The sequence below is a fragment of the Halichoerus grypus genome, chromosome 8, assembly GCF_964656455.1.
Source record: "Halichoerus grypus chromosome 8, mHalGry1.hap1.1, whole genome shotgun sequence".
Taxonomy (NCBI): domain Eukaryota; kingdom Metazoa; phylum Chordata; class Mammalia; order Carnivora; family Phocidae; genus Halichoerus; species Halichoerus grypus.
The window spans coordinates 121,753,506-121,887,298 of record NC_135719.1 but is presented as its reverse complement, the minus strand read 5'-3'; the positions used below and the strand labels follow the sequence as shown (position 1 = coordinate 121,887,298).

The following is a 133,793-nucleotide window of genomic DNA, read 5'->3' as shown; positions in this document are numbered from 1 at the left end:
GACAACATATGGCCACCGTATTAGCCCTGGACTGCTTTTATTTGCCCTGTTATTTGAGAGCTAACCCACCATTATTTTATCCCTTATGACAAAGAGATAGTCTAACTAATACAGGGTGGCGCTAAATGGTGGTGGAACCTCTGGTTTGTACTATATACAATGGTAATTATCTTTTGGATGAAAAAATAGAGATTAGGGAAAGGAACAAATATTTACTGAGTGCTTATCATGTGCTAGGTATTGTGTTAAGTATGTGTTCTGTGTTAGAATTATTGTGTAATTCTTACAATGGCTCTCTAAGGTAGGTATTATCAGCCCTCTGTTAATGTCAGAGAAACTGAAGTTCAGAGAAGTTATGTCACTCACCCAGGGGAACACAATTAGTAGGTGACAGAGTCAGGATTTGAAGCTGAGTCAGTGGCTCTTAACCAGAGGCAATTTTGTCCCTCAGGAGACATTTGCTAGAGAAATGTTTGGCTGTCACGAGCGGTGCTGTGGGGGGTGGGTGGGGATGTGTCACCGGGTAGCAGGAATGCTGCTAAGCATCTAACAATGCACAAGACACCCCCCCCCAAGATAAAGAATTCTTTGCCCCAAATGTTAACAGCACTGAGGGTGAGAACCCCTGAGGTCCATTCTACAAAAGGCTAGTGTTCTTTTCCATTACACCAAACTGGGGGGTGGGGGAGTTGAAGAGGGGTTGATGAAAAACCGATATGGTAGGAGACGAATGGCATGGAAACATTATTTGGGGGAGGGTAAACCTAGAGTGGTAAAGAGATGAGTTGGAGGAACTGATGAAGCTGAGAAAACCTGAGCTGGGAGAAACGGAAGCTGAGGACACCAGTGGGCACCACTGACCTGGTCCAGGCGAGGGGTAGGGCTTGAGGGGCCAGGCGGGGCTGACAGAGGGAAGACAATCTAAGTGTCAGTGCCAGAAGGACCTGTGACCAGGAGCATCTAGAGAGTGAGAGAGGCAGGGGGAAGTGAAGACAGACTAGTCAAGGATGACTCCACTTCTACCTGCCCTCCCCTCCCCTCCCCTCCCCTCCCCATCTCTCTCCCCTTTCCTCCCTCCTTCCCTATCTCCTCCTCCTCTCTCCCTCTCCTTCCCCATCTCACCTTCTTCCCTCTCTTTTCCCTACAGTCTCCTCCCCCAACTGCCTCTGCTTCTCTCCATCTTCCTTCCTACTCACCCCTTTGTCTAGCAGTGTACTCTGTTTTCCTCTGACCCCCAGTTCTAAGCTGTGGGTCCAAGCTCCCCCCAGCAAGTGCAATGCAGAAAGATCTGTATTTCCTCAGCTTATCCCCCTTGAACTGGCAAGCTCTCGCAGTGACAGGGACAGACTTGTCTTTTCAATCTTGCTTCCTTCACCATTTCCTGTTTGCAGGGCGGATTAAAAAATTTGACCAGTGTCTAGGATTGTTAAAAGGACAGACACATGGCTCCTGAAAGACAAACCCCCCACACACACCCCGAGGGAATTTCTGACATGCCAGAGGAGGAAGGAAACCCTTTGTCTCATTTTTGCAGTTTTCTCTGCAGTGTTTTCCAAAAACAACTGGCCTCCTGACAAGCTATTGAGAGGGACTTGGGGTGGCCTCCCTCCTTTTCCTCACCCCTGGCCTGTGCCTGTCCCGGCAGCTTCAGGACCGGGGCACCGGCATGAGCCCTGCTGGCAGAAGCTTAGCCGTGGGGAGCCCCTTGGAGAGGCCACTGGCCCCTCACGCCTTTGGAAAACTTGGTCAGGAAGAAGGCTGCCGCGAAGAACCGAATGCTTTTGGTATAGGTTCTTGTCTCGCGGAGTCGAAGAATGAATCTCATGGACACAAAAGGGTGAGGTGATAGTTTATTAGGTGAAGGTGAGAACAGAAAGAAAGCTCTCTAGAGTGAGAGGGGTCCCGAGCGGGTTGCCACTGAGGTCTTTTATGGTCAGTGTTTTATAGAAGACTGACCAGGGAACCGAAATCTTGACGTCACCACTGATAGCACCATGATGACTTCTCCTTCGAATATCTCATCTCTGATGTTTAAGGCAAGCGAAGTGGTCTGGTTCTGTTCCCTTATCTCTGGTTTCCTTACGCCTCAGCATTTCTGGGATTTTTGGTGAGCCTGCTCACGTAGCCCCCTACCTATCTCTCCGTACCTGGCCCTTACTCACTTCGAGGCCTTACAGCTGAAGTTAGAGGCTGTGTGGGCCAGCCTGGAATCAGCCATCCAGACAGAGCGGTCAGAACCTAGGGGCTCGAGGGAATGATTGTCTTCAGGTTTGTCCTTTTTTTTTTTTTTTTTAACTTTATTTAAAAAACCTTCGGTGCAATGTTAAAAAGCAAACCAGCCAGCTGGAACGACAACCACCAGAAGGAAAGAAGAAGGTTTGGGAAGGCCCAGACACCCCGTCCCAGCTGTTCCCAGGGGCTGGAGGCCAAGGGCAGACTGGGATAGGGCAGGGGTTGTGAGGGAGAGAGGAAAGGGCACCCACCAAAATGAACAGGCAGAGCAAAACATGGATATAGGAAACATCTGGCTGAACCCAAGAGGATTTAGGGGAAATGGGAAGCTCCCATTTTTTTTTCCAAAAATGTCCTAGACTTGGGGGGAGGGTTGGCCTCCGGGGGTGAAATGAGCAGGCCCTGTCCCACCCCACACTCCTCTCTCATGGAGTACGGGATGTGTGTATGCTGGGGAAACAGGGAGGAATACCCCCTCCCTGGAATCTGTTATGAGGGCTGAGATGGTTCCATCTCCCTGTTGTTCTCCACCCTGGTCCTCCGGGCAGAAGGTGCTGTGTGGGGTGGGGGCGGGAGGAGAGGAAGCCAGGGCGGGGAAGGAGAGAGAGCAGAGGGGGCCTAGGGGCGAGGAATGCACCCAGGTTGAACCGAGGTCAGTCGGCCCGGCCGAAGCACGATGGGAGCTGGCTAGGAACACCCTCCAGTCTGGACTGGAACCTGGGCTCGGCTCCTCACATGCAGCTTTGCGTACATCACTAAATGTTTTTGTTCTGGATTCTTCAGTCCGGAAGTCAGAGCTAACGGTAGCATAGACCTCGAGGGGTTGCAAGAGCTCAATAAATGATCGGGGTAAATGCTTAGGGCAGCGCCTGGTGCCTAAGAAGTTTTATAAAAATTGGATGTTGCTAACTTCAGGAATATAGGTTGATGTTCTGTGGCTCAGTAAGAGTTCTGCGTGTAGGACAGGCCCCCTTCCAGCCACGGCAAGCTGGATCCAGGGCCATCATGGGGTGAGTGGGCCATGGGAGGGGCCGGGCCAGCACTGGGGATGCCCAGGATGGGCTGAGCCAAACCCCCTGTCAGCACAGTGGGCCTGAGACTCCGGCAGGCGTTGTGGACAAGAGCAGTGGAGGTAGGGAATTAATTGCAAGGGGTGGGCTGACATCCCTCCAACGATCACTGGACCTGGGGGTGAGTAGCAGGTTAGAGCAGGGAGCACCTGCCTCTGCAGCTGGGGGACCTGAATGGTTAAAATGGAAATGCTTCAATGCCATTCATGGTCTCTCCTTTCTTCTCCTGGGAGACGCCCCTTGAAAAAGGCTCTGAGAGCAGCCACCCCTGAGGGGGAATAAGTTAAGGTTATCTATGTGTCTTCTAAGTATTTTCCATATGACAGGTTTTGGCTTTTATTCAAGAAACAGTATCATCACCCAGTAGGAGGGCAGATGGTGGAGGTCCAGGAGCCCCTTCCCACGGCTCCTGGCTCAAGGGTGGGGCTGTCTCCCCAGTGAGGAGCGGCACCAGGGGCACAGGGCCCCCACACTCATCTGACCACCACTCACATCTGACCTCTGGAGTCACGCCGTGGGCCCTCCCTAATCAGGGACCCTGCCTCAGATCCCTTGTTCCCTGTTCTTGGCTCTTTCTCGTGAAGGGCTGGGGACAGGGAAGGGGACTGTGGGGAACAGGAGTAATCAGATTGAACTGTGGGGCCGAGATATGTGATGTTTAGGGCAAAGAAGAAAAGTTGCAGCAGAGTGGGGCGCAGGCCCCAGCTTCTAGTCCCCTGTCACCTCATGCTTCAGGGGGAGCAGAACTGCCTTGCGTGCACATGATGAATCGGGAGTAGAGCAAGGAGCAATAATGTCCAACAGAACCGGCTTTCCATTGGCTCACTAGGAAGAGAAACGTCCGAGCCAAAACTGCCAAGAACCAACTCTTTAGGATTGTTTTTTTCTGGCACCTTCCACAGCATTGCCAAACGAATGGAGGGATCAGGCATATCCGATGCTGGAAGCAACAGGAAAACTGGGGGCCCACAAGGCAAACAGACACATATGTGTCTGGGTGGTGACAGTGCCCAGCGTTCTGATGTGGACCCTTGCGATCTCCCTGGGCTCTGGAGGGGACTCTTACAGGGTCTGTACCCCCAGCCTCCCAAATCACACAGCCACATGGCTGGGCCGGCCTGCCGCCCCATGACTCAGCAGGAAGAGAGTCCGGGCAAGTCTCCCTCTCTTCTGCAGGGATCTCGCCCTGACTGTAGGATCTGAGGTCAGTGTGTCGTGGTGGGGTCTTCTGGCTTTTCAATGCCCTCCAGCAACCGCCCTGCCCACCTCCCCATTCACGGATACAATCCTTGTATTTTTCCATCTTTAAAAAAAATGTTATGCAAAAGCATCTTCAAGCCAGGTCCCCTAGCCCCAGGGGTGATTTTCAAGAGTGTCAAACATTAATCCTTTTATAACATGTCAGGGAGGTTCAGGGGTCCCAGGGAAGGGGCCTTCAGTGGCTCAGGGCAGTGCCATTTACCAGCTGTAAGGAAAGCACTTTTATTATATTTGGGGTGGTGGGGTAGTATTCACTTTTTTTTTTTTACTTTACTATAAAAACATATAACATTAAATTTACCATCTTAACCTTTTTTAGGAGTACAGTTCAGTAGTGTTAAGTATATTCACATTGTTGTATAACAGATCTCTAGAACTTTCTCATCTTGCAAAACTGAAACTCTATACCCACTAAACACTAATTCCCCAGTCTCCCTCCCCTCAGCCCTTGGCAACCACTGTTCTGCTTTCTATTTGTATGATTTGATTACTTTAGATACTTTATAGGAGTGGAATATACAGTATTTGTCCTTTCGTGACCGGCTTATTTGGCCTAGCACAATGTCCTCGAAGTTCAAAACACGTTAATATTTTAACAACGTGTATCTATGCACAGGTGTTGGCTGAATGTCAGCCCTGCCTCACCCCTACCTCAAACATGCACCTGATTGCACAGGAGTTCTGGAAGTTTCTCATGCCTGAATATTAAAGAAATCCCATCCACATCCCCAGATCCTTCCTATGGTTCTTTCCCTAGTGTGTTTCCAGAGACTCTCAGAGTGTGAGAAGTCTCTCTGCTTCGGCCAGTTTTTTGGTCAAGGTCTCATTTATTGAAGCCGGTATGTCTCCTTCCTTTCTAGTTCATTCCCAAGTATTTCCTCTTATATGCCACACACTATCTAAATGGAATTCTTACTCTTTTTTTTTTTAATATACCCTAAACATCCCCATCTTCATGACTTTGCTCTTCTACTTTCCTTTTTTTTTTTTTTAAGAGAAAGAGAGAGACAGAGAGAGAGTGAGAGCGCACATGGGGGAGGCGGAGGGGAGTGGGAGAGAGAGAATCTCAAGTAGGCTCCAACTTAGGCCCAACATAGACTCCATCTCACCACCCTGAGATCACGACCTGAGCCGAAATCAAGAGTCGGACGCTTCACCAACAGCGCCACCCAGGTGTCCCACTCTCCCACTTTCCCCGACATGGGATGCCTCTTTCTCTTTTCCCACTGTGTCCAGCTCACACCCATCTGCTAAGGCAGCCCAAATGGCACCATCTTCATGAAAGTCTCCAACTATTCCCTTGTTCAGAAATGATTTCTCTTCACTCTGACACCCTAAAACACCTTTTTCTGAAAGTTTAGGATAGCACTTACAATCTCATCATCATGTGGTAGCATTTATCCACAAGCCGCTGTGCGTCATGAAATCTTCTGTGCTTCACATCACCATTTGCTTTTCTATCTTGTCAAAGGGTTACTTATGTGCATTTTCTCCCTTGCTAGCTTGTCAAAATAAAGCAAGTGGGATTCAGCATCGGGCAGACTTGGGCCTGGCCCCGGTTCCGTTATGGGCAGCAGGACTTTGGGCAAATGAGTCTGCCTCTGTCCCTCTCGGCTTTCGCATGGGGGAGGCACGGATAATTAGTACTTCACATCAGGTAGTTGTATTGCCTGAAAAAATGGTCATAGCGAGCATTTACTGAGTGCTTATTATGTGCTGAGCAGAGCTGCTCCAAGCACTGTAATAATCGAAATCCTTGTAACAACCGTATGGGGGACATTTAAAGCGGGAGAATCTAAAGCGAAGAAGGTTTAAGGCAGTAAGTGGAAGAGTCAGAATATAAACTTCGTCTTCGGGATCCTTACTCCTCAGCATTACCAGCCCCTGCCTCCCAAGGGTGGACAGCGTGCAGCGTGCAGCCCAGGCGGGGTAATATCTGTAGGATCCTCGGCTCAGCACCGGCGAACGTTTCGTAAGTGGCAGCTGTGACTCTTATTCCCACTCCTGTTTCTGGGGCCTGGGGGCTAGGGGCTGGGGGATGTCTGTGCATTCACTTCCCTGCAGCACCTCCCAGAAGTAATAGCATTTTCCTGGAATATGCATTTGCCAGGAACCGCGGGAAGTCTCTAGCACTAGCACTATTCGTGAATGAGTGATGGAACAAATGAGTGCTCTCCAACGGTGGGCAAAGGCAGTCCGAAAAGAGGGGTCATCCCTGCCGGGTGGTTGACCAGCCAAGAAGATCCTGCAGTCCCAGAGAGGCCTCCCAGGGGTCTGACTTGTGCCCAGTATTCATCAGTGTTTTCATTAATGACTCCAAAGATGGAGTGCAGAGTATGCTAATCAAATTGGGGAAGCCTGGGAGGCGGGATAGAAGCTGAGCACTTAGGAGGCAAGCTTGAGCTTGCAGACAGTACTTGACAAATTAGAGAAATAAACAGAGTCAATAAACAGAGCTCCAGGAGCTGCAGACTTCAAGTGGCTCCAAGGGAGCAGCTACCGCGAATGGATCGGTCCAGAGAAGCTTTTGACCTACTTTCCTTTGGGCCTCACCTGGCTTGATTGCATATTTGGGGCAAGTCTAAATGCAGTCCCTTGATGAGGCATTTGGGCCCGGGGGCCTCATGGACAAAGGCCCCACTCCAAAGGCTAAACTATCCCCATACTCCTTCCTGGCCTCTGTCCTCCTAACCACTGGCTTTGCTGGGGCTCATAGAGGGAAGGACAAGGCTCCCTCTGCTCCCTCAAAGACCTGCGACTTGACAAAAACATAAACTTAACCATGATGCCCCCTTCCTACCCACCAAAATGGTGCTGCCCTTCTCTACTTCCTACATTCTTATCATTGAGTGACTTCCTTCCCCATTTAAGGTTGCCCTGGAGGTTACTGTGACCTCAATTTTCTTTGGGCAAAATGAATCGGGTGGGAAAGGAGGGACAAGGACACAGCATGATCTGGTAGGGAGTGCCCTCTATCTGCCCTTCCCGCCCCTGGGAGGAAGATGAGGTCTGGGTGGTTTGGCAGTTACAGAAATGTGCAGGCTTAGGAGCTCCAGCCGCATCCTTCTGGAGCTCTGTAGCATCAGGGAAGTTACTTAACTTGTCTGAGTCAAGTCCCTTTGGTTATGAATGATTGAAAACCAGTTGGTTTGTCGGAATTGAAATGGAGTGCTCAGTTGGAAGAATAGGACAGATTCCCAGAAAACCTGGGTGCGGTGGAGGAGGCACCATGGGACCACGGCACGACCTCTCCCTCCTTCTCCTTCTCTGGAGTTGCAAAGTTCTCGCTCCTGCTTGTCTCAGCACATCTGATTCCTTCTCCTCCTCCTTCCTCACCCCTCTTCCTCCCCCTCCTCCTTCTCCTCTTCTTCTTCTTTTCAAGATTTTGTTTTTAAGTAATCTCTACACCCAACATTGGGCTCGAATTTACCAATCCTGAGATCAAGAGTCACACACTCCACCGACTGAGCCAGCCAGGCGCCCTTCCTTCTTTCTTAATTGGCCTTCATGGTGCATGCCCCAGTCCCACCTTTAGAGGGGCCTGACAGTGAGGACAAACAACTCTATGTCCAAGTCCACATGTCTGGGGAAAAGAAACCTGCCCCACTGGGGTCAAGTTTCTACGCTGGCCCCCCTGGCCTGAAGAGTTGCTGGTGTGTGCTTGGTAACAACATGCCAACAGGAGCCCACCCTTGTGGGTAGATGGAAAGTTCTCAGAGAAGAGAAAAAGTAGGGTTGTGGTCTCTTAGTGTCAATTTTGTCATGTGAACATGGGAATAATGTTACTGACCTCATAAGGATGAAGTACTCCACGTAAAATGCTTAGCATCGCGGAAGTTCTGTCACTCATTGAACAATTGCTGTTATTCAAGGTAAAGGTACTCTGGATTTGGCAGGAGGGTCTCTGAGCTGGGCTGGGCCTGGGTGGGGAAGGAAGCTCAGAAGGGACGGGCTGTGGGAGTGTGAGTAGAGGGAATATGTCTCCGTTCATCCACTATTTGGGCAGACAGAGTTGTAAAAAGCTGGGGACGGGGATGCTCGAATGTTCTTGTTTTAGGAGGCCTGACTCCTAATTCCCAGCTGGAGGCCAAGTCAGCGGGACCATGTCAGGGGCTTAAGCTTTCAAACTATGCTTTCACTCATTCTCTCATTTAACCGACGTCAGTTGAATATCTACTGCGCACCAGGTACTGTGCTGGGTGCTGGAGGTAGAGTAGTGGTCCCTCATGGTATTTGCGTTCTAGGGGGAGAAGAAGACGGTAAGTAAGATAAATATGTAAAATATGTAATATATTACCAACAAGTGCTAAAGAGAAGAAATAAAATGGGAAAGAGGTATGTGAAATGTCAGGCAGGTGGGCTGAGTGGTGACATTTAAAATGGAGATAGTCAGGGAGGGCCTCATTGAAGTGTCTTTTGATTAACCTTGAAAGAAGCCGGAGAGCTAGCCATGTTATGGGATGAGGGAGAGGATCCCAGCTAGAGGGAACAGCCAGTGCATAGGCCCTGAGGTGGGAGTCTGCCTGCCCCCATGAGGGAATCACAGTGAGGCCAGTGTCACTGGAACCGATGGAGAGTGGTAGTGACGAAATCAGAGTATTACAGGACCAGATCTTGTCAGATCATGTAGTTCACAGTAAGCACTTCAGCTTGTACTCTGAGTGAGAGGGAAGCCATTAGAGGGCTTTAAGCAGAGGAGAATCAAGTTTTAACAGAATCGCTTTGGAATAGACTGAGGAGGTCAAGGACAGAGGTAGTGAGTCTAGTTAAAATATTGCTAGGGGAGTAGAGTTCATGTCTTAGACCAGAGTGGTCATAACAGGCCTGGAAAGAAATGGTCAGATTCCAGATATATTTTGCAAGTAGCACTGACAGGATTTGCTCAGCTTAACTACTGCTTTGTTCTCCTAGCAGTGACATAAATTCCAATTCCGGGCCCCAAAACATAACTTGGCACATGGTCCTTCTTCCTGCCAGCCAATCCTTCCAATGCATGTCTCCGCAGATATGTTCAGCTCCTTTCAAGTTCTAAAGGCCTGTGAAATTTGTGCAATGAAAGCATTTTGTTATCTACAAATATCTGAGATATTTACTTCTCTGGATTTGGCTTCTTAGAGTCCTCATTCTTTTAAGTTTAACCTACTATAAATCAAGAGAGATAGGTGAATGACATTTTTGCAAAATGGCCTGATGACAGAGAGGATGCCTTTGAGCTAGGTGACCAGGCTAAGGCCCAGAAAGCTCATCACCCGCCTGTCAGTGGGCCTCACTTGGGAGCCTGAGCTAAAGATGCTCATCTCTGAAGGGAGAAGTAGTGAGTCAGCAGAAATGAGGGGTGAGAGAAGGTGACACCTGCAGAGTGTAGTTTCCTTACTCCCACTTGTCTTTATTCTCATGTTTCTTGTGAGTTGTCTTTCAGAAGGCAAACGAAAGTTCTCTGTAAGCTCCAGGGCTGTATGCATGACGTGTAGGCAACAATAGAGCAACTTTTAGTTGCCAAGATGCAGACCCATCCATTTCTTGGGTGTCACCCTCCCCTCACTAGTTCTGGTGGGAGCCATCAGCATAGTAGGAGGGGCTGGAGAGAAAGAATTTGAGCTCTCCTCACTTTGGAAGGGGGGTGGGTATCTCTGTTCTGTGGCAACACAGGGCCTGCCATCTGTATTTAAGCCAGAATGGGGGCTATATTCCCTTAAGCCAGTGACGTGAAAACCCAGATTCCTTTTTTCTCTTTTTTTAAGATTTTATTTATTCATTTTAGGGGGGAAGGGCAGAGGGAGAGAGAGAAAGAGAATCTCAAGCAGATTCCCCGCAGAGCACGGAGCCCAACATGGACTCAATCTCAGGACCCTGAGATCATGACCTGAGCAGAAATCAAGAGTTGGCCATTCAACCGACTAAGCCACCCAGCTGCCCCTAGAATAGCTAGTTCTTTGGTCACTGTCTAAACATTCTGTGGATGAGAACCTTTCTTTTGTTTATCTGGCAAGATGCTCAGCTGGTTAAAAGACTTGGTTCAAATTCTTACGATGCTCTTATCCCACGCTTGTTCAGACTTTTCCTTCTAAATATCTGTGCTAACACATTCATCTTGCCCTTTGTTCTTATACATAGGCTCTTACTGGTGAAGCAGCCCTGGTTCCCAACCCAAGAAGATAACGGGGAGATGTTTCAGAAGATGATAAGAAGGGAACTGGCTATTTGTCTGGGCCCTTATTTCTTGGCCCATACCTATGATCCTAAGGCATCCCCAGGTTCCCATTCCTCACGCTTCTATTTTCTATTCTATTCTAGTCTAATATACTTCTACTCAGAGGTGCAAAGGCATAAACTAATCCCTGGATCCCTCTAGCTGCCTGAAATTCGCCCCAGAGCTGACTTTGCTGCTGTTTTCTGGCTTGCCTTCTCTCTTAGAGGAGCAGCACAGATCTCCATAACTCTGATAAGCCAAGGAGTTGGAGAGTGAAGGCCAGAAAAATGAACCACACAAAGAAAACAGGTGAACTACCGGGTCACACATTGGGTTGAGGTGTGGCCTCCCCAGCAGAGCTCTAGGTTCTGGTTCCCATTCCTGACAGTGCCCCAGAGGTCAGAGGCCAGACTCTAAACGACTATGCCGCAATCCCAGAAGGAGAAACCGTATGGAGGCCTACATAACCGCATGAGCTGGTGGGAGGGTAAGGGAGGCTACACCAACTGGTTCTGTCAAAATAAGTGCCTTTCAGTTGGAAGTCATAGATTTCCTCTTCTTTAAGTGGTATCTGGTGGAATTATTATTTTTACTTTTAGAATACTGATTTAAGGAAAAATCAACCTATATGGCCAGGTGCAGAGGGAAGACACTACGTATTAAGCCTTTTTTTTTCCCCAGCTCTTTCTCTTAGATTTGGACAGAAAGGCTCAGGAGGGGAAGCCAGGGTTTTCATGGGGAGATCTCTCTCTGATCCCAGGGGACCTAAATGTGCCCTTTTCCTCCTCAATGTTTCATCAACAGACATTTATTGAGTAACAACAATATGCAAGAATAGGTCCTCCTGCCCAGAATGCCCTTCTTTCTCCCACTTCCCTTTCCAGCCAGGGCCTAATGAACAATCATTTATCCTTCAGACATAAGTTCCCTGAGACCTTTCTCCCTTGATTAAACGATAAGGCTTAAAACGCAAACTGCCTCAAAAAAACTCATGCATGTGGAGTCACTAAGAAGAGCTTTCAGATCTTTCTCTAAAAGCCACTTTTGAAGAGGAAGGAAAGGGAGTTAGAGAACAAAAGGAGACAGAAGCTCCTGAAGAGAGTAGAGGAGGGGGCTGTAAGGTGGTCCCAAGGACGGTAGCAGGGAGGCTCAGTAAGGAGAGGTTAGGGGTCTCAGAGATCACTCCAGCCAACTTCTCATGTGCTAAAGATGCTCAATATAGGATGAGATTATTCTGGGGGGAGGAAAATGGGGGAATGAATAGCTTTGGAAGTATGAATTATAAGGGATGGATGGGGGCTGCCTGTACAAAGAAGGACTTAGGGGTTAGCAGAAGGGTTTGGAGGTAGAGGTGGGGCATGGAGTTCTTATCCTGATTCTCAAGATGTTTGGAGCAGTGGGAATACTTAAAAGTCTCCGTAACACTTAAGAATATAGTGGTTTATTTATAAATAACATGTGGCTAGATAAAGATATGGTCAGAGGGGGTATCTGAATACAGGGTTGACTAGTGGACTCTGCAGATTGGCTGCCTCTGCTCAGGAGTCAGGCTATTCTGTTCTCTCCCTGCTCGGACTGTGGTCCATACACCAGCTGCAGAGCATCACCTGACATCTTGTTGGAAAGGCAGAATCTTGGACCCTGCTCCAGACCTACTGAATCAGAATCTGCCTCTTAGCAAGATTCCCAGGTGATTTGTAGGCCCCTGACAGTGGGAGAAGCACCAGTGGTCACAGTCACCTAGCTCAGTCCCAGGCTATTCACAGCAGGATATGTGAGCTGCTGGGACTTTAAAACTCTTTGTTCCAGCACGAATGCCCTTACGTGATGCTGAGAATCAGATTCCATTCTAAATTTAAATTAACTTTAAATTAACTTTATACTTTAGTGGGCTCCTCTTTAAATAAAGTCTTTGTATATAGACCAATGACAAGAGGGAACCACATCACCAATATGCCTTTGACATATCAAATATTCCTGCCTTGGCTTATATACAAAAGTTAACATCAGCAATATTCAGTACAAGTTTTTTTTAAAATCACAAGACGTAATTTCTCTATTGGTGGATTCACTAGACATTTTCTAATGGATAACTTCTATATATAGTCTTATTTAAAATTCACCTATTGCCACCTGCCAGGGGATACAGGAAATCAATTCAAGCAACCCCCAGCAACCCTGAAGGGAGACCTTGAGGTCCTTTGCAGTGAATCCCTGAAGGAGTGAAGGTCAGGTTGGCAATGTTCTTCTGTGTCCATCATGGTTCCTTGGACACATCACTGCTCTGTGCCTCAGTTTCTCACAGACAAAATGATCAACACGATTGACAAAGAGAGCTCATCGAATAGCTCTCAGCTCTTTTTCCTCTTCCTTTTTATTCTTCCTTTTTTGGATCTCAGGACATGATTCCACTAAGACCTCAGGTTCTTTTAACTAGAAGCTGGTACAAACCCAAGCAGGTGCAGGGTGAGACCCGGGCCAGGACAGCAGGGCTGAGTGGCTCAAAAGGTAGCTGTGGTCACAAGGAATAGAAGCAAAATGGAGGAAGCGAAGGAATTTTGTCCTACAAGCTCAGGGTCAGTTCTGATGGTACCGGAGAGCCCTAGGTTGCCTCAGACTTTACACAGTCCAGTCCACTGGTGGTCAGGGGTCGATACCTTCCTTACACTGAGCTGTGTGACAAACAGCGACACTGGCAAAGCCTTTTTAATTTCTTCAGTCCCTTATCATAGAAATTTCTACCATGCCTGATGGTCAGACACCCCAGTGTCTTTATTCTACCCCTCGATGTTCTCTCAAGCTTCTCTACAAAAAAAAAAAAAAAAAAGCCTTTCTTATCTTTGATAAACATGCTTATTAATTCAAGCAAATACATGAAATAAGCACACGGATCAGAAAGGGCCAATTCTGTTTGGGTCAGCAAAGATATCCTACCACATATTTATAGCATATTAACACAATTCAGTGATTCCCAAATATCAGTCTCTGAACCAGTAACAGAATTTTAGCTTTTAAAAAAATACAATTTCCAGAACCCCACCATCTGTATTTTTATTATTTTTAAAGATTTTATTTATTTGACAGAGAGAGACACAGCGAGAGAGGGAACACAAGCAGGGGGAGTGGGAGAGGGAGAAGCAGGCTTCCCGCTGTGCAGGGAGCCGGACACCGGGCTCGATCCCAGGACCCTGGGATCATGACCTGAGCTGAAGGCAGACGCTTAATGACTGAGCCACCCAGGCATCCCACCATCTGTATTTTTTAAAATGCTGGCTGGGTGATTCTGAGACCCAGAGGGATTGCTGACCCGCCTTCACCCATTTATAGACGAGGATGAGGTAGCGGAGGCCCACCGCAGGCTCAGGGCCCCGCAGCCCGTGAAGGCAGATCCAGTGAGGATCAGGCCTCCTCAGTCACAGGTCTGTGCTTATCTGCATTGCCAAGCCCATGTGTGTGTGTCAAAGAAACAGGAGCCCTCTCATGCCGAATCCAAAGTAATCAAAAAGTAAAAATGCAAGCAACATTTTGGTAAGGTGAACTTTACTGTGGCAGAGTCATCCCTGGCTGAAAGATTAGAAGAACCACCACATTCCAACATCCTTCCCCCAGCACCAGCCCCAGCAATCAGCCTACACTCAGCCTAGACCCAAAGCCTCACTCACTGCTTTCAAGGTGAGGGAGTGAGAGGAGAGATGAAGAGCTCCCTGCAATTTTAACAGTTGCAGCAGATTCTAAATCTAAGAAAAAATTTTCCTTGTAAGCTGTCAGACTCCACTTAGGACTTACCCAAACAAACAAAACAAAACATAAAAATAGACCTACCAATAACATTAGCTCAGGACCACTGAAGCGACCATGGAAAAGTTCATGGCCCTCTAACTCCAGGTGACTGGCCTGGCCCTGGATCTCCTCCCTGGAAACTCTTTTCCTCCCTCCACCTCAGTGCTCCCAGCTATGCATGTGACCTCAGACCTTCCTCGGCAGCTCTGCCCCCTTCCAGCACATATGCCACTAGAGTGTCCTGTCGTCACCTCCCTCTTTTTTTTTTTTTTTTAAGATTTTATTTATTTATTTGAGACAGAGATAGGGAGAGCACAGAGGGAGAGTGAGAGGGAGAAGCAGGTAGCCCGCTGAGCAAGGAGCCCGATGAGGGCCTCGATCCTAAGACCCTGAGATCATGACCTGAACTGAAGGCAGACACTTAACTGAGTGAGCTGCCCAGGTGCCCCACCTGCCTCTTTCAATGAATGCATTCCAAGCAGAACCCAGTCCTCTCCACTGACATGGATCATCTCCCCATGCCTCCTTTTGACCAGTGTTTCCACAACATGGTCCATCTCCTAAGCTTGAAAATTGAAGGGAGGTTTCTAGTTGAGTGCTGCGGCACTCTCCATCTTTGTTCTTGTTTTATGCCGGATTAAGGACAGAAGGAATTGTTTTCACATCTGTAGATGGCATGAAGTTGGGGAAATTAGCAGATATGGGTGATGGAATCTAGATGAAAACACTCACCGCAAGCTGTAAAGGACAGACCGAAATCAATGTGGTTAAAGTGAGTAGGAATAAAACTGTGCATGAAGATAAAAATACAATGTTACAATACTATATTATTCCATTTATATAAATTTCAAAAACAAGTTTTGTGTTTGCAAAACTTATCTGTGGGGCTAGTATCAGAATAGCGGTTACCTCTAGGGCTTCAGGAGGGAGACCGATGGGAACGGGGCATGAGAGAACTTTCTAGGGTGAAGGCAATGTTCTATATTATGATTGTTGTGTTGGTTGCAGGAGTGTATTCGTTTTTAGGATGTATCAACTGACACTTGAGATCTGTGCATTTTATAGTACAGAATTATAACTCAATAATACAAATTTTAAAATCAGTGGTATAAATAGAAGATGGGGTCACATATATACCACAACCAGCTGTGAAGTGAACTGATAAAAAAGCTAGGCACCTTTGCAGTCCAGGTGGAGAGAGACAACGAGGGCTCCCTGTTTTCTGTGCTGGCTGGTATGCTTCTGGGTGTCACATCTTAAGAGGAACACGAATAGACCGAAAAACAAGGGCTGGTGCTGGAAAACCTGTGAGGAAAGAATAGTTGAAGGAACTGGAACATAGAGGCCAGAAAATAAGAAGACTTTAAAGAGAGTCCAGGGGCGCCTGGGTGGCTCAGTCGTTAAGCGGCTGCCTTCGGCTCAGGTCATGATCCCAGGGTCCTGGGATCGAGCCCCGCATCGGGCTCCCTGCTCAGCGGGAAGCCTGCTTCTCCCTCTCCCACTCCCCCTGCTTGTGTTCCCTCTCTCACTGTGTCTCTCTCTGTCAAATAAAAAAAAAAAAAAAATCTAAAAAAAAAATAAAAATAAAAAATAAATAAATAAAGAGAGTCCAGATGGGGGAAGGTCATGTTGAAGAGAAGACCTGGCTGGCTCTGAAGAGGGCCAAAGGCAGGTCATGGATAGAAACTACTGGAAAACAGGTTCTAGCCCAATATAAGAAGGTGGATTCTAGGCTTGCTTGGGTCTGGCGGGGCCGGCAATGGAGGGGCTGTGGGCCACTGTGGGCGGGGACATCTTGCACAACTTCAGTGCAAGGCTGTGGGAGCAGCTCGTCCACTTCCATGTCATGCGGCTGACGGACTCGCTCTTCCAGTGGGCGGGAGCCACGCTGAACCTGCACAACCTTGCCGTTGCCATGTGCAGCCACTACTATTGCACCCCCGCGTCTACCTCCCTCCTTGGAGACACTTCTGACATGACCTCCACTGGCCTTGCGCTTAGCCAGGAAGACCAACAAACAGGTCTGTATATAGTCTAGATACAAATATCTTATCAGAAAAATGATTGCAAAAGGTGGGAGATTCTGTCCCATACTGTGGGTTGTCATTTTGCTTGATGATGTCCTCTGAAGCACCAAAGTTTTTAATTTTAATAGATAAAAAGTTCATTTTATCTATTTTGTCTTTTAAAAATAAAAAATTGTGCTTGTGCTTTTGATTTCACGTCCAAGAAAACATCACCTAACCCAAGATCAGAAAGATGTTCTCTTCTAAGAGTTTTAAAGTTTTAGCTCTTGCATTTAGGTCTTTAATCCATTTGAGTAAAATTTTTTTGTGTGTGTAATCTAAGGTAGTGGTCCAACTCCATTCTTTGGCATGTGGCTACCCCATTGTCTCAGCACCATTTGTTGAAAAGACTCTTCTCTCCATTGAAATATCTTAGCAATCTGCCATAAAGGTGAGGGCTTATTTCTGACCTATCATTTCTATTCCATTGATCTATCGTTTATCTTTATGCTAACACCACATGGTCTTGATTACTATAGCTTTGTAGTAAGCTTTTGTAATTGGGAATTGAGGGTCCTCCAACTTTGCTCTTCTTTTTAAAGATTGTTTTGGCTATTCTGGGTCCCTTGCATATCCATATACAGTTTAAGATTAGTTTGTAAATTTCTGCAAAGAGCTCAGTTGGGATATTGATAAAGATTGTGTTGAATCTATAGATCAGTTTGGGAGGTTAACATCTTAACATGTCAGATCTTCCAATTCAGAACATGAACTATCTCTCCATTTAGTTAAATCTTCTTTAATTTCTTTCAACCATGTTTTGTGGTCTTCAGAGTTTAAGCTTTGTACTTCTTTTGCTAAATTTATTCCTGAGTATTTTATTCTTTCTGGTTATTTTCTTAACTTTATTTTTGTTTAGAATATATTATTAAAAGTAATTTTTCTGCCTCCTTTTACTTTTTTAAATGTGGCTGCTAGAAAATTTAGAATTACATAGGTGGCTCACATTTTATTTTGGAGAGACAGTGCTGTTCTAGAATAAAGAGGCTGAGATCACACAAAGCAATGGAATATAACCAGGGTGCTCATGCCACTATGCCTCTGGAGTTACATTTGTGAAACATGGTGTAGGATTTTTGCTTATTATGGAAGTCACAAGTCTTGAAGAGCTTCCTACTGCAATCAGAGATACCATGTGTAGTCATTCATCCCCGTTCTACACAGAGGGCGTTTAATCAGATATAACCTATAACGTCTTCTGTGACTTCTCAGCCCTTGGGCCTACACAGGTGGTAAAAGTGACATTGTCTGAGCCCAGGCTTGAAAAACCAGGAAAAGGGTAAGAAAAGATAGCTCATGATAACTAGCTCATCTCCTTTCAGATTTTATCCAAGAAAAGGAACAGTAGAGCTTTGCCATTGACCGTGAAGTTCACTCATCTCTCACCTATTCTGCTCCACCAGCTGGTACCCCCTCAGGAAAATCTTCACTGATCCTCCAGGGTTGGTATAGATGCCTCTTCCATGTATGCCCTTGGCATTTTATAATATTTATGACACAGATTTGAAGTTGCCTGTTTATTTTTCTTTCTTCTTTACAGACTCTAAGCTTCTCAAGCAGGGAAAATACTTTGTTGACCTTTGAACCACTTATAGTGAAGTTAGTGGAAAAAAAATACCGAGTGAGGGAATGAATGAATGAATGTGCACTATGTTCCTTCTTTCTCTAGAAGAGAATAATTTTACAGCATTACTTTCTTTTTTTAAGATAGGTGCTGTGTATTTTGGCCCAGTAGACACAATATTATATTTGTTGTCAGAAAACGGACTTATTTCCAGTTCTAGCTTTGTTACTGATGAGCTGTGTGACCTTGAATACTCATCTTCTCTGGACTTGATCCCTCAGCTGTAAGATGAAAGGTTAAACTAGTGAGCTTTGAGATTCCTCCAAGCCCTAATATGCAATGAGATGCTGAAAACAGGGCAAACTGGCTTTCAACGGTAGGCTTGCTTCCAGACAAGCAATTCAGTTGAACAGCTGAGATCCCCAGCCTTTTGCAGGGACCTCTGCCTCCTTCCCCTCCTCCATGTCTTCGCAAATATTAATAGCCAAGGGCCTCACTGAGTGTGGTTTTTAATAGAATCCAATTTCAGTCCATTTAGAGTGGGACTTTTCATGCTGACTTGGTAGTTTGAACTCTGTCATGCCTGATGGGCTGAATGCATTTTCCCTGTCTGTGTGGCCCGCCCTGGGCTGGGGGGAGAGGGCAAGTACGTATTGGGAGCAGGACACAGGGGCACCTTCTTCAGAGCAACTGCAAATCAGCTATTTCTGCCTTACGGCCAGTTTTGTCTTTCCTGCCCTGAGGCATGTGAGTAGGATCCCAGGGCATTGGGAGGAAACAGGCAATGATGACCCTCTTTCCTGGTGGTCACCTTCCTCTTGCAGCCCAGAAGCCACTGTCCTCTGTGTGCCTACACAGGAAGAAAACTGGGTTGATCTTTGGGTGTGACTAGAAGACCCTTGGTTCTGCCAACCAGCAGAATTATCCCAACTGATTGTTGTGGAGTCTCTGACATGTTGGGAGAGGGCATGTGAGAGAGTATGTGGCTTCCTCTGCCCCATCCCCCCAACCAAGTCCTTACCCTGTTTGATGAGAGAGTAATCCGAGGGCTTATTGGAAGTTCCTTCCTTCTAGAGTGCAGGGTGGGAAAATGGAAGGTGAACGTAAAGGTATTAGCCATACCATAACTGAGGAACCGTGGGCTCAGGAGGTTGGGGGAAGGAAATGAATGTTTATTCCACGCTTACTCTGTGCAGGGCCCTGAGCTAGGAGGACAAGTTATTTCTTAATCCTCCCAATAGCCCATTAAGGAATATAAAATTATCCTCATATACAGAGGAGGAAAATGAGGATCAGGAGTCAAGCAACAGCCCCAAGGTCACACAGCTAGTGGATGTCGAAGCTGGTATTCAAACAAAGCTCCATCTGTCCACTCTTAGACATCACATGGTTAGAAATGGTGGAGCTGGGAGCTCTGATTTGTCTGCTGGTCTACCTCACCGCGCTCCTTCACCTGGCTGGTCATGGGAAACACTAGGACATTTAAAAAACTATAGTATCTTGAGTATTAGCCCTGGGAGCCTGAATCAATGGGTCTAAGGCAGAGGCTGAGATTATGTATTTTTAAAAAGCTGCTTCAAGTGATTCTGATGTTCTGGAAAGCACAACACTGGAGTACGTGTCTCCTGTGGTTTCTTGGTTCTCAGAACCATAGATTCAGTCCAGCCCTGCGTTTTCCCCAAGTAACACTGGCCACTGAATCCATTATTCATTCATTCCAGATTCAGGGCTCGGCGTTTATCGAGCACTTACCGTGTGCCAAGCACTGTGCTCAACATTCTGGCTGCAAAGAATGAATAAACCCCAGTGCCTGCCTCAAGGATCAGCCAGGTAGTGGGCGAGACAGACATGAATAGGAAGTTCCAATTCCTTGTAGCAAATGCTACACAGAGGGAGGCTCATGTTGCTATAGGAGTACAGACCATGGGGTCAAGGAAAGCTTTGGAGCAGTGATGCCTCAGTTGAGTCCTATAGGAGTTAACAAGGAAAAGAGGGGGTTGGAGGGGTGAGGCATGGCCAACTAGGCAGAGGGAACCACATGGAAAGGCTCAGAGACCCAGAGAAATGGGTTTGGGGAATCACAAGGAGCTGTGCAACGGTGAGATGTAGGGTACCTTTGGAAGAGGACCAGGAGGGGAGCCTGGAAGAGTCCATGGGAGAAATTACATGGAGGACCTTGTGTGTTATGCTGAGTTTGGCCTTTATCCTAAAAGGGGTGAGGAGCCACTAAAGATGTTTAAGCTGTGGAGTGACAGAATCAGATTGTGTTTTAGAAGGGGAGCTCTGACAGCAACAAGAGGGTGAACCATAGGTAGAAGGAGCTGGCAACAGAGATCCAAATTAATTGCAGAATTAAGAATTTATATGTGTCAAAAAGCACCATAAACAAAATTTGAAAGCAAAGCACTTGGAAAGCATATTTGCAATGTTTCTTGACAAAAATAATATTCTTAATAAAATTACATATTGAGAATAAAGATAAACATACCAATATCAAATAAATAGAAAAATCACAAAGAAACAAGTACAAATGGTCAATGGGCATTTGAAGATGTTATTCACTAATAATCAAAGAAGTGTGAGTTCAAGTAACATTGACATACTATTATTTTCCTACTGGACTGGTAAAGATTTGGTAAATGACCATACCCACTCATAGTGAGGTTGCAGGGAACAGGGCACTCTCAAGCCTGCAAATAGGAGAGTGTGAAGTTTAGTACAAACTTTCGGAGGGCAGTTGGCAACATATATCAAAATTCTTAAAGGATAGCTAAGCAATTTCCTTCTTGGATTTTATCCCAAGGAAATAGCCATAAGTGTGTGCAAAATTTAGCTACAAGAATGTCTGCTGCAACATTATTTACAATAGAGAATGGGAACAAATGAAATAATCACTATAAGGAGGGGCTACCAAGTGAGAGTCCATCCGCATAAAGAGGATGCTATTGAAAAAGTTTGAGACACACACAAAAAATGTTTCGTTCATAATATAGTAAGGGAAGTAGCACAAGGTGCAAAAAAGTGTGTCTGATATGCTACCATTTGTGACAAAAGAATATATACACATATATTTGAAAATGCATAAATGTTTCTAGAAGGATATACAGTACAAGTAATCAGAGGGAAACTAGATGCTGACAGATAGGGTGGGAAGGAGATTTACTTCTTACTATAGAACTTTGTGTCCTTTTTGAATTTTGTATCTGTATGTGTATTACATATTCTAAAATATAAATACACATTTTGAAAAGTAAGTTACTAAAGAATATACACAGTGTAATCCAGTTTTTGTTTAAAAAAAAAACCATCATGTGCATGTGTACATTTATACCAAAAAGAACTGAAAGATAAGTCCAAAAGGATAGCAATGTTTGTCTAGGGTGGTAGGATGGTGGCTGGAGTTTGTCTTTTTTTCCCCTGCTAAAATTTCTACAATACACATGTGAGGCTTTCATAACAATAACAAGAAAAGTATAATTTTTTCCACAAAGAGTCTATTACAAAAGTCCAAGCAGGAGATGACAAAGCAGGTCAGATCCAGGATTAGTGCTCCAGGTCTAGTTCAGCAGTGACATCTGCAAACAAAGCGTGTCATTAAATCACAGTCCCTGTTTTGGGGAGGGATGGGGAACAGGAAGCTGAAGGTCTGCTAAGGTGAATAGACCTGATTTTGCTTAACAGCTTTCTGAAGTCTCTGTAGGACAAATGCACAGCAAGTTCAATCCCTCCACCCCAAACATCGAACAACACCCCCAGGCAATTTTTTACTTTGGGGTCACTTAACTTTGGGTCACAGTGAATGGATTCCAGTAAGCAAGTGTATGCGAACCACCAGACAGGCAGATGGCCGGTGCCCAAGGTTGTCCTCTCCTAGTTCTGGTTTTCCACCTTTCTCTTTAGAAGGATGGTGACAATCTTATCCCCATCTGTACAGCTCTGCCCCAACTTACTTGCTGAGGCAAGACCTCTCTCCTGCTCTGTTTTGGGGATAGTTGGTCTGAGTCCTTCCTGATGGCAGGAAGACCAAAGGAAGACCCTGGTGGTTTGAACTGGTTCTGCAGTCCACCTCTAACCTCATCCTCATCCTTCAGATCCCGACAAGCAATTTGCCAACTCGCAAGCTTTCTGGGCTGGAGGCTTGGGAATGGGGGAGTTTTGCACATCTGCTTATGCTGTGTATGATGCAGGACGGTTCTGAGTTAGGGACATGTGAAGCCATTCTGGAAGAAGAGGGCAGAGGGAAGGATCTGGTAGGGGTTGGGGGAGAATGTGGCAGCTATAACAGCATTTTCCTTTTCCTCTTCTCTGGAAGTGAGCTATAGGCAAGCAACTGCGGGCCCCTGGGTATTTCTAGCACCTTCTTGAAGCCCCCGTTGGAAGCCTTTTGGGAGCTATGTGAATATAACCTGGACTGCTGGCTTCTGGGCGCCTCAGCAGTGATTGGATCCTGCAGTGGTGAAGCCTCTGATTACACAAAGAACCCAGAATTAACTTTGTGTTTCCTTTCAATCTCTACCTATAATTGTGAACCTTCCCCAATGCTGGGGGAAGGCTAGGTGGGTTTGGATATGTGCTGACATCAGAAAGTAGAATGAATAATACACAGAAATAACTGCTAGGTCTCGGCTGTCTTTTCTGGCCTGTCACTGCCCCGATCACTAGGGAGTCTGGTGTTAGGGACCTTTTTTAACCTTGGACTAAATACAGAGGCAGCCCACGTACCGTCATGGCCATAGTCAAGGCTTTTCAACTGAATACGCACCGTCCTGCTCCCTAATGGTGGTAACCGCTCAATATAATATGTAGAGCAGCAACGAACAATAGGTTAGTTAGGAGCTAGAGCTCTGGAGTCAGACAGACCTGGTTCAGATCCTAGCTATGTCACTTAAGGCCATATAACCTTGGGATAGTTAATGTTTCTGGATTTTAAGTTTCCTTATCCACCTAATGGGAATAGTATCTCATAGGGTAATTGCAAGAAAGAAATGAGATTATACATGTCACGGTCTGAGGATAGTGCATTTCATCAATGCTCACTATTAACATTATTGCGTCTGTATATATTTTAATTTGTACAGTATTGTCTCACTAATCACACAAAAAATACACGAAAGTGCTTTGAAAAATTTAAAGCATCATATAAATTAAAGGTGTTATTGGTGATAATCTCATATGAGTATTTCTTAACTCTTCCATCTCCTTAAAGACTGGGTCTACATCCTCTGTCCCACCGTGTATTGCACAATGATAGGCAAACAATAAGCCCTCAGTAAATGTTTCTTATTTGACTAGAGCAACATGGCAGAGCATAAAGAGCATAGATATCAGGAGACTAGGCTGGGCTAAAATTAGTTTAAGGCAGGAGAGCCAGTCTGCAGTCATAATTTATTCATTCAACAAATATTTGTTGAACACATTCTATGTGCTAGATATTGAGTCCAGATAATTTCATCAAAAGGAGGCTGTACACATTCCCACAAAGCCAAGTCCCTGGGCAGGCCCCACAGCACCAGCCCACTCTACTGCACAAAGGCGGCAGCCAACATTGTTTACCACCAGACAAATGGCCCCTTGCTTTGGGGGAAGCCGTACGTAGCTCTGACTCAGAGTTGAGGGAGGGAATGGGCTGCTTCCAACAGAAATGACAGGAACTGCTGCCTGTTAATTTATTTTTATTTACACTGACTTAGTCCACAGTTCGATCCCGCAGCTATACAATGCTCCTTCCCCTGGATGTCATCGCCCCTCCCCTCCATCCCCTCGGCGCTCAGTGCTCAGCCTTGGGCCACCTCACCCTGCCGCCCTGCTGTCGCAGCTGCCTGCTGGGTGGGAGTATGGGAGAATGGTATGTGTGGTCACCAGAGGGCACGGAGAGTGGGCTTCCATGGCATGTGCATCCTGGCAGTCTCAGATCCCCGAGGGGGAGAGAAGAAAGCCAGGCCCAGACCACAAGTGGAGGGAGGGAGGCAGGGGCTGAGGTGACTCGGGGCGAGGAATCCAGTGTACAAATTCATGGTCTGTTGGCTTCACCCAAGGCTTCTGGTGTTTGTCTCCTCCCTGGAGTTGTCACGGTTGCCTTGAGATGCTCGGGTCTGTCGGCAAAGTGTGGAGGGGTCCAGCCCGTGGGCTCCGTGCTTGCTGCCGTCGGGCGGGTACACCCAGCAGGGTCTGCCTCTGTCAGAAGCACGGGCCAAGGTCAAAGCTGCGACGGCACTCTCGGCCCTGTAAGAGTCCTCTCCGACTGTCCCCAAAGAAGTCAGATCCCTCTCAGTAGCTGGCCTGCTAGAGAAGGGGTGTCTCCATGGCAGGCAACCCGCCAGGTTCCAAACCTGCATGTCTCCTTCTTTTCACACTGGGAGCAGACAGGTTGTTGAGGGGCAGCCGGAGGAAGTGGGGAGAAGGGAACAAAACCCAGGAGGGGCGCTTCCCGGGGGGCTGCCTGGGAGTCCTGGCTCTGGGGCGGCAGCAGCTGTTACATGGCTTCCTTCTCTCTCTGGGAGCATCTGCTGAGCTTCATCTCCGTCAGCTGGATGTACCGAATCACGTTGGTGTCTGTGAGGAGGGAAACACACCTTAGGGAGCACCTGGCGGGGGCGGGGGGCGCGGGGAACTGTCGGGTCTACACAGAATCCTACTTTGTGCCACGCTTGTTACCTTCATCATCTATTTCACATCATTACAATCATGCCAAGTACGGGTCCTCATCCTCGCTGTGACAAAGGGGAGAACTGAGCCCCTGGAGAGATGAAGCCCCGTGGTTAAGTGGTGCATCCGACTTGGCAGCCTGCCTCCCCTGGGGAGCATAGTACCTTCTTCATACAACTGCTGTGAGGACCGAAATAGAGAAGTCTGAACGTGCTTCATCCAGTGAGCAATAAATATTCATTGAAGGTAAATTTTTTAAACTGAAGAGTTTAAAATGACTTTGCTTCATTGTCTTACTTTTGTCCTTTACATAAGGTCAGGTACCCACCTCCCCAGAAACGGGGGCATTTCCCCCCCATTCTAAGGCATTAAATTAGTGAGCAGCCTGCCTGGGATGTCATATGAATGCTAATACTCAGAAATGCCAGGGGTAGCATCTAGCAGTGCTAGCATATAGGAGGTGTTCAAGAAAATTCTGTTAAATGGGTCCAGTTCTTAGTCCTCAAGTTGCCTAGAGTATACAACACAATTTATATACAGAAAAAGAACCGGTGACACATAAAGATAAGGGATATGGGCATTCTTTAAGAAGATAGAAAAAAGTATACATTTGGATATTTGCAAACTGATCCTGAAGTTCTTAAATCCTTCTTGGATGGAGAACTGCATTTTTTAAAAAATCAGCCATGTGAACAACCATGGTAACACCAAGTCAAATTCGTTGTTTAAATGTTACCTCCTCAGAGAGGCTCTTCCTGACCACCTGGTGTAAAACAGCACCCCCTTTACTCCTGATTCTTTTACTCTGCTTTATTTTCTTCCTGGCACTTAGCATGACTAAATATTACATTATCTATCTGTCCATTTGTTTACTGTCCCTCCTCTGTTATAACATAAACTCCTGGAAGGTAGCAGCTCCTTTTATTCACTGCTATCTACCCAGCATCTAGAATAGCTCCTGACCTGCTCAGTAAATGTCTGTGGAATGAATGAGTGGCTGAGCTGGTGGATATGAGTTTGAGCGAACGGTCCAGGTAATGCAGGCTCTAAGAAATGGGAGCTGACCAGAGATGTCAGAGCATGCTTCCTGGAAGATGCTGAGTTCAGCACCAAGAGTATCCATTCATATTCTGTCTCGCCAACTGGAGTGTGAGGTCCTCACAAGTAGGGATTCCATCTTCTTATCTACATCCCTGGCACCCAGCACAAACCGTGGCACATAACTCAGAATTCAATATGTATTTATTGAGTAAGCGGAGAGACCTGGCTTCTGGATTGGAAAAAACCCCAAAGAATTCCATATTCTATTTGAAAAGAGGTGCCCCAGCTCCCTGGAATGCAGACCCCAGGCAAATGCATGGACTGTTTGTGCTCCTCATTTCGGGTCCTGCCCCACACCTGGCCCCACCAGCCAGGACAGCTGTGCGTCATGACGGGGAGGCCTCCGGAGCTGCCAGAGGGGACTGATGGTAAGAAAACAGCAATTGCCAACTTACCTGTTGGCTGTCGGGTCCTTGCTTCTTTCAGGTAGTAGAGGGCTTTGTCATAGTCTCCAAGGTGGTAGAAGGCCACACCAGACCGGTAAAGGGCCTTGAAGTTCTCTCCTTCCTTCTTCAGGACTTTGAGGCAATACTCCTTGACTCGCTCGTAGTTCACCAGTTCAGCCTGGAGCAGGCAGGCTATGGAGGAAGGGAGAGAGAAGGGAAAAGGCTATAACACAGCAGACTCTGAATGTGTCTCTTTGGTTCTTTCTCCCTGCCCAGAAAAGGTGGAATTGTGTTGGGGTTTTATGCTGGGGTATATTGCCATGGGATTTGTCATCAAATAATCAAGGGTTCTAGGACCCACTTTCATCACCAACAAGCTGTGTGACCTTGAGTAAGTTACTTGGCCTTGAATTGTGTCCCCTCCAAAAAGATATGTTGGAGTCCTAACTCCTAGTACATCAGAATGTGACCTTATTTGGAAATAGGATCTTTACAAAAAAGGTAATCAAGTTAAAGTAAGGTCGTTGGAATGGGTCCTAATACAATATGCCTGGTGTCTTTATAAAAACACATACGATAGGGACGCCTGGGTGGCTCCGTCAGTTAAGCCTCTGCCTTTGGCTCAGGTCATGATCTCGGTGTCCTGGGATAGGGCTTGTGACCTGGAATTGGGCCTGTGTCATTGTGCTCTGTGCTCAGTGGGGAGTCTGCTTCTCCCTCTCCTTCTGACCCTCCCCATTGCTCTTGCTTGCTTGCTCTCCCTTTCTCAAATGAATAAATTAAAAAAAATTTTTTTTAATTAAAAAAAATGCCACTATAGGCTGAATGTTTATGTTTTCCAAAAAATTCATGTGTTGAAAACCAATCCCCAGTGTGATGGTATTTGGAGGTGGGGTCTTTAGGAGGTGACTAGGTCATGAGGGCTGAACCCTCATGATTGGGATTAGTGCTCTTACAAGAGAGACGTTAGTGAGCTCCCTTCCCCTTCTGCCATGAGGACATGGCAAGAAGACAGCTGTCTAAGAACCAGGAAGCAGATTCTCACCAGACACTGAATCTACTACCTTGACCGTGGACTTCCCAGCCTTCAGAACTGTGAGAAATAAATTGTGTTGTTTGAGCCATCTAGTCTATGCTATTGGTATAGCAGCCCAAACGGACAAACACAAACAGGAAGTTTGGACACAGAGACAGAAGCACACAGAGGTGAGACGATGTGAAGAAACACAGGAAAAAGATGGCCATCTATAAGCCAAGGAACGACTGAGGCCCCCACAAGGTAAAACAGAAGCATGGAACAGATTCTCCCTCACAGCCCTCCGAAGGAACCAAATCTGCCAACACCTCCATCTTGGACTCCTACTTTGCAGAACTATGAGACAATAAATTTCTATTGTTCAAGCCACCAGTTTATGAGACTCGTGTTGTGGCAGCCCTAGGAATAAGCTACAAGGGGCGCTAACAAAGCTAACTGTGGCTAATTCTTGTCAAGTGCTCACCTGGTGCGGGATGCTCGTGGCATTGCTTTACTTGTATTCCCTGACATAATCCTCAGAATACCATGATGTAGGTCCTACTGTTATTCCCATTTTACAGATGAGGAAACTGAGGCCCAGAAAGATTAGCTCATTTACCAAGGGCACACAACATGACAGAGGCAAGGCTGGGATTTATTTATTTATTTATTTTTAAAAGATTATTTATTTGTCAGAGAGAGAGAGCGCGCACAAGCAGGGGGGACAGGCAGAGGGAGAAACAGGCTCCCTGCTAAGCAGGGAGCCCTATATGGGGATTGGTCATGACCTGAGCCGAAGGCATACGCCTAACCAACTGAGCCATCCAGGCCTTCCAAGGCTGGGATTTAAATCAAAGCTGCCTGGCTCCAGTGCCCAAGTTCTTTATCGAGTTGTTGAGGGGATTTCATAAGATAATGGCCATAAAGTATTTAACACAGGGCTTGGCACAGAGTAAGTTACCCCAAGTGTCATTTAATATTATTATCATTCTTTTCAACCTTACACCCCTGCAGTGACAACTGCCTCTGACTTTCTCAAGTTCTCATTCATGCAAGTTTGTCTTTGCATTTCCTGGGAATAGGGGTCTTCTGATGGGCCAGTGCCCAGCCCGTAGAGAGCACACCTCAGGACCTGTGAGGCCCCGTGTCCCAGGCAAGAGGAAGCTGGGGCTGGCAGGTGTCTGTGGTGGGGCCCCTTCCTATTTTCTATCAGCCGTCTCTGAGTGAACCATCACTCCTTGAAGATTCCTCTCACCAGCCTCCGCTGCAGGGCCAGAGCCAGGGCCAGGAAGCTCGCGAGACCCTGGAGAGTGATGCCCCCTTTCCTTGTGTGCCCAGTGGCCCCCCGCCTCACCCAGCGCCCCGCCCTGCTGGGCTGTCTCCCTCTCCATGCGATCACGCAAATGTTTAGTAGGCACTGAGTGAAGATTGTGTTATACACGTTGGAGGGATTACCAGAAAGGGGGAGGGGGAGCGGCAGGGAAAGGCACCTCTCTGCTTCTTCCAAGTGAATAAAAGGAGACGTAGGAGGCAAGGGTACCTCAGTGGCTCAGTCGTTAAGCATCTGCCTTCGGCTCAGGTCATGATCCCGGGGTCCTGGGATGGAGCCCCGCATCGGGCTCCCTGCTCAGTGGGAAGCCTGCTTCTCCCTCTCCCCATCCCCCTGCTCATGCTCCCTCTCTCTCTCTCTCTCAAATAAATAAAATCTTTAAAAAGAGAGAGAGAGAGAGATGTAGGAGGCAAAAGTGCTCTTCCCGTCAAGACCAGACTGGGTGGTGGGGGAGGAGGCTGATGGCTGCTCCTTGTGCTCAGATTCCTCCCACATGGGAGGAACCGCTCTGTCTCCGGGATAGAGGCGAGTCACTGATTTAAATCTTCAGAGGTCTAACTTCAGCTGTTTTGATCCTTTAAATAACTCCCCAGGGATAAGAATTGCTGATTAGGAGATCAGATCTTTCATTGGACATTTTGCGGGGGGAGGAATACCCACCCACATCCTTCTTGGCCGACTGAGGGGGAGGTGAACCACACAGTCTCTGAAGTTGAAGGTGTGAGAACCAGGAAGTGGAAGAGAATCAGCCCAGATCTAGAAACTGACCCATCAGGTTTCACAGGCCCCAGGGCAGAAAGCCGAACAGGGAGACCAAAGTGAGGGGCTGCTACCCCCTTGGGCGTGGGTGGCTGTGGTCACAGAAAACCATGTGCTGGCAGCCGGGTGTCCATCCAGCTGAGCTGATGCCACCTTCTCCTCTCCTCCCTCAGCTGTGGGGACCCCTCCCCAGCCCCCAAGCTGTTGGAGCCTGCCCTGGTGCTCACACATTTCTGCGGACAGGGAGGGCTTTCTGTCAAAAGGTTCCTGTGCATGGACCTCACTGGTTACCTGTGTGGGGCTTGGCTCCAACACCTGCTCCCAGAGCTAAAGGATTTCCTGTCTGGGCTCCCACATGCCTCATTTGGTGTCCTCTCTGCCCAGGCAGGGCAAGCCACTTCCTGTCCATCTTCAGACAGACACTTCTGTTGGCTGACCTGAGCAGTGTAGGAAATGGGCCTTTGTCTCTTTTAAAAACAGCTTTTGAATGCCTAAAGTGAGAGTGGGGTGGTGAGGAAAGGAAGCAAGAAGGCCTGGAAATGGAAACAGATCCTCCTCCCCCCAGGGGATAAGGAAGGATAGCCATCAAATTCTGGGAATCCTTCATTGAAAATGTTTTGAATTCCCCGGTGGCTCCAGATCCAATGGGAACCGTGATACTTGGCCGTGGACCAGGTTTCAGACCCCATGGGTGGTGAGGCCAGGCAGGTTACAGGGTGTGGGGGCCCCTGCTGGCACCACAGGTGGAGCCCAGGAAGACAGAGAAATCTAGAGTCAGCTTGGGTCCAAATGGGCTGCCGTCCTAAAGGCTGGGCCAGGGTGAAACCCAGGCAAGAAACCTGGGGTGCCAGCCAGAGCTCTTAAGGGGGGTCTGGGGTGGAGGGGGTAAGAGATAGTCTGGAAAGCTACCCGCAGCCCTACCTATAGGTGATTTTTTAGGCACCCCTGTAGTTTGGGTGGGGAGCTATTTGGGGTTCACATAACAAGCCCAAGGGAGAGGTAAGATGGGATGTTTGTAGGCACATCCTTAGAGTGGGGAAAGTTCAGAAGGAGAGGTTGACCAGCAGTCTCAAGATGTTCCTTCTGCATCCCTATGCCCACTACCCAGGGCCTGTGGGCTGCGATTGCATCATCCCAGTGCCCTTGCTTCCTCTCCATGGTTAATCCCTTGCCCTGGGTCAGAGGTGGTGCTCGGTGCCTTACATACACTATGTCTTTTCATCTTCACGGTAACTGTGAAACAGGTTCTATTTAGATGCTTCTTTTTTAGACGATGAAACCCATTCCAGAGAAATTAAGTCACCTGCTCAAAGTCACTCAACTAGGAGGTGGTAGAATTATGATATCCACCCACTTCTGCCAGGATCTCCAGACTGTGCTCTTGACCATGGGTCTCTGTGGGTCTGTGTTTGAAGCCTTCCAAAACCCATGTAACCCCCGGTAAAAGCCACATCGCCTGTGTAAACTACCTTTCTCTGTGTTCCAGGGTCAACAAGGCAAAAAGCAATGCCTAACTTCATGGGGCACTGTTCAGGGCACAGGATCAGTGGTGAACCAAACACTCCATTCCATCCTGGAACTAATGGGCTGGTGGGGAAGGCAGACGTTCCATTATCCTGAGTACTCCCAAATGCCAAGACTGAGAAGAAGGGAAGAGAGGGAGCACACTGAGGGGGAGGGGCCCTCAACCAATATAAAGTATCATGGGAGGGCTTCATGGAAGAAGTGGTATTTAAGCGGGGCTCTGAAGACTGAGTGTTTCTCAACCTTAGCACTATAAACATTTTAGGCTGGATAACTTTTTGTCATAGGGGGATGCCCTGTGCATTGTATGATGTTTAGCAACATCCCTGACTTCTACCCACTACATGCCAGTTGTGACAACCAAAAATACGTCTCCAGATATTGCAAAATATCCTGGGGGGGTGGGGAGGAGGTAAAATCCTCCCTGTTTGAGAACCAGTGATCTAGGTGGAAAGGAGAAAACGCCTTCTAGGCAGAAGCAACAGAGAAAGAGATCGAGAGAGGTGGAAGGGGGAGATTGACTTATTTGAGGAGTTTTGAGGAACTATGCCTGGCTGGAGCAGAGAGCCTGAAGGGTAGGGTTAAAAGGAGGGAAGCTGGAAAAGCAAGAGGAAACCCGGACACCTAGACCCTTCTGGTCCCTGTTGAGGATCTGGGACTTTATTCTTAGTCACGCTGGGATGATGAAATGGTTTGACTAGGTTGATTCAAGTGGAGGCAGAAAGACAGGGGAGAAGGATCAGTTTAAGAGGCATCTAGGAGACAGAACTGACTAGCATTAGGGAACCTCTGAAATATTTTCCCTCTGCTGTTATATTCATGTGGTTAGAGCCCTTCATCCAGGAGGGCTTAGACTGCCATTTTGGATTCACTGATGATTCAGAAATTCTTCCACGTTGTTGTAACCTGGTCTGTATTTGAATTAAGGTTTATAATATGACAGTCTATGTGCTCTGCTATATGGAATGGATCAATATTTTAAAGAGTACTAGGCTGGGAATCAGAGAGCTAGATTCTAGTCCCACCTTTGCCACTAGCCAACAGTATGAAAATCACTTTCCCTTACTGGGCCTCAGTTTCCTCTCTGTAAAAGGAGGGACCCTCACTTGGCTGAATAACCTCTACTCTCCATTTCAGTCTAACAGCCTGTGAATACAAATGTTGTCCACTTAATAGAAGGACGACACTGTTTCACTGGTTCCTCTTCAAAAGGAACTCTGTTCTCCCTACTACTTATAGTGAGGCATTTTCTGTTGGGGATGACACTCAGAACTTGTAGGGCAGTGATCAAAAGGGCTTCTATAAGACAACTTTCCATCTACATGGAGCCTTTTTTTTTTTTTTTTTTTTTTTTTGCATAGAGATTGGGTTATGCGGTCTTCCCAAGGCCAGGCTCTGGGGCAAGATCTTCCCTTAAGGGAGTAAGCTCTGCTCTGTCAGTCAGTTTCAGCAGAGGAGACTGAGAACTCGGGAAGGCAGGTCTCATGATGGATGGAGAGGGAGCTTGTTCCTGTCTGTGGCCTTGACTCTGGGTATATCTTTGGATTCAAAGATGCAGTCATTCGGTGGCAGAAGTGGTATGAAGGGGGGAGACATGTCCACAGTGGACATGAGAAGATGGGAAGAAAAAGGAAGCCCTTTTGAGAGAAATGTTATTAACCTTCTGGTCTCTGGGTCTTCTGACGTGTTTAAATAAATGCTACAGCTAAGCCATGGAGGATTCAGACAAGCTTCTAGTCATGGCGGGGAAGAAGTACTAGAAGAGAAAAGCCTTCCCCAAGCCAACAGTGGTGACAGAAGTGGTGGTAAATTTGGGGGACAAGAAGTGGGCTGTCAATGTCCAACCATCCTTGCACATGGAGATTCCTCTTCCATGGTCAACCTTGGGTGGTTAGGGTATGTATGGTTTTATAAAATGAGCTGGCAGGCTTTCTTAGCTCCGCAAAGGGGTCTGTGGTAGGAAAAAGTTAGAGAATCGGCCACTGAAAGAACCCCACTGCACAGTCATGCGCTCGGGACAGTGGAAATCCTATGTTGGATGTTCCCCAAAGCAACCACACTGAGACCTCAGGCTAAAACATGTCAGGTTCTACTGGCTCTGGCACCTGTCCTGTCTTTGTTTTTCCTGCTACACGCAAGGCATAGTGACTGCCTGGGCAAAGTGCCACTCGCTGGCATGAGATGAAAGGAAGCTGGATAAAGGGGAAAGAGCAAGTTCATGCAGCCGTTGGTTTTCTTCTTACAACTGATTGGCTATAGTTGGCCCTTACCAGCTGCCCAGAAGGGAAGCATGGGCGGGATGGGAGGGAAGGAAAGACTAGACTGGGACAAGGAGTGAGGAGAAGGAGGTTGCCTCACTTTATGGGTTGAATTGTGTCCTCCCCAAAAAAGATGTTGACGTCCTCATCCTCAGTATCTTAGAATTTGATGCTATTTGGAGAAAGGGTCTTTGCAGAGGTCATGAAGTCAACATGAGGTCACTAGGATGGGCCCTAAATTCAATACAGCTGGTGTCTTTATAAAAAGGAGAAATTGGGACACAGAGACAGACACACACATAGGAAAGATGATGTGAAAAGACACAGGTCGAAGGTGGCCATCTACAAGCCAAGGAACCCCAGGCCACCAGAAGCTAGGAGAGAGGCATGGAACAGACTCACCCGCTCTCCCCCCGACATAGCTCGCAGAAGGAACCAACCCTCCCCATACCTTGACCTTGGACTCCTAGCCTCCAGAACCGTGACAACAGACTGCTAGCATTTTAAGGCACAGTTTGCAGTGCTTTATTACGGCAACCTTAGGAAACCCACACACCTTGCTGGTCATTCCTTTGAGAGGTGGGCTCGGGAAGTGGCTGTCACATTACTGGGGGAAAATTTCCCCAAAGGGAACAAAATTATTTAGTTTTCAGATTTATTTTAAGGGGCAATGGCATAGTAGTAAAGTGGATGGAGTTTGGATCTGGACAGAGGTGACACTGGGAATATTTAACAACTGGGACAGGTCATAGCCAACCAGAGAGGCGTATAGTATTGTGCCAGCTCTGGGGTGTCCTGGCTGAACATCAATCGCTGGATCTGGAGATACAGTCCTGGGCTGCAGTCCAAGCTCTGCCACCTACTAGACCAGGCCCTTGGGCGTATCACTTAATCTCCCTCGGCCTTACTCTTCTCGTGTATTAAATGAAGATAGTAATACCTATTTTGTGGGAACTCTTGTGATGATAAAATGAGATAATTAAAGTATGTGTTATGTTTCACACAGTGCTGGGCACAGAAACGGGTTCTCACAAATGCTAGCTCTTTAGGAAACCATTTGTCAAATATGGTTTCCCCAGCAACATGTACATTCACCAGAGAAAATTTCCATTTTGCGTCCTCCACACGGTATATGACACACACACAGAGCTAAAGCTTGATTTAAAGCAAATTTTCAAGAATAGGTCAGAGACATTGTGGAGGGTGATTTAGAGGGTCTTGCTGTGGCAGAGCAATGGGAATGTGACCTGGGCAGTGAAATGATAGAGATTTTGCTTCTGAGGCTCCATGTCCAGGACTACAGTGACCCACCCCATTCCACCTTTCCACGGAAGCGCTGATTTTCTCCTCTATGTACACAAATGCTTGCATTCGGAGTTCTGAAAACAACTCTCTTCTTTTGATTTCTCATTTTTGTTTCATGGTCGAGGGTGTACACAAACTCACACTTGCTCCGAGTGTTTCCCAAACCTAGGTTCGATGCTTGGTTTTACCTGTTTTCCTTTCAAAGGTGTGTTTTCTCTATTGGGACCAGGTGGGTAGAGGCAGAGAACATTACAAAAGTAGCTTTGCAGCCAGAAAAGGGGGCTTCAAGGAAAGAATGGAGTGGGGCTTGGGGCCCTTCTCACTTACACACGAGCCAGCCTCTGAGTTAACAGGTGGTCCTACCCTCTACCCCTCTACACCCCCAAACAGCAAACGGTAGTACTGTCTGTGCCTTCTCCCTCGCTGCAAACGGATGAATGGGTTCCACAGTCAGCATCTGGCTGACAGCTTTAAGGATGGGGAGGGGATGGATCCAAAGTAGCTGAGCTCCTCTGGGGTCCTAATAATTCAGGAGAGCTAGGAGCTCTAAACGCCAGCGGTGGCAGGAAAATGAATAGGCCTGGTTCCTGACTCTATAGGGCTTTACAGAGTCTGGGAGGGAAGAGGAAAGTGTTTTTAGCAGAGAAGTTGCTGGCCAGTTTCAGTGCCTCTGAGCTAGTTGGTTCAAGCCAGACAGTGGCCCTGGCATTGGCATTCATGCATGTGTCCTTGGGTTAAAACACCTCACCCCTCTGGGTCTCAACTTTCAAGTGCATAAACATAAAGATAATTATGGTTGCTATCTACCTTTTTCCTCAAGGCTTGCTGGCAGGACGAAAAAAGTCTGACATCTGATGAGAACCCTACAGACAAATGTTTCACATTAAATCACCCGTGGAAACTTGTTTAACGTGGAGATCCTAGACCCCATGCCCAATCTGCGATGCAGATTCCAAACGGCTAGAGTGGAGCCCATTTTTAAGAAGTCCCCAGGGGACGCCTGCAAGGGGCCTTCACCTCCTGAGCTGGTACTTTATATTCTAGCATTTTGGATATATGTTTCTTAAGGACCACGCAGTTGGTTAAACTTTGAGAACCCAGGACAGCCGTGAGCAGCTCCAGGATTACCCACAAGGCCAAACAGGTCCCAGATGGCCAAGTCCTAGAGCTGGAAAAATCTGCACATGTGGGAAAACAATTGTTCTCAGACAGATGATCGGCTTGTGACGTTTTGGGTTTTTCTCTTCTTAGTGATTAGAGACTTCCCCCTGGAGAACAGGAGCCCAGGCCAGGGAAATGGGGAAACAGCAGAAGGCCGAGATGCTCCATGATGAGCTCAAGAGAATCTAGTCCTGTAGGCAGTGTTCATCCATCCTTCCAGAAGGGTAATAAGAGTACGAGCAGATAACTTTTTTTAAGCATGAATGGGCCAGGCGTTATTCTAAGCATTAACTCATTTCATCTTGATAACAACCTAAGAGGTAGGCTTTAGTATCTCACCCATTTTCTAGATGGGGAAACTGAGGCCTAAGGAAGTTCAGTCACTTGCTCAGGGTCACAAAGTGACTAAGTGTTAGGGTCAGGATTTGAACCTAAGCCATCTGGAACCTGTGACTGTGCTCCTAAACATTATACACACTGCCCTCCTAGGATGCTCAGCTGCCTATAATGCATTTTAACTCATCTCCTTCAGTGCACAGATTTGAGGCATGAGTTCTGCTTCTCATGAGGCACAAGTGTGAGGCCCTGACAGTGCAAAACTGTGCTCACTTTACATGTATACTTCTCATCTGGAAGCTTCCCATATAACTCTCTAGGACTCTCTACCCTACCTGTTTCTCTATATCAAAGAGGAAAACAAACAAAACCAAGTGCCAGGTTTCCACCAAGGCTTTTTTTTTTTTTTTAAAGTTCTAAAACCACCAGCATCTCCAATTCCATGGAGAGTCTATGGTTATCCTAATAGGGCTGACATGATATGTCTCAGGTTTCTTCCTGAAACAACCCTTACCTGGGCTTGTGTTTGTAAAACTAACCCCCACAGCATGATTTTTAAATTGAAATTTTTGTTGAGATAACTGTAGATTCACATACAATCCCAAGAAATAATATCAGGAGCTCCCCTGTACCCTTTACCCAGTCTCCCCCAAATGGTAACATCTTATAAAACTATAGTGCAATAATACTGACCATACGACTGACACTGATACAATCCACAGATTGATTTTTCCAGCTTTCCTTGTACTTATGTGTGTGTGTTTGGTTCTATACCATTTTATCACATATACAGATTCCTCCGTCTACCTCCAAAGTTAAGTTACAAAGCAGTTCCATTACCACAAGCATCCCTCCCGTTGCCCTTTTAGAACTACATCCGTGTCCCTCCTGTATCTCCAAGTCCTCTTTAACCCCTGACAACCACTAGTCTATTCTCCATTTCTAAAATTTTGTCATTTCAAAGTATTACGTAAAGGGAATCATACAGTAGGAAGCCTTTAGGAGCTGGCTTTTTTTCACTCTGCATAATCCCCTTGAGATGCATCCAAGTTGTTGCATGAATCAATAGTTTGTTCCTTGTACTGCTGAGTAGTACTCCACAGTATGGATGTAACCATCGTCTGACCATTCACCTGATGAAGGACATCTGGACTGTTCCTGGTTTTTTGGTTATTGTGAACAATGCTGCTATGAACAGTCACAGACAGCTTTCATTTCTATAGGACAAATGCCCAAGAATGCAATTCCTGGGTCATGAGGGAAAACATTCCATCTGTCATCATTTAGCATGGTGTTAGCTTGAGTTGTTTTGTAGATACTCTTTATTAAGATCAGGTAATTTCCTTCTATTTCTAACTTGCTGGGAAATTATTGTTTTTCTAGTACCTGATGGTAATGGTTTCATATTGGGTGGTCTTTTTCAATGAGGTCAGATCTACAGGTGCAATCATCAAATTGACCCTTTAGTGTTCCAAAGAATAAAATTATTTTTCACAGCCACATACTCAGATCATGCCCATCACTGCAGTTATTCACGAAACATGTCTTCTTTGCCCTTCCAGACAAGCATCTGTAGGGCATCTTTTTGTTTGTTTTTTAAGTAGGCCCCACCATGGAGCCCAGCGTGGGGCTTGCACCCATGACCTTGAGATCAAGACCTGAACTGAGATCAAGAGTCAGACATTTAACGGGCTGAGCCACCCAGGCACCCTTGTGTGGGGCATCTTTAAATCCCCACACAGCAAAATGGCATCATTGTGGCTTGCACACATGGTAAGCTCAATAAGTAGCAATACCTAACATTTATATATTGTTTAACAACTCACTTGACCTTCATGATGACTGTGGGAAATAGGTATTATTAGCTCTGCTTCCAGAAGCTGAGGTTTAAGGAAGTTAAGTGACTTGCTAAGGCCATCTGACTTGTAAGGAAAGAACCAGGGTTATCTAAACCCAAGTCCCATGTTGGTTCCATTCCAGCTGAGCTGGTGGTAAAGAGTAGAAACCTGGACTCCATGACCTCTAAAGGTCTTTTCTGAGTCCAAGGCACTGGGAAGCTCTAAGAGCAGGAAGACAGCAGTATCTATTCACACGAGACTTGCTCTGCCTGGCGCCCAGACAAGAGCTCTCCCTGCAACTGATGCCACAGCTCCCACTGGCAGGAGTCGTGTGACTCTGTCTAGTGGACTAAACCTCCTATGATTCCATTCACATTCACTTCTGACCTGCTTTTCCAATCCAGCACATGCTTGCATTTGAGTCAAACAAACGCTGCCAACGGTTCTTTTGTTTTCTTTGTGTTAGCAACACTGTTTTTGGAGATGTCTACTTTGCCTACCCTTTGAGTTCTTCATGTGGATATCCCCAGTGGTCAAGGGCTGCGTGAACAAGGGATGCTGCATCCCTCTCGCCATGGCCACACAATGTTGGGCAGAGGCTCTTAGTAAACTTATTTGATAAAGATTCATTTATCATGGCCTGTGCCTGGGGCTTCGTAAGGAAAACGGAGAGTGCTGAAAAGATATCGATACCTTCGAGGAGCTGATACTCTTCTTCTTCACCCTTTCTTGGCCAGCACTGAGATGGCAAAGTGGCAGGTGAGAGAGCCAAGGTGAAAAACCCATCAAAAATCCTATACATTGCAGGCTCATGTTGACAGTCCTTTAAGGGATATCAGAATCTGCTCCACCCAGAGTTGTAATGCCAAAGCCTGAGGTCAGTTCAGGTTGTTGGTGCCTGTCACAGGTCACTGTTCATGAGGGAAGCACCTGGGTGCTCTGGCAGCAGGCTTACAAGTTATCCACCCCCCCAATCCCTGGTGGTCCCCTAACTCTCCCTCTTGACCTCATTATGATAGACGCAGAGAGGGAAGGGAGTAGTAGGAAGAAAGTAGGACAGGATTACTGCTTATTGGAGTCTACATTAACACCCCTTTGTTGGGTTGCAAGTGGAATTTGGCGGGGCCAGCTGGGCCATTGGGAATGTGATGATGAGTACATACCCAGCAACAGAAGAAACCCATTGTCCGAAATTAGCTTTATCTTGCTGGCTCTGGCCAAGCAAGACACATGTTCCTGCTTATTGGCAGGAATTCTGAGCCAGGATGAGGGGAAATCTCAGAAGCCAAAATCCCATCCTGTTCTCTTTTTGGACTTTAAAGAACGCTGTCCCTGGTCTGATCATCTCTCCAGCCACCCTTTCGTGACCCAGCAACATCTCTCCTATTCCTGTGGCCTTTCCCACCATCCTTCCATGGCACCAGTGCAAACATCATGTCACCAGGTATTTTGGGGGATAAGTTAGTTACCAGGCACACATGTAACAGAAAGAGCACTTTTGTGGCTTCCCTGTGGCAGCACCATGGGTAATAGCCAAGTGTTGGAAATAACCAAAATATCCACCAGGAGGAGATTGCTTAAGTAAATAATGGGACACAGGTACAATGGAACATGACACAGACATTGAAATCATGCTGAAGAAAAATACTTAGTGACATTGAAAAAATGTTTTTAGTGGAAAATATTGGTGGAAAAATAAAGGCGGTAAATGTTTGCGCAGTACAACCTGAATCTCGTGAAAAATAAATGTGTGTTTGTATCAGGATGAAGAATTGTAATAGGAGGCATGATAGATCCTCTTAGGGAAGAAACCGTCCTTTTTTAAAGAATACCCTCATCAACTGCTCTAGCAGGTAAGCTGAAACTTTGAGAGCAGCTGGAGGCAAACAACGTAGAAAAAAAGACGAGCAAACTGCTCTGTGTTTGAAATGACCCGAATTTGAGAGTGGAAGAGCTTAAGAGACAGAGAAGGGCTGGAGGGGGGGAAAAAGAGTCTGAGAAGCATGGTAGGTTGTTGGAAGCTGCCAAAAAAGTTCAGCGGTCAATAAGAAACTCCTGGCAGTCTGCCAGCCAAATGGGTTTTAAGAAAAAGAATTTTGAATATTCAGTTTTTGAGATGTTAACTCCTTGTGTATCTCATAACCTTCAGGAACTCTACAGCCCCAAGTGGTGGTACCAGGGGGTGTGAAAGGTAAGGGGCAACAAGGGGACGCAGAAGCCCCCCCCCCAGCGGCGCCCCCGGGGGAGAGTGAGTGGCATCCTGGGGGGACCCGGGAAGGAGACCAGGGGGTCCCGGTGGTGGCCCCAGCACAAAGGACCCAAACTCCTTGTTTCCTAAATAAACTGGGGAAAGGTAGACCTTGAAGTGAGTTAGCTGATAAATGTTTATATGGACACAGAAGAAAGACTGGAAGGAAATAAACCCAAACAGGAAAGAGTTGGCTGGATGGCTGGATGACAAGCGAGTTTTAGTTTCTCCTTTGAATTTCTTTTATTTGCAATATCTTCTACAGTGACAATGTCTTACTTCTGAAATTAGAAGACTGTGTTAAAAATCCCCTCCGCCCATTATGTCTTCAAAGAGAGCAGGGGTGGGACTCGGCATTAGAGGTGCAGAGAAGGCTGAAGCGTCTCCTGAGCAGAAAGTACAGCCTGTTCCCGGGGCCCCTGCCTTGGGAAGACCTGGAGACCTGAGAGGGCCCTGGGCATGGTGGCAAAGGTGCACCTGCAAGGGCGAGTTTATGAGGAGGGTCCAAGGGACACACCTGCTGCTGCTTTTGCTCTCAGGATGCCCAGGCGAGCCCAAGGCTTTCCTCATCCGACACCAGGGAGGAGCGCAGGAAGTTGGCACCACCAGCGTGTGCACAACAGGGCAGGCGGGGCAGGGACGAGGCTGCCAGCCTCACGGCCTCTCCCTTGGATTTCTCCCTCTCACAGAGGCCTTGCCTTCCTCCATTGCCCCTTCCCACCAGGTAGCTTGCTTGCTTGTGAGGCTCCCCAGGGAACCCAACTGAACGCACCAGGTAGGAAACACCCACACTGAAGGCTGTTGGGTTACACCTTGCTCACCTCCCCTGCCCTGGAGCCACTGACCACTCTTTTGTCCTCTTCTGTTTGCTCCCTTGCTTCCCATATTCCCTCATAACCTCCTTTGCTGAGTCCTCGCTCCTCCCCTCTCACATACTTCCCTGTCTTAGTACCTCCTGGCGTGGGAGTTAGATTTACATAAACCATCACTTATGAAGTGTCTGTTGTGTGCCAGGCCCCTGCTAGGCACGTGTGCATATATCATTTCACGTCAATCACCATCACAGTCCTCTGGGGTGCGTATTATTGCTCCCATTCTTTAATGGAAACAAGCTCAGAGAGATCAGCATCTGTCCGAGGTTAATGGCGGAGTCATTGGGAAGTCGGGATTCAAACCTACATCTGCTTATGCTAAGCAAATTCTCTCCCATTAGGCCACATTGCCCTGCAGGTGTTCTGCCTTTCTGTTCCTCTGTGTTCTCTTTCTTCCCTCCCATCCCCATTGGCAAACACAGGGGGACACCCCTCCTCACTATCTAGGTGTCAGGGACGAGTCCACACACGTTCCCGACGACCCAGTGGCCTCCACAGCCTGAGGGTGCAGGCCCATTCGAGCAAGGAGCTTAGTTCTGACTCAGGGTGAGCAGTAGGCCAAGAATCACATCCCAAAATGCTTGGATCTGGCCCAGACTCCTGAGGGATCTTTAGCTTTGGGCCAAGGGTGGCAACTGTCTGAGACACTATAACCTAGCCTTGACCATCTTTCTTTCTTTCCTTTCTTTCCTTTCTTTCTTTCCTTCCTTCCTTCCTTCCTTCCTTCCTTCCTTCCTTCCTTCCTTCCTCCCTTCCTCCCTTCCTCCCTTCCTTCTTCCTTCCTTCTTTTCTTTCAAGGTTTATTTATTTATTTTTAGAGAGAGAGTGAGGGGAGGGGCAGAGGGAGAGAGAGAATCTCAAGCAGACTCCGCAGTGAGCATGGAGCCCGATGGGCTCAATCTTACAACCCTGAGATCATGACCTGAGCCGAAACCAAGAGTCGGACACTTAACTGACTGAGCCGGCAGGAGCCTGGCAGTCTGTTTCTTAAAAATCTTTATTTTTTTTATCACCAGGACTTCCTGGCCTAGTATAACTAGCATTGCCATGTCTCTGATGGTGAATGACTGCCTGCTCAGAATCAAAGTCTGAATTTTGGAATATCTGGAAAGATCTAGCAGTAATAGGTAATATTTGGTGACATCAATTTAGATTCCAGAAGCCCAGATAATATTTTAAATAGGCTTCCAACTCTTGCCCTGGTTTCTTTCAGAGACCCTCTGTCTGACTTGATCATCCTGGGAGGCTGTGAGGTTTTGGTTTACCCCCATATTTGCAAGGGTTGCCTTGGAAATCTTAGTTGGGATGTTTTAACAATTATTTGTCAGCACATACCAGTAAACTAGAATAAAAGAGAGCTTGTTTCTTGTCTCTTTCCTAAATCTGGCTGCTCCCAGAAAGAGAGGCTGGGGGAGCGGGTAGCTAGAAGGCCTTCAAAATCCTAGACAGTTCAGCCCTTGTGAAAGGACACTTGGAGGGTACGGACCCAACCCCCACGTTTACATTTGGGGAAACTGAGGCTCAGAGTGATGTGACTTGTCCAAAGTCACAGGGCAAGTTAGCAGCAGACTCTGGACTAGAACCCCAGTTCGCACTACTCCCATGCCATGTTTTGAGGAGAACAGAGAAGGTTTAGATTTGGGCTATAAGGAGCCATGGCAAGTGCACCGTAAAGATTCAGTGAATAAGTGAGTTTCCTTCCCATGCTCAGGCAGCTGTATTTGAGATACCGATGGCCAGGATTTCCGAAATTCAGGGGCCAATAAGAATCTTGGGCACTGAATACACATGCCATCCCTTCCTCAACACCAGAGGCACATTGCTAATGTTCAGGACCAATTTATATCACAAGATCTGACTGAACTCTCTTCCCTGCCTCACTGGCAGATTCAAACTGTCACTAACATGCTACTGGGTCAGAGGGGCGTTCTCCTACGGGGGGTTCCATGCTGTCAGGATCTAGCTCTGTGCGTGGATTCGGGTGGTAGGCACTGCAGAAAGGGGGATGAATCCTACTGTGGGATAGTAAGAGAAACTGGTGGGCTTGGGATAATTTTGCTCGACATCTACTGCCTGACAAGGCGAGACAAGACATAGCTAATATCCAGAATGGCACTAAAAATCATGTTTATAAGGTGGGTTTTCTTCAGGAAAATAAAAAGAAGAAAGGAAAACTACCCATGATTTCTCTAACAGATAACCCTGTCATCGTTTTTCTTAAAAAATAAAAGCAATTATGCATATAGTTAGAAAAGTCAAATACTACCGAAAGATTTAAAATAAAAAACTTAAAAAAAGACATGAAGGAACCTTAAGTGCATATTGCTAAGAAAAAGAAGCCAATCTGAAAAGGCCACATACTGTATGATTCCAACTCCATGACATTCTGGAAAAGGCAAAACTATGGAGACAGTAAAAAGATCAGGGGTTGCAGGGGTTGTGGGGTAGGGTGTAAGGATGAACAGGCAGAGCACAGAGGATTTTTAGGACAGTAAAAACACTCTGTATGGTACCCTAATGGTGGATACATGTTATTATACATTTGTCCAAAGCCATCCGATGCACAACACCAACAGTGAACTCTAATGTGAAACGGACTTTGGGTGATTACGATGTGTCAGCATAGGTTCATCATTTGTAACAAATGTCCCACTCTGGTGAGGGATGCTGATAATGGGGGAGGCTGTGCACATGTGGGGGCAGGGGCTCTATGAGAAATCTCTGTACTTTCCCCTCCATTTTGCTGTGAAAACTGCCCTACAAACAATTAAGTCTTAATAATTAAAAAAGAAAAGTTTAAGTCTCTCTAATTCCTCTGCCCAGTCCCCTTTTCAAGTGAGGTTAACAGCTTCACTTGAGTGATTTCAGATGATCTTCTTGACAGAGATACGTTTATGCTAGTTTATATCTTTTCTTACACAGGGAATCATTAAACACTGTTCCGCATTCTGCCTTTTCATGTAATAACAGCATCTGTGTCCACACACACAGAACTACCCCATTCTGTATAATGGCCACACAGTTCAGGAAGAATGGCATGAAGATAATCTTTCTGAAGAGCTGGAAAAGACCTTGGAGATCTTGGAATCCAACCCTAGTCTTTGTAAATAAGAAAACTGCAGCCCAAAAGAGAAGAGTCCTTGGCTCAAGGCACCAGCACGTGGAAAACTTGGAGTCCAAGTCCTTGTTCACCAAGTCACGCTTCCATTGTGTTCTCAAAGGTAGGGATGTCAGAAGAGAAGTGGGGAAATCTTAGCCTTCAGAGAACCCCTAGCATTCTCCTCATTAGATGATTTTTTTAAAGCACGTGTTTTCTGTGTGTGTGTGGACTATGAAGCAACCAGCATTTAGGGGACTGTTTTAGTATGTGTGTTTGAAACAATATGGGAGAGTCAGTGTGGATAGATATTTAATACAGAAACCAGGCATCAAGGGAGTTTTCCTAGTGGATACTATCCAAGTATCGCTTTTATCCTAAAATTGTTAAAATTGGAGGTGAGCATTTTCCTCATTGGGTAGGTCCTCTATTTTTTTCCTCCTACATATCCCTACCCACTTAAAATGCTAATTTACACTTCCGATACTTTATACTTTAGGAAATACACTCACATTGCTCCTTGCCCTCACCCTGTGAGTCAAGCTGTCATGATTATACCCATTTAATAAGAGAGGAAAACCAAGGTCAGGGATGTTGTGAACAGATTAAGTTCCTGTATGGTGAATGTGCCACCAGTGGTCATGTGAGTCCACCTCAGTTAGTGTCCCACTAGACACAGGGCCAGCTGGTCTCTTTGGTGCTGGTTTTGGGGATCCTTTATTTTTGTTTCTTGAGAGATGAGGTTTTGGCCCACAAAGCCAGAACCCAGTACCAGCCAGTCATAAAAACACAAACTAAAACACAAATATTACTTTCCAGGATGTGAGGCGAGCAAATGTTCCACACAACCAGAATAATAACGTGTCCAACTTCATTTGGCACTAAAACTGAAACATGTGTTTCAATAATGGTATCACCACTCTGATGACATTAAAACTGACCAGGTCTAGAATAATGCATTTGGACAATTCCAGATGTTATTCATCTAGTGGGTCATTTTTTCTCATTGTGTCCACAAAGTAATTATTGAGACAGTAATGGCTAAAGTGAATTCCTGCTCTTAACACTTCCACTCAAATTTCTCAGGACCTCCTAACTGTAATTCGCATGCTCTGAAGCAAGGGGGACAGAAAAGAGGAGGAAGTATGGGTGGGGCTCCTGCAGCCTCTAGGCTCACTGGAAATTATGACTCACCAGCTCCTCACCCCCCTCTGTCCATACAAATTCAGGTCACCTTCCTAGTGACAGAAGGGGAAATTCTGACCTGGCTACAGAACGCAGGACACTTTCCTCTTAACCACCCAGAATGGTCAAGGAATGGGACTCCTAATCATACAAGGCACAATCACAGTAAAAGGATGTTTGACCTACAGAATATAAGACTGGAGGAGGGGCAACTGAGCTGCCCTAAAAATGCCAAGGCTTGTCCTTGTTACAAGGGTGATGAGATATAGTCTATGAGATGAGATGTAGTCTATGTTGCCTCAAAGGGTAGATAGAATATGGATAGATCAGGGGCGCCTGGGTGGCTCAGTTGTTTAGGCATCCAGCTTTTGATTTCAGCTCAGGTCTCAGGGTCATGAGATCGAGCCCCATGTTGGTCTCCCCACCCAGCACAGAGTCAGCTTGTCCCTCTCCCTCCCCTTCCCCGACCCCTGCACATGCTCACTCTCTCGCAAATAAATAAAATAAATAAATAAAAAAAATATTTTTTAAAAAGAATATGGATGGATCAATAGAAATTTCAAGGAGGCAAATTTTAGCATTTAGGGAAGAAACTCCTAAAAATGGAGGCTGCAAGGTGAATGGTTAGGACTACAGGCTTTGGAATTACAGAGTGGTGATGAGAAATCCCAGCTTGCTATATACTGCTTTGTGACCACAAGTGAGCAACTTAACTGTTCCAAGCTTAAGTTTTCTGTCTCACAAAGTGAGATCAAATGAAATTATATATATTTATAATATATGTATAAATCATATATAATTTTATATGTTCATATACATATATGTATTGTGTGTGTGTGTGTGTGTGTGTATATATATATATTTTTTTTTTCATCAAAGGCGGGGACCTTGTCCTTCATGTTTACTCCTGTATACTCAGGCCCCATGCCCAGGATCTAGTACATATTAAATGCACAATTAATATTAATGGAATGATTGCATTTACTGGATCTTTAATATGAGACAGCTGCTGGAATAAAGCATTTTCATTCATTTCTAACACATTCATGAAACATCAACTGGGTGCTAGGAACTGGGCTTGTCATGGTGCTTTATTGCCATTATTGTTACTATAATTGTTATTATAGCAATTGTTGTTATATAATAACAATAATTGCCATTATTGTTATTATAGTTGTTGTTTTGTGGTGGTGGTTGTTAAATGGGTCACTTTAGGTGGTGGTGAGTACCTCTAATGTTGGAAGTGCCTAAGCTTATGCTAGATGGCAAGTTGGTAATGTTAACAAGGAAATTCACACACCTGTGTAAAGTTTGAGGTCACATCCAAATCTGAAATGTAATTTTGATTACATAACTCTCGAGACAGCTATTTAGCACCACTTCTCACTTTTGTTCTTTACACACAGAAACACCATGGAAAGGAAACATTTGCCCCCTGAGCTTCCTCCACGTAAACCTCATCTATAATTTGAGTGTTCTTTGAAAGTCTTTGAAAGGCAGAAAAGGAAGGGAAGATCCGCTTAGATACATTTCAACCTGAGATTCTTCTAGATCAAGTCAACCTTCCTTGGCACTACACATATTGCCTCCTTTTCAGAAATACTTGGGAACTGTTGGTTTGGGTCCTACTGGACATGGCATCATTTTATTGCTGATATGAAAATGTATATGTACAAGAGAAAGGTAATGAGCTTTACATTGCTATGAATGATTTCAAGGCCACATGAATACCACCAGGAAGACTAAACTCCTTTCCTTTTCGATAGCATTGTCTTTGGATTTTTAAGTCTGATACCACAGTTAGTGCCAGAGGTTTCTGCTATGTGTTTGGGCAGGACCAATTATCTTGGTGAAAATGGAAAACTCTGTTCCCAACTGAACCTCTGACTTCCCAAAGTCACCTGGGAATTAGGCACTTGATGGTTGGTAGGTTGAAACATTTGGTTTTCATCCTAGATATCTGGAGAAGGCACAGCCTGGGGGTAGGGTAAAAGAGAACAGCTCTAAGAAGAGAATGTCCCATCTGGAGCTCATTCCCAACTTGCAAAGCTCTGGGAGCAGCTTTTGGCTGCTCTAGATCTTGGCCTTCCGGTCCTCACAGCGGCTGAATCCCCTTGCCTTGGATGGGACACTTCCATGCATTGTGGCTGTAGGGACTCTGACTGTAAGGCATCCTAAATAGTTTCTGGCCAAGATCCACCCAATTCATTTCCCTTGCAGGTAGACTAAGGACCTTCAGAATCTACTTTAGAAACTCAGTCCAAAGTCTACGTTCAGAATGTTCTTTCCTAGAAAGCATCCTACAAGTTTCAATTCTCACATCATTTCTTGGAAAATGATCTTAGAGGCCAGAGATTTATTGGCAAAGGTGTTGCCCAAGGAACAGCCTCAGATCAACAATGGCTTGGCCAGTCAAGCTCTCTCACCCAGAGGGCAAGCTCTTGGCTGTGCATCTTAGCATGAAGCCCCTCTTCTTTCCCCTTCCTCTGACCAATTCTTACCCCCAAAACTTATCTTCTGGCTACTGGGTTACCAGTTGTCTCTAGACTTCATCTCCTTTTTACCACTCAGTTCCTGCATTTATAATTCATCCATCTTTATGCTTGGTTCTCTGGTTCCACATCCATTTCTGTCGAGTACCCTTTGTCTTAGAACCTGCCTCAGAGTCTTTATCTAATTTTGTCCCCCTTAGATGTATCTACCCGGTCAGCTTCTGGTATCCCATTGAGGGCGACTTCAAGGGTGGGTGGATTATGCAGTCAGAAGGGCCCTGTATTTGGTTTAATGCTCTGTTATTGCTTCTTCAAAATTTCTAACAATTTTATCTTTGGAGCTGTGTTTTGTAAGTGAAGTTTGATGGGATGATGGAGCACAAACATGAGCAGAGGAGAGAGGCACAACCATTCTTTGCAGCCCCGGTTGCACATAGCATTCAGGATGCCCCATGAGCACAGAATTCAGTGGACCCACAGTGTGTGAGAATTCAGCAAGACCCAGCTTGAGTATAAGGTAAGACTATCAGGTCTGTAACTAAGTAAGCAGGCAGACATGCTGACAGTCCCAAGAGGCATGCTTCCCATTCAACCCAGAAATTATTTCAAATACAGAAAGAAAGCAATAAGAAGCACAAATGACCTAAAGCCCCATCATCTCCTTTCTTACTTATGTTTCTACCTGGTACTAGCCAACCGCTTATGCTGCAAATGATGACATAGAAGGAAAGAGTAGGGTAAGAGTAGGGAATACTTCCTTTTCCTTTCCTTACTCAGTAGAAAGCCAAATTTGGTGGGAAATGCACACATAAAGAGTGTGTGGAAAGAAACGAAATAAAAACCATTGAGTTTGTTTTGTCAGCATTTCCACTGTTCTAGGAAGAATAAACTACATATGCATGTATAAGTTACAAAATGTGAATTGTGTAATTTACGTGAATTAACATACAAGGTAAGTGCTTTCCTATTTCCATTTAAAACTAGCATCACACAATATAAAGATGAACAGTAAAATTCATGCCAATAATTTAAAATTAAATTTTAATTTTCTTATACTGACATTAAATAGCAAATAAAAGCACCATGTCAAATCGAGAGAGAGAAAGAGATCATGAAAGAAAGGAAAAAAGCTTTATCTTTTAACACCTTTAATGATACTTCCCCCACACACTTTTTGAATAAGGAGCTCCCTATTTTCATTTGCACTGGGCTGCACAAATTATGTAGCCCTGTTCTGTGGCTTTAAGACATGTCCATCCCAGGCCTTTTCCCAGTGTGACCTCTCTAGGCCTTGTCATACCGCTGTCCTGGGGCTTTTTATAGGATCAGTGGATATTATCTGCCCCTTTGGTAAAATAAACAACAACAACAACAAATCTCTTAAATGTAGCTCTATGTGGATGGGGAAATGGGTAAAATGACATGGTAGGGGCTTAACCAAAGCCACAGGGTATGCCAGGGATAGAGGCACAAGCCGATCCTCATCTAGATCCAATGCCACAGCCTGTCGGCACTCATCTACACTGCGGGCATTTGAGTCTTGAATGTCATTTGAAAATACCAACAAAGTCATTACATGTTGCACCCTTTTGATCACACCCAGCTGGGGCCACCACAGCCCCATAGGAATCATGTGGAGCAAAAGGCTCTGCCTTTCAAAAGATGCTGCACAAAACATTCCAAGGCCCCAGGGGAGTCCTGTGTCTTGTTCAAGGTCAACAGGAGTCAATCAACAGGCCAACACATGCTTCCTTTGCAGCTTTGGTAAGGATCAGAGTCCTATATCGCCCCAGGCAGGTCAGAATATCTTTTCAATCACCGTATCAAAGTCATTCAAAATTCTGAAAGAACGGGATGCTTCCCATATATTTTTTTTTTTCCTTAAAGAATAAGACAGGTAAAATCAAGTCCAGGGGTCTTGCAGTACTGGCCAGATCCCTCCTAATCAGGAGGACCTCCAAGCCAGAACAGACCACAACCATGGGCACTTTGACAACTGCCTGCACACGCTTCATGTGACCCCCTCAAGTCATCCAAATGAATTTTTAGACTACCATCTCTTAGCACATTGCACATTCTAGCTGCCCCCTTGCTATTCTCTTGGAGCCTTCCATGAAGAGTACATTGGGACTCAATGTACATTCAAGTCCACCAGACCTAGGTTTTTTCCAGAAGCCCCACAACAGCCTTTTGTGAGGTGCCCAGATGCCCTTAGCAACATGGCCTAATCCTCCGGGTACTTCTGGGCTAGTCCAAGTTCCTCCCAAACCTCAAACATCTCTCTCTATGGACAGCTGTGTAGAAGGACAGATCTTTGAGAGCGCAAACATCTTCAGACTGCTCCCACCAGGAGCCGGCTGGGCTGCTCAGCCAGCACTGCAGCCCGGATGGAAGGCTCAGGGGCCTTTCTGCCAGAAAGAATGTGCAGCTGCGGTCTCCTTCCTATCAGCAGGCACAAGGGGGACAGGGTATCTTCTGGGCCACACTGCCCTGCTCTGGCTCTGACAACAGTGACAGCGATCTTTTCTTCCCTTTCCATCAAGTGGCAGTCGTAAACGCTTAAAAATTTTATGTCGCGGGGCGCCTGGGTGGCTCAGTCAGTTGAGCGGCTGCCTTCGGCTCAGGTCATGATCCCAGGGTCCTGGGATCGAGCCCCGCGTCGGGCTCCCTGCTCAGTGGAGAGTCTGCTTCTCCCTCTCTCTCTGCCTACTTGTGCTCTCTATCTCTCTGTCAAATAAATAAATAAAATCTTTAAAAAAAAAATTTTATGTCGCAATGTGAAATAATCTTCACGAAAATATTTTAATGAAATGTAAAAATGCTTCTCATATAATGGTAAGTGGGAATAAAAGCAGGATACAGGAGGTCCTGGCTTTGTAAACAGTTTACATTTATGTATAAAAAAAAAATACAGGGAGGAAATATATCACAAGGGATGTCTTTTGGTGGTGAGGTTAAGAGTAATTTTGCATTTTCTTCTTTAAACTTTTTTGTATTTTCTTTTTTTTTTTAAGATTTTTTATTTATTTGACAGAGAGAGACACAGCGAGAGAGAGAACACAAGCAGGGGGAGTGGGAGAGGGAGACGGAGAAGCAGGCTTCCCGCTCAGCAGGGAGCCCGATGCGATGCGGGGCTCGATCCCAGGACCCTGGGATCATGACCTGAGCCAAAGGCAGATGCTTAACGACTGAGCCACCCAGGCGCCCCTAAACTTTTTTGTATTTTCTAAAAGAAAATATACTTTAGAGGTACGTATTACTTTTGTAGTCCAACAAGAAAGGATACTTTCTTATTAGCTAGGATTTCTCAGACATTAGTAACAGATTTTAAGCATTATCCCAAAGAAAACCAACATCAGTCTTCTCCTTCTTCTCTAGGTGACTTCCAGGATCCCTTCTCCCAATTGAATTTTCTATACAGGATACAGATTTGGGCTTTGACAGGACTGCTCAGCTTGTAAGTACTCTTCTTTTCTCTCTCATTGAAACTTGAAAATACTTAGGAAGAGCCCTATCAGAGTTTTGAATTAAGGTCCTGCATTTCTTTCTCCTGGTTCCCAGGGCTCAGAGCTCCAAACAGAAGCCCACCTGAGACTAGATTCAGGGAGCCAGAGGCCTAGAGGACAGTGACTTTGCGCATCAAGGTGTGATGGCAAGAACATTGATTTTGGAGTTGAATGGCTCTGGAACCTCAGGGTTTTTTTTCTCTGCAATCTTATAGCAAGTTGTTTTAAAGGTTAAAAAGCGCATTGTATGTAGAGTGACTAGCACAGTGCACACAGTAAATTATTAATATGAAGAAGGGGTGAGCGCTGGAGAAGGCAGCAGAGGGGAGATTTGCTATTGCTACTCTCCATTCTCTCACCACTGAAGTTTTCCAAGCGCCTGCAGGGTGGGGGCGGGGGTCAGGAGCTGGCGGGATCTCAGCCCCGCCCTGACTGGGCTTGCCTGACCAAGGACACATCTTTGGTTTCACCAAGGAAATGTAACCACCTCTCGGGTAGGAGATAGGCAGTCCTAGCCACAGGCCAGCAGCCAAAAGCGTGGGGTGAGGGGCAACCCTAGAATGCCCATGGCTAAGACTAAATATAAGACTCCATTACCACTCTGAAATCACCGCATTAGTGATCCGGAGTGCCTCTTCCTCCACCCACGGCCACTCTGCCCTTTAACTATTCATCAGGCAGAAGCAAGTATGCCAGAGGCTTACGGGAAATAAAGAGAATCAAGCTGCCCGTTATGATGGATTGAGATAGTCCATCTTTGCTATAGGACTACTTTACCTAGTGCCATTATTACTAGGACTGCTATGGGCACCACCATTTTTACAACTGCTACTAGTCTATTAATCCCTTACATTTGTAAACTACAATTTATAAAGTGGCTGGGTTTTGCCTGATTAAAGGTGATACTGGGCATGGCATTATGGGAACACAGAGTCAGTCTGGCACTAGACACCTCAAAGGGAACAGAGCAGAATTACTGATATATTTTTTTCCATCCCCCAATTTCCTGTGCCCAAAACACATTCACCCTCCCCAGGCCACACCCAGTCACTCTCCTGACGCTCCTCTGCTCCAACTGTCCGGAGCTAGTTTAGGCAACTTCAAGGGTTAGGGACTAGGAGTAATGGCCTTTTATTTGGCCAGAGGAGCTGGACCGTGCCCAAATCCCACCAAACAGGGTGAGAGAGGAGTACAGAATGCCTCTCCAAATATAAGGCCATTGCGCCTGCCAACATCTCCCACCTTCCCGCAGGAAGGGCCTGGAATGACCCAAGCTCTTCCTTTTTTTAAAGAGACTTTAAATTTCCTGTGGCAAAGTTAAATTTTTAAAAATGCCTGACTTTGACCTAAATCCCCAAAGTGAACTCTGGAATGTATACCTCACCTTCTCTGAGCTCTGCTGGGGCCCCCTCTTCCCTCGGGCCCTGCAGTCTGCTGGGAGAGACCAGTGCTAACGGAGCCAGGATGTGGCACACAGCTCAAGCCCAGCCATGAACTAGCCTCCCTTTGAGATCGCTCTCTTCACCTGGCAACCGGGGGCCCCAGCAGAGCTCAGAGAGAAGAAGAAGTGGCATTTTGGAATCCATTTTGCTCAAGATGCTGAAGGCATCGCGATGAACTGCTCTTTGCTACCGAGGCCAAGGGAACTTGGGGCAGGAAGGACTTTACCCATCGGGATGCTGTCAGTTGAGGGCAAGGTGAGGGCGAGCTCTGGTGCCAATGATACCTGAGGAAAGCGGCCAATGGGCATGCGGTGGGTGCGGGTGCCCTCCCTGGGCGCTACTTCCCGCATTTGGACCCAGGTCCACTGGTGAGCAGTAGCAACAGCAATCGCCACCAGGCCAGCCGGGGCTCCTTCTGTCTGTCCAGTTATTTTTAGGTGAGATTTACGATGGATGAGGGGGAAGGGACACAGGATGACAACGAGTTTTGGGAGGTGTAGTCCTAAAAGTCACTTTTTCCAAAGCGCCCCCCTCCCGGGTCCTCCTTCCCGGGGCAGCACGGTGCCAGCGGGGAAGTGGGCAGCGCGGGCGCGCCGCAGCGGTCGGCTGGGACCCGAGGGCCGGGGCCCCTCGCCGGGCGCCGGGCGGGGGGGCGGGGGGCGGGCGGGCAGGCAGGGGAGGAGGGGCCGGGCGCGGCGCGGCGCAGCTCACCTGCCAGGCTGTTGTAGCAGTCGATCTCGATGGCTTCCACTGTCTTGCTCTGCTCCTCCGAGAGGCGGCCGGGGTTTGGGGCCCCGGGCGGGGAGGCCGCGCGCGAGTCCCGCTCCTGCTCCCCGGGCGCCGGCAGCAGCCCCTTCAGCTCCAACAACGCCCGGTGGTATTTGCCGATGGCTTCGCGGAATTTCTTGTCCTTGTAGCACTGCGCCCCTTGGCTCTTGAACTCGTGCGCCCGCCGGATGAACTCGGCGGGCTCGGCCGCCGCCCCAGCCTGGCCGCGCGCCGGGACCCCGCCGCCGCCGCCGCCCGGGACGCACAGTGGCGGCGGCGGCCGCTGCGCCTCGCCGGCCGCGGGCGGGTTCGGGTTCCCCTTGGCCGCGGCCGCTGAGCCCTTCCTCTCCATCCGGCCGCCGCCCGGCGCCCCGCGCGCGCCGCGATCCGCCCGCCGCCGCGGCCGCCGCGCCCTCCCGGGTTTAAAAGCGGCGGGCGCCTGCCCCGCGCTTGGCAAGCTTGGCCGCGGCCGTGACACCCCGCGGCGGTCTGGCGCCCCGCACTCCCATTCTCCTCGCCAGCTGCGGTAGGCTGCTCTCTCCTCCTCCTCCTCCTCGGATTGCTGTCCCCTCCCTCCCTCCCTCCCCCTCTCCCGCGCCGCCCGCCCTTCTCGCCCTCCTCCCCTCCCGCAACCTGCGGGCGGTGGCGACCTGGCCCTCGCGGGCGCAGGGCTATTAGGATGGGAGACCGCGGGCCCGATTGGGGTGGCGGTATTGTCGCTGACCCGGAAGAAGCTTGGCTCGCCCGAAGGAGGGGAGGATTAATGACAAAGACGGGCCCGTTCTTTCCCATTCAACCCAACACTCGGAGAAGCGCCTAGTCTGAAAGAGACGAATGGGGGAAGGGGTGTGTGTGTGTGTGTGTGTGTGTGTGTTTGGAGAGGGGGTCCGCCGGTGTGTGTGTGTGTGTTTAGGGAGGGGGTCCTAGTCTGAAAGAGACGAATGGGGGAAGGGGTGTGTGTGTGTGTGTGTGTGTGTGTGTTTAGAGAGGGGGTCCGCCAGTGTGTGTGTGTGTGTGTGTGTGTGTGTGTGTGTGTGTGTGTTTAGGGAGGGGGTCCTAGTCTGAAAGAGACGAATGGGGGAAGGTGTGTGTGTGTGTGTGTGTTTAGAGAGGGGGTCCGCCGGTGTGTGTGTGTGTGTGTTTAGGGAGGGGGTCCTAGTCTGAAAGAGACGAATGGGGGAAGGTGTGTGTGTGTGTGTGTGTTTAGAGAGGGGGTCCGCCGGTGTGTGTGTGTGTGTGTGTGTTTAGGGAGGGGGTCCTAGTCTGAAAGAGACGAATGGGGGAAGGTGTGTGTGTGTGTGTGTGTTTAGGGAGGGGGTCCGCCAGCGACCAGACGCATGCAGACTCACCCTCAATAGATTGCTTGAAAACTAGAAAGGTGCGGCTGGGAGCAAGGGGCGTAGGCACAAGCCATAGCTTCTTGTTCTTTGCAGTCAGGCATTAATATATTTAAGATGGCAGGGCTTCTTTTTTGTGGATCCAGGTTGTCGCCGAGGTGTGTCTCCGTGTGTGGCTGCCCAGGCGTCCGGAACACTGTGCACTTCTGCGTGTGGGGCGTTGTATTCTAGGAGCCGCCGACACCTCTGTGTGCGGGCAGCTGTGCAGAATGAATCACCGAGATCGGAGATGGAAAACACCTGTTACTGTGGGTCATCAGTCTGGGCGTGCATGCGTTCCAGTTTCCATTTACAGGACAGTTCCGTGCCCTTCCTCCAGAGGTTCCATTCCTTCATTCACTCTTCCAAGCAGGCTGAGGGTCGGCTGTCTGCTGGTAACTGGCTGGGGCTAAGGGACAAAGATATTAGAGTGTGAGAAGCACTGCCCTAGATTTGTAAAGTCCAGAAACGTAAGGGAAGAAACCCCCAACCCTATCCCTTCACCCAAATACACTCTTTGCTGATATTTTGATGTAATTCCCACCCTTTGTTTTCTACACATCCTTATTTGTACAATGTGCCCTTTTAGCAAGCATGAGTGGTATGGGGGTGATATATAGTTTCCTGCTCTTTTTACTTTACAATATATGTGGTTAAATAGTCTTTTAAAGCCTCATTTTTAATGGCTTCATAATATTCATTTTATGTCTGTACCATGGTGTACTTAACCATTTTTCTATGGTCAGATGGAATTATTCCAATTGTTTATTACTATAAATAATGCTAAGATAATAAAAATAATAGATACCACTTATATATCATGCTTTCTTTGTGCCAGGGACTGGGTTAGGTACTTTACATATAATAATTCATTTAATTCTCATAACAACTCAGTGAAATAGGTAGTATTATTATCCCCATTTTGGATACCAGGTGACAGAGACTTTCCCAAGGACACACTGCTTGTAAGTAGTGGAGCTGGGATTTAAATCCAAGCAATCTGGCTTCAGAATCTATGCTCTCAACTGTATTTGTACTTAAATTTTTGTCCTAATTTATTTTTCCTTACAAGAGATTATGTTGATTTTTTAAAAAATGTCTTGAAACATATTATCTATTTGCTTTTTAAGAAAGGTTGTACTAACTTGGGCTCCCACCAGCAATGTAGTAGTTTCACAACATCCTTGCCAACATTGAGGTTAAACTTTGAAAAGCATTTTCTAATTTGATGAATGAGAACTGTTTTTTGAATGACCTGGGGTATCTTTAATTACAAGTGTGAAAATTTTTTACGTATATAGTTGCCATTTGTATAGTACTGAGGGCTTTTATTTGGACATGATCTTAATGTACTAAATTATACCCTTATATGTTACGGTATCTTACTTTTCTAAGTGTGTTAACATCTTTAATCTCATTTAATCCTCACATTAGCCCCAGAGAAGGAAAATGATTCTTTACTCACACAGGGAGTTTGCAGTATTTTCTGACAAGTGAAACATCATATTACTGTAGTGGTTGAGAGGCTTTGTACTTAAGAGGTATGCTGGGTTTCTATCTTGGCTGCTTCCTGGATGTCATTCAATTTCTGAAAACTTCCAATTACCTCACTTATTACATGGGAATACTACTTACTTCATAAGGTTGTTAAGTACATTATAAGTGCTCAGCAGATGGTAATTTAATCATTATTCATTAAATCCTGTCATTATTGGATCCCCTAATGATATTATGGCAGACTCTTGTTAATCCATAAATATTTGTCAGCCCCTGGCTCTTTTTACTGTAAGGTATTATATCAGGTAGAGCAAAGAGAAGAAATTGGGGGTTGAGTGCTCTGAGTTTTTATCGTTAACTTCTTACCCGGGCAAATATTGGATGAAGATCCAGGCCTGGGACTTTGCTAGTCAGAGATAAGATATGAATTGGGTCATGACAGTCACAACTATTTAAAGGGGAGAAAACTGATGTGCCAAATTGCTTTTTGATAGCCTACAGATAGCAGTATCTCCTTCTTAGATTTTGGGTCTGAGGACAGGGCTGCAAGAGACATGTAATGCATGTGGCACTAGCCTGTGTGCGAAGCACAGCCCAACACAAAAGCTTCATAGAAGCTTGGATGAAGGAGAGCATTAGTGAGGAAAGGAGAGAATATTATGGGGGGGGGGGTGAAGTGAGAGGAAATATACTATGTCCATCTGTCCTACGCGGCAGAGCTATGTGTGTATGTCTAGGACTGTTTTGTTTGGTTGCTTCCAGTGTGCTTCTGTCTCTAAGTCACTCATTGGTGAATGGGTGCTGGTTTCTCAGAAATGATCTCCTCCCTTCACATGGAATTAAATAGGTGCCCCAAAGAATTTCTCAAACATCCTTTCATTAACTATTGACCATATGCAGAGCACTAGTTTTGGAAGCAAGCAAAAATTGAAATGACAATTTGGGCATGGATTTGGGATTCAGAAACTCAGTACTTCTCAAACTTTAATGTGCGTATGAATCCCTTGGAGATCTTATTAAAATGCCACTCCCAGGTTCCCTTCATCTAGGGTGGGGCCCAAGATTGTGCATTTCTAACAAGCTGCTAGGTGACGCTCATACTGCTGGTCCAGGGCCCACATTTTGAGGAGCAAGTATTTAGAGAAAAGGGCAGTTTCATATCTCCCCTTCTCTCCTGACCTTTGCCTTCTGCCAGAGAGGACTTGTTCATTAGATCAGTTAGATTCCAGGAAATTAATTGGGCCACATTTAACAAGGGCAGGGTTAGGAACCTCCATGCAGCTTTTTCTTCTACTTCATGCAGCAGGAATAGATATGCTGAGCCAAGGCCTCCTCTTGGGATCTGACCATCTTGTTTTCTCTTCCTCAAATGCATAGCTGAGCATACTTTTTATTGCTTCCATTTCTGGTCCAATGTGGCAGGACAGAGGGTGAGAAGATTTCGGTGTGTAGTGGGGAAGGAGAGGCTTGGGGAGGCCTTTCTGTCAGCTGCTTGCTCTGACCTTGTTTTCACAAGAGAGCTCTGCACTAAGAAACTGAGCATCTATTCAAGTGAAAATAAAGTAGTATTTTGATTTCTCATCTGTTGATGGCTCTTGAATGTATTGCATGCTCGTTAACCTCACAGGAGAGAATGATGACTGACCAACAGTAGCTTTCTAGCACTCGTGGTCCTTTGGCTCAACATCATCAAAACCTCTCCTTTCATTCCTAACAGGCAAGCTCTGGGCCCAGGCCAGTGAATCCTATGCATGACCTTACCACTAATGGAAGAACTCATTACTGCTGAGATACATAGGGAGGGTTTTTTTTTTAGAGAAGATGTATGTGGAATTATTTTGATGGCAAGAACTTGGTGTGGTACACAGCAGAAGGCATGGTGCTCCTGCTGGCTTTACGGGTCTCAGACTCTCTATCTGTCCTGGGTTCTGACCTTGTTTCTGTTTCTCTGAGCCTGTGCCTTTCTCACTGCTTACTGGTCTTAAAAGACTAAAGCCCCTTTTCTTTCCCAACTCACTTGGGAGCTTGCATACCTCCGAAACAGATGGCATGGGCTGCTTTCCTCTTCCTTCAGCTCAGTTTCCTAAGCATATGTGAGAGACAGATATTTGAATCTCTTTTATACTAATCTAAGCTGTTCAGGGTTTGGTCACATGCCAACCAAACCAAAGCTATTTTGGGGATGTTTTTCTAATTGCATTCAACTTCACAATTTACCTGAGAAAATTACAGCATTTCCATCACCAGTTTTTAATCCATATTCAGTCTTCAATCATCCCTCTATGGAAAAGTGGAAGATGTTTAACCACTTCGTGCCCAGATGTAGCATTTGCCGTAGGAGGCTAATGTGAGCTTCAGATTTTCATTCTTCCCACATCTGTCCACTCACCCCCAACCCAACAACAAATTTCTCTATAATTCCAGTGCCCAGTTCAGTGTAGCCTGATTTAGAAAAATAAGGCCTCTCTGCCTATCCCTACCCTTTTCTACTACTCAATCCACTCTGCACCCCACAACCTTTTCATCTCCAATATCAACTATGGCACTCTGTGAGAGCCATGATGTCAGCTGTTCGGATCTGCTAGCATCCCTTCCTTAGGGGATCCTTCTTTCCCCTATTCCATGTGGTCCTGGTGGAGCTGTCAATCATGGTGTCTGAGGTGCAGTCCCCCCTTCCCCCACTTGCTACCATCTATTCCAGGCTTGGCCAATCATATTATTTCATCTCCCTGTCCCACAGTGATTGGTTCAGGGAGAGGCACATAACCCAAATAGAGCCAATCAAAGATTTCCATGAGATTTACAGAGTCATTGGGAGAGAAATGTTCTTTAAGATGGGAGGCTTTGAGGTACAGGCTATCAGTGGTCATCTCACTCACCACCTGGAGGAGTATCTGAGAAATGAATTTGAACAGAGGCAAAAAGAATATGAGGAAAGACAGAGCTCTGGTGGTGTCAATTAAGTTCTTAGATCCAGTAGTTTTTAATGCCAGGTACGCCCTGTACTCCCTAGTATGTGAATCAGTGAATTCCCTTTTGTACTTGAGCTAGTTTGAGTTGAGTTGTCATTTACAATTGGAAAACTATTGATTTATCTATTCCTTGTCAGGTATTTACCTCTTCTCCCCCCCTCCCCCACCTATTGCCACCCCACTTTGGCTGCTCTTACACGTGGCTGGTAAATGTAACCATGCCCCCTGCCTAGAACCATTCATTTTTAAAATTCTTTTATACTCATTAAAATAGTTTAATTATTCATTTATTCTTAACTTTGTATTACGGAAAATTTTAAACATAGAGAAAGAACAGTATAACAAATCTTCAAGAACCCATCACCCAGCCAGCATAAACAATTACCAGCAACCAATATTTATTGCCATATGTTGGGTTTTCGGTATGTGCCAATCTCTCTTACACCTTTATGCCTTTGGACTTGAGTTTCCTGTGTGTTTCATCTCTGTATTTCTCATTTGCATGCTCTTAAAACGTTAGGTCTTTCAGCCAAAGACACTAGATTTTCTTCAAGATTTAGCACAAGGTGTCACCTCTCCTGGGAAGCCTTACTGACCTCCATATACAAATTCAGTGTTCCTTATGGTTTGTTCTGGCAGTTCCTTTTTCATGCTTTTATATCACATAGCAATTATTCATTCAACAAACATCTACTGAAAATTTTCACCACTTCAGGCATTAGAGATCTACCAATGAACAGAACAGGCAAAAATTCTCATCTTTGTGGAGTGGAGGGAGTCTGACAATAAACACCATAAATAAATAAGTTATATAGGATGTTAGAATGTGATAAGGGCAACCAAAAAGAGGGTCATTTAAGGGGGATTATGTGTGTGTGTATGTGTCTTTAAATTTTAAATAAGAAAAATCAGACGGGCCACACTTAGCTACATTGCATAATGCTTATCTGCTTGCTTTTTTGTCCCTGCAACTAGACTTTGGCTACTTGAAAGCAGGGATGGTATCTTAATTTTTTTGTCGCCCCAACACCTAGTACAGTAGTAAGCATTTTAGTAAGTAATAGTTGTGGAATAAATGGAATAAGCAGCAGAATACAAGACAAGAAAGACTGTTGGTGTCAAGGGAGTTTTTTAAAAAGATAGGACATATACAAGGAAAAAAAAATCCAGCTGTACTCACTATAAAAAGACCATATAATAAAAATTAAATTTTCCTTCTACCCTGGACTCATTCCTCCAAAATTCTTCCCAATGGGCATTCACTGTTACTTATTTCTCATGCATCACTCCAGAGTTTGTCTATCTACCTACCTACCTACCTATATTAAATTATAAGTATTATAAGTCTACTCACCTCTGTGTATATTATTTAATTTTACCATAACTCTATTAGGTTATTATGATGCTTACTTTACAGGAAAAGAAACCTGAGATTTTCAAAGGTTAGGTAATTTGCCCAAGGTCACAAGGCTTGGAAGCACAGAGCAGGCCAGCTGGACTCCAAAAGCCATGCCTTTGGCATTTTTGGATTTCTGCTAGGGATGAAATAAAGAGGATTTACACACCAGTGGACTGTCTTAGATAATTTTCAAGATTCTTTAAGAATATGAAAATGCTCTAATGCTGTGCTACCCCACCATCTATTCTCTGCCCTTTTCTGTCTGGCTTTGTGCCCCCGGGGGACTGACCCCTGCACCAAGTGGGCTCCTTTGTCCTTTTTCTGCGGCTCAGCTTTACCCAAAGGAAAGCACCCACATGATGAGCCTGGAGGATGGGGGTAGAGAGAGATTTAATACATTTCTTTTCCATTCCCTCCCTGCTTTGGCACCATGGTTCTGGGGGTGGCTATGTCCTCTCATTATGATAGTTATGACTGGTCGCCCCCTACTCCTGGGGTCCACCTGGCAGTGGACTCTCCTAACACAATTTCTGCCTTTTGCCCAAATATCTTCCATAGCTTGCTAATCTCTGGAACCTTCAACATTCTTTCTTAGTTCCTATAACCATGCCCACACTTTTGTAAATAATCTCCATGTTAAAAGTTTCTTCAGATGCATCATTAGAATTAGCTTTTGTTTCCTGTCATGACCTTATTGTAAATGCTATTTTAAGATGTTATGCCTTTCAGGAGACTCTCAAAGACCATCTACAACAAGACCCAGTGAAATTTATCTCTACTGGTAAAATTTCAGGTTAGTACGATAAGCTATTTGGAGGTAATCTGGACCTTTTTAAAAAAGATTTATTTATTTGACAGACAGAGAGAGCACAAGCAGGGGGATCAGCAGAGGGAGATGGAGAAGCAGACTCCGTGGAGCAGGGAGCCCAATGCAGGACTCGATCCCAGGACCCCAGGATCATGACCTGAGCCAAAAGCAGACACTTAACCAACTGAGCCACCCAGGCCCCCCTAATTTGGACCTTTTTACTCTCAAAATCTACCTACTTGGCAGCAGCCTGAGTATGTGCATTTTGGGGGCACTGTTCCATTTCTCATAGTTTTACATATATGTCAGCAGGCATTTAACATTTTAACAGCTTTTTCTGAAACACATACACACACATGCATGTGCATTTCCCTTACAGAACTGCTGGAGAGATGTATTGGTTATGTACAGCTGCATAACAAATTATTCCAAAACTCGGCAGCTTAAAATATCATTTATTATTTTTAAGCAATCCCACAGTTTCTGTGGCAGCATCTTAGTTGGGGACCTCTGACTCGAGGTGTTTCAGGAAGTTGCCGTCAAGCTGTTGGCTGGCACTGAAGTTCTTATCTGAAGTCTGTACTCGAGGAGCTTCCAGTTCCAAGCTTACTCACATCCATGGTGGCAGGCTCCATTCTTTGCTGTCTGTTGGCTGGACATCTTCGTTCCTTATCAGGTAGGATAGGGATTCTTGAGTATCCTCATGATATGGTACCTGGCTTCCCCCAGAGTGAGAGATCTAAGAGATCCATAGTCTTTTATTTTTTATTTTTTAAATATCTTATTTATTTATTTGACAGAGGGAGAGAGAGAACAAGTAGGGGGAGTGGCAGGCAGAGGGAGAAGCAGGCTCCCTGCTGAGCAAGGAGCCCAATGTGGAGCTCAATCCCAGGACTCTGGGATCATGACCTGAGCCAAAGGCAGACGCTTAACTGACTGAGTCACCCAGGTGTCCCTAAGAGATCCATAGTCTTTTAAAATCTAATCTCAAGAGTGACATACCATCATGTCTGCCATATTCTGTGGGTCACACAGACTAACCCTGGTACAAAGTGGCAGGGACTACACAGGGGTGTAAATGTTAAAGGAACATTTTGGAGGCTGGCTACCTCAAGAGAGAAATAGGTGTTATGTTTTTTTTATTGTACCTAGCTACCTGGTAGAACTGAAGAGGGTATTTATATAAGGTTAAAAAAATGAGTTAAACTATTAATCACAATATGTATAAAAGCATGCCTTTTTATTATAAAGGTCAGATGAAATTCAGGGCATTGAAAGGAATTTCAAATTCAAAGATCTTTAGATTTTTTTGTGTTTTTTTTTTCTGTAAATTTAATTTCCTAATTGTAAAATCGAAAAATATTATCAATGCATGTTTAAGGTGTTACAGTATCACTGGTTCCTAAGATACGGCTTTAAAGCTACTCTGCTAATAGGAAGTTTCCATAAAATTATTCTGTCAATCGCTACCTTATGGTTCATTGGTTCTTAGTCTTCTGGGGGGAGAAGCTGTGGACTGCTTTGACAAGTGTTGCCAGTGACAGAATTAGTGGAAGGGGTCAGGTGGCAGTGTCCAGTGTCTTGTGGTGGTAGCATGCTGCCCACGTTGTGCATTTATTTCATGGCATGAGTTGGCGGCATTGTTCTTGCCTGTGTATCCCTGAATCTAGCCCTGGTGATTCTGTAACCTACCCCATACCAGGTTTTTGGGCAGCATTTCACTTATTTCTATTGGCAAATCTTTGGGAATATTATGTAATGGATTGTGAATGTGCTATGCCAGGAAAAGTGGGACACAATTTAGTTTGAGGTGAATTCATTGATATAGTCACACTCATTGGTTATTTTGGACTTAGTGAGTTTTTTTTTTTAATTGTAAAATACACAAAACATAAAATTTACCATCTTAACTATTTTTATGTATATATTCCAATGGCATTAAATACATGCACATTGTTATACAACCATCACCACCATCCATCTCCCAAACTCTTTTCATCTTGCAAAACTGAAACTCTGTTCCCAATAAACTCTAACTCTCCCCTCACCCCCAGTAGTCTTTTTTTTTTTTTCTACTGTGGTAAAAAACAAAAAACATAAAATATACCTTCTTAATTATTTTAAAGTCTATGTTCAGGGCACCTGGTTGGCTCAGTCAGTTAAGCGTCTGCCTTTGGCTCAGGTCATGATCTGGGAAGGTCCTGGGATGGAGTCCCACATTGGACTCCCTGCTCCATGGAGTCTGCTTCTCCCTCTCCCTCTGCTGCTCCCCCTTCTTGTACACATTTTCTCTCACACAAAAATATATAAATAAAATCTTTAAAAAAATAAAGTCTATGTTCAGTTGTGTTAAGTATATTCACATTGCTGTGAGACAGATCTCCAGAACTTGCTCATCTTGAAAATATGAAATTCTATACCCATTAAAAAACTCACCTCCCCCTCCTCCCAGCCCCTGGTAATCACCTTTCCACTTTTAGTTTTATGAGTTTGACTAGCTATCTCACAGAATATTTTCTTTGTGGCCACGGCAATTACATAAAACATCTTAAAGTTACAGAATTCTATTTTAAACTGATAATAACTTCGATTGCATATAAAAACTCTACTCCTTTACAACACCACCCTTCCACTTTATTTTGTCACAACTTCTATTTTTATATATTGTATACCTGTTCACATAAATCTATAATTACTTTTAAATGTTTTTGTCGTTTAAATTCTGTGAACAAAATTACAGTAGTACAGGTTTCTATATTTGTCCATATATTTACCTTTACCAGAGAATCTTATATTTCTATATGTCTTTGTGTTGCAGTCTACTCTCCTTTGATTTCAACTCAAAGACTCTTTTTAATAATTCTTGTAGAGCAGGTCTAGTAATAAATAAATCCCCTCAACTTTTGTTTATCAGAGAAAGTTTTAATTTCTCCTTAATTTTTGAAGGACAGTTTTTCTGAATACAGTATTCTTGGCTGACAGTTTTTTTTTTTCTTTCAGCATTCTGAATATATTATGCCACTCCGTTCTGGCCTGTAAAGTGTCTGCAGAGAAATCCACTGATAATCTTAAGGAAACTCCCTTTTATGTTACAAATTACTTTTCTGTTGTTGCTTTCAATATTCTGTCTTTGTCTTTGACTTTAAACAGTTTGACTAAAAAATAAAAAAAATAAAAATAAAATAAACAGTTTGACTATAATGTGTCTTAGGGGGTTTTCTGTGGATTTATCATAGTCCACTTTTAAAATATTTTATTTATTTAATTAATTTATTTTTTTAGAATGGGTGTGCACACAAGTTGGGGAGCAGGGGCAGAGAGAGAGGGAGAGAGAGAATCTCAAGGAGGCTCCATGCTCAGTGTGGAGCCCAATGCAGAGCTCAATCTCACAACCCTGAGATCATGACCTGAGCCGAAATCAAGAGTCAGACATTTGGGCGCGTGGGTGGCTCAGATGGGTAAGCGTCAGCCTTTGGCTCAGATCATGATCCCGGGGTCCTGGGATCGAGTCCCACATCGGGCTCCCTGCTCCTTGGGGAGCCTGCTTCTCCCTCTGCCTCTCTCTCTCTCTCTGTCTCTCATGAATAAATAAATAAAATCTTAAAAAAAAAAAAAAAGAGACACTTAACTGACTGAACCACCCAGGTGCCTCTCATAGTTGGATTCTTTAAACTATTTGAATCTGTGTGTCCTTTTCTTTCCTCGTATTTGGGAAGTTTGGGCCATTATTTCTTCAAGTAAGATCTCAACCCTTTTCTCTGTCTCTTCTTCTGGATTCCCTAATATGTATATTAGTTCTCTTGATAGTGTCCCTTAAGTACCTTATGTTTTCTTTGCTTTTCTTCCTTCTTTTTTTCTTTTTACTCCTCTGACTCAGTGACTTCAAATGACTTGTCTTCAAGCTCACTGATTCTTTCTTCTGCTTTATGAAGTCGGCTGTTGAACTCCCTCAATGATTTTTTTTCAGTACTATTACTGTATTTTTAAGCTCCATCTTTTCTGTTTGGTTATTTTTTTATACTTTATATCTCTTTGTTGATATTCTTATTTTATTCATTTTCCTGATTTCATTTAGTTGTCTGTATTCTCTTTTAACTCATTGAACATCTTCATGACAGTTATTTTAAATTCTTTGTCAGATAGCTCATAGATCTGTTTTTTGTTTGTTTCTTTGTTTAGGAGTCAGTTTCTGGGGTTTTATTTTTGTTCCCTCTTTGTTCCATGTTTCTTGTTTTCCTTATAATCTTTTGCTGGGATTTGGGTATTTTAAAAAAAACAACCACCTCTCCCAGCAGTATTGGTCTTTGCCTATTAGCTTTGTCCAGGGGAAGACCTTCACCAATCAGCTCAACTGCAAGTTCTAGGACATCTCAAACCTTTTCTGATCTATTGCTCCCCCTGGTGTCTACCTGTGGTTCTGCAGTTCTGACATGCTGCTCTCCTCTGTTTTCAGTGGCTTCCAAACTGGTACCAGTTTCTAAAATGCTCCAAGTCAGGCAAGATAGAAACTAGTCACTCAGGCAACCCCCAGACAAACTAGAATGTTAGGCACATGGTCCACTCTTTCGTTTCCATCGTGATGGTCTAAGGGATTTCCTCCCAGTTGCTCAGCACTATTCTGCATGAGGGTAGGGCAGGGATGGGTGTGCCAAATACTGCAAATTTTCCTACCCTTTTTGTTGGAACCCTTTCTTGGTTTTACAATGCCTTGAGTGCTGTAACTTCTTGACTGGTCTCTAGAGTTCTCACAGAGGTATTCTTGTCAGTATATTGTTAACAGGGTGTCTCTCTGGAGAAGAAGGGCCTGTAGCTTCTTAGTCCATCATCCTGCTGTTGAATTTCTCTCCACCCATAGCCTTTAATGAATCCCTTTTTTACTCAAATCAGTTGAATTTGAGTACCTGACTCATACAATACTGTTCCCCTGACATCATGATGTTAGAACCAGGAACTGGCAATTTTTGGTGAATGAATAGGGTATTTCAGGCTCCGTGAGAGCTTTTTTTGAGCAGAAAGCTGTTTTCATGCACTTCAGATCACACCTTCAACCATCATAAATGTTTGGATGTGTGGGACCCCGCTGGTTGCCTTATGATAACTGTGAAGTGTGGGCTCAAAATTATGGAGCTGCTGAAGACAGCCAGAGTTTCTTTCCTTTCTCTTGTACTGAAGATCTCTTCAGATCTGCAGAATTGCATCTAAACTCCTGCAGATTCTGCTGCTGTTGCAACAGTATGTCACCAGCCAAACTCATCATCCATTATTTATTTCCTTTCCTTACATTCTGCCCCAGCCTTCCCACTCACAGGCTGCAGAGGCTTTGTCAGTAAATTCAGGGCTGAAGTGAGAGCCTGGGAGGGAAGTATTTGAACATAGGGTGGGTAGGGTGGAGAAAAAGAATGAGGATGAACATACAGCTTCATTTACACTTGTTTCCCAGATAATCTTATACTGGGGGTGTAAAATATCTGGCTAATCAAGACCAGAGATTCAGGGCTCTCTGAACTTCCTCAGCAAGTCAAAGTTCAGGCTCACTGTGGGGATTAAGGAAGGTTCTTAAGTCTAATATTAGGAGAGAAACATGTGAAAGCACATATCACACCATATAGAGGAGTTTATTAGAAGTTCCTCTTTTTTCTTCACCGTTTTCCTTTTTCTCTCCTTCCATCTTCCTGTACTTCTATTTTCCAGCCACTAAGTTGCACTATAGTTGATACACTTGTTCTACAGTCATCAAGTACATTTTTGTGCTGAGAAGGCAAGGTAATACATTGTTTTGAGTTGGCTATTATTGGCAAAGTACTAGCATTAACAGAGCCACCTTAGCAGGAGGCAGAAGACAGGGAAGGTCTGGAGAAGAGTTCAGAATCAAAACAGACAGACCTGAATTGGGGCGGGGGAGGGGCTGGAAGGGTAGGACAAAGGTGTTGTGGGAATGGAGGATGATCAGATAGCTAGGGTACAAGTACAAAAAAAGCATGCCAATTGTACATTTCTAAGTCTAGTGCATTAGCTTGAAGACATTGGGAGGCACCATGCTCAGGATCTATTTTTTAAAAAATTTTGGTATTATAGTTGCCTGTTACTAATCCTCTCTCAGTTTAGAAAAAAAAAACAAAAACTAGAGAAAGGTAAAATGTTGTCTTATTTTGTTTGTTTGTGGGTTTTTTTGTTTGTTTGTTTTTTGTCCTGGGAAATCTGGACTCTAGAGTTCCTCCTGAGCACTGAGAATAAAATCCAGCCAGTCTCCTGTTTCTGGATCCAAAAGAAGAGTCAATAGGATATTGTTTTGTGACGCAGAGACCCCTGCTGGCAAAGGTGGCTTCTACCATGTGACGAGGCACGAGGCTCTCCCAAGCTGTGGAGTGGGACGCCAAGACAGCCCTATCTCTGCACCTTCAGGGTTGAAAAAGAAACTCACTACCTCAACTTGGTCCTGGGCCAACCTGTGACCGGCTCTACCTGCTTCTTCCTTAGCTACTTCCAATGCTTAAGCTAGACAAAAACTTGTTAAACCAGATAAACTCAACACAACCATTCAAAACCATACTTTTAATGATGTAACTTATGTGAAATATAATGTGATAAGTCTCCATGGTATAGAAACAAATCACTGAACCTTTGAACAGGTGGCAGCAGGGGTTGGGTGGTGGGAGAGGGACCTAAGAGGTTACCCCAACCAAAGTGTAATGATTACAGTGAGGATTCCGAGGTCAGGCTTTTGTGTTCAAGCCCTGGCTCTTTCACTTGTCACCTGTGTGCATTCAGCAGGTGATAACTTCTCTGGGCTTCAGAATCCCCATCTTAAAAGTGGAGACAATAGTACTTTGTAAAACTGTTGTGGAGATGAAATGCCAAAATCTATGTAAAGTGTTTTCATTGAGTTTGGGGGGCATAATAAATGCTCAATACATGCTAGTTACCTTTACAGTAATTATTGTCACCATCAAGGTTAAGATAATAGGTAGAAAATGGGAACCAGTATAGCACTGTTGCTAAAGAATGTGGGCTCTGTGACCTTGGGAGAGCTATTTAACTTCTCTCATCCCCAGTGTCCTCCCATAGGCTTACTGTGAAGTTTACATGCAAAACAAAACAAAACAAAAATGTTGTCTCTCCTTAGCTCAATATCTGACCAACTGAGATATAAACTGAGATACATACAGAGAGGTTTGTTGCCAAACTAAAAAAAACCACTTCAGTAATCTAAAAAGAAGTGGGGGATATAGAAGAGGTTGGGGTTTCAAAAAGCTCAATAAGGTTTGAATTCAAAGGTCTAATGTGTTTCTTAAGCCATACAGGTCAACCTAACTTATGTTTCGACAAGAATTACCATCTTTCTAGTCTAAGCTGGGCCCTCCCTGGGAGAACGCCTAGGTCTTTGCAGGGATGAGTTAGGGTTCGAGAAGGCAGTTGGTGCAACTCTGTGTCTGTGGCAGCTATAAAGGATGTTAGGCATCACCCTTTTCCAAACACTTAAAAAGTTAGTTGTCATTGTTTGTGTTATTTTCAACAAACAATGTGACCTCCGTTACCAACATCTTCGAGTCCCCTCTCTGAAATGTAGCCAGGGAGTTGCCTGGAAAGAAAAGGATCTGGATTTTAGCAGTTGGAATCTGCTTCATGATAAACACCAGGTTTTAAGGTCCTTATTCAGCAAGTATGGCTGAGAAGCCAGGACAGAAGATTAAATCAACGTAAGCCCATGATGAGACAATAAAAAATATCCACCAAACTAGTTTCCTTTAATATTTTTGACACAGCCCCAATGTTCTACTAGATACTTAGTGGCTGCGAGAGTGCCTAAGTTTGCCTATGGGACTCACAGATTTTCCTTAGTTTTATCTGCTCTGTACACTTCACTTGTAAAATTCACCAGCACTTCAAACACAACTAAAACAAAACCCAGCTATTCTACCCTGTTCCCCAAACTGCTCTTCCATATGTTTCCCATCTCAGTAAATCATTCACCCAACTGCCAAGCTATGTTTCTTGAATTCTCCCTCTCCTCACCTGGGCTCTTCACCATTTCCTATCAATTGCACCTCCTACATATAGTTCATTTCTTACTATCATTTGCTTAGCATAGGTCATCATCTTTTCAGGCTTAGATTATGATAACAAATTTCTAAATCCAAATCTGACTTTGTCACTGGCTTCCTTAGAATCTTCCTTTAGTATCCCACTGCTCTCAACCCCTTGATATAGTTTTCAATAATCTTGCTCCCGATTTCTGCTCTAGGCTTATCTCTCCGAATCTTCTCATACATTCTGTGTTTCAGTCATTCTGAACATTTTTCACTTTCTTGTTCTCTCTTGCCTCTTGGCTTTGGTTCATGCTCTTCTTTCTGCCTTGCCTTTTCTTACCTCTCTTGTTTAGTTGGTGAACTCTTATTCCTCTTTCCTGTCTCTGCTTGGATATCCCTTCCTCCAGAAAGCCTTCCCCTGTTTCCCTCATGTGTTTTGTACCCTCTTTTCATGCTCTCAGACAACTTTGTTTTCTCCATCATGGCTCTAATTCCAATGTAATTTAATTACCAGGTCCACACTAGACCAAAATGTTGAAACCATCTCTATATTATTCAGTGTCATTGCTCTGTCACCTCGTACAGTGGTTGGCACAGGACGTTACATTCTAAATATTTTTAAATGAATTATGAGTAATAACACAAAAATATCATTTTTGTATACTGCAGCTCTCTTATGGTAAAACCAGTTATATTTGGTGATATCAACATGGAACTGAAAATCGAAAGATCCTGAAGTTCTCTCTTGATCTGCATCTTTGGTAAGTCCATCATTGGGACTTTTCATCCCATCACATGCTCAGTCCAGTGCACGTAGCCTAGAGAAAAGAGAGAGTGAGCCAAGTGCTTGATTTGGGAGTGTTGAAATGCTGACTATAGTAACAGTCAAAAGTTTCCATCCCTTACAGATTCAAGAACCTATAAAATCACTGGGCTTCTCATTGAGATATTTAGGAATGACGTTTGACACACAAGGCTTATACTGAACAACCAACAAATATTCATTGAACACCTACTATGTGCTGGACTCCATTCTGAATATCAGACAAAAATCCTTTCAGGAGCTTTCATTCTTGAGACTTACTTAATCCTCTGACAAACTAAACCTGCTAAGCCTTCATTACTAATCATAATGCAGCATCTGTGGGAAACACTTGGTTAAACTTATGTGTTTGGTTGGAGTGTGGACTGGGTTTCTTATAACCTGGACAAAGGAAAATTATTCCTGTATCTGGGACATTTGTATAGCATAGCTAAACTGATAGAGAATATCTTTCTAGGAAATTTCCATTATTGGTCTTTTTCTCCTGTTCCTCCTATGAGTTCCGCTGAATTCGTTTCTCATAAGAATTCAGAGGTGTTTTCTTTTCCAAGAGACAGAATATAAGTAGAAAAAGGAAATGTGGCTGGAAAATGGAAGTTCAATAACCAAAGCAGCCCTGGTGGACCTGTGTAAGAGAGAATGGCAGGCAGCTGAAAAGACTTGAGATTCTTCCCCAAAGAAGACAAGGAACAAAGCTGCAGTCTGTCTTTTAAACAAGCCTCATCATGGGAAGCAACGGGAAATTTCATACTGTGCAGGTGGGAGTGTAGAGCAGTAAGTCACTTTGATAACAATTTGATATTTTCTTCTAAAGTTGAATTCATGTATACCCCATGACTCAGAATCCCACCTGGAGGTTTATATCCTACAGGAAGGCATGCACATACACACCAGGACTCAGGTTCAAAATGTTCATAGTAGCATTGTTCAAAATAGCCTCAAAATGAAAACAATCCAAATGTTTACTGACAACAGAAAGAATAAATTGTGGCACATTAACACAACTGAACACTATTCAGGAATAAAAGTGAGCAAAATTCAACTATAAGCATTTAGATCAATCTAAAACAGTGTTGAGTAAATGAAAACTCAAGATATAAAAAGAGATATTGTATGATCTCATTCATATAACCTCCCCCCACCAAAAAAAAAAGCAGACCAATCAATTATGTTTAGGTATGCATCGTTAGGTGGTAAAAATATAAAGAAGAGCAACGAAGACTTTGTCATAAAAGTCAAGATTGTGGTTACCTTCAGTGCGGAGGGAGGAAGCTGGGATAAGAAGAGACACAAGAGTAGCCATGTTCTATCTCTTGACCTAGGTGGTGGTTAAATGGCATTCATTTTGTAATTATTAATTAAGCTTTGTAACTTGTTTATATATACACATACACATATACATACACATACACACACATATATATATAAATATATATATATATGTATTTTTATTCCTCCCCTCCAACAAACAAGGTAGCCTTACATGGTTCTGGCAGTCAATATTAGTGGTTAAGAGTGTGAGCCTTGGGGTGCCTGAGTGGCTCAGTTGGTTAAGCATCTGCCTTCAGCTTAGGTCATGATCCCAGGGCCCTGGGATTGAGTCCTGCATTAGGCTCCCAGCTCCGCAGGGAGCCTGCTTCTCCCTCTTCCTCTCTCTCACTCTCTCTGTCTCTCATGAATAAATAAAATCTTAAAAAAAAAAAAAAGAGTGTGAGCCTTGGAGTTAATCAGCTTGGAAGTCAAATGTGCCTTCACTACACATCATCTGTGTGGCTTTGAGCACTCTAACCTTGCTAAGCCTCAGTTTCCTCCTCTGTAAAATGAGAGTAACAATAACATCCACCTTATAGGCTTGTTATGTGAATTAAGGAAAATTATTTATATAGCACTTAGCTCACTACCTGATACTTGGTTAAGTGCTAATGATGGTAGCTATACTTAAAACACAAAAATTCAATGCCTTTTTTTTTTTTCTTGCTTATATAATTTCCCAGGCCCAGTGGATTTCTCTTCAGAGCAAGACAGGGAATATATGTGGAAATTGAGGCAAGAAAAGGAACTCCCTGAATGTTCTCTCATCTTGAACAGTCATACCAACCACTCTAGGGAGCTTCTTGGATATGTTAGAAATGGACCTACTTGGGATATATTCACTATCAGGGCCTGAATATTAATGTATGTCTTCAGTTAGGAGGTATCTGTTCAAAAAGGACCCATAGCAAGTTGGGGATTTTTTTTCTAAGGAGGAACTTCAGAGTGTGTTAAAAGAGAGGCCTTAGTGAAAGCGCTAAAGAGATACGGGAATTCATCTGGTTCATAACACTTGATGGAATACAAATATACACAGTGACTATAAGAAAACAGTACAAAGAGCATCATGGAAGATGTAATGATTAATAAACTCAAAGGAATGGCCCCTTTGAGAATCTTATGGGAGTTATGGACTCCTATCCTATGGGAGTTATGGACTCCTATCCTGGAAAAATGTACATAGACCATGACACACACACTTCTCCTTCAATTTTAGGGAATTCACAGTCTCTCCAAAGCCCTTCTGTAAACAGTCTGGGTTCTTCATGCCTTCTAAATATAGGGTTCTCTAGAGGGAGCGCAATAGCCACCAGAAAGACCTAGTAGGAGTACAGCAGTGGAAGGCTTAGGAATAGGAGTAGCTTTTGATAAGAGCAGGGTTTCCCAAAACTATGCCTGACAGAACATGGGAAATCTTAATGAGTAGATTCTTAAATATATATATATATATATATATATGAAAAAGCTAAACATATTTATATAGTTTTTATATTATCATGTGGCAATCTGACTCAAGGATATAGTGTATCGTACCTGATACTACATGCCAGACAATACAACACATTGATGCATGGTATTGAAATGCACATCATCGGCAGCATTTACTAAATATCCACATCGATAGATGTGGCTTCCTTGATGATAGTTGGTTCATCTATTTTGTCAATATCAGTACAAGTTTGTGATATTAGCTAATGTTAATTGCATATTCATTATGACGCTATACAAATGCATTCTCTACGATTCTGTGACTGAAAGAACGAATTCATCTTGGCGGTCATTTTCTGTAGTCTGCCTTAGTCACAACAACCAGGATATCTCAGGAGCTGCTGCTGGTGTTCTTCTGACCCTTAGGAAACGTTGAGTCCGATGAATGCCGTAATGCACCACCCAGATATCCCTTCAGGAATGAAGGGCTTGTGCTCAGCTGTTGGGACAACTCTGGAGGGCTGTCTCAGTTCCAGAGCTTCTCCTGGGGCTGGCTGAGCCCATTTCCAGGAGCTGCATCACAGCTCAACTTTTCCCTCAACTGACTCTTGTTTTCTTCCCCTCTTTTCCACAGGAGCTGATTCCGAGAGTATCCTCTAATAAAAGCCATGTTTGCTAACCACCTCAGAGTTTATATCCTTGAAGATTTCACCCTGCAACATGAGTTCAACAGCTAAGTGCTCAGGGAGCTTCCCGTGGTCTCAAGCAACCCAGTTCTTAGGAAACCGTTTCTAATAGGATTCCTGCAAGGCAGCCATGATGCCTGATCCCCCCCATAAGGCATACCTCCCCCAACCCCTTTCCTCAGCCCAGCTAGTATTAGAGACTCTGGCCAGCAGAACTAGTTCCAGACTCCACCCATTGGTAGAGATGTGGGTTACTCCCTGGCTTGGGTAGGATCAACTAAGGAATTTCTCAGGCTAATGAGATGAGCTGTTGTGGCTGATGTTTGGGCTGGGAATCCAGAGCTTGAAAATGAAATTCCTTGGTGTTTTTGGTCCAAGGTAGTTTCTCCTCCCCCCACCCTTTTTTTTTTTTTCTTTATTTGCCCCTTAAGGAGCCTCTTTAGATGTTTTTTTTTTCCCCTAGTCACCACCCCATGATTTTTTTTTGAAGGATGAAAGTGTTTTTTAACAACTTCATTGGATATGATTCACATACTGTACAATTAGCCATTTAAAGTATACAAATCAATGGCTTTTAGAATATTCAGAGTTGTGTAACCATCACTTCAATCACTATTAGAGCATTTCATCAACCCCAACATAAACCCTGTGCCCATTAGTTGATACCCCCAGCCCTCCACCCTCATTTCCCCCAGTCTGGACAATCACTAATGTACTTTCTAATTCTATAGATCTGCCTTTCTGGACACTTCATATAAAAGGAATCATAGAACATGTGGGCTCTATGAAATTTTAACAGGGCTGATATACTATATGCTTGTTTATGGACTGCATGTATATCTGTGCTTTATATCTAAAGAGAGCAAGACTTTTTTATACCCCCACCAGTTTCCATTGTCCACACTGAGAAGGTGTGAGCCAAGGTGACAGTGTCTCCACAGAATTTTCCTAACCAGCTGCAGATACCAAAACTGTGAGTCATTTGTGGACAATACACGATTATCAAAATGAGGTCTTCGTGTAATTGGTCTAATTACTACCACCACCTCCAGAAACTGGCTACAAGTGAACTCTTCATGAGCCTAATAGAAGTGAATTCAGTTTTCCTGACTAAGCCCAAATACTACTTTATAAATGGAAACATCTGATCCTAAATTGTAGCAACCTGGGACTTGTCTTTTACCTCCCTCTGCCTTTGAATGGACCCACTGAAGTTTCAGGTGTCCTGCCTGCTTTTACAGCAGAGCACCTGAAGATGTCACCAGAGTGATGGGATCTGGCAGTCAGAACTCCCAGACTCCGGAAACAGTTTGCGATAACATAATGAATTTGAAAGAAAAAGACGGCATTCTATTAAGTGTTTTAAATCCCTCTGAAATAAACGTAATCTGAGGTTTTGAAAATATTCCTATTCCTTTGAATAACACTTTGAATAAGTGTTAAAATACCAGTGGGTCTCCCTTTTGTAAGATAATTGTTTTACATAGTAGCTGTTTGCTTCCTCTAAGTTTGTATGTTTTGTTCCTCTTGACCATTGGAAATTTCTTCTGGGTAGAGAGTATCACCAAGAAATCAACCCTGCCTCCTGTCTACCTTGGGTTATTGTGAACTTGGCTATGAAAATCATCTCAAGCACAGTCCTTATGTACAAGATTAATTGATCCAGAGATACCAGGACAGTTGGCTCTATTTTGATAAGTTGGGGATGGCTCTTTACAAATGACTTTTTCTAAGGACTGATAATTAGGGAAGAAAACCTGGTCAAGAGATTAGACTGATACTAGCTAGGAGTCCTGAGTTCTGTTTTCAAATGAATCAAAATAGGTGCATTCCTTTCTTCCTCTTAACCTGTGCTTTTCAATCCTGGCTGGATTGTTGGAATCAGCTGGGGAGCTTTAAACATGGTGATGCCCAGGCCCCATCCCCAGAGATTCTGATTTAATTGGTTGGGACTGTAGCCTGGCATCAGGACTTTTAACCTAATTACATGAAAATCTCTGGGGGTGGGTCTCAGCCATCAGTACTTTTTAAAGCTCTCCAGGTGATTGCAGCCTGTGCAACCAGGGCTAAGAACCACTGCATAAAGCCTAGCTTCATTTTGAGCACAAAGTACACAGGGTAAGGACTTAAATTATTCCTCACTGATGGATGAATCATGTACAGTGAGCAATCCTGGGTTTTATTTCCAATCATGCTCCTAACTAGCTGTGCAAGTCCTTCCCTTTCCTGTGCCCTAATTTACTTATCTGCAGAGCAAGGAAAATGGGCCTCATGACATCTAAGGCTTTTTCCCATTCTGACTTTCTTAAGTTAATACTAGTGGTTTCTTCCTATTTTAAAGCTAAAAGGGCCCTTGAAACTTTTGTAGGATTTTGTATGTCAGATAAATAAAATGAAATAATAGTGCCACTATTCTTCTTTGGCCAGTTAATTTTCACTGAACAACTCTAGAGAAAAAATATTTATCAACTAAGTACTAGGTGCCAGACACTGAACAAAATTAATATCCTTTCTTCCCTCTTAGAGCCTGTTGGAGATAACACAGGGGGAAGAAAAAGGTGAGCAAATGAAAATATTTATAATCAGTGATAGATGTCATAAAAACAAACAAACCCAGCAGGCAGCTCATCTAGAATTAAAGGGAGAGGGAGGCTGCCCTTAGATGGGTGAGCATGGGGGTCACAGTTAAGTAGTGACCTGATAGGAAGTGTTAACTCACTCAACATTCAACAAATATCTATTGAGCTCTTCCTCTGGCACTACTGTTAGTGTTAGAAATAGAGCAGTGGGGGGAAAAAAACAAAAATAAAAACAAAAAACAAAGTCTGGGCCTCAAGGAGCTTGTGTTCTGGAGGTGAAAAGGAGGCAGAGACAGTATGGAGTCTATGTGTATGGGAGTGGTGGGGGTGGGGGGATGGGTGTGCATCTCAGGTCAAGGAACCAGCTGCTGTGAAGACCCTGCAGACGGCAGCTGTGTATCTCAGGAGCCAAAAGCAGGCTGGTGTGGCTGGAGCACAGTGAGGACAGTGAGACTTAGTTGGAGAAGCAGACTGGAGCTAGATTGTAAGAGGTCTCAGAGGCCAGAAGATGAGTTAAGAAGGTGAAGTGAATATGGTTTATGCAAAGCATCTAGCATTTTAAATTGAGTCTGCTGAATGTAGGTTTAAAAATCACTGTTCTGGGTTAGTAGCTTAGCTGATGATTGAGCCCCACATCCATACCTCCATTGGCTGTATTCTTGAATCTGAAAATGCAAGAACTACTGCAATGTCTGAGTATTACCTACGGGGCTGTTATGTTACCAGTTCCTTGGTGGGGGTCATGGCAGTGGTGAGTCTGTGTGCATCCCTGGGAAGGGGGAAAACGGGGCTGTAGCCTGTCTGGATCCTTAAAGTTCAGAGATCTGTGATCCATAAACGAAGAGGCCTCATAAAAGCATTTGGGCCAACAGAGATCTACAAGAGCACCAGGAATATATTTGGTCATTTATTCATTTATTAATTCCACAATGGACATTTATTGAAAGCTTACAACCACAGGAATTTCCCCAAAGAAGAGAGACAGACAATCTGACTATTACAATGTAATGTGGAAAGTGTTGGGCCCTCGATGCTATGGGGACCTGTAAGAGAGCTACCATTATAACTCACAGTGGTGATGGGAAGGGTCTGGGAAGAATTCCAACTTAATTAACTTGAGTTGCTTCAACTAAATGTTGAAGGGCTTTTAGGAGTTGGCTGGATAAAGAAACAGAAGGGTATTCTAGGTAAAGAGAACTCCTAGGACAGAGGGATCAAGATGAGAAAGATTAAAGTGCCTTGCTAGGGACAAAAGGTAGAGAGATGAGGATGGAAGGGAAAATAGGGGCCAGGTCATGAAGGGCATTGTAATCCGTGTCAAGGAGTCTGGAATTCATGCTGAGGTCATTGGAAAACCATTCCATAATTTTAAGGAAGTGAGTGACCCATGATAACTTCAAAAATGAATCATAATAATTAACATTGATTGATTTCTTATTGTGTGCCATGCACTCTTTTGAGACCTGTCATGTACAATGACTCAATCTTTTCTAAACTCCTTTGAGTTAAGGATTATTATTATCATCATTTTGTAAATGAGGAAGTTGAGGCCTACTTAATGCAGGAACTTCTCTCAGGGTGGCTCAACTAGTAAGTGGTTGAACTACAATCCAAAACCAGACTGTTGGCTCCAAAGGAGAGCATGTGAGTACCATGCTACTTACCTAATTCCTTGTCCCCAAAGTAGGGCTCCTGGACCAGCAGTGTTAGCATTACCTGAGAACAAATCTTGGGCCTCACCCCAAACCCCTGAATCAAAATCTGAATTTTAACAACATTTACCAGGTGATTTGCATGCACATTAATGATTGAGAAGCCTAACCCACATGAGGGAACTGGACCAGATGTGATGAATTGGAAGCCAAATACTCCATCTAAAGAGGAATACTGTTCTAGCTCCGGTTGATTTGGGGAATGCCAAAATGTACTGAGCACCCCCACCCCTACTGCAAATTCATTTTTCACGTTTTGACAGTAGGGAAGGGATAAGGATTTCGTTATTATTTTTTTAAACCATTTTGCGGGACATCACTGTGTTGGCTAGCAAAAGATGTTTGCAAGTAGAATTTGGCCTAGCAGCTGCCAGTGTAAAATCTCTGGCTCATATTTTAGAAATTTAGGGGCAGGGAGAAGCTTCTGTTCCCTTGGGTCACTTTTAGTTTTTTTTTGTTTGTTTGTTTCTAAGATGACAAATATTTGAAAGCAATGACTAGAGAATAGGTCTAGGGGTAAGGAGCCAAAGAAGCCCCTTCATCTGTGTTTCATCTAGAGTTTTGAGAGCTGCCTGTTCTAGGTGGTGTTTATGTTGGTTTCGGGCCAAATCCATAGCTGGTAGGAAAAAGCAATTATTTTCTTGGTGTGTCTGAGACCTTACAGTAACAGTAGAAGACAACTTATCAAGAATACGGGGGTTCAGGATTTCGACCGTCTGCCGTTGTCTTTCCAGAAAGTAATCAAAATATGTGTGGGTTTGGGAACAGCTTTCCAAGGTACTCTTGGAATAATCGTATAGTATTATGTCCTTATGAGGTATGCTATAAAAAATAGGTGTTTTCAGTGAGGCTGTACTGTTCTCTGCCAAGAAACCCAAAGTAAGCAGCACAGATTTTCTTTTGCAGACTTGTAGGTAGCAACTAGAAGTTTCAAGTGATAACATATATATAAAGTGTATTTTAGAAATATCACTCTGATGGGAATGTGAAGGATAAACTGGAAAGGGTAAAGACCGAAGATCAATTAGGAGGCTATTTTAATGGCCCAAAAGAGATATGAATGGCATCCACCCATTCACTCAAGTCAAATAACTGGGAGTCACCTTGGACTTTCTCACTCCCAAAACCAGTCACTAAGTCCTTTAAATTCTACTGGATGCCCATCACATCCATTCCTTCCTCTTTTTAATTTTTTTAAATTTTATTTATTTATTAATTTTTATTATTAACATATAATGTAATATTTGTTTCAGGGGTACAGGTCTGTGATTCATCAGTCTTACACAATTCACAGCGCTCACCACAACACATACCCTCCCCAATGTCCATCCTCTTAATTCCACTGCTATTTTCCCTATTCAGGCCTATGTTCTTTTTCACTTAGACTATAGGCAGAAGTGTCTCCAGTCACTATACTCTACAATCTGTCTTTCATAGAACTGCCAGAATGGGCTTTCTAAGACAAAATCTGACTTTTTCATTACTCTAAGTAAAAAATTCTTCAGGGGCACCTGGGTGGCTCAGTCAGTTAAGCATCCGACTCTTGACTTCTGTTCTGGTCATGGCCTCAGTCAGGGTTGTGAGATTGAGTCCTGCATTGCAGGGGCCTCTGCACTCAGCTGGGAGTCTGCTTCTCTCTCTCTCCCTCTGCCCCTTCCCTGACTCATGCGCACATGAGTCTCAAATAAATAAATCTTTAAAAAAAATTCTCAGGGTGTCTGGGTGGCTCAGTCAGTTAAGCATCTGACTTTGGCTCAGGTCATGATCTCGGGGTCCTGGGATCAGCTGGCGGAGTGTGGGGCTCCCTGCTCAGCAAGGAGTCTGTTTCTCCCTCTCCCTCTGCCCCTTTCCCTGCTCGTGCGCGCTCTCTCTCTCAAATAAATAAATAAAATCTTGAAAAAAATAAATAAAAATAAAAAAATAAATTTCTCCAGTGGAATATAAACCCTCCAGTTACTAAACTGCAATTTGCTTCTTGCTGTATCTTATACTCATTCATCTTACTCATTATCCACTTAAGCCCCAATATCCAGACATAGGGAAATGTTTGTAAAGCTTTGAATATGTCAGGATGCTTCTTCATGTCTACATTTTTCCATTTCCCTTCCTTTCTCCTACCTTCTCCCCTACTTTCTCCCTTTTCTGCCCCATTTGGAAAAACCTGTTCATCTTGCCTGTCAGCCTTTGCTGAAATCTCCACCCCATTGCCTTCATTATTTCCTGGGAAGAATTTCTTAATCCCCAGCATGTAGCAACAGCGTAATAATAAATATTCTTAATAATTATTTACTGAGTAAATAAAAAAATGGGCGTGTGCTTTTTCCTTAATTCATTAGTGGAAGAGTTTGGTGGTTGTTTCTTAATCCTACATTATTGTCTAGGAGAGCTTTTTCATTCCCATGGACTTCGATTATCACCTCTACATAAGTAACTTCCAAAGAGGCTTCAATTCTATGTCCCTTATTGCTTCCTAGATATTCCAGTGGGAAAAATAAACCAAAAGCAGAGACAATAATCAGAAGTCTATTATAATAGACTAAGTGAGAGGCAGCGAGAATGGAAATTCAGGAACAAATTTAAGAGACATCTGAGATATAAGTTGCATCCAGGCCAGATGGGGAGACTCTTGCCAGTGCGCTGAAATTACACAATATGTGCTGATGTCTACTCCTGGGATGAAGGCCGACGCCGTGAGTGCTCAGGACTGAGGAAGGGCAAACATTTTCAGAGCACCACTCCTTTTCCCTTCCCTTCTCTTCTCAAAGTTGGATTTATAGATGAGTGTGAAACCAGTGGAGTTGGGAACCAAGAAGGAAAATGCCAGTTTTTCCTTTAAGCCCTAAGTCTCATCTTTGGTCTCAGGATTCCCAGATATGTAAAATCAAGACTGCCAACTACTTTTAGTAGTTGTATGACGTTAGGCCAAAAAATTTCCTTTATGCCCTCTATTCACAATTTATGGTTTTTGGCAGATTGGTGTGCTGGACAGCTGAGCCCCTTTCAATTTACTACCAGATCTGCCATCTCCTGGATTTCACCTTGAGGACTGTGGCTCCAGGACAAAAATCCTATGTGTGATCTGTCAGGTCTGACCACAGGCAATTACAAGGCTTTGCCTGGCAGGCCTCCTGGGGGAAGCTGCCCTCCCCACACCAGACTTGGTGCACAGCCAGTCCATCTGGAGGGAGTTGCAGTCAAGGACTCAGGCCCCTTTTGAGCCAGACATACTCATATGCATATCTGCATTCCCAGCCTAGGCACCTCTATTTGGAGGCCTCTTTCTGGGGGCGGGGGAGGGTTTTGTTGAGACACTTTTCAAGCACCTCCATCAAGATCTTGGCCAAGGCAGTTTTCTCTACTTGGACTCAGTACCTTTTCACACCAAGCCCTTTCCCCTCTTCCTTCCTGTGGCCCCACAAGTCCATAAAAAAGCAGAAGCTTTTTGTTTAGGGTTCCTTGGCAGTGAGATGATCTCCCCATCTGTGCTCCCATTTGATACCTGCCTAGTGCCATTCCATGGGGGGAAATGGAACGCTAGTGAGCTAGTGCCTTTCTCTTTTCCCTCTTGCCCGCACTGTTGCAGTAAATAAAAAGGTTTGCTAGTTATTTCCATTTTGGCCTGTTATCCTAATTGACCACCTCAACACCTGGCCGCTTGGCCCACATCTGTTTGGGTTCCCTCCCTGTCTTCTAAATAAGTATTGGAATTTGCATTGGGATGGAATACAGAACATTCCATCCCAACCTCCTTCTACTAAGGGGCTCTGGGCTCTTGAAACAAGAGCTATTTATTCTACATGCTATAGATTCTATTTTTTTTTTCTTTTCATTCTAGCAAGATTCAAATATATTGAGAAAAGGAGAATGGATAATTCAGATGCACATTAGACAACATTAGATAGAATATTGAAACCTCTAAAACAAAACCAGTATTTTTGCTTGGCCTATAGAATAATGTGACTAATTTTGGCCAGATGGAGCATGATTATGAATTAGCTACATGTAGACTAGATTTGAGACACTAAACAATGACCCGCTACATTGCTTTAAATTACACAGATAAGGCTCTTTGCCCGTGGTAGTTTAATTATTCTTGGAAGACATTACACTTCTTTATTCAGGAAGCCTAATGAATTTTATAATTACCTTTTCCTCTGAAGTCCACAAATGATGATTCCCCATCTGGATTGGTAAAGAAGAACCCACAGTGGGAAACATTACTGATGTGTGAAAAACTCAGGACAGCATTCCTTTGCTGACCATTCCCATTTTTGCACATATCCAATAGTTGATTGAAGTCGACTAGACCTGGGGGAGGAGAAGAGCAAATTTCTCTTACCCCTTCAAGGCCCATATCTTTATTACTTTCATAGTTCCTGCCTTAAATTAGTCCAGCATCACCTCTTGTCTGAATTGTCAGGAACTATTGCTTAGTATACATCCAATTCACCCTCCACATTGACATCTGAGTTCCCATTATCAAATACAAGCCTCCATTGACCAGCCAATGCCTTCAGGTTCAAATCAAAACTCCTAAGCAAACAAACAAACAAACAAAAAACAAAACAAAAAAAAACAACTCCTAAGCAAATAAGATCTGGAGCAAAGGGGGCCCAAGTGTCTCTTTCAGTCTCATTTTCCAGCATCATCACATAGCATGCTCAAGGCATAATAGCCCTGCTCTCTTTGAACAAAATCCCTTCCGCTTCTGTGTCTTTGCACCAGTGATTCCCCTGGCTAGAGCAAAGTGTCCATTCTCATTCCTCTTTTAGGAGCCATCATACTCATCTTTTGATAATAGTTCAAATTTTAGTTGTTATGTTCAGTACATTAAAGGCAGAAGAGCAAAATGGGAGAGAGTAAAAGCACCTGGAGCTTGGGCTCTGCCACTCATCACTGTGAGTTAGAGTGACTTGTTTGCTTTCCCAAAGCTTCTGTTCTCTCATAAGTAAGTTGGCAACCTTTCCTCCCAGTTTTACTGAAGTATGATTGACAAATAAAACAATATATATTTATATTGTAAAATGTAATGATTTAATACATATATACATTGTGAAATGTTTACACAATCAAGTTAACACACCTATTGCCTCAGTTACCTTTGTGTGTGTGTGTGTGTGTGTGTGTGTAGTGAAAACATTTAAGATCTACTCTCTCAGCAAATTCCAAGTATACAATACAATATTATTAACTATAAACCATCATGCTATGCATTAGATCCCCAGAACTTATTCATCTTACAACTGAAAGTTTATACCCTTTGACCAACATCTCCCCATTTCCCGCAGCTCCTGGAGGCCACCATTCTACCCTCTGGTTCTGTGAGTTGGAGATTTAATAGTTACTGTGCATGAGGTTGTTGGGAGGCCCAATTGCAGCAACCTTTTGAAAGTGCTTAGCATTGTGCCTGACATATTATAAGTACTTCATATGTAAATGTTAACTATTATTTCTATTTTTGCTGACATTTTCTCCAATTCAATTGTATTTTAACTTCGTTATGTTTCAGCTTAACTAGCTTTTATGCCTAGAATTATATTAGTTTGGGTGAATTGAATGACCAAGGTAATAGTCATTACCAATTCTAGTTTATTTATTCCTTAACATTTACCATAGCTGTATCTTATGGAGTATGGTTGAACAAATTGTATGGAACTGTCATGTGATGGTGATATTGCAAATTTAATTCTATCAAGAACTATTAAGCCAGGATCAAGTTTTTGTATTCTGGGGATTCTTAGAGTCCATTCAGGTATTTTTAATACTTTACATTGATAATAAGCAACATTAACATAATCAAATAATTTAAAGACCCTACCTTCATAAGATCTTTCTACCTATGTTCCCTATACTTGTATAAAGAAAGGTATTTTTATTGAATTTATACACACAAGTGTGATTTTTAATACCATTTTGGACTTATTCATTCTAATTTCAAATTTGACTTATTTCAATTTTAGCTACACATCAATGTCAAACTTATTTCCACTTTATATCAAAATGCCATGGATCTCATTGTGATTTCTAATCTAGCTTTTGAGATCTGACCAATTCTTATATGTAAATACAGTTTTCTGGCAAGAGGGGGAATAGAATTTGCAGTAAAAATTAATTGTGAGTGACTTGTTTCATCTTTGAGTGTATACATGTGTACAACTATGTCTTATTCATCTAAAATCACAAATTTAAACATGTTAAGAATAGAAACCCTCCCCCATTATTTCACAGCTCCACAAGAGCTTTGCAGTTGACTTTTCTTCTACAAACCTATAATAACTTGTATCACTTCACTTTTCACTTTGTATTACAATATTGGTTCACAGGGCCATTCTGTGCCCATCCACAACTGACAAGTGAAGGAATAAATAAAAATGAATAGATGAATGAATACTGAAAAGACAAATTTTTTCTTTGAGTGATCTGTCCACGAATCAGACAGATATTCTCAGGTTAGTGTATGGCATATTAAAATGCAAAGTCCTGACAAACCGTTGCACCTGGCCACCTGCCCCATATCCTCCACCTAGCTGAATATGACGAATCTCGGGAAACTATGGAAGGCGCAAGGCCATGGCTGGCATAAGATCCCAACTTAAACAGGAGTAGCTGCTCTGGCACAACGACCTCAGCCACCACGGGCTCATTGAAGATCCTGCCTTGATTCGTTAGACCCACACAAAATCAGCAAATATCTACCCCAATTTCAGACCCACTCCCAAGACCTCATTCTTAGGAGTTCAGTTTGGAATTTTGCCCCTCTTCTTCTAGTATTTTGTTTTCAAAACTGACAGAGATAGGAAAGAAAAACTTATTCAGGAAAGAAAATTGGATCAAATATCTAACACCTCATATTAAGCCTGGTAATGATGACTATATGTATCACTGTCTAAATAAATCTTATATTAATCATTAAAAAATAACAAAATAAAATAAAATACAAAGCCCTGAATGTTAGCACATGTACAATATGGTTTTACATTTTACATGGGTATACTGTATGTCCAAATGGTATATGCACTGATACTCTTCAAGTGCATGTAATTTAGGAATAACTCATGTCATGAACTGGTGACACAAGAAAAGGCACTGTATTACAAAGTCTGTCATTTCAAACATTTTTTCTGTTTTTAAAGTCAATTTTTAAAATCTTTTAATCTGGGTCTGTGAAATGACATTGAATCTTACACTTGAGCACCCAGGAAAGTAAAGAATTATCTCACATTATATGTTGGGTTACATAAATCCATACTCACAAGGACAGAGATCTGTGAAGGAAAGGGTCACTTTATCTGGCAGGAAATGGAAAGTGAGCCCAGAAATTTCCTTCCTACCAATGAGTGTTTGGTAAGGGTTATTACATAAATATATGCCATACGTGGTCCTAAGAAAATAAAATTACTTTTTTATGTCCACGCATTTTAGATCTAGAAATAAAATGTAAACTGCAGGAAAACTCAGCAGGAGATAATTATTGGAGAATACAAAGAGCATAATTATTGGGAAGGCAAGCCTGGTATCAGAGTTACCAGGCAACCAATTCCAAGAGAAAGTAACATGAAAGTGGATTGGGAGATAACGTCATCCAATCACCTAAATGCCTGGACAATTAGGTGTTTGAGGAGAAGTGGAAATGAATGTGTTACCATTTCATGGGGACTTAAGAAAATTTCCTAACAAGGCAGCAGAGAGAAAATGAAGAGAAGGGGACTATTTGCCAATATAGGTATTATTAACCATTCCCTGCCTTCTCCCTACTCACCTGCTCTCCTCCAACTAAAATCACATTAGTCCCTAATTGTCAAAATCTGCAGAGCAATAAACTTAAAAATACTTTCCCCTTCATTCTAATCTTGCTTACATATGAGTAGGTCTTTCCAGATGTGTGTGTGTGCGCATGTGTATGCATACACATTTGCTCTCCTGAATATTGAGCTTAGGGTGTGAGGGAAGAGAGAAAATAGCATTCAAAACTTCTAGGTGGAACCACTTCCAAGGACTCAAAGACATAAACATCCTGTGCAGTTCCAGAATCTATGAGAAGCTCAGTGTTGTAGGGGTTCAGTGTAGGGGGTGGTGGTTTGGAGTTGAGAGATAAAGCTGAAAAGCAAGCTGGGGTGCACTTATGTCCTGTGGGCAGAAAAGAGGGAGTCAGTAGAGATTTTAGAACAAGAAAGCACTTTTAAAAGTAAAGTTCCCCTAGCAACAATGTTCAGACAAGACAGATTGGGTGTTGGGATTAGAAAAGCAGCAGTGGCAATGCCAAGGAGGAGCCTCATACAGGACAGGAGCCTGAGGAGAATGGACAGGACTTGAGGCTACACTGGATGCAGGCAGTAAGGAAGAGGGGTGGCAAGTCTTCCTAGCTAAGAGCAAGAATACAGGCAAGAGTGAAAATCTTGCAATCCGGGACATAAAACAGCCAGTTGGAGCTGTCCAGTTGGTGGTTGCAAATATGTTTCTGGAACTCAGGAGAGAGGTCCAGATTAGGTCTGGATTAGGCTACTTACCATCCATGATGACACAGATAGAATCTGAAGACACAGTATGAATTGGATCGTCTAGAGAGGAGAGTAAAAAACAAAAAGATAGAAAAGATGAGGCATGGAACTAAGGATTAGAGAATTTGTGGGTAGAACAGAGGAAGAGAAGCCAATGTAGGAGATAGAAAAGGAATGGTCTGAGAAGCAGCAAGATACTAGAAGCAGGTAGTGCCATGGAGACCAGGAAAGACAATTTTGAGAAGCTGGGGTATCTCATGCGTTCAGATTCTGTGTCCAACACTTAAAGGATACATAGCCTTCTTTTTTTTTTTTTGGACTTTATTTATTTATTTGTCAGAGAGAGCGAGAGAGAGAGCACATGCAGGGGGAACGGCAGGCAGAGGGAGAAGTAGGCTCCCCACTAAGCAGGGAGCCTGATGCGGGACACCATCCCAGGAACCTGGGATCATGACCTAAGACGAAGGCAGACGCTTAACGGACTGAACCACCCAGGTGTCCCAGATACATATCCTTCTTAAGCACACATGATTCATATAAGGCATAAAGCAAATCTAAACAAATATTAAAGAATAGGTGTTACGTAGAACACGTTCTCTGAGAACAATGCAATTAAGTTAGAAGTTAATAACAAGAAGATAGGTTAAAAATTCTAAATATTTGGAAGTTAAAAACACACTTATAAGTAAACTGATATGTCAAAGAAGAAACTGAATTAGGACTTAATGAAAGCTTAGAGCAAATGATAATGAAACACTATACATCAAAGCTTGAGGTATACAATGAAAATGTTTCTCCAAGGAAAATTTATAGCCTTGCATGCTTATTTAAGAAATGGATAGAGGCTGAAAATTAATGAGCTAAATGTTTATCTCAATAAATTAGGAAAAGATTGACAGAATAAAACCAAAGAAAATAAAAGGAAAGAATAAAAATATAAGCAGAAATAAGTGAAATACAAAAAGACACCATAGAGCGACTCAATAAAACTAAAAGTTTTTCTTTAAAAAAATATAAATTAGATAAACCTTTGTGACATTAATCATGAAAAAAGAAAAAAATAACTGGCTAGAAATGGGGACATATGTGCTGGAATAGCCCAGATTAAAAAGACAATATGAGAACACTATGAACAATTTCATTACTAATAAGATCTAGGAATTACTATTTTCCTCTTCCCTGTAACATTGTTTAGGAAGCCATCTAATCCTCTATTTGAAGGATCCTAAGAATAAAGCAAGATCTACCAGCAGATTTCCAAGCTATTGCCACAACCACCCCCTCCCAAAATTTGCTGGGATTGTCACTTGAGATTTAGCAAGTTGACTTTCAGCATCACTGTTGGGGCCCTCCTTGTCATATCAGTCATCAGTCAAGGATCTTCCTTGGGATATTTCCTTTGCTTCACTCCAGAATTAGCCAGACGTCTCAGGGGCATACTCAACCCGAAGGGTGTGTGGACTGTTAGCTGTCTTTGAATGCCATACTGGAATATGATCAATTTAGTCTACCTTTGCTATTGCTTTTTGATGCCTCATAGAGTGTTATGAGGTTTAGTGCTACACAATCTCATGGATACATGGCCACTGTCCCGAAATGAGAATACAAATCCAAGGAGAGGTTCTTGGAAGGATTCTGTTTCTTTCTTTTCTTTTCTTTTCTTTCTTTTTTTAAAAGATTTTATTTGTCAGAGAGAAAGAGAACACACAGGGGGGAGTGTTAGGCAGAGGGAGAAGCAGGCTCCCCACTGAGCAAGGAGCCCAAAGCAGGGACTCTACCCCAGGAGTCTGGGAATGACCTGAGCCAAAGGCAGTCCCTTAAAAAACTGAGCCACCCAGGCATCCCAAGGATTCTATTTCTTCTGTGTTAAGCTTATCTGTGCTCTATGTTTGGGATTCTAGGATTGAATTCTTAGTAATCAGATTTTTTTGAACTGCTGCCTTCAGAGGTACTAACCCAGGTCAAGTTTTGGTCTTTGCCATGAAGGGTGGTGTAGATTTTCTTACAACCCTTTAACTACAAAATATTTGGTACCATATCTCTCCCTAGACCATCAGGGCCACTCTCAGAGGTTCCAGGGTAACTTTTCAATACCCCCTAAGGAATTCTGAGATAATTTTCTGTCCTGATCTATATTATGAAGTAGCTGGCTTTTCCCCCACTAAATAAGAGAGAGAGAGAAAAAAAAACCTCACACATTTAATACTTGCTAGAACGCTTTTCTGGTAAGATACCATACAAAATATTATCATGTGTTTATCTTTTTATTCTGTGGATTTCCAGAACATTAGCATAAATGAAGTAGTTGGTCTACATTGTTCTAAGATTGAGAGAGATTTTAAGGAGTTTTCTTGTCACTTCTCCTAAATCCAATTCCATTTCACAATCATGCCCAGGAACTTGTGGGGCACAGTATCAGGAGTAAGGCAGTTACCATGCCCAGTCCCAAGAGATGAACCAAATCATGTCATCCTACCCCCTCTCTCTCCAAAGGCTGTCCCTTCACCCGGATGGAACAGCCCCAACATTGTTGTAGAGATATGTGTGTAGAACAATACTGCAGCGCAGAGCTTCTTCCCTCCCCTTTAAGCTTCTAAGAGACTCCTGAGGAGCCAGGAAAAAACTGGAAGATAGGGATGTTGCTAAACATCCTACAAGGCACAGGACAGCTCTCCATACATCCAGCAAAGAATTATCTGGCCCAAAATGTCAACAGTGCAAAGGCTGAGAAACCCTAGTGTACAGAATGTCTTGCAGAGACGTCATGTACAACATTGATATGGACATGTTAAAAAATAAATCATTATCCCTTTTTTCACCTACTCACTTGCTACTTGTCATTCCTAATCTGATTAATGGCATCTAGTCTTATAAATCATTATCTTGGAAATCATTTTTCTCTTCTCTCTCTCTCCCTCATCATGCTCATCTGTTAGTCACTAATTCCCTTCCCACTCTATCTCCTAAATATCTGTAATCCTTTCTCTTCCCTCAGCTACCACTGCCTTTGTGTGAGTGTAGACATCATTTAGTTTGCAACTATCTCCTAAATGGACTCTCTGCTTTGAGTCTTATAAATGCCTCCAACTCATACTCCTTGAGTATTCTAAAATGGAAACCCATTTGCATTTCTCCCACTGTCTACAAGATAAAGGCTGAACTCTCAGGTCTGGCTTACCATGATTATCATGTGTTTTATTATCTGCAGATCCATGTTCTGGTGTTCTTTTTCCCAATCTCCTCTCCTAATAAAAATTCAAGAAAACAAAACCAACAAAACAAAAAGCTTAATGTTTCACACTTCTGTTTGTTGGACATGATGTCCCCCCTTTTTGGAATGTCCTCTCCACCAAGCCCCCCACCAGTCCCTCTTGAAAATTGCCTTCTGGAAAAAAGATCAGTCCTTTTAAAACTCGGCTCTGTGCATGTGCATACTTCTGTTGGGACACATACCACCTCAGGTATAAAATCCCAGTTAAAAATTGAAATGTGGGGCGCCTGGGTGGCTCAGTCGTTAAGTGTCTGCCTTCAGCTCAGGTCATGATCCCTGGGTCCTGGCATCTAGCCCCCTATCGGGCACCCTGCTCAGCGGGAGGCCTGCTTCTCCCTCTCCCACTCACCCTGCTTGTGTTCCCTTTCTTGCTGTGTCTCTATCAAATAAATAAATAAAATCTTTAAAAAATTTGAAATGTGACAAAGCAACACAGTATATTTTTATTCCACTTAGATTTTTAAAACTTGAATTTCCAGTAGATGAGGTGAAAAATCACAGTAAATTCATGGTCCTCCCCCTTTGCTCCTGGGTTGTGGTTAAATTCTGGGGGAACCCTCATAATATCTAAGTTTTGCAGAAGATGTAGGCACCTACACCTCATCCTTGTACACAGGGCTCCTTCAGATTTGGAGGTTCTCTTCTCGGTATCAGTATCTTGCTTGGTAGATACCCTCATCATTTTGCTTTTATGGGGCCACACTGGAGTTTGAGAATCTTTCTGAGGCTTTCTATGGCTTCCCCATACCACAGAATTATTCCCTCTGTGGGCTTGCTTCCTACCCCAGATTACCTGGAATGCAGACACTAAATCTTTAATCAGGGACCCAGAGGTATTCCCTTTCTTTTAATCTTATTAATATCTTCAGAAACATTTCCTGTCTTGTGAAATTTTTGTCTCAGAGGCATCTAACACTTTCTTTAATGGGTTTAGACTTTTAATGGGTTTAGTCACTTAAAAGCTAATGACTCTCAAATTGTTTCTGCTTAGTTCTGTAGCGTCCCATACTTGAGGCAGGATGAAAAACAGAACAGAGTAGCTCCTAAATCTAACAGCCCTTTGGATACACCTGAGGGAGCTTTTAAAATTGAAGATGCTCCCCCGCAACTCTGCGTAATCAGAATGCTTTTTTTTTTTTTTAACGATCGCAAAAGATCAAGGTCCAATTTTCGAATCTCTCAGTGATGGGAGGGGGACAGGACTCCGCTCAGTCTCTTTTCCCTCAAAGTCTCCAAATTTTTTTTTACTCGTAGTGCTTACTCCCTGCCTCTTTCCCTCCACCTCCCTGCCCAGCTCCCTCCTTCCCGCCCTGCCCCTCTCCCACCTCGCAGCCTCCGCCCTCACCTCCTCGCTTCCCGTTCACCTTCCAGCCCCGCCTCGCCCCGCCCCGCCCCTCTCTTTCCCAGCCCCGCCTTCCCGCCCCGCCCCGCTCCTCTCCGCTCCCTCCTCCACCCGGCCCCGCCCCCTCCTCCACGCCCCGCTCCTCCCCACCTCCTCTTCCCAGGCCTCTCCCCAGGCTGCGCAGTCTCCTACCCTCCTTACGTTCCTGACCGGCCCTGCGGTCCGCAGCGGGCCACTTCCGTCGTCGGAGTTGTTACGTTTACGGCACGCCGGAAGGAGAACCTGTGAGCGCTTTTGGAATTATGGCGGCGGTCGATATCCGAGGTAATTTGCGCTATTACCCTTTGTTTCCTGATTGGCTGGGGCCTGGTTTGGGGTTGGTAGCTCGCGGAGGCAAGATTCAGGTTCTTTTGTGATGACTCCCAAGCGCTTATGAATGGTTTCTGTGGACACCCCAAGGCTCCCTAATCTGGCGAAAAATCGTTTTCCCCGGCTCCTTAGGGGTCTCTTATAAGCTTCAAAACGAAGAGTTGGAAGAAGCTCTGGGCTTCGAGCCCTCAGACCTGCAGTATTGTTGCAGACACACGCATCTCTACAGCAAGACGGGGGCTGTTCTATCCGGGTGAAGGGACGACCTTTGGGCGGGAGGGGGGGGGATGACGTGATTTGGTTCTTCTCATTGGACTGCGCGTGGGAGCTGCCTTATTCCTGACCCTGCGCCCCGCGCGTCCTTGGGCATGAATCCCTAAGATTTTCTTTTGTAAGTTTTATTTTTGAGTCTGATACCTTCCATCGAACACCCAACAATTACTGAGGGCAGGGATCGGTCCTTTTTCACAGCTGAATTGTAAAGGTACTCAGGTATTTGTTGAATCAGTGGCACAATTTTTAGCTACTTGATCTCCGTACCAGTTAGGCCATACATTCTCTTTTCAGCACACGTACACACATCTTTTTCAGTGAAATTGGAAAAAAAAAAAAAAAGCCTAGGAATTGTGCTCTGGGATGCCAAAGGGTGAACGAAGGGCAGTTAAAATACAGCTTGAAGCGTGAGAACTTAGTTCCAAACTGTCCAGGTTCCTCCAGGTTGGAAGTAACCATTTATGAGAGTGAGAAAAATTTATGAGACTGAGAGAGCGCCCATGAATATATTTTTTACTGTTGTGGTGATGGCTCCCACAAAACTTCTTGCACTTGTACGAAACTCTCAACCTGTATGTATTTCCGTTTGAAACTTTGTATACTTTTCCTTAAAGGAAGTGTGAATTTTTGTACCTAGATACAAGACCTCTCGAGACCCCCAGCAGTTTAAAGAAAAAGGGCTTATAGTTCCTAATCGTTTTTACTAGGGTTATTTTTGTTTGTTTATACCTGATTATTAAAGGGAAGGGTTTTGAGATGCCCCCCCCTTTTTTTTAAGATTTTATTTATTTATCTGAGAGAGAGAGATTGAGAGAATGAGTGGAAGGAGGGGCAGTGGGAGAAACAGACGCCCCGCTGAGCAGGGAGCCCGATGAGGGGCTCTATCCCAGGACTCTGGGATCATGACCTGAGCTGAAGGCAGACTCTTAACGACTGAGCCACCCAGGCGCCCCTGAGATGCCTTTTTCTGTATTAACTAAATTGGAGTCTTGCGCACTTAATAGAAATATGTTCTCATGTATATTTACTCAGAATGTCCAGTGATCTTCAGCATTTCTGTACAGTGTTTTTATATGTTTGTTTTTCAGTGTGAGAGTTTCAAGTGCCTAATTTCATTACTTGCTGATAGAAAGCTGTACTTAGGCTATGTCAACATGTTCCCTTGCTACTGAATAAAAAAGAAATATTTAGTCCATCTGAGTGTTTTCAGATATTTACCTTTCACAATGTTTTACTTAGATTTGTTACAGTCATTGCAAAGGCTTTAAGGTGGGGCCGTGTCTGGTGCGTTAGAAGAAAAGGTCAGTGTGGCTGAAGCAGAGTGAGAGAGGAGTTGGGAAGGAGATGAGGTCAGAGAGATAATTGGTGACTTGATCATGTAGGGATTGCAAAGCCATGGTGTAAGGTCTTTGGCTTTTCCACGAGTAAAATGGAGAGCCACAGGAGGGTTTTGACCAAAGGGGATGAACATAATCTGACTTACTGTTTGTAAGGATCACTTGGCTGCTAAGAACAGTGTCGGAGGGTAAGGGTGGGATTAGGGAGACCAATTAGAGGTCATTCCTGTAACGCAAGGAAATTTGGAGGTAGCTGGGACTAGGGTGGTAACGGTGGAGGTGGTAAGAAGTGGTTGGATTCTGCTTGACTTAGTAGTATATTTTCTTAATGGGGCCGTGATCACGTAGTCCCCAAATGGGACAGATAATAATTTATTTCTCAGCCACATACCACCCTCGTAATCTCAGTTAACCATTTTGTAACTGAACATCCTTGGATTCTGGAGTATGTGTAAATCTGTGTCCGGTAGAGTAACTTGTCCTTGGCCCTCAATCATAAATTAATATACATTTGGTGACTATTTTAAATCTGGTCCTGTGCAAGTTCCTAATGAGTAAGACACAGCCCCAGTTGTCTAAAAAGTCAAATTTAATGGGAACACATTTGTATTTCTGGGTTAAAATATGATGAGTATTAATAAAAGTATAAAAAATGCTGTGAGACCATAGAGAAAGAAGCCATTATTTCTGTCTTGCAAAGTAGAGAAAGGCTTTGTAGAGATACTGACATTTGAAAGGAGTTCAACTTAGTATGACTAAATTATCTGCTAAACTCACACCTTTTTGAGAATGAAAGAGATCTCTATTTTTTTAAAAAGGCATAAACTGGAGGTGGGGGGAGAAGAAACTAGAAGAGCCTTGATTAAGCCAGAAATAAAGTTGGTCATTGTAATTTTAAAATAAATTGATTACTGGCACTGCCACCAACATCTTCATAATTAACATTTCCTGGGTTATTCCAATGTGCTAAAAGCATTTCACATATACAATCTAGCACATAGATACTATATAGTATCTATATAGTACCAACCTTCTTGAGGTATTGTGTGGTAAAGTGGTTAAAATAGTGCCTGGCACAGTGTTCAGAAGTGGTGAATAATATTTTTTGCGTTTGTATTAGTCTCATAGGCCATACTTGCTTGATTTTTCATCTTTGATTAGTTTAGAAAATGGGGGAAATATGACTGCTGATCAGAATACAGCTTGGTGAAGAAAATTATAGGGAAAATGCACCAAACAGTCACTTGGAGCAGAAGACATTTACGATTCCTTCTAAATTCCGAAGAGTCTGATTCCGTATTTAAACTCAGTATATCCAGGGACACCTGGGTGGCTCAGTCAGTTAAGCGTCTGCCTTTGGTTCAGGTCATGATCCCAGGTGGGATCGAGTCCTGCATCCGGCTCCCTGCTCAGCGGGAAGCCTGCTTCTCCCTCTGCCTGCTGCTCCCCCCCGCCCCCCGGCTTGTATTCTCTCTTGCTCTCTGGCAAATAAATAAATTTTTAAAAATCGTTAAAAAAAAAAATAAACTCAATATATCCAAGCCAAAATCATTATCATTTCTTTACTAAATGAGTTATTGGTTCCTAAGTTCTCTGACTTTATAATTGATCATTCAGGAAACTGTCTGTTTTCTCCCTAAAAATGTCAATTTCGTCCTTATCTTCCTGTGCATTGCCATTGCCTTCCACCAGGTCCTCATCACCTCATGCCCATAACTGTTGACTCTCCATAATTGTTGGTAGGTAGAATCTATAATTACATATTTATTTGTTTCTGCGGATTATTCTTCTACCTATGCTGAAATGATCTGTAATATTGTAACAGTTTATTATCAGTAATTTATGACACCATATAGACATAGTTACCATTATGTGAGAAACAAACCTATAATTGTCGAATGCTTTTATTCATTTATTTGACAGAGAGAGAGAGAGAGCACAAGCAGGGGGAGTGGCAGAGGACAGAGGGAGAAGCAGGCTCCTTGTGGAGCAGGGAGCCCTGTGCAGGACTCGATCCCAGGACCCCAGGATCATGACCTGAGCTGAAGGCAGACGCTTAACCGACTGAAACACCCAGGCACCCCACAAATGCTTTTATATAATTATTCCTAAGGAAATAAAAAAAATGTGTAGGAAAGTTGCTTAGAAGAAAACTACTTTAATAACTGGACTCTAGTGTTTAAAGCTGAGAGTAATGATTATCCTTAGTTGCTTTTCATTAAAAAAAATTTGTCTTTTTCTGAAAACATAATTTCCTGGCGTGTTAGATATTTGGTTATGGCATGATGTATTTATGATGAACCATCTTAATGGTCTGTATTCATTATTTGATCATTCACGTACTTCATCTGTTTTTTCCTTTATTTTACAACATACACAGCACATTTTACCTTTATAAAATTACTTTTTCTCATTTGATTAATTTCCGTTAAAACTGCTTGTTGCCTTGGAGTAGGTCTGACTTCTTCAAAGGTGCCAGAAGCAATTACAGTTTAGGAGAGGTTGAAGTTTTCAGTTCTTCCTTTTTCAACTAGTATTAATAGGCATTTTGATATTCATAACTTACAGCTAATGGGACTTAGTACTGTCAGTGTTATGGAACATTACTGCTGTCAGTAGCCAACAAAAGCTCATTAATAAAGCTGTCTAGTTCTATTTACTATGTCTTTTTTTTTCTTTTTGCATTTTGAAATATTAAAGAGTTAATTCTGTTCCAAAATGTGAAATTGTGTGGCTGTAATTAAGGGCATTCTGCTTCTCACCTGCTTCATAACTTTTGCATCATTATCTCTATATAATAGCTTCCTAACTTATTTCTGTCTGTAATTGGGAGGTCTCAAACTGGCGGATGTGAATGTGTTTTCTTTGGGGTGCATTTCCCACCTCCTCCTCACCCTGTGAAAAATCATTCCTGTTCCCTCAGGTAAGGTATTCTCCTTCCACTGTGCTCTGGTAACACATTTATTCATACCTTTGTTATAACACTTATCATGTCATCTTGTCATTGCTTTCTTGCACACTTACCTCTTCTGTGAGAGTATAGGTTAGGATCCATGCAATTCTTATATTCGTAGTGCCTCCTGCATTAGATGCAACATAAATGTTGGATTGGCTTTTTTTCTTTTTTCTCATCCTTTATCATTTTGTTTCTTTCCTGTAGATAATCTGCTGGGAATCTCTTGGGTTGACAGTTCCTGGATCCCCATTTTGAACAGTGGAAGTGTCCTGGATTACTTTTCAGAAAGAAGTAATCCTTTTTACGATAGAACATGTAATAATGAGGTGGTCAAAATGCAGAGGCTAACATTAGAACACTTAAAGTAAGTTATTGTAAGAAGGTCACATCTTTGCCAATTAGAGGTTTTGAAATGAATGATTCTCTCAAGCTATGGATAGTGAAGTACAGAGTAGAAGTTTTGGAAGAACTGGAGTTTTTTTTGGAGGGGGGGGTTGTACAAATTTGACATGCAAAGGAATTACCAGTAGTCACTTAAAACCTAGGAAGGCTTTTCTGTATAATTTCGTATATTACTATCCAGTTAAAATATAGCTGTGAGGCTTAGATGCAGATCCAATTAGTGATCTTAGCAATGCAGTTGTTCTCCACTAAGTGACCATACTTAATTGTCTCTTTAACATTAAATTTAATACCTTAAACCGTAGTCTGGCTTATAGGAGATTTTTCTTCGTATGACAAAATTTTAGCTTGACAGTTGCAAAGTAAGGTTCTTCAGACTTCGGATGCTAAATAATTAAGAACTTACTGCTATTACAAAAGTTTCTGAAACAGTTGTGTAATACGGTTTTTCATTTGTCAGCTAAACATCAGAGAGGGGTTCTTGAAATTAAATTTCTGAGGTATTTTAAATAGCTTTAGGAGGCAAATATTTACAACTATTAAGACAACTTATTGTTGCTTTTAAACAATCTGTCAGGTCAAAATTTGTCGGAGGCAAGGATAAGGTTTTGGACATTTTCTTGTTGAGTAGAATATATAGTTGAAATACATGGTCAAGACGTGGATGGTCTTCATGTACTATATATTTCTAGATTTTACATATATTTATACATCTCAGGAAGTATTACAGTATTTTGATTGTCTTTTTTGAAATGTACACTCTTCAGTGTACTTTCATGACAAAATACTCAGATTTAAGTTTATTGTGGATTTTTGTAGAGTTGTTTAAAAATCAAATCTTACTTTATATTCTACCTACCTGGGAAAATAGCCAGTTTTATTGGACAGCCAGTTTTTAATATCAAACATAAGCAGTTTTAATTTGATTTACAGAGTTGCTCTACTTTTATATAATAATCTGACTGTTCTACACAATTGTTTGTAGGGCATTTATAGATCTCTGGATGTCTGTGTTCTGTTTGCAGTCAAATGGTTGGAGTGGAATACATCCTTTTACATGCTCAAGAGCCCATTCTTTTTATCATTCGGAAGCAACAGCGGCAGTCCCCTACCCAAGGTAAAAATGTAAACTTCAGGCATAATTTTCTTCTTAAAATACTATGATTTGCTTAACTTTCTGAGCTCCACGTTCTTACTTTTTTGGATTGGGTTCTGTTTTTGGGATTCCCCAAGACCACATACATGTTCAGTGCTTTGCTAAGAGGACTCAGCAGACTCAGCATATGGGTATGTTAGTTATACCTAAGATTTGTTATGGCAGCACAGTAAGGATCCACAGACAGATAAGTAAGGGAAAAAGCCATGTCAAGTGGGATCTATAAGAATCCATGTGTAAGCTGCCTTTGCTTTCCCTTCTACAAGGGGCTGCACCAAGTACATCCTTCCTCCAGCAGCGCCCCCCCCCCCCCCCACTACATATGTAGTATGTCTGCTTAGGGAAGTCCTTTTGATACTCAGAGTCCAGAATTTTTTTCTGTGGACATCCTCTGCCTGCCAAAATTCCAAACTCTCAGAAGGAAATGAGGTTTCCACTATAATAGTATTATTTTTAGAAATGTCTAGGCACACTAGTTCAGCAGGTATAAATTTACCACTTAGGAAATATTTCAAAAGCCAAGTTCCACTAGTCACATGCTTAGACACCAGAAGTCTTCCAGCATGCTCAAGGACAACTCTCCAGGCACTAACAAAGTAACTCACTACATTGAAGCCACCTCTTCTGTGAGGATAGTTGTTGGGAACCTCAAGCATCCTAAGTAACAACTTCTCTCAGTCCACTGAGTCTAATTATTTTAAAAACATACATGGTAGATGCAGTTGCACCAAATTCATAGAGGATCAATTGAAAATCCTCATTGACACATTCACCCAAAATACTTATCTGGCTTATATTACCAAACATAAACTTGCTTTAGAAATCACACCGAAGAGTATAGAATTCAGATTTGACTTTGAATCAGAGAGCTAGTTACTATTCCAGAGATGACCAGCTACATCTCCTCATTAGATAACCTCATCAAGACATTTAGGAAAAACCTTCACCCTGATAATGATTTCAGACAATGACTTGCTAAAGAAGTTGTGGTTCCAGAGTTAAGAATCCACATTTAATTTCAAAATCTAATGATCTAGAGTCCCTGCCCAGTGGAAAAAAAGAACCTTAGAACAAAGGTAAGACCAGGAACAAGATTTCCATGATTAGAGGGTTCAAGGTATGGAAGTGACATGAGGTGGTACCAGCTTCACTAGCAGCTGTTTTATTCTTTAGGACCCAGGAATGGGACACATTGGCAAGTTCAGTGCATCTGATATCTTCACCCTAGGCCCTAAATCTCTCGCTCTGAGGTCTTACTCCCCAAAGTGTAGGTGACTAATAGCAGCACTGGATCACTTGGGAACTTGTTAGAAATGCACTGTCCCTATTGAGTAAGAATCTGACTTTAACAAGATATTTAGGTGATTCAGATGCACATTCCAATTTGAGAAGCATTGCTCTAGTTGGCAAACTGTTTCTGTGATGGTTCAGAGAGTAAATATTTTAGGCTTTCTGGGCCTCAGGGTGTCTGTAACAGCTATTCAGATAGTGTCATAGCAGCCTTAGATAATAATGTAAATAAATGAGTATGGTTGTTTTCCAGTATAAATTTATTTACAAAAATAGGAATTGCCAAATCCTGTCTTAAGCTTTAATATGAGAAAATATCAAATTTTAGTTGTTCTTTTTATGGAAATCTATTTAGCAGTTTGTGTGCATAGCTATATTCATGAATGTTTTTATTTTCACTGCTTTAGTTATCCCACTGGCTGATTACTATATCATTGCTGGAGTGATCTATCAAGCGCCAGACTTGGGGTCAGTTATAAACTCTAGGGTGGTAAGTATTTCACGTTCTTGAAACACTAAAGAAAACTTTTTTTTTTTTTTTTAAAGATTTTATTTATTTGACAGAGAGATAGCGAGAGCAGAAACACAAGCAGGGGGAGTGGGAGAGGGAGAAGCAGGCTTCCCGCCGAGCAGGGAGCCCGATGTGGGACTCGATCCCAGGACCGGGATCATGACCTGAGCCGAAGGCAGACGCTTAACGACTGAGCCACCCAGGCGCCCTAAAGAAAACTTTCAATCGAGCTACCTTGTTTCCAAGAATCAAACAGAAGTTTCTCTCCCTTGTGTATGTTGGCATGAAGTGTTGACTACTAGAATGTCTTAAACATGGCTTTCTATGGGCCAAGTTCATGTTAAAAGTATATATCACAGCCCCAGCTCTATAGTGATTCAAGTTCTGAAAAAAACAAAACAAAATTACTTTCTTTGCATATGTAATATTGTGGGTATTTACTTTGGAGATTTTAGTTGATCTAATGAGAAATTCAGAATTTGTTTTCTTTTTACAAGCTTACTGCAGTGCATGGCATTCAATCAGCTTTTGATGAAGCTCTGTCATACTGTAGATACCATCCTTCCAAAGGGTATTGGTGGCACTTCAAAGATCATGAAGAGCAAGGTGGGTAGAGCACTTTTTGGTATTCTGAGAATAAAGCTGTTTTCTATAAGAAAACAGCTATTGATTTCAAGGTGTGTTTTAGATAGAAAGACTTCATAGGATGATGACATTTTCATAGCTGCGATTCATGTAACTAGATGTGGTAATACAAGCTTTCCCATAGGAACAGATAGAAATTTTAATCTGTAGGTAACTGGTAATCTTTGGTAAGTTGATTCAAGGTTTTAAAATACTTGGAACATATAGAGGGTATCAGTGATGAGGAATGGGTCATGATGATGTATCCTGCTTACCTAACTTTTGAGTCATCTTGAAATCTGGAACCTGAATCTCCCATCTTCAGAGTAGGGGAGATGCTTTTATAGCCCTGTCTCCAGATGACCAGTCTGTTTTCTGATCTTTCCATGTTATTACCTGTTATGATGCGAGACCCCTTAGTTTCCATAGCTGCTAGTCTCCTAATGGTTCTGCACCATATTTTACAATAAAAGTGCTCTGGAAATGTGTCTATGGCAAAATACCTATATTCTGAATTTTCTTCTCTGGGAAATAGCAACTCAGAATAAATTACTGAGGGAAAAGTAGCCTTTAAATAGAATTCAGACCTGTGGAATGAATGGTCTTTCAGATATAGTTATTTATTTATTTTTTAAAGATTTTATTTATTTATTTGACAGAGATGTAGCGAGAGAGGGAACACAAGCAGGGTGAGTGGGAGAGGGAGAAGCAGGCTTCCCAGTGAGCAGGGAACCCCATGCGGGGCTCGATCCCAGGACCCTGGGATCATGACCTGAGCCAAAGGCAGATGCTTAACAACTTGAGCCACCCAGGTGCCCCTAGTTATATTTATTCTTAATAGTAGGTGCAGGCAGCAACATTTGACATAGGAAAGTTTGCATCTGTTGAATACAATTCTCTCAAGAGCTATTTGCCCCCCCATCCTAATGAAATGTTTGGAATAAAACTTACCTGGAACTCTTCATTTATAGATAGTCCCCCAATACAACTCCCTCCTGGGGAAAGTTCCATACGTGATTAATTTCAGAATTTCTCTTGCAAGTTCTTTTCTTTCTTGTCTTTATGATCTGCTGTTGTTTGGTTTGTCTGTTTTTTTCAGTGAATCATAATCAAGTATGATAACTTGAGCTTGTGAACTTTGCATTTCCATTTGTACCTGTTAGGTTCGTGGGAAGACCATTTAATACACTTAAAATATACACAAGATAATTTCAAATCCATAATCTGGATTGTGATTTAGGTAATTATGGAAAATGTTAGCCTTAAAATTCTTAATGTCTATCTATGCTTACATACTAAAACTGAAATATCTTTAAAAGACTTAATCAGCGGGCGCCTGGGTGGCTCAGTTGGTTAAGTGACTGCCTTCGGCTCAGGTCATGATCCTGGAGTCCCGGTATCGAGTCCCACATCGGACTCCCTGCTCAGCGGGGAGTCTGCTTCTCCCTCTGACCCTCCCCCCTCTCATGCTCTCTGTCTCTCATTCTCTCTCTCAAATAAATAAATAAAATCTTTAAAAAAAAAAAAAAACTTAATCAGCTTTTTAAATGTTAAAATGTTAACTTCATTTAAGAGGGAAGTGTTAAGAACACTTGTTTCTATATGTTGTGTTTAATTTATTTTGGGGGATAATCTTTGGAATAGTAGCCATTAAAAATAATGATGTTTGAGTATATTCGTGGTGGACAAAGATTTGTAAAATGTAAGACACCAAACTAATTAGGCAGTGTTTTGATTTGGACTTCATATTTTAATAGATAAAGTCAAACCTAAAGCCAAAAGGAAAGAAGAACCAAGCTCTATTTTTCAGAGACAACGTGTGGATGCTTTACTCCTAGACCTTAGACAGAAATTTCCACCCAAATTTGTGCAGGTAATGAGAACACATGTGGTTAATTTGATTTGATGCTTTTTCCTGAATTATTTATTTTTAATTGAGAACTGTTTCAGTTGTGACCTAAAAATAGTGACTTTCCTCATTAGTTAAAAATGGTCTCCGGTGGAAAAAAAAAGGGCCTCTGAATCAAAGGAAAGGTTTTTAAAGACTTAATAGAGATAGTGGGTAAAGGGAATGGAATTAACACTGTTCTGTGCTTTTAAGTTTATTTTCTCTTTGAATCTTCACAAACTAAGGACTGCTTATACATAACATTCTCATTCCAAAGTTGCTGAAAGTGTCATAGATGGTAACTAAACTAGAATCTGAAACTCATGCTGTTTTTATTCTGTATGCTGCCTTTCATCCTGATGTAGTAGATATCGAAGTCCTTAAATGATAGACTAGTTAAAACTTTTGTTAACAAGTGGCGCTTGGCTGGCTCAGTTGGTAGAGCGCATGACTCTTGATCTTGGTGTAGTGAGTTCGAGCCCCACGTTGAGTGTAGAGATTATAAGTAAACTTAAGAAACAAAAAACTTGTAACAAAAAGAGCAGTTGAAGTAGAGGGTTTGGCATAATAAATGGAGGAGTAATAAATAGAGTTACATCATATTGATGCTTAAGTTATATAAATTCTCTTATGTTATTTAGCATAATAGCAATAACAAATCCACCTGCCATTCTACTAAATGAACTTTTGAAGTGAAGTAGGTATGAGATGGAATATGTGAATATGTTATTCTCCTGGTTAGTCTCAGTTCACAGAGACATCTACAGGGCTTTGTACACACAATGTCATGTATACTGTTTTTCTTGATGGGGAGATAAAATTTTCAGATTTGTTTTAGATTAGGTGAGATTTTTCACACTTTGAGATGACTTTAGAACAGGGCTCCCCTTCCCCTTTCCCTGACTTCACTGTGTGAGAGTTACGTGCTATTGGAATGGTGATGTGGTGGTGAAGGGAGCAGAGGACAGAATGGAATGTAGGACAGGAAAGTCAATTTAGAGAACTCTCATGAATTCCATTTGAAGATAAAATAGTGTCTGTTGAATAAGTAAATTATAGTGTGTGTAGGGATATGGGTAACCATGGTAGTGTAGGAGGTTAGCTGTGGTTGACCATTCAGCGAGTACATAGTATGTATGAGGGAGGGTGGGGGAAGAACACCTAGACCTGCACAGTACAGTAGCCATTAAGCACATGTGACTGTTGAACATTTGAAACACAGCCCGTGTAAACTGAGCTGTGATGTAAGTATAAAATGCATACTGGGTTCAAAGACTTGGGTGGGGTACAGAGTAAAAAGATGTAACTACCAGCTTGCATTTGTGGCTCACATATTTCTTTTGGACAGTTCTGATGTAGAAAATGGGAACAGAACACACAAAACCAGAAATATGAAAGACTATTAATGGACATGTTAATGTTCATATTAATTAATGGACATACTGATAATAATGGACAGATTTCTTGGAAACCAGAAATCTTTAGTATTTGTGCTGCTGAAGCAAGCACTGGAAACCAGAAATCTTTAGTTTGTTGTTCTTTTTCTAGTTCCTTGAGCGGTAAGCTTAATTGCTTATTTGAGAACTTTCTTCCTTTTTAATGTAGGCATTTATTACTATAAACTTTACTCTTAGTACTGCTTTTGTTGCACCCCATAAATTTTGGTATGTTTTCATTTTTATTTCTTTTCAGATAATTTCTGATTTCCTTTTTGATTTCTTCTTTGAACCACTGGTTGTTCAGGAGTGTGTTGTTTAATTTTCACATATAAGTTAGCAAAAGGAAAGAAGTGAAAAAGATAAGAGCAAAAACAAATGAAAGAGAGACAGGAAAAACTCTAGAAAAAAATGAAACTAAGAGTTGGTGTTTTGTAAAGATAAAATTGACAAACTTTTAACTAGACTAACAGAGGAGACTCAAATCAAATTAGAAATGAAAGAGGAGACAGAAACAAAGGATCATTAAGAGACTATATATAATAAGGAATTTGAGAAACAAGACAGGATCATAGGGGAAGGGAGGGAAAAATGAAACAAGACGAAACCAGAGAGGGAGACAAACCGTTTATAAGAGACTCTTAATCTCAGGAAACAAACTGAGGGTTGCTGGAGTGGAGGGACATGGGAGGGATGGGGTGGCTGGGTGATGGACATTGGGGAGGGTATATGCTATGGTGAGCGCTGTGAATTGTGTAAGACTAATGAATCACAGACCTGTACCCCTGAAACAAATAATACATTATATGTTAATAAAAAAATTTAAAAAAATATATGAGTTTAACTTAAAAAAAAGAGATACTGTATATAAAGAATTATATGCCAACAAATTGGAAAACCTTAAAAAAATTGGAAAATGTGTAAGAATTTCCTAGAAACGTACAACCTACTAACTTTGAGGCATGAAGAAACAGAAAATCTGAACAGACCAAAAATGAGTAGGGAGATTAAATTAGTAATCAAAACCTCTCCACAAAGAGAAGTCTAGGACCAGAGGACTTCATAGGTGAATTCTACGAAACATTTAAAGAGAATTAACACCAATCCTTCTCAAACTCTTTCAAAAATTGAAGAGGAAGGGAACATTTCCAAATTCATTGTGTGAGGGCAGCATTAATCTGATACCAAAGACAACAAAGACACTACAAGAAAACTACGTTCAGTATCCATGATGAACACAGATGTAAGAATCCTCGACGAAATACTGGCAGACCAAATTAAATGGCATGTTAAGAGAATCATACACCATGATCAAGTGGGATTTATCCCTGGAATGCAAGGATGGTACAATATACTGAAATCAATCTTGATGGTATACTGCATTATCAGAACAAAGGTTAAAAATCATACAATCATCTCAATAGATGCAGAATAAGCATGTGACAAAATTCAACACCGTTTTATGATAAAAACATTCAACAAACTCAGTAAGAAAAGAATGTGCCTCAACATAGTAAAGGCCATATGTGATAAACCCACAGCTAACATTCTCAGAGTTTTTCCTTTAAGATCAGAAACAAGACAAGGATACCCACTTTGCACAGTTCTATTCAACATAGTACTGGAAGTTCTACCAGAGAATTTAGGCAAGAAAAAGAAATAAAAGGCATTCAAATGGGAAAAGAAGTAAAATTGTCTCTTTACATAATTCCTGACTTGATCTTATACATACTAAACCCTAAAGATTGCACCAAAAAGCTGTTAGAACTAATCAACAAATTCATTAAAGTTGCAGGATGCAAAATCACTCAAAAATCAGTTGCATTTCTATACACTAACGAACTATCTGAGAAGGAAATTAAGAAAACAATTCCATTAACAATAGCATTAAAGAATACTTAGTAATAAACTTTTTATTTTGTCTTCAGCTTTATTGAGATATAACTGGTGTATAGCATTATGTACGTTTAAGGTATACAGTGCATTGACTTGATACACTTACATATATTGCAAAATGACCATTGTAGCATTAGCTAACACCTCCATCATGTCACATAATTACCATTTCTTTTTTGTGGCGAGATCATTTAAGATTCACTCTTAGCGACTTCTGAGTATATAATACAGTAGTAACTATAACCACCATACTGTAATTGGATCCCCAGAACTTACTCATGTTATCAGTGGAAGTTTGTACCCTTTGACCAAAATCTTCCCGTTTCCCTTGCCAACCACTCAAGCCACTGATAACCATCACTTCACTCTCTTTATCAATTTGGTCTTTTTAGATTCCACATATAAGTGATACATAGACTATTTCAGCTTCTCTTTCTGGCTTATTTCACTTAGCATAATGCCGTCAAGGTTCATCTTTTTTTCTGCAAATGGCAGTATTTCCTGCTTTCTGATGGCTGAATAATATTCAGTTTCATACCACATTTTCTTTATCCATTCATCTTTTGACAGATTGTAGGTTGTTTCTATATCTTAGCTATTGTGAGTAATGTTGCAGTAAACATGGGAATGCAGTTATCTCCAATATCCTGTTTTCATTTCTTTTGGATATATACTCATAAGTGGGCTTGCTGGATTATGTATTTCTATTTTTAATTTTTTGGGAACCCTCTGTATTGTTTTCCATACTGTCTGTACCAGTTTACATTCCTACCAACAATGTATCAGGGTTCCCTCTTCACATCCTCGCCAACACTTGTAATCTCTTGTCTTTTTGATGATAGTCATTCTGATAGGTGTGAAGGGATATCTCATTCTGGTTTTGCTTTGCATTTCCCTGATGATTAGAATGTTGAGCACCTTTTAATGTACTTGTTAGCCAATTGTATGTCTTCTTTGGAAAAATACTCAGTTCCTCTGCCCATTTTTTTTTTTTTAAAGATTTTATTTATTTATTTGTCAGAGAGAGAGCACAAGCGGGGGAGCGGCAGGCAGAGGGAGAAGCAGACTCCCCTGAGCAGGGAGCCTGATGTGGGACTCGATCCCAGGACCCTGGGATCATGACCTGAGCCGAAGGCAGATGCTTAACGGACTGAGCCACCCAGGTGTCCCTCCTCTGCCCATTTTTTAATTCGGTTGTTTGGGGTTTTTGTTTTATTTTGCTTTTGAGTTGTATGAGTTCTTTATTTTGGATGTTAACCCCTTATCAGATACAGGATTTGCAAATATTTTCTCCCATTCTGTAGGCTGCCTCTTCATTTTGTTGATGGTTTCCTTTGCTGTGCAGAAGCTTTTTAGTTTGATGTAGTTCCACTTATTTTTGGTTTTGATGTGTTTGCTTTTGGTGTCAAATCCAAAAAATTATCTCCGAGACTGATGTCAAGGAGCTTATGGCCTATGTTTTCTTCTAGAGTTTTATGGTTTCAGGTCTCGTGTTCATGTTTTTAATCCATTTTGAGTTAATCTTTATGTATGGTGTAAGATAGTGGTCTAGTTTTATTCTTTTGCATGTGGCTGCCCCGTCTTCCCAACACCATTTGTTGAAGCCTAGGTCAAAGAGGTTGCTGTGTTCTCCTCAAGGATTTTGATGGATTCCTGTCTCACATTTAAGTCTTCCATCCATTTTGAGTTTATTTTTGTGTATGGTGTAAGAAAGTGGTCCAGTTTCATTCTTCTGCATGTGGCTATCCAGGTTTCCCAACATCATTTGTTTAAGAGACTGTCTTTTCCATTGGATATTCTTTCCTGCTTTGTCAAAGATTAGTTGACCATAGAGCTGAGGGTCCATTTCTGGGTTCTGTATTCTGTTCCATTATCTATGTGTCTGTTTTGTGTCAGCACTATACTGTCTTGATGATTACAGCTTTGTAATAGAGCTTGAAGTTTGGAATTGTGATGCCACCAGCTTTGGTTTTCTTTTTCAACATTCCTTTGGCTATGTTAATCTTTTCTGCACATTGGATAATAATGTGGAGCTCAGTTTTGGTCTTATTAAGTGTAACTTCCCAGAGCTTGCAGTTGGAATGGGCTAGTAGGCAGTTGTCAGCATGAATCTGGAACATGTGATATCAGGAAATTTTGTAGTCTTTAGTCATAGGAATAGATGAGAAAGCTTAGGGAGGGCATGTAAATTCAGAAAGAAATTCAGAAAATGTCTGGAAACATTAACCTTAAAAATGAAGAGAACATTTTTCTTTTGAGATGATGGGGAAGTCTATAAAGTTACGTGTGTGTGTGTGTGTGTGTATGTGTGTGTTCATAGGAAAAGGAATAATAAGCTTGAAGGAGATAGCTGGGAGGGAACTTGGGATGTTGACATTCTTTTTTTAAAAATGTAGAATATAGAATTATTGGCTGCAAGTGAAGGGTGGGTTGTAAGCCTTGAGGAGGGGGAAACTGTTTTAAAGCATTTAAGGTGGGTAATAGGAAAAGGGAGATGACAGCATAATCAAGTAAAAGAACTGCTATACAGAATGGAGGATCTGACCTTGTTCCTGACTCATGATGTCCCCATCATTTTTTTTTACTGTAGTTTGATTTAAAAAAAAAAAATTTTTTTTTTTTAAGATTTTATTTATTTGAGAGAGAGCACGAGCTGGTGGGTTGGGCAGAAGGAGAAGCAGACTCCCCGCTGAGCAGGTGGCATGACCTGAGCCATGGCAGATGCTTAACCAACCGAGCCACCCAGGCACCCCTGTAATTTGATTATTAATAGTACTGTCGTCAGAAGACTTATGTTCATAGAAAAATACCTTTTTCCTCTTTGCTTCCCATACCTGCCATCTTTGTAAGTTGGAGTGTTCATCTGTATTTTATTCTGCTTTCTTCAAGCTCATATCCCCTAAACAAATAAGCCTCTGGAGTCTTGAAAGACTCCATTATTCTCTCCCACTGGATTCTACTTAGCTACTTTTTGTGAAGCATTATAGCCTGGGTGCAGAGGCAGAGGGCTATGTAGATAGATATTCAAGGGGGGATTGTTTATGTTTGACTCTTTTGTTCTAGTTTTAGTTTTGTGTCTTTTCTGGAACAAGGGGATAAGAAGTAGAAAATGATAAATTTACTTTTTATGGTACGTGAATAGTGGTTCCTCTTTATGGAGTCATTTTTAGTATAATTTGAATGAAGGTGTAATTTTAATAAGAATTATGAAGTCAAGAAGAAGAAAACTTTGCTAACCTGCCCTGTTTTCTCCTCCCCACCTGCCCCCCCCTTTTAAAAATTATAGCAAAAGTCTGGAGAAAAGCCTGTCCCAGGTATGGTTCCTGATATTCTTATTAAACTTGAAATAAAACCAGTCTGGTTAACTCAGTAGCAGGTATAGCACATAAGATGAGCTGTGGTCCTTTTGTCCTAGACTCTCATGGTAGTTTGTTACTCCTAATTTTTGAGATCTGCTGAACTGCCAAAAGATGGTGCTTTTGTGGTAGTTGATATGAGTATTTAAAAGATTAATTGGAGTGGGAAGAGTAAGTATTGAGGAGGGGTGGAGAAGCCGAGGTGGTTTGAGCTTGTTTTTAGTTCAAATCTCAGTGTGAAAAAAGGTGTTCTGTTTCATCATTGAAAATAGGTATTGAAGTATCTGTTCAGCCTGGGAGACCTATGTATCTTGTTTATGCATATCGTCTTATTTAAATGACATGTGTTTTTGTCTATGATCACAAATTTGCCTGGGTTATCGGGTTTTTAGGTTTGTAAATAGGTTCTTATATATCTGCCTGATAAAACAGCTAAATTTAGAACTTGAGATAGGCAGTTCTAAATGAACTTGAGCCTAAACTATTCACATTACTGTTGTCTAAATTGATCTCATCCCTCTGCCTTCCTCTCCGTCCAAAAAAATACCTACTTTTGACGTCTAGTGGACCAGACAAAGAAAGAGGCAGAACCTATACCAGAAACTGTAAAATCTGAGGAGAAGGAGACCACAAAGAACGTCCAACAGATAGTGAGCACCAAAGGCCCCCCGGAAAAACGAATGAGACTTCAGTGAGCAATGGATAGGAGAGAAGCTTGCAAGACTCCTCTTGCCCATTATTGATACCTCATTATTGTGACAGGCTCTTGAACTTTAAAATTCTTTGTCACAACCCTTCCATTTGTATGAATGTGCTTGTTCTTTAAAAAAAGGTTGTATGGATCCTCATGCTTTTGATATGAATATTTTTTATGTATGTTTTGTAACCTTTCCCCTATTGGACTTGAGCAGCCTCCTTACTCAAATGTATACTGCTATATACATCTAAAAACAAAATAAAGGTATTTGTGTAAATCACTTTCTCATGACTTTTTTCCCTTATTTCTCTCGCTGAAATGTTTCCAGGTGCACCTTGTAAACATAAAGGATTAATGTGAAAGTAGTAACTAAGCTCATTTTCTTTTGTGTATTTCTCAGTATTAAAATAATAAAGTTATAATTTGAAAGATAAAGAAAAGGGAAAAATCTCCTACAAATACTGTAACAGTGCTGTGAAGTTTCTTTGTGCATAGTTATTTTTAAAACTGTAGCTTGTAATTATTCTCTTCGTGCAGTTTTACTTTTATCATATTACTGTGTCTTTTGTAAGTACTTCTCCATGTTTACTTAGTTTTTATAGACTATTTTAGTGACTGAATAATTCCCATGAGTGATTCTGTTTTCTTTAAACTCTCCCTGTATTCTACTTAAGGCTGTAGTGATTACATTTGTGTATAATGGTTTTTCTTTCGTGTTTTTTTCTTCAGGCTAGAGTCCCACCAGTAGAATCACTGGAATTTGTCTCTCTTTTTTTTAACTCTAAGTTCGTATTGTCAAGTTGTTTTTCTCAAAAGGTTTGGATCCAGTTATTCAAACAGTAAAGTATGAAAGTACCAACTTCTCCAGAATCTGGATACCACTGTCATTTTTGGTTTTAGTGCCAGTTAAGTAGCAAAAAAAAAATGTTTTAAGGGGTTGAATAATTTCTCATCTTTGATTTTGCTTTTATGAAATGTCTGATTTTTTGTATGGTAAGATTTTTAGCTTTTTATTTTGACATAATTTCAAGCTTATAGAAAATTTGCAGGAATAGTATAAAAAATTCCTACATGTATACCTTTTGCCCAAATTCCTCATATATTAACATTTTTCCATACTTGTTCTTTAGTGTCTTACTTCTAACGCTTACTGTCAATTGCTTTCTCTCTCTTTCTCTGTGTATATATATATATAATACACATACTTATACCTTTAATTTCAGATTGAGAATGTGTTGCATATCCTAAAATCAAGGACATTCACTTACATAGCCACAGTACAATTATCAAAATTAAGCTGGCATGATACTACTATCTAATCTGTAGATCTTATTTAGATCTTGCCAGTGGTGCCAAGAAATTACAGCAAAATAATAAATTCACAGCAAAAGAATATCTTGAATTATGCATTGGATTTAGTTGCCCTGTGTGTTTAGTCTGCTTTGGTCTGGAACAATTCTTTAATCTTCCTTATTTTTCATGACTTGATATTTAAAGGGTTTAGGCCAGTTATTTTGTTGACTGTCTTTCAATTTGGGTTTGTATGATATATTTTCATGATTAAATTCACTTCACGCACTTTTGTCAGGAATACCATGAAAAGGTGCTTATGGAGGCACATGCTGTCAATTTGCCCCATTTCTGGTGATGTTAACTTTGATCACTTGGGTAAGTAGTATTTGTTAGGTTACTCCACTGTAAAGTTACTATTTTTCCTTTTGTAATTTATAAGTATCTTGGGGGGGGAATAGTGTAAGGCTCTGTAAATATCCTATTATTCCTCAACCTTTTACCCAGTGGTTAGCATCCATAGATCATTTTTCTCTGAATCATTTATTCCTATGATGGTTGCCCAGTGTCCATTTTCTAATTCCATCAGTTCTTCTATATTTATTGTTTTGTTGTTGTTGTTATAAAGAATAGCTTTCCTTTCTTCTCTGCTTATTTATATCATTGTGGACTTGTGGACTCCTGGATTCTTAATGTATTCAACAAATTATATTTCTTTACTATCATTATTTACGTTGATGCTCACATTGTCTCAGTTTGGGCCAATGGGGGTCCCTTCAAGCTGATTCCTGGGTCCTTTTGAAATGACCCTGTCATTTATTGAGCATTTTCTTTACGTGTTAGCACAGTAACGTATTTCAGACTTATCCAAACCTTGGAGTCAGCCATTTCTGTAAGGATCCCTGGTACCTTTTGGTGGAAAATGCATTTGGAAACCCAAGATGTGTGTGCTATATGTGCTCATTTGCTACGGGGGTGTCACTGCTTCTAGGCCTTCTCACTTGACAATTAAGAAATAGATACGTACATACGTGGGTGAATGAATATGCAGTACATCCACACACATCGATCGATATCTGTCTATTGTGTGTATAAAAAGCCATCAGTTCACATTGATACTGTCAATTGTAGTCCATGACCACTGGGTTCTCTTCCATATTTGTAACACTCTTCCACATTGATGAGAATTCTGGTTTCTGTTCTCTGTAATGTTATTTATTTGCTTAATCCTAGAATAACAAAGTTTTAGAATTACTAACCTATACTACAAAAAAGAAACCTGTTTGCTTAGGGTTCTTTTTGTCTTTAGCTCAAGGATTATATATATATAATTCATATACTATGTTTAAAAATTATTTGGATTAATTTTTTTTCCTCTTCATTGTGGTTATACTACTCACTTACTAAATGGTTCATTACATTTGGTTCTGTTTTTAATTCCAGTTTAGTTTTCCACTTCATCTTACTGACTCTTTCTGCTTTGTTGTAGTATTGTTTTGAGGTGTGTGAAATACTAACGTGGCTCTAAATGTCAGAGCTCTCCAAAAAAGATTCTCAGTACCACACCCCTTCCTCCTCACCCCCATTCATTTCTTCTGTCTTTTCCACCTCATTCCTACTCCCCCAAAATAACCAGTTACTTTCTAGTTTACCTTTACTAGATTTCTTTTCTACAAAGGAATAGATATTTTCTCATTTCTCCTCTTATACAAAGGGCAACATATTTTATAAAATTTTGCACTTTGCTTATTTTCCATTTATTTAAGCATGAACTTGAGACATAAAGATACTTTTTGTCATATTTGCTTCAAGTATTTTTCCAATTTTTTTCAGCAAAGCTCATTTTCTTTCAACTACATTATAAAATAAATATCACTTATAGAAAAGTAAACAAAATAATAAGAGTATAACTGATTATACCTGTGTAAATCACCATGCAGGTAAAGAAGTTGAACATTGCCAATACCCCAGAATCTCCATTATGTCCTCTCCTAATCACAACACTTGCCCTTCTGATCATAGATCACCGTTATCCTAGTTTTATGGTTAATCACTTGTTTTCTTTAAATTTTTACTATGTAACCATGCACCTCTAAATAAGTGTATAGTTTTGATTGCCTGTTTATTTTTGATATAAATGGATTTCAGTGTTTCATGTATGTCTTCTTTTGTTTAACATTATGTTTATGAGGTTCATCAAAGTTGTTTCATGTTGTGGTTTTTATATTTTCATTTCTGTGTAGCATTCCTTTACATAAATATATTACAGCTTTTAAAATGTGTTTTAGGGGCACCTGCGTGGCTCAGTCATTAAGTGTCTGCCTTCGGCTCAGGTTATGATCCTGGAGTCCCAGGATCGAGACCCACATCGGGCTCCCTGCTCAGTGGGAAGCCTGCTTCTCCCTCTCCAACTCCCCCTGCTTGTGTTCCCTCTCTTGCGGTCTCTTTCTCTCTGTCAAATAAATAAATAAAATCTTTTTTAAAAAAATGTGTTTTAATGGTGGTGGACATTTGGATTGTTAATAGTTTTTGGCTATTATGAAAAACTGCTTTTATGAATATTCTTGTACTTTTGTGTATCATAGGCTGAATTGTATGTCCATCCCCCAGTACTTCGGAATGAGACCTTATTGGGGAATAGGGTCATTGCATATGTAATTAGTCAAGATGAGGTCATGCTAATCTAAGGCTGGGCCCCTAATCCAGTATGACTGATGTCCTTATAAAAAAGAAGGCCTTGTGAAGAGACAGCAGAACACCATGCGAAGATGAAAGACTGGAGTGATCCATCTCTAAGCCTGGGAATTCCAGAGATTACCAGCAAATCACCAGAAGCTAGGAAAAATTCCCCTGTAGGTTTCAGGAGGAGCATGGCCCTGCTGATACTTGATTTTGGACTTCTAACCTTCAGAACTTTGAGACAATAAATTTCCTTTGCTTTAAACCACCAGTTTGTGGTACTTTGTTTTGGGAGCACTAGGAAACTAACAATGTACCTGTGTTCGTGTTATTATTTTATTCAAATTGCTGGGTCACAAGTATGACTTTATACTACTTCCATTGACAGTGCTAAACTATTTTTCAGAGTTGCTGTATCAGTTTATATTCTCATCTGTTTATGAAAGTTCCTGTTGTTCACCATCTTTGTTGACCTTTGATACTGTCAATTAAAGAAAATTTTGGTTATTCTAATGGGTGTACAGTGATACCTTATTGAGGCTGAAATTTATATTTCCTGGTATTGGTGACATTAAGCATCCTTTCATGATTATTGGCGATTTGAATATCTATTTTTGTGAAGTGTGTCTTTTGCACATTTTTCTGGGTGTCTTTTGTTTTTGTTTTTTTCCTTTGTCGTATAGAGTCGTAATTACAGTTCTTGGTATGTTTTGGATAAGAGGCTTTTGTCTCTTATATGTATTGTCTTTTAATGTATCTTTTCTATTCTGGCTTGCCTTTTTACTCTATTGATGGTAACCTAAAAATGAATAGAAGTTCTTAATTTTAATGTAGCTCAGTTTATCAATCTTTTCCTTTTTGTGTCTTATTTGAGGTGTTTCTCTTCATTGAGTTTATGGAGATGTGCTCCTATGTCTATTTAGAAGCTCTATTATTATACGTTTCACATTCAGGAATGTGGTCCATTTGGTGGGGATTGATCGATCAATTTGGGGAGAACTGACATTTTAGCAATATCACATCTTCAGAACCACAGACATGCCATATTTCTCCATTTATTTAGGTTTTCTTTAATTTCTCTCAGCAGAGTTTTGAGAATACAGGTCTTGTACATGTTTTGTTAAATTTATTCCAAGGGATGCCTGGGTGGCTCAGTTGGTTAAGCATCTGCCTTCGGCTCAGGTCATGATCCCAGGGTCCTGGGATTGAGTCCCGCATCAGGCTCCCTGGGGAAGCCTGCCGCTTCCCCTGCTTGTGCGCATGCTCTCTCTCTGACAAATAAAATCTTTAAAAAAAATTTAAAAAAATTTATTCCGAGACATGTTTTTTTGATACTATTATAAAAGATGTTTTAAAGTTTTAATTTACATTTTGTCTGTCTTAGTATATAGACATATAGTAGTGTTTTTTTGTATATTTGACCTTGTAGCCTGTTACTTTGCTAAATTCAGTTATTAGTTCTGGTGGGTTTTTTTGTACATTGCTTAGGATTTTTGACATCCATGATGTCACCTGGGAATAAAAAGAGTTTTATTTCTTTTCAGTCTTACACCTTTTTTAAAAATTGTGGTAAAATATAAATAACATAAAATTTCTCGTTTTAACCATTTTTAAATAAATAGTTGAATGGCATTAAGTACATTCATGTTATGCAACCAATGCCATCCATCTCCAGAACTTTTTCATCATCCCAAACTGAAACTCCATACTCATTAAACAATAACTCCTCTTTTCCCCTTCCCCCAGACCCTGGTAACCAGAATACTGTATGTCACTATGAATTTGGCTACTCTAGGTACCTCATATAAATGGAATCATACGATATTTATCTATTTGTGTCTGGTTTATTTTAGTTAACATAAGGTGTTCAGGGTTCATCTGTGTTCGAGTAAGTGTCAGAATTTTCTTTTTAAGGCTAAATAATACTCCATTGTATGTATGTGTGTGTGTATTCACACACATTCTGTTTATTCATTCAGTCAGTGGACATTTGAGTTTCCACATTTTGACTGTTGTGAATAATGCTGCTATAAACATTATGTACAGATATGTTTGAGTCCCTGCTCTCAGTTCTTTTGGATGTGCACCCAAAAATGACAATTGTGTTTTTTTGAGGAACTGCCATACTGTTTTCCATGGCAGCTGCATCATTTTACATTCCAGCCAACCATGTACAAGGGTTCCATTTTCTCCACATCCTCACCAACACTTGTTGGTTATTGTTTTGGTTTTTTGTTTTTGTTTTGTTTTTGAAATTAGCCATGCTAATAGATGTGAAGTGGTATCTCATTGTGGGTTTGGTTTGCATTTACCTCATACAGTTCTGACATCAATTCCAATGTGTGTATTTTTTCCACACCACCAAGCAATTCTCTTGAGACCCCAGCTGGGTGTCCTACAATTCAACTCAATTCTGACACCATCTACCTGGAAACAGCATCAGATCCCACAGGTTAAGGGTTCAGTCTACAGGACTACCCACTTCAGATGCCAGTTACAAGTCCAGGTTGTCTCCTGGGCCTCTGCTTGGCTATAAGAGGTGCCCACGACCTCCTCTTCCAGTTAGATTAATTTGCTAGAGTGGCTCACAGAACTCAGAGAAACAATTTACTTACTAGATTACCAGTTTGTTATGAAAGGTGATAATATAATTCAGGAACAGCCAGTTGGAAGAGATGTGTAGGGCAAGGTATGTAGGAAGGGGTACAGAGCATCTGTGACCTTCCTGGGTGTGCTACTCTTCCCAAATCATCACATGTTCACCAACTCAGAAGCTCCTTGAACCCTGTCCTTTTGGGCTTTTATGAAGGCTTCATTATATAGAGATGATTGGTTAAGTCATTGGCCATTAGTGATTGAACTTCATCTCCATCCCTTTTGTGCTTGGGGTGGGGCGGGGCGGGACTGAAAATCCCAACCCTCTAGTCACATGGTTGGTTCTTCAGGTGACCAGCCCCCATCCTCAGGTGACCTCGGGGCATTCCAGAACTCACCTCATAACACAAAAGGCACCTTTATGGCTCTCCTCACTTAGGAAATCCCAAGGTTTTTAGGAGCTCTGTGCCAGGAAGGGGATGAAAATCAAATATATATATATATATTTTTTAAGATTTTATTTATTTATTTGAGAGAGAGAGAATGAGAGAGAACACATGAGAGGGGATAGGGTCAGAGGACGAAGCAGACTCCCTGCTGAGCAGGGAGCCCGATGCGGGACTCAATCCAGGGACTCCAGGATCATGACCTGAGCCGAAGGCAGTCGCTCAACCAACTGAGCCACCCAGACGCCCTCAAATATATATTTCTTATTAAGAATCACAATATCCTACCTATCTAATGATTAGGGATGTTGAGCTTCTTTTCATGTACCATTTGTGTATCTTTTTTTTTTTAATTGAAGTATTTTATTAAAAATAATCTCACAAAATGATAGGGAAACTGTATATTTTCCAGGAAATGTCTCACGTTATTTGCACATTTTTTAATTGGGTTTTTTTGTTGAGTTTTAGGAGTTCTTTATATATTCTGGATATTAATCCTTTGACAGATACATGATTTGTAAATATTTTCTATTCTGTGGGTTGCTTTTCACTCTGTTGATAGTATTCTTTGATGTACAAAAGTTTTTAATTTTGATGGTCTAATTTATTTTTCATTACCTGTGATTTTGTAAACTCTTGAGTTTGGTCTTTGGTGAGTTACAAATAAAGATTACACTGGGTGGAGTTGTCACATAAAGGAAACTTTATTTGCAACAAATAAGGCGATCACAGGGAATAACTTCCCATGGGGTGAGTGGGTTTCTTTTATTTAGGGTTAGGATGAATAGGAAGCGGAGCTTTGTTATTGCATGGAGAGGTGGACATAGGTTGTATAGGCTGCTTCAAAGACAAGCTTATACATGTATCCTGTGTTATGTTAATGAAGCTTGTTCTCCTCCTTGGATGGAGACTTTAATGATACAATGAGGTAGAGGTAGCCGTCAGACACTCTATGGTCTACCTGCTCTGGTGTGGTCAGTCTCAAACTGGTTAGGCCTGTGGAGCTCTTCTTGTTGTTTGCCTCTAAAAGATAAGGTTAACATTCCTGTGAAGAAAAAGGGGTGTCAGTAGGGGTCTTGCTGGTGACAAGTTTTAACTTCATTAACCCTATAGGGCACAGTTCTAATTTTGGTGTCATTTTGAAGAAATCATTGTCAAATCCAGTTTCATTAAGTATTTTCCCCTGCATTTTCTTCTAAGTATTTCATAGTTTAAGTTCTTAAATTTAGGTCTGTGATCCATTTTGAGTTAATTTTTATTTTTGATGTTAGATAAGGGTGTACAACTTCATTTGCATCTGGATATACAGTTTTCCCAACACCATTTGTTGAAAAGACTCATTTCCCCATTGAATAGTCATGGCACTCTTGTTGAAAATCACGAAACTACATATATGAAGGCTTATGTGAAGGTCTGGGCTCCCTATTCCATTGATCTATATGTTTATTTTTGTGCCAGTCACACACTTGATTACTGTAGCTTTGTAGTAAGTTTTGAATTTGTAACGGGACTAATGAGAGTTCGCTCCTTGGTGAGTTACAGATAGATACTACACCAGGTAGAGTTGTCACATAAAGTAATCTTTATTTGCAGCAAATGAGATCATGGGGAATAATTTCCAAAGCTGTGACTCCCCAAGCAGGGGTTAAGCAGGTTTTTTTTTTTTTTAATTTAGGGCTTAGGATGAATATTCAGAAAGGGGAACTTTGTAATGCCATGTAAAGACAGGTGTAAGGTTGCGTAGGCTTACTTAGAAAACATGCCTGTACACACATCATATGTTATGTTAATGAAGCTTGCGTTCCTCTTAGGGTGGAGACTTTTAACATAATGAAGCAGAGGTCACTGGAACACTTCTTGGCTCATGGGGGCAGGCATTGCCTTGATGGCCGAGCTTAAGCTGGTTTAGGATGGTTTAGGCTACATAGTTCTTGGTCTGCTAGTAGGCAGTCTGTTCTGTGGTCTAAGACCATTTAGGGTAAGGAATTTAGGCCTTGCTTGTTCATAAGCTGGAACCATATCATTTGACCTTGAGTCCAGGCTACTGCAGAAAAGGCTGGTGTATTTGTTAGTGGGGTCTGAAAAGAAAGAGTAGCTAGCTGATTAGGGAGAAGCATTTCTCTGAAAAACAAGCTTCAAGTTTTCTACTAATTTTTACCTCATTAACCCTATGGGGCACAATTTCAAAATCAGAAGTATGAGGCCTCAGAACTGTTCTTCCAAGATTGTTTTGGTTATTTGGAATCTCTTGAGATTCCATGTGAATTTTAGAGTTTATAGTTTTATACTGCCCATATTCTGTGATTTTTTTTAATGTCTGCAGGATCTGTAGTTAGGTCCCCATTTTTCCATTCTTGATAGTTACCGTTTATCTTTTGTCTCTTTTTCTTGACAGTGTTGCTAACATTCCATTCATTTTATTGACCTTTTCAAAGAATCATTGTTACCAAAACCCAAATTCGGCTGCCTGATGCTGGAAAGTCCAATACTCAAGAGATGAGTTTTGATTGGAAAGGAATATGAGCTTTATTCAGGAGACTGGCCACCCGTGGAGAAGGTGGACTTGTCCAAAGTCCCGCTCCAAGGTTTCTGCCTAGCCCAAGGATTATTAAAGGGGTTTAGGGCAGTTAATCAGTAAGGGAAGTGCAGTGGTCCGTAACATTTCTTGATTATGTGCAGATTCAATGGTGCCAGGTACAGACGTTATCTTGGTGCTTGGAGATTGTGCAGGGGGGTCATGCAAGGGGGTCTGGTTTCTGTTTTGTGAGTACAGAAGTGCTCTGTTTTTTCTGGGAAAGGATGCGTGGTCTATAGATATACAACGAAAGTTTAGTTAATCACTTGGGCTAAGGGTATTTGCTAAACTTTAAAGACTACTATAGATGACTTCATGGTTTTGTTGATCTCTCTGTTGTGTTTTTTCTTTTTTTTTTTACTCAGTGAATCTTTGTTGTTCATATTTGTAATTGCAGATCTATATCAAAAAATATATTTACTCAGATTAAACTTCTGTCTAATATGTGTGTGTCAGTGAATGAGGTTTTTTCTCTGGTAATTTGGGGGTGGGACAGGATGTAATTTAGGTACTAAGTCTTCTGAGTGTGATAATTTCCCCATCTCTCTTGGTAGTCATAGGTTACCTGAGGCACAGATTGCCTTGCCTTCAATTCCCTAGGAACATTTTCTGCCCTTGCTTTCTGCAGCATCATAATTTCCTTCCTTCCTTCCTTCCTTCCTTCCTTCCTTCCTTCCTTCCTTCCTTCCTTCCTTCCTTCCATCCGTCTATCCATCCATCCATCCATCCATCCATCCATCCATCCATCTGTGTATCCATCTATCCTTACCTTACTGGCTCTCTGCTTGCTTCATTTGCCTTTGTGAGCTATTCTTCATCAGTGTTCCCCACTCTTGGGCCCTTTTCTCTGTTCCCTCTACTTTCCACAGGAAATCTTAACCCTGCTATGACTTTATTTGCCTTCTATGTGCTGGAAATTCACAAATGTATATATCTAGATCAGATTTCTCTGCTGAATTTGAGACCGATTATTTACACCCCCACCCCCAATCAGTGCAGGTGAAGGGAGTAACAAGTAACAAGGATAAAGATCCTTAGGGAGGAGTATGCTTTGGTGTGTCAGTGCATCAGCAAGGAAAATAGCTATAATGGAATGAACAAAGGGCAGAATATGTAGGTGATGAATCAGAGAGATAAGGAGGGAGGGGCGGGTACTGGTGGCAGGAGGTATATTGGGTAGGACCTTGTAGAACATTCTGTAGTCTTTTACTGTGAATGAGATGGGAAACCATTGGAGGATTCTGAGCAAAGTAATGGGATATGTAATATGATCTGATATGATTTACATTGTAACAATTCATTCTGTCCCTGTGTGGGAGTTGAGTGATGTGGATAGGGTGGAAGCAGAAGACAAGTTAGGAGTCTGTGGCAGTAATCAAAGTGGGAGATGATGGTGACTTTGACTAGTATGATGATGGTGGGGGTGGTGAGAAATGATCAGATTCTGAATATATTCTGACGATTGGATTTGTTGACACATTGGATGTATGAGGTATGACAAAAAAAGGAATCAAAGATGACTTTAAGATTTTTGTTCTGAGCATCTCAAAGGATAGAACTGTCACTAACTGAGATGAGGAAGACTGGCACAAGCAGGTTTGGGGTGAGATTGGGAGGGGGAGATAAAGAACTCAGTTTGGACATACTTACTTTGAGATGCTGGTTAGACATTCAAGTGGTGATGCCAAGTAGTCAGTTGGAGACATGAATCTGGATTTTAAAGAAAGTGCCAGGCTGGAGATATATATATCTCCTCAGCATATCTATGGTCTTTAATACTATGAAAGGGATGAGATCACCAACAGGATGAGTGTGGAAAGGGGGAAAAAATGTCCACTAAAACACTCCAGCATTTAGAGTTGGAGCGGATAAGAAAGAATAGCAATGAAGATGAGCAGTAGCAGCTGGTGAGGTGAACCCCTGAAAGCCAAATGAAGAAAGCAATTCAGGGAGGCAGAAGTGATCCACTGTGTCGAATGCTGATGATAATTGCCAGCAAATAGTGCTCCCTTTGCATGGAATTTGCACATTCTGCCTCCCAGCTTGCTTATTTTTACTTCATGTTCATGTCTCAGATCAAGTGCCTTGTCCTCACGGAAGCCTTTTCTGATTCCCACACTAGTTTATACATTTTCATAGGCCCTCACTCTTTTGGGGGCTCTTCACACAGTTATACTTAATTACCTGTGTAAAGTCTGGCTCCACTACTGGCTTTAACTTAAACCAGCAATGTCAGTCTTATTCACTGCTGTATCCCCAGCATTTCTCAACAGTGCCCAACATCAGTAAATAATTTGTCGAACAAAAGGCTGAACAGATGAACAATCACGTCCATGTGTACTCGGACTGGCATATTTTGGGATGCCTCAGAAAACTCCACTCTAAAAACCTTGGCCCCATCCGTCCTTTGGAATTTGAGCAACACCACTGTCCTTACCATCCTTAACTCTAGGACAGGTATTTCACAGGTTTTTACGTGTGTTTTACATTTACAACCCGCTGTCTCCAATGTTGGCAACAACCTTGTAAGCTACTCCTATTTGTGTGGCAATCAAGGAAGTAAAATTTTGTGGAGATTGAAGTGTGCTCCAGGTGTTATTGCTACTAAGTGGCAGAACTTTGGTCTATGCATTGTCTTCTTGGCCCTGCAGATTTTTTAACTCTCACTCTTAGCTTAATGACTAAGAGCAAAGCCTAGGTTCACATACTCCTCCCTTTTTGCCGGCTGTGTCCTTGAGTAAGTTATCCAAACATTTTGTGCCTGGTTTTTCCAGCTCTAAAATGGGGATAATAGCAATGCCAACCTGCCAAGATTGTTGTGAAAGTTAAATGAGTTAATTAATATTACTTTAGATTAGGGGCGCCTGGGTGGCTCAGTTGGTTAAGTGTCTGTCTCTTGATTTCGGCTCAGGTCATGATCTCAGGGTCGTGAGATTGAGCCCCGTGTCTGGCTCTGCGCTCAGTGGGGAATCGGCTTGAGATCCTCTCCCTCTCGTTCTGCCTTTCCTCCCCCCACCTCTCTAAAATAAATAAATCTTTAAAAAAATATTATTTTAGATTAGAACCTGATACTTGGTAAGCACCCCCACAAATGCTGGCTGATTTCATTATCACTGTTCCTCCTGAGGTAATTCAGCTGTCCTTACTTTTGGGAAACCTTTCTGATTACCTCCCCTCTGCTCCAATAACCATGCTTCCAAGAATTCTGTGCACACTGTCTTCATAGCATTTATCCTACCAGTGTAATTTTGTATTTTCATGTCTACTTACTCAGCGAAGGGGAGGAGAGTCCCCACAACTCTGTAGAGTGTACTTGGCAAACACACACACACACACACACACACACACACACACACTGTACCATTTCTCCTTCAGATATTACAAAGGGAGCCTGTACTGTTTAATGTTTAATCTCTGTGATTAGGCCACACAGTCATTCCCTTATGCTTGGTTAGAGGGAATAGCCACAGTGTTAATACGGTGAAAGCATTGGGACACATTTTCAGGGTTCCTACTGAGTGCCACTGTACCTTAAATGGAAAGAACTGAGTGCTTACGAAGGAAAAGCAAAAGACATTTAATTTCAGAAGTTAACTGACAATCTTTTAATTAAACATAAAGAACCAAGAAAATTTGCTTTGATCAGACTTTCTAAATTAGTGAACTGTGGGTCATTGGACAATGACTGGACAATGACCATGCAGTGGCTTCCCTTTCCAAAGATGTTTTTCTTTGAACCAGTGAGTATTTTGTAATCCTGCTATTTCTTTTTTAAGTTCTAAGGATATTTTCTTGAGTAAGGCCATTAAAAACAGTATTCTGATAAAAGCATAAGCTATAGAGGTAGGGAAAAAGAGTTAGAATTACTGTGTCAAGAATTGTTAATAGTGGGTGAAGGGGTCTGCCTCTTGGAACTGGGCCAGTCTGAGCTTCCTCCATAGCTTGTAAACTCACACTAGGGAGGAGCCCACCCACAGGTGCTGTGGTAGTTTTTCATGCATACTTCTCCCTTATGACATTTTTCTAATTTGCAGTTATAGTTTAGGATCAAATAATTGACACAACTCTTTCTTAAACATATCTTATATCTTGCCTAGACTACAAAAGATGCCATCTTTTCCTTGTCCAATATCAGCCAAATCCCTCCCAAAGTTGTAGTTGGTTCCCCAACACTTGGTACCATTAACTGATATCTGAATTACAGCATTGTGTGGTTTAAGATTGGGAACTGTTTCTGTGTTCTCACACTGCACTCTCCCACACAAAATATTAGGAGGAGGGTGTGTTTTATATGTTACAAACCTTCTATACCACAATGGCCAAAATGATCTCCTTGCATATTTATTTGTTTTAGAGCAGCTCAGAGGCATTCCTTGCTGTTTGGCCAAAATATATTGACAGACATTGTTTATTGTCACTGATGCACATTTTGTGTTAATAGTAGGATCCGAAGGGGCATGTGCACCCCAATGTTCATAGCAGCAATGTCCACAATAGCCAAACTATGGGAAGAGGCTAGATGTCCATCGACAGATGAATGGATAAAGAAGATGTGGTATATATATACAATGGAAGATTATGCAGCCATCAGAAAAATGAAATCTTGCCATTTGCAACAATGTGGATGGAACTGGAGGGTATTATGCTAAGTGAAGTAAGTCAATCAGAGAAAGACAATTGTCATATGATCTCACTGATATGAGGAATTTGTGAATCAAGACAGAGGATCATAGGGGAAGGGAGGGAAAAATGAAACAAGACGAAACCAGAGAGGGAGACAAACCATAAGAGACTCTTAATCTCAGGAAACAAAATGAAGGTTGCTGGAGTGGAGGGGGGTGGGAGGGATGGGGTGGCTGGGTGATGGACAGTGGGGAGGGTATGTGCTATGGTGAGTGCTGTGAATTGTGTAAGACTGATGAATCACAGACCTGTACCCCTGAAACAAATAATACATTATATGTTAATTAAAAAAAAGAAAAAAACAGTAGGCATTGTTTCCACAAGGCATCCTCAGGGCAGCACCTTGAACTTCCACTGCACCACTTAAGAAGGTCACACTCACTGGTATGTGCTCTACAGAGCTTTCTGGGAGAAGCTGACATATTTTATACAGCAAGGTCCAAAAGCACAGACTGCTCAAGATTTCAGTTTACAGTTAGAGCCACACATCAAGGATCCTTTCTGCACTGACGTTCTGACCTGCAGTTAGACTCTTCGTCACCTTCCAGTACCTTGTTACTGCATTATTCCAATGGGATAACATTTCAAGAAGCAGGTATATCTGTCAGATAGACTCACCTGTGGTTAATGAGGTTAAAATAAGTTCCATAACTGCAGTTGCTAAAAGCACTGGTATTTGTATTATGGGCACTCACGATGCAGTGTTTTTTCCTGCATAAACCGAATTCCTTTACGTGAGACATACCAAGATTATAGCCCAGTTGGTGAGCAATGACTACTGTAAAGTGGAAGAAATCCTCTTTGAGGAATTACAAACTGCTGGCCCCAAGTGACAGTAGCATATTCCTGACATCCAAGCCAATCCAAATACATAAGAAAAATCCTAGCCCACAAACAGATGCCCAGAATCATGTGGTAAAGGAGGATAAAGATGAACACTTTTCCAATCACTGAAACTGTCAAGGAGTTGACTTGTTCCACATTGATAAATTTGCCTGGTTCCAAATCTCAATCCCAATTACAGAAACATGAAGGCCTACATGGGGATAGATGGAATCTACTAAACTGATCACATTTAATAAATCTTCTGTTGCCTTTGAGACATTTTGTTCAAGTAACTGAAACTACAGTTGTCCACCACTATAACCGACTCCACAAAGGGCCAATGTGGGTCCATCAGCCATGGGAACTTTGGGGCAGTTGTGAATTCTCTGCCTTGAACGCCAGATTCTGATGTTGTCATCTCAGTAAGCCTCATTTCATGGCTGTGAATTGAGTCTCACTGTTACCTGACATATACAATTAGCAAACAAACGTGGCAGAGTGCCTTATGGTCATTTATCTATAACATCCCTCGCAAGGGTCTAAACAGGTCCTGAGGACAGTCAAGGACCTCCGGGGGTGCTCCTCAACATAACCATGATGGCAGCAGTCATCCTGGATGAAGGACTGATCTGTGTGGAGGGCGCACAGCTCTGTGTGGGGGAACACTGGCAGGTTCTGGAAACCAAGAGCTTCCTAGGCTAAAGGACAAGGGTGTGGCCCTCCAAGCGCAGGGTGTAGGTGATCCCCTGAGGGACAGGTGGAAGGATCCGCCAGTGCTGCAGGCTCGGGGGCCTTCTGTGGAATCACCACTTGGGCTGGGCCCAAGTGTGTTGAATTTCCTCTAGAAAGACTAAGAGGGTGTTGCTGATTTTTGTTAAAGCCTTGGGGTAAATATTAAATAGGGTGTGGGTGTGTGTGTGAGAGAGAAAGAGAGAGAGGGAGAGATAGAGAATTCTCTAATACAGTATACTTTTTTCACCTCGTTACTTTTATTAAATTTTATTTTAAAAAAAGTTTTTGTATGTGTATGTGAGAGAGAATTCTCTAATATAGTATACTTTTTTTGCCCCCTTTTTTATTTTTTAAATTTTTTTTTAAAGATTTTATTTATTTATTTGAGAGAGAGAGAGAGCACAAGCAGGGAGAGCAGGAGAGGGAGAGGGAAAAATAGACTCTGCGGAGCAGGGAGCCCGATGCGGGGCTCGATCCCAAGACCCCAAGATCATGACCTGAACCAAATGCAGACACTTAACCAATGGAGCCACCCAGGTGCCCATCACCTCATTACTTTTAAATTTTATTTTAAAAAAAACACCCAGTTTTATTGCAGTTTATCTGACCTACAACAGACTGCACATATTTAACTTGTGTGTTTAAGTGTTGACATGTGTATACACTTGTGAAATCATCACCACAATCAAGATAGTGAACGTATGTGCCACCCCCAAAAGTTTCCTCCTGTCCCTCAGTAATTCTTCCTTTCGGGATACTATTGATCAACTTTTGCCAGTATAGATTAGTTTGAATCTTCTAGAGTTTTATATTAATGGAGTTAGGCAGTATGTACTCTTTTCTTGGCTTCTTTGACTCAGCCTGATGATTTTTGGGAATTATGTATGTGTTTGTGCATATTAATAGTTCACTCCTTTTTATTGTCGGGTAGTATTCCATTGTATGTATATACCACAATTTGCTTATCCATTCCCCTGTTGATGAACATTTGATTTGTCCCAGTTTGGGACTATTACAAATGAAGCTGCTGTGAACCTTCATGCACAAATCTTTGTGTGGGCCTGAGCTTTCTCTTGGATAAAAACTTAATGAGTAGAATGACTGGATCATATCATAGGTGGATGTTTAACTTTTTAAGAAACTGCAGAACTGTTTTCCAAAGTGGTTGTACTGTTTCACTTTTCCATCAATGGTGTTTAAGATTTCCAGTCCCTCCATCCTTGCTATCAGTTGACATGGCCAGCATTTTTTATTTTAACCATTCAAATAAGTAGGTAATAATATCACACTGTGGCTTTAATTTGCATTTTTCTAATGACTAGTGATGTTGAGCATCTTTTCCTGTGCTTATTATCATCTTTGTATCTTCTTTAAGTGTATTTTCAGATCTTTTGTCCATTTCTTGAGGGGTTCTTACCGAGTTTTGAGGTTCTTATATATTCTGAATAGTCCTTTAGCACATATATACTTTGCAAACATTTTATTCCAATCTGTGGCTTGTCTCTTCATTCTCTTAAAGTTTTCTGAAGAGAATTTTGTAATTTTGATGAAGTTCAACTTATTTTGTTATTTTTATGAATATTATATATTCTTCACCATATCTAATAAATCTTAGCTTAACCTTTGGTTTAACAGATTCCTTCTATGCTTTCTTCTAGAAGTTTTATAGTTTTTGTTTTACATGTTAGTCTATGATCCATTTTGGGTAACCTTTTTTATGTGGTGCAAGGTATTGAATGAAGTTCTTTTGTTTTCCATTCAGTTGTTCCAGCACCGTTTGTTAAAAAGACTGTCCTTTCTTCAGGGATTTGCCTTTGCACCTTTGTCAAAAATCAGTTGTCCGTATTTGTGTGGGTCTATTTCTATTCTCTTTGTCCTGTTCTATTGATCTATTTGTTGTTACATAAATACCCCACTATCTTGAGTGTTGTTCCTTTATAATAAGTTTTGAAATCAGGAAGTAGTAGTCCTCCAGCTTTTTCTTCTTTTTCAAAGTTAGTTTGGCTATTTTAGATCCTTTACATTTTTAGGTAAATTTTACAATAAGTATGTCAAGTTCTGCAAGAAAAATGTTGGATTCTATTGATCATTTTGGAGAAAATTGACATTGTAATGATGTTCATTATTCAGATCCATGAATAAGGTCTCTCCACTTATTTAGGTTATTGTTAATTTCTCCCAGTGATATTTTGTAGTTTTCAGTTATAGATCTTTCACAACTTTTGTCAGAATTATTGTTAAGTACTAAATATGTTTTGTTGCTGTGTAATAGTATTCTTTAATAAATATCACTTCCAATTGCTCATTGTTAGTATATAAAAATAAAATGGTTGTATATTCATCTTGTACCCTTTGAGCTTGCTAAGCTAATTTATTCGTTCTAGTACCTGCTTTTTTGTAAATTCCATCAGATTTCTACAGAAAGATCTACAAGTGTCATCTATAAATAAAGATAATTTTAGATCTTCCTTTCTAATCTGGATGCCTTGTATTTCTCTTTTTTACCTGATTGCACTGGCCAGAATCTTTAGTAGTGTAGTGTTGAATGGAAGTAATGAGAGTAGACATTCTTTTCTTATTCCTGATCTTGGAGTGGGGGAAGATACTTTGTCTTTTACCATTAAAAGCTACCATTAGCTGTAGAATTTTTCCATAGATTCCCTTATCGTGTTGAAAAGTTCCTTCTATTGCCAGTTTTCTGAGTTACTAGGAATGGATATTGGATTTTGTCAGATGACTTTACTGATCTTTTGATGTGATCATATGATGATTCATTTTTGGTTTGTTAATACGGTAACTTACATTGATTGAATTTCAAACCAATTCATAGGAAAAACTTCATTTGGTTATAATATATTATACTTGGATTCAATTGCTAAACTTTTGTTAGGATTTTGCCGTCTGTGTTCGTGAGGGACACTGGTCTGAATTTTTTTTTTCTAGTAATGTTTTTATCTAGTTTTCACATCAGTGTAATGCTGGCTATGAAGAACAACTTGGGACATATTCCCTCCTCTTCAATTTTCTTGGAGAGTTTGTATAGAATTATCTTTTCTTCCTCATGTTTTTGGTAGTATTCAGAGGTGAAATCAGTGTAGCCCTGGAGTTTCCTTTGTGGGAAAGTTTTAAATTACAAATTCAGTTTCTTTAAAAGATACAGGGTGATTTAGGCTATTCATTTCTTCTTGCATAAACTTTGATAGTTTGTGTCTTTCAAAGAATGTGTCCATTTCATCCCTAAATTGTCTAATTTATAGACATAAAGTTGTTTGGGGCTCCTGGATGACTCGGTTGAACGTCCAACTCTTGATTTTGGCTCAGGTCATGATCTCAGGGTCATGGGATCGAGCCCCCCATCATGCTTTGCACTCAGTGGGGAATCTGCTTGAGATTCTCTCTCTCCATCACCCTCTGCCCCTTTCCTGCCTTCTCTCTCAAATAATAAATCTTTTTAAAAAACAGACATAAACTTGTTTATAATTATCACTTATTATCCTTTCAGTAACCGTAGAATCTGTGGCATTGTCCTTCAACCGTTCTTCATATTGGTAATTTTTGTCTTTTTTTTTCCTGAACAGTATGATGAGAGGTGGATGAATACTATGCTTTTCTCAAAAAGTCAACTTTGGTTTCCCTCTAATTTTTTTTGTTTGTTTTCTATTTCATTGATTTAGATTCTGATCTTTATTATTTTCTGTCATCTGTTTACTTTGGGTTTGACTTTTCTTTTTCTCATTTTATGAGATGGAAGTTGAGATAATCAATTTAAGATCTTTATTACTTCTTTTTTTATTGAGATGTAGTTGACATATAACATTGCATTAGTTGTAAGTGTACAACATAATGAATTGATATATGCTTATGTGATTTCTACAGTAAGTTTCATTAACATCCCTCACAATGCATACTTAGAAATGTTTTTTCTTGTGACGAGGACTTTTAAGATATACCCTTTTAGCAACTCTCAAATGTGCAACACAGTATTGTTAACTACAGATACTATTCTGTACATTACATCCTCAGGACTATTTTATCTTATAACTGGAAGTTTGTACCTTTTGATCCTCTTTACCCATTTCACCCACCCCCCACCCTTGCCTCTGGCAACTGCCAATCTGTTCTCTGTATCAATGAGTTTCTTTTAGATCCACATGTGAGTTCATACTATATTTATCTTTCTCTGTCTGACTTACCCTGGAATAAATCTCACTTGATAATGGTGTATTAACCTTTTAATGTATTGTTGAATTCAGTTTGCTAATATTTTGTTGAGGACTTTTCTGTCTATGTTCATCAGAGATATTGACCTGTAATTTTCTTTTCTTGTAGTGTCCTTGTTTGGTTTTGGTACCGGGTAATGCTGGCCTTGTATAATGAGTTTGGAAGTGTTCCTTCCTCTTCGGTTTTTGGAAGACCTCAAGAAAGATTGGTATTCTTCGAATGTTTGGTAGAATTCACCAGTCAAGGCATCTCGTCCTGGGCTTTTCTTTGTTGGGAGGTTTTTCATTACTGATTCCATCTTCTTACTAGTAATTGGTCTGTTCAGATTTTCTATTTCTTCATGATTCAGTGTTGGCAGGTTGTACATTTCTAAGAATTTATCCATTTCTTCTAGACTATCCAATTTGTTGGCATATAATTGTTCTTAGTAGTCTCTTACGATCCTTTGTATTTCTGTGGTATCAGTTGTAATGTCTTGTCTTTCTAGTTTTACTTATTTGAGTCCTCCTTTTTTCTTGGTGAGTCTAGCTAAAAGTTTGTCTGTTTTGTTTATGTTTTCAAAAAACCAGCTGTTCATTCCATTGATCTTTTCTGTTGTCTTTTTAGTTTGTGTTTCACTTATTTCTGCTCTGATCTTTGATATTTCCTACCTTCTGCTAACTTTGGGCTTAGTTTGTTGTTCTTGTTGTTGTTGTTTTCTCTAGTTCCTTGAGGTGGAAACTGTGGTTGTTTAAGATTTTCCTTGTTTCTCTTTTCTTTTTTTTAAGTAGGCGCTGGGCTTGAACTCAGGACCCTGAGATCAAGACCTGAGCTGAGATCAAGAGTTGCATGCTAAACAATTGAGCCACCCAGGTGCCTCAATATTTTTCTTGTTTCTTAATGCAGGCATTTTATTGCTATGACTCTTCCTCTTAGAACTGCTTTTGCTGCATCCCATATGTTTTGGCATGTTTTATTTCCATTCTCATTTGTCTCGAGATATTTTTTTATTTCTCTTTTGATTTCTTCTTTGACCCATTGGTTGTTCAGTAGCATGTTGTTTAATCTCCACATATTTGTGATTTTTCCACTTTTCTTCTTGTAATTGATTTCTGCTTTCATACAGCTGTAGTTGCAAAAGATGCTTGATATGATTTCAGTCTTAAATTTATTAAGACTGATTTTGTGCCTACCATATGATTTATCCTGGAGAATGTTACATGTGCTCTGAGAAGAATGTGTATTCTGTTGCTTTTGGAGAAATGTTCTGTTACTGTCTGTTAAACCCATCTGGTAAAATGGGTAGCTTCAGCCCAATGTTTCTTCATTGATTTTCTGTCTTAGTGATCTATCCACTGATGTAAGTGGGGTATTGAAGTCCCCCACTATTACTGTATTTCTCTCTGTTTCTCTGTTTCTTTCTTTTTTTTTTTTATGTTATATTAGTCACCATACAATACATCTTAGTTTTTTTTTTTTTAAGATTTTTTTTATTTATTTGACAGAGAGAGAGAGAGAGAGAGACAGCGAGAGAGGGAATACAAGCAGGGGCAGTGGGAGAGGGAGAAGCAGGCTCCCGGCTGAGCAGGGAGCCTGATGTGGGGCTCGATCCCAGGACCCTGGGATCATGATCTGAGCTGAAGGCAGACACTCAATGACTGAGCCACCCAGGTGCCCCTACATCATTAGTTTTTGATGTAGTGTTCCATGATTCATTATTTGTGTATAACACCCAGTGCTCATCACAACATGTACCCTCCTTCAATACCCATCAGCAGGCTAACCCATCTGCCCACTCCCCTCCCCTCTAAAACCCCCAGTTTGTTTTTTGGAGTCTATAGTCTCTCATGGTTCATCTCTCCCTCCAATTCCCCCCCCCCTTCATTTTTCCCTTCCTTCTCCTAATGTCCTCCATGCTATTCCTTATGTTCCACAAATAAGTGAAACCATATGATAATTGACTTTCTCTGCTTGACTTATTTCACTTAGCATAATCTCCTCCAGTCCCATCCATGTTGATGTAAAAGTTGGGTATTCATCCTTTCTGATGGCTGAGTAATATTCCATTGTATATATGGACCACATCTTCTTTATCCATTCGTCTGTTGAGGGGTATCTCGGCCCTTTCCACAGTTTGGCTATTGCGGACATTGCTGCTATGAACATTGGGGTGCATATGGCCCTTCTTTTCACTACATCTGTGTCTTTGGGGTAAATATCCAGTAGTGCAATTGCTGGGTCATAGGGTAGCTCTATTTTTAATTTTTTGTGGAACCTCCACACTGTTTTCCAAAGTGGCTGTACCAACTTGCATTCCCACCAACAGTGTAAGAGGGTTCCCCTTTCTCCACAACCTCTCCAACATTCGTTGTTTCTTGCCTTGTCAATTTTTGCCATTCTAACTGGTATAAGGTGGTATCTCAATGTGGTTTTGATTTGAATTTCCCTGGTGGCTAATGATGATGAACATTTTTTCACGTGTCTGTTAGCCATTTGTATGTCTTCTTTGGAGAAGTGTCTGTTCATGTCTTCTGCCCATTTCTTGACTGGATTATTTGTTTTTTGGGTGTTGAGTTTGAGAAGTTCTTTATAGATCTTGGATATCAGCGCTTTGTCTGTAGTGTCACTTGCAAATATCTTCTCCCATTCTGTGGGTTGCCTCTTTGTTTTGTTGATTGTTTCCTTTGCTGTGCAGAAGCTTTTTATCTTGATGAAGCCCCAAAAGTTCATTTTTGCTTTTGCTTCACTAGCCTTTGGAGATGTGTCTTGAAAAAAGTTGCTGTGGCTGATGTTGAAGAGGTTATTGCCTATGTTCTCCTCTAGGATTTTGATGGATTCCTGTCTCACATTGAGGTCTTTCATCCATTTTGAGTTTATCTTTGTGTATGGTGTAGGAGAATGGTCGAGTTTCATTCTTCCGTATATAGCTGTCCAATTTTCCCAACACCATTTATTGAAGAGACTGTCTTTCCATTGGGTATTTTTTCCTGCTTTGTCCAAGATTAGTTGACCATAGAGTTGAGGGTCCATATCTGGGCTCTCTATTCTGTTCCATTGGTCTATATGTCTGTTTTTGTGCCAGTACCATGCTGTCTTGGTGATCACTGCTTTACAATATAGCTTGAAATCAGACAACATGATGCCCCCAGGTTTGTTTTTCTTTTTCAACATTCCCTTGGTGATTCAGGGTCTTTTCTGATTCCATACAAATTTTAGGATTGTTTGTTCCAGCACTTTGAAAAATGTCATTGGAATTTTGATTGGGATGGCGTTGAAGGTATAGATTGCTCTGGGTAGCATAGACATATTAACAACGTTTATTCTTCCGATCCATGAGCATGGGATGTTTTTCCATCTTTTTGTGTCTTCATTTTCTTTCTTGAGTGTTCTGTAGTTCCCAGGTATAGATCCTTTACCTCTTTGGTTAGATTTATTCTGAGGTATCTTATTGTTTTTGGTGCTATTGTAAATGGAATCAATTCTCTAATTTCTCTTTCTACAGTTGCATTGTTAGTGTATAAGAAAGCAACTGGTTTCTGTGCATTGATTTTGTATCCTGCCACATTACTGAATTGCTGTATGAGTTCTAGTAATTTGGGGGTGGAGTCTTTTGGTTTTTCCACATAAAGTATCCTGTCATTTGTGAAGGTAGAGAGTTTGACTTCTTCTTTGCCAATTTGAACACCTTTTATTTCTTTTTGTTGTCTGATTGCTGTTGCTAGGACTTCTATTACTATGTTGAACAATAGTGGCGAGAGTGGGCATCCTTGACATATTCCTGATCTTAAGGGAAAGTCTCTCATCTTTTCCCCATTGAGGGTGATATTCTCTGTGGGTTTTTCATAGATGGATTTTATGAACTTGAGGAATGTTCCCTCTGTCCCTATACTCTGAAGAGTTTTAATCAGGAAAGGATGCTGTCTTTTGTCAAATACTTTTCTGCATCAATTGAGAGGACCATATGGTTCTTCTCTCTCCCCTTATTAATGTGTTCTATCACATTGATTGATTTACAAATGTTGAACCACCCTTGCATCCTGGGGATAAATCCCACTTGTTCGTGGTGGATAATCCTTTTAATGTATTGTTGGATCCTATTAGCTAGGATTTTGTTGAGGATTTTGGAATCCATATTCATCAGGGATATTGGTCTGAAATTCTCCTTTTTGATGGGGTCTTTGCCTGGTTTGGCGATTAAGGTAATACCTCATAGAATGAGTCTGGAAGCTTTCCTTCTGTTTCTATTTTTTGAAACAGCTTCAGGAGAACAGGTATTATTTCTTCTTTGAATGTTTGGTAGAATTCCCCAGGGAATCCATCAGGCCCTGGACTCTTGTTTTTTGGGAGGTTTTTGATCACTGCTTCAATCTCGTTACTGGTTATTGGCCTATTCAGGTTGTCATTTTCTTCCTGTTTCA

General features: G+C 42.3%; 3 protein-coding genes and 1 long non-coding RNA gene across 14 annotated transcripts; 2 read left to right on the top strand and 2 right to left on the bottom strand.

Annotated features, from left to right (window-relative positions):
• Positions 1-23,535: 23,535 nt before the first annotated feature.
• TTC9 (tetratricopeptide repeat domain 9) lies at positions 23,536-53,782 on the bottom strand. Its single transcript, XM_036107270.2, has 3 exons — positions 53,374-53,782; positions 26,304-26,486; positions 23,536-24,714 (listed from the first exon to the last, which is right to left on the bottom strand). The coding sequence occupies exons 1-3, from the start codon at positions 53,780-53,782 to the stop codon at positions 24,635-24,637; spliced, it is 672 nt and encodes a 223-aa protein (XP_035963163.1). The 3' UTR covers positions 23,536-24,634.
• Positions 52,679-74,069, top strand: LOC144378867 (uncharacterized). Of its 9 annotated transcripts, XR_013440758.1 has the most exons (6): positions 53,827-53,956; positions 54,914-55,201; positions 61,404-61,467; positions 70,179-70,270; positions 70,884-71,090; positions 73,706-73,785. XR_013440758.1 is itself a non-coding variant. In XM_078053857.1 (4 exons), the coding sequence occupies exons 1-4, from the start codon at positions 52,834-52,836 to the stop codon at positions 64,488-64,490; spliced, it is 318 nt and encodes a 105-aa protein (XP_077909983.1). In that variant the 5' UTR covers positions 52,679-52,833; the 3' UTR covers positions 64,491-64,667. The 9 variants fall into 9 exon arrangements, 1 of the variants encoding a protein (XP_077909983.1); XR_013440762.1 differs by lacking the exon at positions 70,884-71,090 and having other exon boundaries at positions 73,706-74,069; XR_013440763.1 differs by lacking the exons at positions 70,179-70,270; positions 70,884-71,090; positions 73,706-73,785 and adding exons at positions 61,952-62,158; positions 64,483-64,667 and having other exon boundaries at positions 54,914-55,148.
• Positions 55,082-91,487, bottom strand: LOC118545172 (uncharacterized). The gene is made up of 5 exons (XR_013440765.1): positions 91,361-91,487; positions 89,725-89,791; positions 86,556-86,606; positions 82,195-82,356; positions 55,082-55,215 (listed from the first exon to the last, which is right to left on the bottom strand). It is a non-coding gene; the product is annotated as an uncharacterized LOC118545172 (long non-coding RNA).
• On the top strand, positions 91,380-109,630 carry MED6 (mediator complex subunit 6). 3 transcript variants are annotated; one of them, XM_036107271.2, is made up of 8 exons: positions 91,380-91,483; positions 96,299-96,458; positions 97,522-97,613; positions 99,350-99,432; positions 99,951-100,059; positions 101,835-101,950; positions 108,584-108,611; positions 109,218-109,630. In XM_036107271.2, exons 1-8 carry the CDS (start codon positions 91,462-91,464, stop codon positions 109,346-109,348), a joined length of 741 nt encoding a protein of 246 aa, XP_035963164.2. In that variant the 5' UTR covers positions 91,380-91,461; the 3' UTR covers positions 109,349-109,630. The 3 variants fall into 3 exon arrangements, with proteins under 3 accessions (XP_035963164.2, XP_077909981.1, XP_077909980.1); XM_078053855.1 differs by lacking the exon at positions 101,835-101,950; XM_078053854.1 differs by lacking the exon at positions 108,584-108,611.
• Positions 109,631-133,793: the final 24,163 nt, after the last annotated feature.

Excerpts from the sequence above, each read along its gene's own strand:
- MED6 (XM_036107271.2), top strand. The coding sequence starts at position 91,462 with ATGGCGGCGGTCGATATCCGAG. Across the intron at positions 97,614-99,349 it reads GCGGCAGTCCCCTACCCAAG|TTATCCCACTGGCTGATTAC; the intron begins GTAAAAATGTAA and ends TCACTGCTTTAG. Across the intron at positions 101,951-108,583 it reads TTCCACCCAAATTTGTGCAG|CAAAAGTCTGGAGAAAAGCC; the intron begins GTAATGAGAACA and ends TAAAAATTATAG.
- TTC9 (XM_036107270.2), bottom strand. The coding sequence starts at position 53,782 with ATGGAGAGGAAGGGCTCAGCGGCCGCGGCCAAGGGGAACCCGAACCCG. Across the intron at positions 26,487-53,373 it reads CTGCTACAACAGCCTGGCAG|CCTGCCTGCTCCAGGCTGAA; the intron begins GTGAGCTGCGCC and ends CTTCCTCCATAG. Across the intron at positions 24,715-26,303 it reads AAGGACCCGACAGCCAACAG|ACACCAACGTGATTCGGTAC; the intron begins GTAAGTTGGCAA and ends CCCTCCTCACAG.
- LOC144378867 (XM_078053857.1), top strand. The coding sequence starts at position 52,834 with ATGAACTGCTCTTTGCTACCGAGGCCAAGGGAACTTGGGGCAGGAAGG. Across the intron at positions 52,918-54,913 it reads TGCTGTCAGTTGAGGGCAAG|GTTGTCGCCGAGGTGTGTCT; the intron begins GTGAGGGCGAGC and ends TTGTGGATCCAG. Across the intron at positions 55,076-61,403 it reads GATGGAAAACACCTGTTACT|GAGACTCTCAAAGACCATCT; the intron begins GTGGGTCATCAG and ends TATGCCTTTCAG.